We start from the raw sequence: 121,982 nt of genomic DNA on the forward strand, positions 1-121,982 counted from the left end.
AAGACCAGATCTAGCTTATGCGGTTCATAAGCTAAGTAGGTACACGAGTAATCCTGGAGCTATGCATTGGCAAGCGATTGGAAGAGTACTCAAATACCTAAGGTATACTCGTACCTACGGGTTGCACTACACATCATACCCAGCTGTTATAGAAGAGTTCACTGATGCGAACTGGATATTTGACATGAAAGACTCAAAGTCTACTAGCGGATATGTATTTACGCTAGGAGGTGCAGCCGTGTCCTGGAAGTCTTCAAAACAAACAGTTATAACTAGATCCACAATGGAGTCTGAGTTTGTAGCACTAGACAAATATGGGGAGGAAGCAGAATGGCTACGCCAGTTCATAGAGGACATTCCTAGATGGACAAAACCTGTGCCTGCGATTGGTATACATTGTGATAGTCAATCTGCAATTAGCAGGGCACAGAGTAAGATGTATAATGGTAAGTCTAGACACATTCGTCGAAGACATAATACCATTAGACAACTACTCTAAACTGGAGTTATCTCTATAGACTATGTAAAGTCTAAGGATAATATTGCTGATCCTTTAACTAAAGGGTTAAACAGAGAGTTAGTTGAAAAATCATCGAAGGGAATAGGACTAAATCCCATTGGAAATTAAAAATCACTACAGTGGATACCCAACCTAGCTGACTGGAGATCCCAAGATCTAGGTTCAAAAGGGAAAACCAAACTGGAGAGATTAGTTCGGATCACTGTGGGGAGTTCCCCAAGTCCATTCCTATGATAAAAACCAGTGATACCCGTGAAGGATGAGGTTAAGTTAAAACTTTTAATGATTCTTATGCGTTGAGAAATCGAGCAGAGTAATGCGGGTTACTTTTAATTAAGAGATCACCTATGCAAGAGAGAAATGGGGCCGCTTCTAGGGGAGTTAATGAGGGCATAACTCTTATCAAACTACTTGCAGAACCAGGCGTGTGTTCCATGGCCAAAATGGGCACAAAAATGAGAACCGAAGTGTACCAGGGAGACTCCTGTGTAAAGTATGTTATCATTTACACAAATGACGAATAGTTCAAAGCATCACGTCTACTATTTAGTTAGTAAAGTAAGCATACTTTTATAAGGGAAGGTTCAAAGGGTCAAACCTACCTATCCTATGCAGGTTTCAACCGTAGAAATCTATCACCAATTTCTATCGAGTCTTTGGTGGCCAATTTCATTCATGTGGGGAATTGTTGGAAAATGGTTGGAAAAACGATTTAAAACCAAATTTTAATCGATTAATTAAATTAAGTTAAACTTATAATTAATCAAAGATGAACATAGATTTGAGTTCTCCATAATGAGGGCTACAAGATCATATGTTTGTTTGTGTAATTTGGTTTGTGGGTGAATAAGAAATTGTCACTCAAAGATGGCTACTTAGAATGAGGGAATGATATTTGTCCCACATTGGAAAAGAGAAGTGTTGAAAAGACTTTATATAGAATCCATTGTGTATGGATTGTAAAGTGTGTAAGCCCCCTTATACCCTCTCGCGCACGCGCAGGGGGGGTGCAAATCCTAGGTCGCAAGGGAAACTCGTGTATGCCCGTGCGACCTGCGGACACGAATGCAACACCGAATTGAGGGTCGGAACGCAGATTCTTTTTGCATTTCCGAAAATTCGGTTTTGACTTTTCAAATTCTCTTGACTGTTCAAATTCTTCTTTTGTAACAACTGAGTTATTGTGTGTTATGGAGAATTATAACAGAATTGAAATCAATGTTTATAACATATGTAACTCATATATGTTATGATTTTTTGATTTCTATAACAGCCATCTTATTAATTGCTGATTGCAAATCCTCACAGTATAAATAACCACCATCATTTCATTGCAAAATCATCCCATTCGAAACACATTTCTCTCCCACTCTCAAAGTTCTTAGTTCTTCTCTGGTGATAGATAAAAGTACCTTTCGAGTTCGTTGAGGGTTCTAGTTAGTAGTGCAACTTTCTAGAATTGTTTAGTCGTTATATCCTGGGAGACAAGCGCCAAGCATCCTTGCACCGGTAGAGGAGGCGTAAACGTCTTAAGGACAGTGTGGTATCACACACGTCTCGACTTGTTCTTCCATCACAAATCGTTCGGTATTTTTGTTGAATTTATTTTCGTGTTCTTCATTTCTGATTTATATTTATTTATAATTCAGCTTATTAAATTATATATGCAATATATCATTGATTCTTACAACACTATATATATATAATCCGTTATATCATATACATGTCATATTTCATAAATACGTCCGAAGACAAAACGTTTAACAAACACCATGTTAAAACCACGTACAATAATCACACCTCAATATATAATTCTCGTCATCAAAATGACCAATTTATATGAATTCATAACAGTATATAATATAGCGAACTATATATATATATGTACTTATGACCATTTATACAGTATATATGTAATCCACTATATCGTATACATGTCGTAATTCGATATTAAAAACTCTTGCAAAATCTTGAATCTCTGCAAGGGTAGATTCGTAAATATGTGAGATTTTACTCACCTTATCCACTCGAGCGTAATTCCACAATTTCCGTAGATAATTCATTTCCTTGATTTATCGATCACCTTTGAAAAGAAAAGAATTTAGAAACGTTTCGTAAACCTTTAAATGCCGAAACAGTAATAATAAGTTATTGTTCAGTAATTTCTGGTTTTACGAATTTACTGTTCACGGAGTTACTATTCATGTATTTACTCTTCATGTATTTCTGTATAAATACACATCAATTACGTATCCATGTACGTGTACCTACTGTTTACGTATTTCTATATGTACGAATACTATTTAAATGTAAATACTGTCTCAGTAAATAATAGTTACTGAATTACCCTTCTGAAATTACTTTTTACATTTACTGAAAGTAATTTACATTTACAATTACCATACATAAATAAAATTTACTTTTACTGTATGTAAATTACTTTTACATTCACCGTATGAATAAAAAAATTTACAATTTTACTGTGTCGGAGTTACTGTTCACGCGCCACCTCCGGCAGGCCGCGCGTGGCGCTCACGCGCCACTCACTGTGGCAGCGGGTGGGTCACACGCGCCGAGTCTAAAGCCGGCGCGTAGCACGCCACCGCTACCCCAAAACCCTTCTCCTTTCTACCACTCTCCTCCCTACGGCCTCGCGCCGCCTCCTACTCACTCCACGCACTCCCACGGGCCGCCTAGAGTGGCGGTAACCCCTCTCCTTCATTCACCTCCGATCTCCAACATCTCAGCTCCAAATCATATCACAACAATCAAGCTATACAAATCCCTCGCCTCAATCGAAGCTTGAACAGTCGAATTCATCACGGAGGAGCTCAAGGAGTCGCCGGCGTTCGACTTTCGGGGAGTGACTGAATCGCGACACGATCGCCCTCCAAAACAATTGCAGATGGTTCCACATGTGAGGACCGGTGGCGGGGTGCTCTCCTCCGAGCTCTTACGTCGCCGGAGACGGAGGTGTGAGCGGCGACAAGTTGCAGGGGCTGCAAGAGGCGGGTGTGACTTCTCGGAGGTGAGGAACGATGCGCCGAGCTTGGGGTTTGGTGAGGAGGGCCTCGCGAATCCGTAGAGAGCGGCGGTGCAAGCCACGAAGGGCTGAGGACGGAGATCGGGGAGGGAGAGAGATTCGGGAGAGAGAGGGAAGGAGGGAGGCGCGGGGGTGAGGGGAAGAAGTGGGTTTCTGAAAATGGAAACCCTACTTCAGAAATGTTTCCTTTTTATACCATTTTCTAAATCGAAAACTAACTTCCATCGTTAATAACGTTTACGTCCGACGTCCGATTAGAACGCGTCACATACTCACGAACTCGTATCGACGAGCTCTACAACGTTCGTGAAGAAAGTTTTCGCAACCGAGCGACGGAATAAAAGTCGATATATAGGTTGCGGTAACGTCACATTTTTCGAATTAAACGTTCCGAGCACATTCCCGTTTCTCGTTTCGTAACGTCGCAAACAATCATATTCATTCTAATTAAATTTCACAATTTTATAGAATTCAAATCAAACCAAATATTGTTTGAGAATTAGGGTTATTACACATCATATCCTGTAGTTTGTATCCACTTTGCACTATAAAAGGCTCTAATAAAATTGTAGTTGAGTGACTACTTTTCTCCTTCGTTAATATAAGAATCGTATAATACATTCTAATAGAATATCATGAACATGGATCCTCATTTATCAGTCATAAAAAGTCAAAGACCCCCCTCTCCTCTAAGAATATCAATCAATCATGCACTATATTCTATATAGTATACATCAATTCTCAATACCCTCATTGGAAGTTTAGGTCTCTTTTCAATGATACATCATACAGATCATACATCTACCATCTCTTCCCAACCATAACCCACATAAAATAACCAAACAAAAAAGACACACATAGCTCCCTTTCAATCATTTTTTCTTTGGCTTAAGAAAATCAAAAAGTATTTTCAACAAACTAGCTTTCCACCAAAAAAAAAATTAGCCCTTTTTATTTTTAAGAAAAATAAAAATAAAAATAAATAGTCACCTCTCACCTCACCGTCCTCTCTTTATTTTTATCAATCTATGCATCCATCGATCCAGCTGCTCTGCAAATACAACAAACACCAAATAAAAAAGCTATCAAGTTCTCAATCTTTATCTTAGGGTTCTCTCTGTTTCTCTCGTTTTCAAATCCCCCACCTCTAAAAATCGAACCTTTTTCCCCTTAAACCATGAACAACTCCACCCAACCCACTTCACAGATCTTCTCTACGATTCCCATCTTACCGCTCTAGCAGAAAACCCTACCAAAGTTTTCACCTTTCAGGGTTTTTAGTCATTTAGATTTCAACGTTTTTTTTTGTTTTGTTTTGTTTTGGGATTCAACCCTTGTTTATTTTTGGGAATTGTAGCTATTGGGTTTTTGCACTGTTTTGAGATATTGAGTGTAGGAAGATATGGAGAGGTTTGAGAGTGGGAGTAGTATTCAGGAGGCTCCCTGTTCTGTTCCTCAGGATCTCAGCCAGTTTGGTGTTAATTCTTCAGGTTTGGTTCTTTTGGCTTTTGTTCAAAATTTGGTTTTGTAATTTGCTGTGATGTATTTTGGTGCTGTTGCTTGTTATTTGGATCTGGATGTGTGTTTTGTTGCTGATAGAACTGTGGAGTAGAGTGAGAAATTTTAAAGCTTGAATTTTGATGCTTATTGCTTGTAACTAAATGGGACAGTGTGGAGAGATGAGAGGTGCTGCGGTTTTACGTATAGGTATGACTGTATGTTGTTTTGAGTGTAGTTATTATTACAATTAGTTGCAGGGAATACTTATGAATATGCTTTGGTAATACTATTCAATATATACTTCATATAGCTATAGAATTAATAGTCAACTCAGACTGTGAATGAGGTCTCCTTTTTAATGGCCCCCTTCTTTACGTGTAGAAACACCAATTTTGATTAGTTGAATGACTGATAGTTGCAATTCGATTTTCGATGGGTGTTATGTTGCAGTAATAATTGTGCAAGTGGTTTGGCTTCTTTGTTATATAGTTGCATGGTATATTACGTGAAAGGGAATATTTTCTGCTTAGTTTTCTGGAATAACTATGTTTGATTCAGTTTTCTCATGGACTTCTCTCTTTATGCTGCAGGGGAGTTATTCGATGCATCACAATATGCATTTTTTGGTCAAGATTCTGTTGAGGAAGTTGAGTTGGGAGGTTTAGATGATGAAGATGAGACTGCAGTTGGGCTTGAAGAGGAGGAGTTTCTGTATAATAAAGAAGAGGTTAGACCTTTGTGTGTCCTTGTTCTACAACTCATAATTGATTGGGTTTAAGCTTGCTTTAGTGATAATCAGTTTTTCAAAATACTAATAAACCTCTTCTTCAAGAAACTATCATTGTATGCATAAATCCTTAGCTCTGCAGTTTACTAGTTTTATGCATGCCTCATGTTAGCATTACGGCGAGTCTTTTGATTTGAAATTACGTCTTTGGAAATTTTGATAGATTTTTTTGTCATCCAATTTGAAATGTTAAAGTTTCTTAAACGGTGTAGGTTTTCAATGGTACAAATATTGTTGTATATATTAATATAGGTTGAGCACACTAGTGCAAAATATTTGAAGTGGTATAACTTGCTATTTTCTTATTGTCAGATTGGTGTGTCTCTATCTGATGCTGATGATCTGGCTCTAACTTTTGAAAAGGTTAGTCCACTACCTATGTGATGATACATCTGGTAAAGATCAATGATTATATTATAATATAGGATGAAGTGCATTGTAAATTAATTCAAATTGATAATGTCACCAACATTTCTTCAATATTGGAGAGTTATTTCATTGATTTTTGGTCTAAAAGGGTACTATTAAATACTGTAAGATACAATGTGAATAGTTCTTCCGTTATTTTTTCAAAGATCTTACTTAATATCCAAAAAATTAATATTAATCATACATCTATGATGCATGTGAGAAGCATAAAATCCCTTCTGCATTTCTTGGCTTGGTCAGACAGAAGGGCGGGATGTAGGCATAGTAGGACTTAGTTTAGTCTGTTCGGTATAAAAGGGCTCAAGAGGCGTTCTATCTTCTGTATCAGTTTTTAGTAGGATACTCTTACTATTGTTTAAATTACCATATTGTTGCCACATTGCCACTACGCTTTCTGATACTAATAACAAGTTACTTGATTGGTTTCTGCCTGTTTCTCCTTTGGTTAGTGTATCTGGAGTCTTCTTTTTTGTCCTCTAAGTTGCTATTTTGTTGCAGTTGAACAAGGATGTGAGTGGAACTTGGAACACCGGGATAATTGGTGATAGAGGATCTAGAGAAAGTGAGTGCTCATGTTGCAAATTTCTTTTGGTGATGTTAATGTAGTACTGATTACTGCCTGGTCATTGTTCTTTATCTATACTTTGTTTTAAAAACTATCTTGCAACTGTAAGGGGAGAGATGTCAACTGTGTTTTTATTCTGAAAGTATATTCCATTTTGTTTGAAGTGTAGAACAGATTCTCTCCAAAACAACACTTACTCTGTAAATTGACTCCATGATTGAATCACACATGTTATTGTTGGTTCTTACTGGTCCCATGTTTGCTTATTTATTACAACCCATTCTTCTAAACTTAATCATTAGAACTTTGCGCTCATTATGGTCCCCACTATTGTAGTCTATTTATACAATTCTCGGTTCTTATATAATTAGTGAAGTTAGATCTGTCTGTATGTTTGTGCGTGTTTTTGGTGATGGATCCCTTTGTTGATTGTTTATTCTTTGATAAAGTTTTTAAAGTGCATATTGAGTTTGTCTTTGTAAGTAAAGCTAGAGGTATAACGTGTTAGAATGAGTTGAAGTTCAACAGTATTTACTACTATAGTGGTTCATTTTCTTTATTGTATAAAGTTCTTGTTTGATATAAAGTTTGTCTTTTACATATTGACTGGGTTAAATGGAGGATTGGAATGTTTTCACTCATGCTGTTATCTGTATTCAGTCCAACTGTGTAAAAAAGTGGTTAATATGGTAAAAAGAGATTCTAAAACACCAGGAAATAGATATTCTTAAAGACTGGTGAGAGAGGTCACTAGTACTACATGTCTTATGCTATTCTGCAACTATGCTCTAAATATCTGTTAGCCTTCATTATGCAATCAATCTGAAGAGTTTGTCAGAGATAAGATGGTATAAGTAAACACACCTTTGTGGTTATCAGAAGTCATTTGAGTTGTGTTACATCACTTCCACTCAATTTTCTGACCATGACATGTTTCTATCAGGTTCATCTGCTGCTGAATGGGTGCAGGATAGTTACCCTAACTGGATTGACGAAGAAATTTTTGATGCTGAAAGCATGAGAGATGGGAAAAGATGGTCTTCTGGGCCGTTTTCTTCTATGCATCCTACAGAAGCGAAGCCTTTGTACAGAACATCCTCATATCCTGAGCCTCCACAGCTGCTGCAGCAGCAGCAGCAGCAGCATCAATATTATTCGAGTGAACCGATTCTGGTGCCAAAATCTTCCTATACTTCATTTCCACCTCCAGGTGGCAGATCTCAGCATGGTTCACCTAACAACCAGTCAGGCCACATGAATATTCCTTATGCTGCCGGTGGACCCCAGGGCGGAATATCTTCACCAAACCTTTCTCCCTACTCTAACTCTCCACTGCAAATGAGTGGGTTGCCTCATGGATCACATCTTGGTGGAAATTTGCCTCATCTGGCGCCTGGTCTTCCGAAACATAGTCGTCCCCTGCAGCAATGGGCCAATCAAACTGGTTCATATGGAGATCATCCCAGTCATTTAAATAATCTATTGCAGCAACAGTTACCTCATCAGAATGGTTTGCCTCCACAGTTGATGCATCAGCCACAACAGCCGCATCCTAGAATGCACCATCCAGTCCTGCAACCATATAGTCATATATCAGCAATGCAGTCTCAACTATTTAACCCCCACCTTCCTCCATCCCCACCCTTGATGAATAAATTTGAAGCAATGTTCGGTTTGAGTGATATTAGAGATGAAAGGTCGAGATTAGCTCAGAAAGGTAGACAGAATATGCATTTTTCTCAACATGGCTTTGATACAGGCAGCTACAGGAGTGGTGGTCGGTGGTCGCCATTTAGGTCCAAGTATATGACAGCTGATGAAATTGAGGGTATAATGCGAATGCAGCTTGCCGCAACACACAGCAATGACCCATATGTAGATGATTATTACCACCAGTATTGCCTTGCAAGAAAATCTGCGGGGGCGAAGTTGAGACATCATTTCTGTCCAACTAATTTAAGGGATCTTCCTTCTCGGGCACGAGCTAATGCTGAACCACATGCTTTTCTCCAAGTTGATGCTCTTGGGAGGGTTCCATTCTCGTCAATACGCAGGCCTCGGCCTCTTCTGGAAGTGGAGCCACCAAATTCATCTAGTCCGGGCAACACTGAACATAAGGTTTCTGAGAAGCCTCTAGAACAGGAGCCAATGCTTGCAGCTAGGGTGATAATTGAGGATGGACTTTGTCTGCTCCTGGATGTGGACGACATTGATCGTTTCCTACAATTCAATCAGCTCCAAGATGGTGGAACCCAGTTAAGGCGTAGGCGTCAGAGCTTGCTAGAAGGGCTTGCAGCATCTCTTCAATTGGCCGATCCTTTTGGGAAAAATGATCACACAAATGGCCCTGCTCCCGAGGATGATTTTGTTTTTCTGAGGTTGGTTTCTCTGCCCAAGGGCCGAAAGCTCCTTGCCAAGTACCTCCAGCTCCTTTTCCCAGGTGGTGAGCTCATGCGTATAGTATGTATGGCCATTTTCCGCCATCTGAGGTTCTTGTTTGGTGTCCTCCCGTCTGATCCAAGGGCTGCAGAAACTACAAACAATGTTGCTAGGGTTGTTTCATCATGTGTTCGAGGTATGGATCTTGGTGCACTTAGTGCTTGTCTGGCAGCAGTTGTCTGTTCGTCAGAGCAACCTCCGCTTCGTCCCATTGGGAGCCCTGCAGGAGATGGGGCTTCCCTTATTCTTAATGCTGTTCTCGATAGGGCAACTGAACTCTTAACTGATCCTAATGCCTCTAGCAACTGCAATATGACTAATGGGGAACTTTGGCAGGCCTCGTTTGATAATTTCTTTGGCTATCTGACCAAGTATTGTGTGAACAAGTATGATACTATAATGCAGTCACTGCTAATGCAGGCCCCCATGAATATGGCTGTTATTGGCTCAGATGCAGCCAGAGCTATTGGTCGTGAAATGCCAGTTGAGTTGCTACGTGCGAGCCTTCCCCACACTGATGATCACCAGAGACAATTGCTATTAGATTTCACGCGGAGGTCCATGCCTGTTGGAGGATCTAACAATCTTGACGGGGGAAATAGTGCCCACATTAATTCTGAGTCGGTGCTAAGTTGATGTTAAAGCCAAGTGAAGGATACTTTGGAAGATAAAAGGCTTAATTTTGAAAAGAAAAGGATTCTGAGCGGGCACCCAGTTGGGTTGCAAAATTCTTGGGTTCTGTGTACTTGTGCTCTATTCAGGCAAATAAATTGGCGGGTTTATAAGGGCATAGATGTGATTTGGGTAAGTTTGGTATTTTAGGTCTTCATGTTCTTACATTCATGCTTCACTGAAAAAAACTTATAAGAAAGCTTCTCTTTGTAATCCTTTTAAATCCGATGGTACAGGTTTCCTTTTTATATCTTTTAGAGGGATATAAGGGTAGATAATTTTCCTAGACTTTGGAGCTTATTTTGATGCTCTGTTGTGGAATTCTTAAGATAGGGATGTAGAAGAGCGTATTTTGATGCTCTGTTGTGGAATTCATAATATAGAGATGTAGTAGGCATGTACAGTTTTCAGTGCAGTTGATCCCACATCTGTCTAAAGTCTAAACACAAGGGTGAGCAATATTAGCTGGTGCATGGAGCAAACCCAGGATGGTGATGCTGATTTTCAGGTTCTTTTGGGCAAGTCTACATTTAGAATGTCACCTTTTGTGCTATTATTTCTTCAAGGATGTTGTATGAAGTTCTTATTTGATTATGTTACTGTTCAACTACATTGTGGCAAATACCACTTGGGGACATCAGGTTTAAGTTTCTTGCTGTCCGGACGAATAGCATTATGTCAAGTCTGTTGTGGCTAAAGTTTTGTTTATGTTTAGACATCCTCGGTTCCATTTTGTTAGTGTAGTAGCATGTACACTATGTACACTGCGTCAGTTGAATTCTGAAATTTACTTTATTTTGTGGCCTCCAATGTACAACCTTTATTACCGATGATTCATACTTCTGTCCGTCACCTTGTTCGCTGAAGTTGGATTACATTGTTTTCTTACAGTGTTCTGAGTAGATATGCTAAAAAGCGAAGTACTCGTTTTGCAAATCATTCAAAATACACATTACAACGTGTGAAACGTTCTGCTCCACATACAGTAAACTGTCGATGTTTGTGAGTATATATGCCCAGGTGTGAATATTCTACACTTTTAGGTATGCTTTGCATTGCTTTTGTTAGGTGAATGAGGACGAGGGTAATCAGTGGCGGAACGCCTTTAGGGCCGGAAGGGGCTGTAGCCACCCAATGTGGTCAAAATTCTTCATTAAACCATGTATAATTACTATGAAAGTCTCTAATTCCTATACTTTGGCCCCCTCAAAAATCTTATAATCATTTTTGGCCCCTTCATTCCTTTCCATCAGGGAGGGAAAGTGAGAGGTGGAAGGAAACAGTTTCCGCAATTTTCCTTGAAATTGAGATTTATTTTCTTTTCCCGCTCTTTTTACTTGGGATTCTAAACGCAGGAAAGCAAAGTCTTTCCTTTCCCATTACATTCTGTGAAACAAACATAGCCTAAGGGTAATCTGCAGATAGGACGATAAACAAGGCAGGGGAGGGTTTATAGAGCTTTTGATGCCCCTATTCATGTCCAACAAAGGCTGCAGACGAGAGTGGGGATCGAAAGATCTTGTGCATGACAAAATGATCATCAGAACGGGTTTAGAAATCCATGTAGAACTGTAAAAGTGATTCACAAGGAAATTGAAGGAATAAATTGCTCCATCGTCTCCAACTCCTCACCACCGTACAACTTGTAACCTCTCTGTTTTCAATCAGTTTATATCATTTGTCTACGTTCGGGTGCTACTCTTTTCTTTTAGCATTTATCTTAGAGATCCTGAGGTGAATAATTCAACCTTCTGAAAGCATCACTGCCCGCAGCCTTTAGTAGCTTCTATCCCCATGCAGGCAGTACATTGATCCAGGACAACATTGCTTGATTTGCTTCAATCTGCTGTAGTGAGAAGGGGCCGCCTTTATCAAAGCTCAAGTGAACCGTCCCGTATCCAACGTTTTGGAAAAGCCTAATCTTTGGGGTTCTGAAACAACTCCAACTGCCATGTAATCAACTAGTCCAGGCCAACTCCTTGAACTCTGAGGAGTTGCGATAAGGGTCAGCATTTCTCACAAGACAGCAGATGATTCTACGCTAGGCACGTTCATATCCGCAGCTGGAATGCAGTGGCCCTCTGTTCCCAGTTAGAGCCGTAGAGGCACTTCCACCTGCAAACTTTGGTGTTGCAGCATCTAAATACCCGCAATTAGATTCTTCAACAAGATTTTACTTCCACATGCTGGCTGGTTACGAAGCTTGTAGACCAAGGCATACTGTTTAATGCATATAGCATTTCCCTATATTATATCATCTCTACGATCTAAAGGTGCAAGCCTCGGGTTCTGTTAGGCGGTTAGGCCACATCAATCTTGGGTGAATGGGCGACCATGTTGTGTCAAACTCGGGCTCTATAATCCCCTTGCCATATAATTGACATAAAGGAAACACTGTCGTTAAATGTTTCATGTATAATCACATCATGCATACGTACGAACAACTTTACTCACAATTTTGAAAAAGATTTCTGCCAATGTTTGAAAAATTCGTACGAATAAGATTTCCCCAACTAATGACCAATGCAGTAAGCAAATTATATTCTATGTTGGAAGGGTATAAACTTTAATTATCTTTGTTTTCTGTAAGCTAGACTTGCATCTATAGGTTATAGCGTTTTTAATTTTACGTTAGTGGACTTATAAGGACTATCAAACCAATCAGACAAAGCAGCCGGCCAAGCAAAGCAAAGCAACAGAAAGCAGAAGCAGTTCAGCAAATGGAAATTAACAAAAGGGAGTTCTTGATACAATGATACCTATTCATAATCAACATAGGATATGCAGCCAAGAATATTTTGGATCAAATAACTTGGTTATAATTGGATTTATCTTCTGTTTACTTCAATATAAAACGAGAGATGCTTAGCCACCGTCACCAACTCTATTTTGAACCAACCCAAGAATTAGAAGATTCTATCTTCGTTAAATGACACAAAAATAGGTTACTGCTAAGTGCTAACAAGGCACCTTCTTTATTTTGGTGAACTTAGACTCCTATACGCTTTGCTATCTTTTCCAAGCTTAACTAAGGCCCGCCCTAAAGTTAATATTCTGCGTTATGAAAACAGAACAATTTTTAAACTGCTTGTATTATTGACAGCCACTTCTGATAAGAAAGCTTGCGAATGATGCAAAGAATACTTATGCTGCCAAGCACCCTTTTGTTTTTGTTTCTTTCACTTCTCTTGGGTATCGATCAATTCCAAGCATTGATATTGGTTAAGTAATACACTAATACGTACTTTGGAACATCAATAAGCATCCTTTTGAAGTTGCATTTGTTATGTTGACCGGTTTAATTTGCTTATAACATTATTATACGGAGTTTGTTGCTAATATCGGCCTTAGTGGGATTAAATAAAGAGCACAGTAATTTCTTCCGATCAAATCTCTAAAAGCAAGCTATAAAATGTGGTTTGTATGTGATCTTGTATTTTATGAAGCATATGAAAATTTGTAGAAATGCATCAAAGAGAATGTATATGGTGACAAATTTTGTATATATTTAGTATATAATTTCATGAGACAAGATGTAGATATTCAAAACGTGATGTTATTTCATAATTTCCTTGATTTGGTTTTTTAAAAAAAGTTACATACCTAGAGTGCTTAAAACAGTACTTACCGAGACTCTATCACGAGGAATGAAAATGGAATGACAAAGAAATAAAAAATGGCAAGGCATTCCAAGGAAAACGAAAATGACTAGGCATTGCATTTATAAGATCCATGTGAAAAAACATGAAATTGCATATAACAAGGGCCAAGTCACAGTGTCACGCTATATGTGCTAAACATTAGTAGGATTGGATTTATATATAGAATGGCCCATGCCCCTAAGAAGCAATGAAATTAATTGGAAGAATCAAGTCCATGCAAGGTTCAAGAAACTAGGGATCTCACTTTGAATTTTAATACCTCAAAACACCAATCACAAGGTGCAAGCAATTAACTTGAAGCAATGCTCCTTTAAAGCAGGTAAAGCCGCGCCAAGGTGTGTCACCAGTCCAATACAGACGACCGACACTCCAGCGTAAAAAAGATAGGAAGATTGATTAAACAAAACTATGTTTTGATTATGATCAAATTGATCATGATCTGCAACTTTAGCCAAAAGCTAATTCATGTGTAAACTTATGAACTTACAACGAAAACTCAAAATACTCTTTATCAGAAATGAATTTAGACAATCCTATAGTCATACATATACTCCGATGTGTTCGATAATTATTTATCGTTGGCTAGCATTTATAGTTAGAATTTTATTGTTGAGATTAATGTCAACATAATCGAGATTCAAAACTCTGAGGATATAAAAATTTTGTGTTATCTTCATATATATGATCTTTCAAATTCCAAAATCCGAAACTTGAATTTCGTGAGTAGGTCATGAAAAACTAAAGTCGAATGTAAACGCTTTGAATTGAAAAGAAATTAGCCTTGACATGCGTAAAGTCATTGGAGAAATGTTTAACAAAATCATCTCCAATTAATCACAATCTAGGAAATAGCGAAAGATCTCCTGTTCCTACGTCCATATCCAATTTTGTTCATTTTCATTTTTTTATGGATTTGGTCAGTTAAAGAAGAAAAAAAAAAAGAGGTTCTTCTCAACAAAAAAAAAAAAGGTTACCAGAGTACCATGCATATGTTATGGCAAGATTAAAGCCTTGTACTTTAATAACCAACAAACGAGGTTTTTGGCCTTAATGCACCTGTCAGTTATCTTCTTCTTCATCTTCCTGTACTTTAACTTTCAACCTCATTACACAGAGAAAACCCACAGCTATCAATCACTTCATCAGTCACAAATGAGTTCCCAAGACTTCTCTCCCTTCCAAACTTCCCCATACAAACGCTCCCTTCTCCACAGAGTCCCTTCTCTAGTTGCAGATGGCTTCCTCTTCGTTGGTGGAGCAGCCATGGCTTTGTCTCTTGTCTACGCACTCCTTTCCTTCTTAAACCCCACCTCAACCTTCGACACCATCATCACATACTCCACCACCTCTCAAGGCCCTGACTTCGGCTACGACCCACCTGAGCCGACGTTCTATGACGACCCCAGCCTCAGCTACTCGGTTGGCGACGCCATACAGAACTGGGATGAGAAACGCAGAGAGTGGCTTAGGGTTCACCCTTCTTTTGGTGTTGGCGATAAGGTTCTTATTGTCACGGGGTCTCAGCCTTCAGTGTGTAAGAACCCTGTTGGGGATCACTTACAGTTGAGACTGTTCAAGAACAAAGTAGACTACTGCAGGCTTCACGGCTGCGAGGTTTTCTACAACAACGTTCTTCTGGACCCTAAAGGCACCGGTTTCTGGGCCAAGTACCCGATTCTCAGAGCCGCCATGGTGGCGCATCCGGAGGCCGAGTGGATCTACTGGGTCGACTCGGACGCCATCTTCACCGACATGGAGTTCAAGCTGCCGTTGGAGAAGTATAAAAATTATAACTTGGTTGCTCACGGGTGGTGGCACTTGGTGAAGCAGCAGAGCTGGACAAGCCTCAATGCCGGTGTGTTCTTGATTAGGAATTGTCAGTGGTCCTTGGACTTCATAGATGAATGGGCCAGCATGGGACCGCAAGGACCGGCCCAAGAGAGGTGGGGGGAGATTCAGAAATCATTGCTCAAGGACAAGCTGTACCCAGGGTCAGATGATCAGAGTGCTCTAATCTACCTTGTGCTGAAGAAGAAGCAGAAATGGGGGGACAAGGTTTACTTGGAAAGTGAGTACAACTTCCAGAGCTACTGGCTTGGGGTGGTGGATGGGCTTGATAATATTACCAAAGGGTACATGGAGGTTGATAGAGAAATGGGGAAGCTGAGGAGGCGGCATGCTGAGAAGGTGAGTGAGGTTTATGGAGAAATGAGGGAGCAGTATATGAAGGACAAGGGGATGTGGAGGGAGAATGTGAGGAGGCCTTTTGTGACACATTTTACTGGGTGTGAGCCTTGTAGTGGGGATTATAATCCCATTTATACTTGGGAGGATTGTTGGAATGGGATGCAGAAGGCTTTGAACTTTGCAGATAATCAAGTGCTCAGGAAATATGGATTTGTGCATCCAGACCTACTCAACTCTTCATTGGTTACTCCTTTGTCATTTGATTTCCCTGCTTGAATTTATTGTTCATTTCACGTTCGTTTTTAGAGACAAATAGTGTAAATAAACAAGAGACTGCTAATTTCTGAGTTTGATTGCAGTTTAGATTCTCCTGAATCGTAATGAAACAAATTTCCATACAGAATGCTTATGCGTCATATCATTTTTACGTTTTTTTTCTACTATTCTGGAGATTAAATTAAACACCAAACCGATAAACAGTAGAAGTAACAATATCAACTTACACTTTCACCAAACCTTGAGCTTGCATTGAAGTATGATGAAGGCTACCTAGTTGAGGAGACACTCGAAAACGTGATAAATTTTGAAGGATGGAAAGCAACCTATACCTAAGTACAGTATGTGTAGGTCGGCTAGCAAGCTGATTAGAAATCAAGAGTCTTAAAAGGATCCTTGTCTTCATTGCATCATTTGCATGTATCTGCAACTGCAACTCATAAATATCGCCGATGCTTTCTCTAGCAGTTTCTCCTTATTGCTCTGCTCGAGTGTTAATTTGTTGTAACCTTTTCTGCTTCGAAGAAAAAAAGAGTAAAAATGTGAAAGATTGCTTTGTCAATCTGGAAACTGACAAGCTTATGTTGAGAATTTGGGTTCTAAACAAATTTGTGTGGGATATCTATCGGTGAATTTGACCATGTTACACCATCATCAAACAAGTCTGGAAAGGTGTATGCTTGTCTCATTGTTGGTAGATACACATCCTTGTCTCTATATTGGTGTCTTTTTCACATGACACTGTATCTACATGTTAACGATAAAAGAGAAGTTAAATTTGATGCTCCTTTTAGTAACCTCCCTAATTGTTCTTCTCTTATTCTCTTTCGAACTCTGATAGTGTCAGTACGATGGAATTAGCTTCTCTTAATTGGTTGATTGGACCCTAATTGAACGCAATAATCCCGGTAGTCTTGAGCAATCTCATGACGAACCATAACTCACGAGTTGAAAATGACCAGTTTGATTTTTTACTTTCTTGGGTATTGGTAACAAATACTTTCGGTTCCTTTTGGAGTTTTGGTCATATACCCGTGAGGCATGATTTTCCGATCAATCGCCTTAATCAGTGGGGCTTGATCAGCTTGATCATGACGAACCATAACTCATGCAAGATTGATCGGTAAGACTTAAAAGTGAATAAACCCGATATCAGTGATATCACCACGATCATTTTCTTTGTGTTTAATCAAGGACTCGTGCAAGATTGATAGGTCTACGAATTTGCAGCCGAAACTTCCACACCTTTGGGCACGAATTTCCGTCGTGAAAAGCGCCTTAAATTAGTCACAAATGACACTGCTAATTCTCAAACCCGTCAAACTCGTCACGCTCCATTCCACAAATTGTTCAATACCAAGGTCCTACTGCATTCTACTGCACTGTATCAAAGTCACAAAGCAAGCCATCATGACCAGTCTGTCACGAAGAAAAGTAGGACAAAAGGGAGACTGATTGAAATTTGGTGGAAGAGAAAGCGGTGGTTAATGAATAATGAGGGGAGCAATTCGCTTCCTTTCTTTTGACCTTACTGTAAAATGAAATTTATTTCACAAATGAAAATGTTAAGTTACCATTTACTTCGGTGAATTCTTTTGTGACTGAGTAAATATAGACGCTCTTTTACCGAGTATAAATAGCTGTTCCTCTATTCCGGTTAGATGAGAAACATTGCTATTCATAGATTGCTAGAGTTCTTAGTACACATCCAAGGAAATTCTAACACTCTTTAATGATGGATATAACAGAATGTCATCTGTTTTAAAGTTCATCCGAGCCTGCATTCTACAATCGGCCAAATCTAAGCTGGGTAATCATGGAAGTGTCAACAATGAGCAGCAGGGTGGTTTAACCTTCAACCTTCTATTGCTTCTCCAGCTGATTAGGGTTTTTAACTTTTTATGGTAAAAGGGTCTCAACCAAAGTGTATTATTGCAGAGTCCATGGTTATGACATGTTCTAATACTAATACTAATACTAATACTAATACTAATACTATGGAGCAGCTGATGGCTGAGGGCAAACCCGGTGCTCAGTGCTGCTATCTACGCTCATCCTGAGGCTGAGTGGATCTGAGGGACCGACTCGGAATGCAATCTTTCTGGATATGGAATTAGAGATCCATTTGAATTCAAAGTAAAACTTCATAGTTTTTTTTCCAGCAACAGAAGATTAATAAGCCATGATATACGCGGACTATAGTATAGAGCGAGTACAGCTTGAACAGTACTGGTCAGCCATAGTTTACACCACACCGAGACATATGCATAGGTGGACTCCTGGAGATGCTGAGGGGAGACATGCAGAGAAATTTACCCATTTCTATGCTACAAAAAGGGAACAAATATACCCCTTATAAAAAAGAAAAAGAAAAAAAGGAACAATATTTGACGGGGTAGCTGGAGAGAGAGTCACACTTCATCAGGTGTGAACCATGCAAAGGGGGCACTAGGGGAGTAGAACTGAAATCATAAATGCGAAGCTACTTGCAGGGATGTAGAAAGTTTTTGTAACTTTACTAGTGAATAATCAAGCACTTCGGCTATTTTGGTTTTATACATCCAGACGTACTCAACCCCTCAAAAGGTGTCTCCCCTTCCCTGCCTGAGTGAATACTTCTCTGCTGTGCAATTTGTTTCTTTCCCATATTTTCAGACAGTTTCAAACCCGGCTGTTGTATGGTCGTGTTCATGCTATGTGTATAGTTCTTTCACCCATGATATTAGCTACTGGAACGTACCTTCCTCCACATTAGTTCCCGTATAAATTGGCGGCAACAATCTTCTTTCTTCACGTTCCACTAAGTCCACCCCAAAACTGATGTACAAACATCACCATTCACCAACAATATACTGTACTACTGCAAGGGAGAAAAAGTAGAAAGTTGAGGGCATAAAATTTCTATAGAAGCTGAACAAACAACCTAATTACGAAAATAACTATCTCAGGCAAATATATAGATCATAAATTGTATGGATCCTAATATATCAAATGCTTGTAAAGCATCCATGTCAAATTTGTGTAACTAGTTAAAGGTAAACCCAAATCTCACTGTAAGCTGGAACTTCAATATAACCTACTCCCACAAACAAATTTGTGCACACCAAGAATCTAATGCTGCTATAGCTACCAGAAAGATATAAAACTGACTAAAATTTCCAGAGACTAGCTAGGTAAGTTTCCTAAGAATTAAAATTTGGAACCTAGAGATCTAATAGTCAAGAGGTAGAGCAGATATTATATAAAAAATATTCATGCTCCTTCCCCTATATCTTCAAGTAAACAAAACTTAAGTGCATCAATTTGTTCATTTTGTCGCATACAAAATCAGAGTTTGTAACCCCATCCTATGAGGCGACTCTGTAGATGGTAAGAGGTGAACGATCATGGGAAGGCTACCTACTAGTTCAATTGATTAACATTTAAAACCAAACACCACCTGTTTTCCACAGCATAATCTGAGGACTACCATCAATTGATCAACGCTAAACAAACTTGGCTGAAAATTAATTAAAATCCTCCCATTTGTTTTTAATTTTTTTGTACATGTTGATCAGGAAGGCATTGTACTTAGAATTAGATAGCAGAATTACAATGCCGGACGCTGATGAGATGAACCAAGCATGAAAGCTCACCACTTTAAGTGAACTCATTTAGTATGTATTTGATTCTATGTAATCGGAACAAAAAGATGACAGTAATCTGCATTTTCTGATCAATATGCAGGTTCTAATATATTTTCATTTTGAAAAAGTCTGTTACTGGAAGTATAAGATTCAACCTACCAGGAATGATACACACATCAGATTGTTGAGAGCTGTAATCTCATGCTAATTTGATTGCACGAACAATTGTAACACCTGCAAGGAAGGATGGGTATATATGAGAAATTATTCACCTACTGTTGAAAATCTATTGCAGGACAACACAAAAGGTTTTGAACTTAGAAAATCATCAGCCAGTGGAAGTTTCAGCTCTAATATCCATTCTCCACACATAAGTTTCTAGATGGAGGAGTGTAAATTAAAGGAATTGGTGTCCTCTCTGCTCACCTGCTAGGCCGCTAGAGATTCACAGAAGTTATATAAGTACAAATGCTCAGACAAGGTTTGCCCTGCTGAAGCCCAAGAACAAAATGAGACACTACAAACCAACCTTAGTTTTAAGTGCACCCTACTATGGCTGACATACAAGAAATGAAGACATATCTTTTTCCAAAATATGGTTTACTTACAATCTCTCTGACCATTCCCATCCATTCCCATGAAGGCCTCTTAGTACTTCACAACCTAGTAAGCCGTACTTTCAATTTTCTAACTTTCGGAATGCAAAACAGGACACATGTAGACCAGCACCTATATGGTGTCTTATAATTAACCACAAAGTTTATTAAATTTAGAGCCACAAGGAAAGTTCACAACATGACTCACCAATATATCAGAACAAAAATAAATGCAATCCTCTACAATACGAAGGTATTTTTTGGAATAGATTAAAAACAGGAGACCATAAATTGGCAGAGAACTTCAACAAATTTTTAAAAAGTAAAGGAAAGGATGGCCTGGTGCTGTGTTAAATAGAGAGATCAAGTACTGTGAAGGAGGGGACCAGAAAGGGATAGGGGATTTCGAGTCAAAGAGGCAGTCTTACAGATGGAGGGGAAGGCTACCTACTAGTTCATATTGTATAAAATAAGCATGGAACAAACTTACCCTCAAGTAAAAGACTGTACATCTCAAGCGGGCAGATCAATCTATGGGTTCAGGTTCATAAAATGATGAGGCCGTACTGTACTCTACAGGAAATTGTACAATTCCAATTCCGTATGAGAATCAAATCAACTGAAATTGATCACCACCCATCTGGGAGAACCGAACAGACGCTACCCGAACCATTTCAGCCAGCACTTCATCAAGTGTTTCGAGTTCACCAGAATCACACAACTGACGATATAGAGGGGCCATATAAGCCGCTGCAACCTCGGCCAAGTTCCAAAGAGATAAATTTGCAGCAATTTGTAGTATTTTTATAGCCAACTGTCTTGCAGAATCAAGACATGATACGATGACATCTGAGCATGCTTCCTGAACATCTTCCATGATCCAGAACTCAGAAAGCCAGAAAAGCTCTACATAAGGCTGCACCTCATCTATCTTTTCTTCACTGCTCATGTTATTCCATATACATCCCAAAGGAGGCTTTGGCAGGTTACCAGAATAGAAGTAGTCAACTAGTTTAACCATTGCTTCCCAGCTAATTGACACCTTTATCACTTGTGAGGTGCTGCACGTATTACCAAACAAAAAAGGTAAAAAAGGTGAACTACCAAACGGTTAAAACAGAAAGAAAATTACATACCAATGTTCTTATTCAAGTGCCAAAGAACAAGCACAAGCTATTACAAGTCCCATTTAAGTCGATAATTTGTACTTATGTTGTGAAGGGAAAAACAAATTATGCAAACCTACTATGTCTCCACCAACGTACCAACCTTGGAAGGAAGTAACAGGTTACTAAGGTAACACACAATTGGCACAACACGTTCATATAGGTAAATAACTTAAATCAAAAGGATGCAGTTGCAACCAAAGGGTAAATGTCCCCATAAAAGCACAAACGGTAGCCACAGAATCTGGCATATCACATCTCTCATCTTCCAGCCGATTATTTCAAGAAAAGTATCACACCAATAACATTTAACATTTCCTGCTGACAAGCTTTCATACAAGATGCATTTGATAGTTTATAGCCAGATTTTTACATATATGACAGCATATATAAGGCTAACATTATCTCTAGAAGATCAACATGTGTAACATTAGATGTGAGTTACTTTTGAAAAGCATTTAGCATTTATCCAATCTTAAGAACAGCTTCTCAAATTCTCAAAAAAAAAAAAACACCTTCTCAAAAGTAACATCTTCAGTGTGTTAGACTATAAACTTCTACAAGTTTCAATACAAATGTGAACTATGTTAGTGTATGTTTATATATGTAGAAAAATTTGGAAGTACCTCTCCTGCATTCCTGACCTAAACAAGGCCCTCAGATAATCACAACTTGCTGACAGTACAACTTTGTGAACATGCATGTGAGGCATTGACAAAGAGCAAACACCACATGTCCAGTCCAAAAGCTTTGTTTCTTTAGCTTCTAAGATGAGATCCCTGAGGCCAAAAGCTACAAATATTACTATTGCATACTATTACATCTGGAATAACAATTAGTAGCATGGAAGTAAGACTACAAATACATTCGCTGGAAACAAATTTCTCCCAACTTATAAATCCAGTTATTCAAAAAAAAAAAATATAACTAAATGCTGTTAATGGATGTTGTTCGAATATTCTGAAGCAAGTTTGATATTTCTTCTATTCTGGATTCAATGAGAAAGAGAGAAAAAAGAAGAAGGGGAGCAGAGAGATAAAAATTGAAAACTACTTTAAAATGTTTTGTTATAGGAACCATTCTATGTATTATCTCGCACTTCTCACTACCTCCTATCTTTCCTCTCCCCTAATCTCCTTTCTTGCTTCCATTTAATATGAAAACGAATAACAAAGAAAAAAACTACCCAAAATGGGCCTTTAGCTTCTAGATGGCTGATCAACATCCCACAAGGTGTTTGAGGCAATACAATATATGCAGTAAGTAAATTGTTTAGACCTAGACTCCACCAGATCCCTTTTGTCAAATCAAGACAGGTTTTATTTGAACTATGTCAAGAGACACTTAGATTCCTATGTCCTTAGCACACTGCACTTCTGAGTCGATACACAGACATGAGGCACAAACTATATAAGAAAGTTGAAACAACAGTGCTGGTGTGAAGCAACAATATATAGTATAGTATGAAATCATACGAGAAACGTTGTCCAGATGGACCAAGAGCTGCACTGAGGTCAGGGCTGGGAAAAGTAGCGCCCCACTTTGGGGGTTTTCTACAAAGCATCCGTAACAGAGGCCGTAAATTACAACATTTTGCAAGAGTCCTCAACTTTTCCACAAGTTCTTCTCCTGCTTGCAGATATCCCAAGTAGATATACTCCAACAACATTGCAAACGCTTGGCGATCGACATGAGCAGACAATCTTATGTCTTTCTGAAAGTCTTTGGTAACTTCCATAGAGCCTGTTACTGAAGAATTGTCAGATATCTCACTAGGAAGCAGCTTTTCAGGAGGCAGTAACGAGGGACATTGGATTGCAACCACCACCCCATGAACACTGAAGCACTCTCCGCTCGTGAGAATGAATTGTAAATCAGCAGAATCCTTATCATTAATTGCTTTACCAATCCTTTTCATGAGGTTACTCGGAAAACCATAAAACCCAAAATAACTCAGAACGTATGTGGCAAACCATTGCACACCAGGGGTACAATTGTTGTTACATATGTCTTGAAGTTTAATGACAAGTTCAGCTTCAATATGATCCAATGTGTTCTTACCGGCAATTCTGTCTAGGTCATTTCCTACACATCCAGAATGCTTTATCAACTCAGCCAGTCCCAACAAACTGTACAACAGAAGAATATCATTCCCTTCCCATTCTCTGGAACCTGAACAACAAATATTCTCATGGAACATATTATGCAGATGGGGAGCAAAGTTCAATCTTTCAACTTGGAAATGATTACTTAAGCACCATCTCATGAAGGCAAATAATGTTTTTACCCCTTTCTGTTTGATTATCCAGACTTCATACTCTTCCAAACCAGAATAGCATATAAATCCCATTAGATAAATGATAATTTGCAGTTTATCTGGTATGGCGAAATTCCCAGATGACAAATTATCAAGAAAACGCAGTAGGATATTCAGATACTCCAAGCCTTTTGGCTTCAGTATTTCGGACAATATGAATCTGGATTTTGATGCAATGTATTTGCAGGGAGAATAAATCATCATCAGAACTGCCCTCGTTGCTGATTCACTTCTGAAGGTACCGGCGATGTCGTTTTCATATATTTTATGCCATCTCTGAATTGCCTCAACAAACGTCAAGCTGTCAAAGGGCATGGAGAAAGAGAGAGAAATTAGACTAACAGGTAGAAATAAGAATGTGTGGTGAGGAAAATAAGAACTGGAGCTTTACCAAATATAAGAATTTATGAAGTCCAACCACGTCTTACTAAAACAAAGTAAACTTTCTTTTAAAGATGAAGTCGTACCATGCACATGCAATAAGGATGTTTAAGTGGAACTCAGTTTCAGGGTTGAAATCCTCCCCACAATGTATTGCAAGCCATCCAAGAATATCCCAGACATAACTCCTCAAAGAAAGTAAATAATTGGCACTGAGTCCCTCCTTTGCAATAACTATCTGCTCTTCCAGTGATATAGAATCTTCATAGGAATCGTTGTGAAATTTTTCAAGTAGGAGATCCAGAAGGATTTTATCAATCTTTTGTTTCCAGAAGTAAATGTGATGCTCCCCTGCCCAACGACTGATCAGAGCCAAGCGACATGCCTCCACTAGCAAAGACATCTGGTCCTTGGTGACCTTTCTAGAGTGTGAGCTCCAGTCGGACATTCCAGAGATGATGGCTTTAATAATAGGTTGGCATGATAAATTCATCAGTTGTAAGCATTTTTGTTCATTTATCTGCAACACAAAGCATAACCAAAAAAAAAATTATGCTTGATTATCATAAACAAATACCTTGTAAGGAGAAGATAGAATTTATACTGTTAAACACTGTGCTAGCTTGAATGCTTCAATTCTAACAGAATAAGGATGAGAATTGTCCATGCATTGCACCATCTGTTCGGAAAGTGCCTCTCCACCTTCTAATAGTTTCTTGGCTCCATTACCGCATAAAGCTGAAAATAAGTAAGAGCAACTTAATTCAAATATTTTAGCAGTGGAGCTGACTAAGAGAAATTCCTTGTGGAAATAATGTGTGACGTTATTAAAGGTTCTTACCTACAGCAGAATACAATTTCAAAACAGCAACTTTGTGACAAACATCTTGCTTGATAAGATCATTCAGATCTTTCATCAGTTTAGCATCACTCCAAGCAGAATATCTAGATGGAGACCACCACCATAGTATTGTACTCAAAAGTAAAGCCATCTGTTGGAAATATTCAAATGACTTCACACATTCTGAAAAAGACCGTAAGTTACCGATAACTTGAGATACACTTTCTGTTTTCTCAAGGATGTCCCAAACTTCTTTTGCACTCTTCATGCTGATATTTGTAAGAATAAGATTCAGTGCTGCAGCACATGATATAGCAACTTCTGTTTGATTGGTAGATAACAAAGATGACAAAGGATTAATAAGATCCAAAGCATCAACCTGCAGTATTGATTTGGGTAACAGGCCACCTAATTTTACCGTGACATTTGCTGCCATGCTCAATATGGACCCTTTATTAGACTGAAGTATCCAGACTAATGCTGCAATGATATCGGCAACTGAAGCCTGAATATGAATGGAGGAAATGATGAGAACATTCTAAAGTGGAATTGGACACAGTTCAGAATTGACACATATTTACACGACTCGTAGAGACTTGAAACCTAGACAATTATGGAGATACTAAAGTTTTTCATATATACCGATAACATTATAGAACTCCATACATAGACAAACTGTAAGGCTGTCATAATGCAAATATGTTACAGGTGATATATGCTGTGGAAACATGCAAACCAATACACCCAATATATCATAACTCAACTTGCTGATACACGTTACGATCAGTAAAATTGAAGCTCAACTGAAAAAAATAAAAGGCTATAACCTCAGCTTTGTAGAGATTGTAGTTGCAGGCTACTATCATACCTTCAAAAGCGGATGGTGCAGCTTATCGGCAGAAACAGAATCAAGAAATGCAGATAGACAGTGGATCACATGCCTCTGTATCTCTATATCCATACACTGCCATTTCCTCGCCTGGTCGCGGCCGCCGCCGCACACTCTGCAAGACACAATCTCAATTCAATGGCGCATATTCACATCCCTACCTCTAGATAATCCAGTCTTAAATTTCCAACCAACACAAACACCTAACTCTGGTGTTGATCAGACTTCCAATTCAGCTTAATCTACACTCTCTTAGCTAATGTTTAGATCATTTGCTTTCGCTCTAATGCAATGCTGAGCCTAAGTGGTGATGCTAAGCAGATTCAATCAGAAATTTAAAGAAACTAAATCGAACCGAGTGATCGAGCTGAGCTGAAGCAAATTTAAAGTATCGAAATCGGATTAAAACAAGCGAAAGAGAAACGGAAGCGTGAAATTGAAAAGAGAAGAGGTGAGGTGAGGTGAAGTGGAGGACCTGGTGCCGAGGTTGAGAGCGTCGTTGAGACGCTGGTGGCGCGTGTAGGTCTGTCCGCTGATGCTCCGATTGTTCTCCGCGCTGTGTTTGAAGGTCTCATCTTTTTCTGTTCATACGAAAGTTCTGGAGAATTGTCAAGGCGGTGAGCGTGAAACTGTTTTCTCTGAATTTCCAAAGAAGAAGAAGAACCGGTACCGCCACTAATAGCATGACCCTGTGACGCCGTGCTGGAATTACTCTCTTTTGTTTTACAACACAAAGTTACAGTTTTACCTCCTTTTTGTGTGAAAGGAATTGCAGTTTTACTTTTGTTGATAGAGCAAATTCATTGGTGAATCACTGAATCGTCTTGAGCTTGCTTGTTTGCTCACTGCTGGCTACAGCACGGTTGTTAGTGATGTAACCCGTATCATGAAACTAGTTGGCTACAGCACAGATTATTTAGATACGTGATCTGTAAGACTGTCATGTATCCCGATAGTTTTGTTTACTAGTTATTAAGCTGTGTTTACCATAATGAAAAACAAGGGTTATGGGAACGGAGCAAATTAATGGAGATAGCAAGGCCGACCTGATTACCAATAAGCTGTTTTTATATCCAACGATGCTAAATAAGTTTTTTCATATGTCCAGTTGATCAACACAAGGATATGGTACTACTACTACTACTTCTATTAGCACACCAGATAACAGTGTCAAAAAACACCTCGGGCCGGGATGAAGATTGATCAGCTTTTGCTACCGGCAACGTGACACTTAATCACTTATTAACAGCCAACAGAGAGACTCTTACAACTGAAGGCATACAACAAAGAGAACTCTTAACCACAAAGAGGGTAAAAGGAAAGGGGAAAAGCCGAAGTAGAAAGCTCTAATTGATATTTAGAGCAGGTGCACTCTTCTTGGGAAACCTACCACTATTTGTGCTTGATTCATGACCAACTTGTATGTTATGAGCAGCGGGAAGCTCCGACTCGGCTATCTTTCCCCCTTCAAGAGGTGTGCCATGCACATATCCAACCCTAGCTCCTTCATCTTAACCATGTTTTATGCCATCCTTGCGCTCTGCCATTCTCTCTGATCAGTCCCTAGTATGTGATTTTGCAGTGCAAGAATTATAAAGCTGTGTGCTCTATCTTTACGTGGCAGATTCACCTAAGAGGGTGACAAGTATACCTTCCACTAGACACGTTTGGGTATCGGGTCTCCATTTGTGCAACAGATGAAAGTAGTATCGTTTTCTGTCAAGACACTATTGGTAGCAGCCCGAGAGATCTCAGTGATCTCACAATACAGTTGAAAAATCAAACACATTAAACCTACGAAGCTGTTTTAAGTACAAAGACAATAATTAGAACGAGCGATAGTTAAGATTAAAGAACTGAAGTAGAATTCTACACAAGAACTAATCATACAGGTCAACTCAGTCTTCAAAATGCCTCACTCCATCTATGCTAAAGAAAAAGAAAGTACTCCATAGATAGATGAGAAGGCAAACTTCCTAGCATCTCCATCAAAACCTGTATTCTTTTCCCAACCCCTCGCAGATAGAGAAAGAGAGATGAAGACAATAAAAGAAGACACACACATGCCCCTAGTGATGGGACACTACAAAACCTACATAATATCTCTTCCTCAAACTCATAATGTTTGATTGTTCGTTCTCAAGTTAAATAGAGGGAAGCAACTCAAGAAACACTACGACTAGAGCAATGGCAACCCTCACTCGGGAATGATTTGCTCGTTATCAGCATCTCCTTCTGTCTCAACTTGAGGCTTTGTAGGTGCTTTGCTTCCAGCAGGCTGCTTCTTTTTAATCCCACTAACGATGTCATCAATTCTGAGAAGTAGGCAGGCACTTTCTATGGCTGTCTTAAAGGTCTGTGCCTTAACATTGTAGGCATCCCAGATCTGGAATCAAAATGTAAGCAATTAGGAAATATGTTTATATGCTCAATTATGAACATTTACCAACAGTGGGAAAGGCTGATATAACACACTAAAACACGGTCTCAGCATTCCAGTCACATGAACGCTATTGTGAATAGCAAACCCAACAAACTTCAGCAATTCTAGTAAGCTAGCACTACAATTATGAGACAATGAAGAAAAATACCTTTTTCTCTTTTACGTCAGTCATGGCACCAGTGTTACCATCTATGCCAATCCATGCATTTTCACCATTTGCATGCTATGGTTTAGAACCAGTAAAAATACAAAGAAGGCTTTAGTATGAACATTGAGAGGATATAATGATATACTAAAACATACATAACATAGAGCAGAATCAAACCTTTCCTTGCAATGCTGTCATCGTTCTAATGACATTAACCCCACAGTTCTGAGCCAACGTTCGTGGTATGGCCTCAAAGGCAATGGCAGCAGCTTCATATGGCCACTGTTCCACCATAAAAGCACAAATTTACTCCCAAAACTACTTAAAAAAACAATTAGACTGAAGCAACAATTAGTTCTTAAACACAACCTTGAAGTAGTCAAATATTCAATTTCCAGGATTTTATATCTTTACAAATATACAAGACTTTAGGATGAAGAAATATCTTTACCTTTTCTATACCTTCAATGGATGAACTCTTTTGCTTCAATGTAGCAGAAACAGTCAACTCCGAAGCACCACCACCAGGAACAAGTTTTGGGTTCTTCAAGATATTTCTTGCTACTGCCATGGCATCCTATGAACAGAACATGAATACATAATATATTCTCAGCATTCTATAGCAAAACTGCGTGAAAGAAGAAAAGGAAAAAAAAAAAGACATACCTGCAAATTTCTTTCCACTTCATTTAACATATCCTTGCTAGGACCTCGTAGGAGAACAGTACATGCCTTAGGCTCTTTGCAATCAACAATGAATGTAAAGAACTCATCTCCAATTTTTTTAACCTCAAATAACCCAGCCCCAGTACCAATATCAGATTCTTGCAACTCATCTGGTCTGTTGACAATAACTGCCCCACAAGCCTTGGCAATTCTGTTATTATCTGTTTTCCTCAGCCTCCTGATTGCAGTAACACCGGCCTTGCTCAGATAATGACATGCCAGGTCACTAAGCCCCTTTTCTGTAATCACAACATCTGGTTTGAACTTCAATATCTGCACGCAGAGGCCCTCAATATATTCTTCTTCTAACTTTAGTAGGAGTCCCCAATCTTCTTCTTTAAGCAGCTCAGCATTTGTTTGGTTCTCTCCTTTCTTATACTCAAGAGGACAATCAAGAAGCATGATTCGTGGATTGACGATCTTTCTTCTCATTTTTCCAGGAGCAATGACATCCTTGTTGAACATTACTCCTTTCAGAACCACTGAATCTTCCAACTGGCCACCAGGAACCTTCTCAACCTTGATGTACTTTTTAATATCCACTTCTCGCAGACCCTGGCCAAGGTCCACTCCAACTATTCTAGTGGCTTCAAGGGCCAGATCCTGAGTTCAACACAGAGAAGCAAACCAACCATATAAGCTTAACATAAGTTACAGTCTCACAAAATATTAATAGTATGGCGAAATAGTACTTACAGCAATCAAATCCCCAAATTGACTGGTAAACTTCGTACCAATACAACTCTTAATCAGCCCCAACATTGTTGCACCTGCCAGATAATGTGTATAAGTTGCATGCCCAAAGCACAAAATGATTACTTCAAGGTTTGAAGTTTATATGGTCAAGCAAGCCGAACAAGCCAAAGAAAAACATATACCAAGTTATCATTGTGTAACTATCACTACAAGTACAATACAGAGATTAAATCTGTTTATTCATTCTTTTTGGCACGTTCTCCATAACTTGGTCACACTCTGAATTAATGATTCTATAACCATCGTTGAATTTACAACCACGAATGGCCAATGAACACATGTGTCATCAGCGGATCTAGACTTGTGCCTATTTCTATTTCTATTGCGGACAAGCTAAGGCTGCAACATCAACCCCAAACTGATTATGATGGAGCACAAGGAGTAGCAACCTCAATGAATTTTATTATACATTCATGAATAAGTAAAACTAACTGATAGCTTGACAACAAGAGGCTGGACACCAGATACACTGTACACAGACCTCAATGATAATTGATAAGTCAATGATAATTAAGGAAACTTACGATCTGTCACATCAATAGTCATGGCTATTTTGTCAAGCACGGCAATAGCATCATCCAGAGCTTTATTGTAGGCTACAATGAAACAAAAGAGAAATAAATGAATAAAGAAAAGCATACACCTAAGTAAATAAAGCTGTGAGTGAAAGAAGATCGGAAGTGAATATGTATAGTACGGTCATTCAACTTACCTCGGCAAATGACAGTAGGATGAAAATGCTGGTCAATAAATGTTTCAGCTACGTGCAGCATCTCACCAGCTTCAACAAATATCACACAATGTAAGACAGTCCGTAACTTTATGTATGTTAAGAAGTTTAACATGTATTTATCAATACCAGAATCTCTTCTTCATTAAATCTTCAACCAAAAGATGAAGAAGAAGAAGAAGATAATAATAATAATAATAATAATATTAATAATAAAAATAATAATAATAATAAATAAATAATAATAATAATATCTAGTACTATGCGTGCAACATGTTTCTTTGAGGTTTTAATGCTGAAACCATACCGAGAATAATGACAGATGTTGTTCCATCACCTACTTCTTCATCTTGTGAGCGGCTTAATTCAATCATTGACTGTCATCATGAATTTGGAAGACCATATGGATGAGAAATTAAGAGCTAACGTAACAAGTTAGAGGTGGAGAGAACATATCATTACATAAGAAGCCACCAATAGAGAGATAAATAAAGGATGAAGTAACTTTAAAACAAAAAAAAAATCATCTTAGATGAAGAGAATATCATGCCTTTGCTGCTGGATGCGCAAGATCCAATTCTCGCAGAATTGCATTTCCATCATTGGTCACTACGATACCTGTTAGCAATGAGAAAAACAACTTTGTTAGATTTATGAAAATTCATGAACACTGAAAACAAAATCCTTCAGAATAGCGCACATGCAGTAGATACACAAGGCTAGTTACAGATAATACAGTAAAAAAATCTCCACTGAAGGCAAGGCAGATTACCTCCACTAGCATCCAATAGCATCTTTAACATGGACCGAGGTCCCAACGTTGTACGGATGATGTCAGCAACAGCCTGTCATCATCAGAACATGTTTTTAAGTTTTACGTCTTGAGAATTTAAATACTAAAGGTATTAGAAATAAAATAAACTCATCTTTTTTCATTACATGTATGAACATCTGAGACCCTAAAAATAGCAAACACAAGCATGCCCAACAATTATAGTATTTTTCCATTTTTGAATCAATATGGAATACATAACTTCGCTGTCTAACTCCCTAGAAGCACAATCTTCTCAAAGACCCAAAACACATAAAGTTTCATACCCACAAGGCAATGCTCATGTGAACACATCCAGAAATTAGATTACAACCAAAACACACACAACACAAATGTCAATATGAATTTAATTGAACTATCATTGTTAATAAGTCATCGTATTTAGAGATTCTTTCACCCAACAATGAGCTCTACGCATAGAGCACATAACGAACAGAACCACCTTCACAATGCTACAATCATTCCCAAACTCTAAAACATATCTAACAGATTTACGACAAAATTTCTCAAAAACCCCCAGTGGGTGTACAGAACAATACGTAACGAAATGAATGGATCCAATAGACATAAACCCTAATCCATACCTTAGAGGCCTGGATGTTAGCATGGTGCACCTTACTCCCGGACTCCCTCTTCACAGAGTCCTCTGCTCAAAACAAACAAAGATCAATCAAAACAAGCAAATGGGTTTTCACCACAACGCAAATCTCATCCATTAAAGCACCAAACAAGACAGAACACAAGGTTTTTGTAAAACCCAGATAAACGAAGGAGTTAAGAAAGTAAACTTTGAAGTGATTAAGAGAGAGATAGAAAGAGAAAGAGAGAGAGAGAGAGCTTACTGAGAACAAGGACTTGGGATTGCATGGTGGTAGTGAGAGATCTGAGTGAGAGAGAGAGAGAGAGTGTGTGTGTGTGTGTGAGGAAATTAGGTTTCAGCGGCTTTGCGAGGGAAACGCCGTAAGGGAAAAGAAAAAACCTGGCTTCGCTCTCTTCTGGAGTGATCGATGGTTTTTAAACGGGTCGGGGCTGAGACTGCGGGTTGGGCTTGGAAAATGGGTCTCTATCCATTTAGAACAATGATTATGCTAGGTCATGAAGATTGGAAATGGAATATTGCAAGTTTGGAAATAGCATTATCATAGTATGCTTTTGGAATAATGAGAGTGAGTGGCGTTATAAATTCATCAGGATACAATTCCTGATTTTCCCAAATCCTAAGGGTTTAGGGGAGAATTTTTCCCAAGTGGACTGATTTTGATTTGGGCCGCCGAAATCCAAATCCAACCCTTTAAATCCACATATCGAAACATGCCTTGAAAGTATAGTCATTAGTATCTAAAATAATTTTATGAGACTATTAACCATCGACCATACGGAAGTTGCTTGTTGAAAATAGTTATATTGTTACTTTTAGGTACGTAGTTGAAGTGTCGGAATCATACGAGTATCGAGAAATCAAACAATTGGATTTGAAATTTATGCATGAGTAGGAATCATGCGCATAGTATGCTGATATATAGAAGCCAAAAGTCTTATATAAGTAGAGCACGTTGTTTCTCTTAACATGCAAATGATTAATGGTGTGGGAGCAGTTCCACCAGCGTCACTAGTGGAGGACAAGACTTCTACGATGTTAGTTTTGTTGATGGCTTCAACCTAGGAGGGTTCCGTTGATGTGAGCTCGCAATTTGGGGGTGTTGGTGTGCTTGCTTGTGACTCTTTGGCTTGAATCGTTGGGGGTTCATATTGTTGGGTTCAACATGTTTTTGGCCCTGATATAGTTGAAGCAATGGCAGGGAGAGTGGGTTGTGAACTTGCATTAGACTGCCAACTCTCTCTTGTAGTGTTTAAGGCAAACTGCTTGAAGGTGGTTAAAGCTTCTACTGATCTTGAGGGAATACATGGAGCGTTGTATTGCTTTACTTCCATCTTCTTCTTTTTCTCATGTTTACAGGGAAGCCAATATGGCTTCCCTTAAGTTAAGTTTGTTTTACATTCGAGACTTTCTTGTAGTTTGATGGGTGTTTTACCTATCGAACTCAATGATAGATTTCCTACCCAGTGTAAACTTTTGATCTCCTTTAGTATAGTCGAACGTCTTCCATAAAAAAACAGTTTACATTAATTAAGTATATATAAGACTATTTTCTCAAAAAAAAAAAAATATATATATATAATACTAGGTACGTAGGGCTATAGATGTAGAATAACATATGTGCCATTACTACAAGATTAACAAGTTCAAGTTATAAAGTGATCACTCTATAGGCATTGCCTTATTCCCCAATTCCTCATGACCTTTAAGTCTGGACCCTTGGTTCTTCTACACTTCTGGCTACCCACTGAATTGAAATTTTGATCACCACTCTCTGACCGTTTTGTATAAAGGATCCGGATTCTCTACTGAGCTGAGTTTTTAGCTGAGCTTCCTGACCTTTTCTTCATGAGCCACCACGTGTCCGCCTTTTCAGCTGAGTCCTTTAGTTGGCATCTTCTACGGCTTCTTCATCTTCTAGCATGATCTTCTTCAACTTCTTTTTCGTCTTCTAATTCAATCAACTGGATAGTAATACTTTATCATGCAAACTGCTCTCCCCAATGGAGTCGGCTGCACTGAACAAATCTCTTTCTTCTTGTCATTCTAATTACTTTTTCTCTTTCTGGTTCTATAAAACCAGAAAATTATAATCCAAAATTGCAATATTCTTTCAAGTTTTACCCAAGGATTCTCTAGTTTTCTTCTTACCTAATATATGGACCCACACCAAATTAAGATCATATTATCAATTATATCGTAACTGAACTCTAAGAAACAGATGATGAAACTTGATTAATCTTCTGAAGTTTTACTTCCGGACATGGTTATTTGGGTTCATACCTTGTCATTGATTTGATTTAATTCCATAATTGAGGGCGAGCAAAAGGAGGATTGCAAAACAACAAATCTCAAAGTTATTAATACCCAATTGATAGGTTAAGCTGTTAAGGTGGTTGACAATGGTAATAGCATGGGTTGTGAGGGGTTAATTTGTTGATGAATGCTTAATCATACGGGAGAGAGAAGAGAGAGAATTCAGAGAAGAAATGTCTTGTATATTCAGTGCCCTTTCAGTTTTGATGAAACTTAAGTCAAAAATAAATACAGGCCCTTGTATGTTGCTTTATACACATGGCGGCTCGTGAAGAAGGTCAAGAAGCTCAGCTGAAAACTCAGCTCAGGATCCGGATCCTTGTAAAAACTGGAAAAAACTAGCTAGTATGTAAAATTATGGCTAGCAAGCATGATTCATTGATTCAACATATAAATTATAAAATAAAATCTGTCAAACCAACATTCACCACGGATACTACTACCAACCAACCACCGCATATACCACCGGGTTAGCCGCCATTACAGCCACTAGCTCTTCATCGATCATGACCGGAAATTTGTTCGCGCACCAAGTCGCAGCCCCACTTTCAAGGACCTAATTAACCACTAATTAACAGTACTCCCATAGCCTAGCCAAGTCGAGAGCGGGTTGTAAGTTGTAACTGTCGTCGTCATATGACAATGTGCATGTCATCGTCGTCATGCATATATCTAAGGCGCGACGCTGCACCACCCCTGAGGTGGTGCAGCCACCAGAATCATAAAAAAGAGGATAACAACGTACTATTGATCGAGAAGATGATCGAGCAGCGAGACCGCGAGAGTTCTGCATGGTCTCCATGGACAAGTAATCAAATATTGAAGGTATCTATCAGATCGAGACACCCAACCGCGCAGCGAGGAAGAGACGCGCTCTCCTAAACTCTAAGCGCTAGCTAGCAGAATGCTAATTTTGTCTACCAAATAATCAGACTTTAGTGAATGACAGGGTTTATACTTTATACAATTTGCCTACCAAACTCATAATCAAATCTTAGACAATGTTATTCTTAATACTCTGCGTAACTCCATAGTCTGTATTTCTAAACCTGATTCTGGAGCTAGCAGACTAACTACATTGCAATATTTAGAAGAATATATAGATTGAGATTTTTTTTGCAAAAACACTTCACCTTTTCAAAACTAAATTGCAAGAATATTTAACGTCAATCTGTGTCATTGAGATTCAAAGTTTTATCGAGTATGGATTCTACCAGTAGACTCATACCAGCTCAATTACATGCATTACGTACGTGGTTCACAGTATAAATTACAAATTAGGCATTACCCAACCCATGCCAGTGCGGTGATCGAATCAAAAACCTTTATAACTAGTCGTGTTGGGGCGTTTTGGGTTTTGTTTTCAATTTCATTTTCCCCAAATTCAAAACACTATCCAGTTTTTTGCCCTGATCTCAATCCTCTCTATCACGATCGTGGTAGTTCTCTTATGTGTCGTTCGTATCGACGTTGGAATATCAGAGTTCGTCGATCTCTTGCCATGCTGTTATCTTTCTCGATTTCATCACCAAGGCATCGTAATCTGTCGTAGCTTTCGTCCAGTGCTACGCGTTGGACGTCGAGGAGGGGATTGAGCAACCAAGTCGGTTTCTCTATACAGGAATTTGGTAATCTCTTTCTTATTTGGCCTCTCTAGTACTTGGATCATATTGTACAAATTGTGGTCTCGGTTATTTTGCCTAAGCTCATCATTTGTCCGTTTTGATATCTAAATTGAAGTTTAAGTTGAAGTTTGAAGATGAATTTTAATGGTTGTTTTGGACTGATGATCGGGGCTGAATGAGTTGGATTTCAGATTGGTGGTGTGGCTCTTGTGCTAGACGAGTAGATTTTTGGGAGATGATTATTTGGTTTCTAGAAGTGAGAAATAGGGTCTCTGCTTGGTTGAAGGTTTAGTATGTTTTTGATGCCCATGTGTGGCTTTTATTTGCTCCTTCTGCATTGATTAATGAGTTAATATTAGTTGAAGTTGGTAGTAAGATGCTATTGACATTTTTGACTAGAAACTATGAGAATTGTTTGATTATATATCTGCTCCTCATGCATCTTTTATACTGAGCAATATGTACAACAAGAATATGATGATATCCCTCATATATGGAGATTCTCTTGGTTAGATTCATGGATTCTCTCTCAAATTTGGCTATTGTGTATGATATCATCAGTTTTCCAGTTTTCTCTTTTCATCAAAATGTTTGAACTTTGAAATCAAGAATTACGAAGAATTTTATAATTTTATTTTCGGACTGGTGAATTTGCCTAGCAAGTTGAATTATGGTTAGGGTGTATGGGGGTATGTGCTAGTTCTGCCTATTTGGGAGATGTTGTCCACAATTCAGTTGTTATGTTGCTATGGTAGTGAAGAGATGGGAAGATTGTAGTCTAGTCTCTAATGTCAGTTTAGAGGGGATGTCTATATTTGCTTACTTCTTCTATCATATGGTGTTGTTGGGTTGTTGGTTCATGTTCATAAATCAAAAATGTTAATGCTTCAAGTTTGAGGCAGATTGATATATTCTTAGCAGTGTGCAGTCGTGTAATAACCCGATTTTTCGGAACGAGTTATTGGATTTTTTTTAAGTTTATTAGGTTTGTGAAATTCAGTAAACATGTTTGTTTCACTTTTGCGACGTCGGAAATCGAAAACGGAAACTTTATCGGAACTGTTATGATTAGAAAAAATTACGTTTCCGCAACGTTAGATTCGATTTTTACTCCGTCACTCGTTTGAGAAAACTTCTTTCACGGAAGTTGTAGAGCTTGTCGATACAAGTTCGTGGACATGTCACACGTCCTAATCGGACGTCGTACATGAAAGTTATTAACGACGGAAGTTAGTTTCTGATTTTGGAAGAGGGTATAAAAGGAAATTTTTAAGAGTAGGGTTTCCATTTTCGGAAACCCTTTCTCTCCCTCCTCACCCGCCTCCCTCTTCCTTCTCTCTCCCCGATTTCTCTCTCTCTCCCTTCGAAAAATCCACCTCTGGCGATCTCATTCTCCGGTCTTCCGTGTCGCTCACCGCCTTGCCCAAAAGCACCGCACGGACCTTCGCGGCAACCCTCTAGCTCGCCGCACTGTGCCTCGCTGCCGTGAAGCCGCATGACGTCGCCAAGCTTCTGCGTTTTCACTCCGCCGATGTCAAGCTCATCTCCGGTGATCTACGGTGGTTCTCAAGCTCGATTGAGGTAAGGGTTTTGTGTGTTTGGTTGTTTGGTGTGAGATTTGTATGGTTTTGTGGAAGATTGGAGGAGGAGGGGGCAATGGAGATACCGCCGCCTTAGGCGGCACGTGAGGGGAGGTGAGGTAGCCTAGAGGCGGTCTGAGACCATAGGAGGGTAGAGGAGGAAGAGAGGCAGGGTTTCGGGGCGGCGGTGGTGTGATACGCGCTGGTGTCAGAGTAGGCGCGTGGGCCCCACGCGCTGCAACGCATGATTGCCGGAGGTGGCGCGTGTACCTCACGCGCCGTCACGTGAGGCGGCGCGTGAACAGTGAATTCAAACAGTAATTTTGTAAAAAATTATTTTTACGTACGGTAAATGTGACTTTATTTTACGTACGGTAATTATAAATGTAAATTACGTACAGTAAATGTAAAAGTAATTTCGGAATGATAAATTGTAATTATTATTTACTGAGATTGTATTTACGATTGAATAGTATACATACATACATAAATACGTAAACAGTATGTACTCATACATTAATACATAATTAATACGTATTTGTACAGTAATACATGAATAGTAACTACGTGAACAGTGCCTTCGTAAAACCCAGAAATTTCTGAACATTAAATATTATTACAGTTTTCGGCATTTATGGTTTTACGTGAAGGATTCACATTTGGACTCGTGGAAATTTCGCTCAGGATTATAAGGTGAGTAAAATCTCACAATGACGAATCTACCCTTGCAGAGATTCAGGAATATGCTAAAGTTTAAAGAATGAACTATGATATGTATTTGATATAATGGATTATATATGTGTATAAATGGTAAATAGGTATATCTGGATTTTCGTATATATTTTATGCGAGTTGTATTTGTTGTTTTACTCATACGAGCTGCAAAACTTACCGGGTTTGTGTTTACAATCCCGGTACACCTATTCGATGGTTTAGGGGATAATTCCGCATGTGTGGATTAGCGGAAATCGACGGACCACTCTGAGGACTCGAAGTTGTTTTTATTTTATCTTGTGGTGAGGATTTTGTGTGGATTTTTACATTTCCATTTGATATAATGTCGAATTATAAATTTGGTTTGTAATAATCAATTTGACTGAGTTATACAATGAAACTCAGTAATGATCTGTTGTAACATTAAAATGATTTCGATTTATTGAGATTGTTTTAGAGTTTTCATGACTTCGAAATTTGAGTTTCATACTCGAAATTTCTGGATCGTGACAAGTTGATATCTCTTTCAAGGTTCAATTTGTTAGCAAATACATTCAAATATCAAAGTTTTATTCATTTTGCTGCCTAGCTTTTATGGAAATTTCAACTGCCTCCTTGATCAATGCTCTGCTGTACACATTCAAGTCATCTTACTCTAGGAACAGTTCTATATTGCTTGTCATCTTACTCTAGGAACAATGCTATATTGCTTCTTACTAAAATGTTGGGTTTTGAATTGGGATGCTAACTTGCTAGTTGCCTACATCATGTAATTTCTATTATTTTGTACTTGGGTTCAACCATTATGCTTGTAGCCAAACATATGGTTGGAGGGGCTGTTAAGAATGTAAGGTTAGTTATGTCATTTGATAGCAATTACCATCATATATATTATATATATGACCTAATGTACTGTACACAATTCAACAAAGTATTGAAAGTAATACACAATGTAGCCATTAGCCTTTTTTGTGTTTTCCTTTACATTTTCTGTTTTTAGTTTCAATAATCCATGGTTTCCTAACAAAAAGAGCCTACACGGGGCTACACATAGGCACATAGCTAAGGAACAAGCTAAGAACCCATTTTTAATTGTCAGAGTAGGTATATACGGGGCAGAATACAACATTTGCATGCATCGTCATTTGTCTTTAAATAGTTGAGTTTTCTTGATTGAGAAAGTCATGCAGGTAAGAAGCAAAATGAGTTCAGAAATGAAGATTGAAGTGATTGCCAAGGAAACAGTTTCACCATCAGCTCCAACTCCTCACCTATTTCCCACTTACAACCTCTCTGTTTATGATCAAGCTGTGCCTGACGCGTATGTCAGGCTACTTCTCTTCTTTCCCAGAAACAGTACTACTGATCAAAAGGTCAATACCATTGATCACCGGCCAGTACCACTCTTCGATTACTACTGAAAAGTCCAAGCTTCTAAAAAAACTTCATTATCTGAAACCCTCAGCCGTTTTTATCCTTTCGCAGGAACATTTGTTAGCCACAACAACGTTCCTTCAATCTGTTGCAATGACCGTGGTGCTGCATTTGTCCAAACTCGTGTCAACTGTCCTATATCGAAGGTTTTGGGAAACTATCATCCTGAGACACTGAATGATCAGTTACTTCCAAATGCCATGGAATCAACATTTGAGAGTACGGGCCATCTCTTATTAGTTCAAGCCAACTTCTTTGAATGTGGCGGACTTGCAATCGGGATTAGCATCTCACATAAGGTCGCGGACGGCTTCACACTCGGTACAATATTTGTAATAACCCCAATTTTTCAAAACGATATTTGATTTGAAGTAAATTCTATAAAGTTTTGAAATTCAATTAAAATGAAATTGTTGTTTGCAAACTTTACGAAACGGAAACGGAAACGTTTCGAGAACGTTTAATAAGAAAATGTTACGTTTCCGAGCGAATTTATCGACTTTCATTCCGTCACCCGTTTGCGAAAACTTCCTTCATGAAAGTTGTAGAGCTCGTCGATACGAGTTCGTGAGTATGTGACGCGTTTTAATCGGACGATGTATGTAGAAGTTATTAACGTCGGAAGTTAGTTTCCGATTTAGAAACGAGTATATAAAGAACATTTTCTGTGTTAGGGTTTCCATTTGTGGAAACCCCTTCTCTCTCTTTCGGCCGCCTCCCTCTCTTCTCTCTCACTCTCTCGGTTCTCTCTCTCTCCTCGCGACTCTCTCACCCTCTTGGAACGTCGACGATCTCACCGTCGGCACCAACCTCTGCAAGCTCGACTCCTGCCTCTCCTGGGCAGGACGCGACTGCCACCGTCGTGTGAAGCTACACCGAACCCCCTGCAACAACCCGCGCCGTGCAAGCAGCCCTCCGCCGACGCAAGCACGCGATCCTCACCTTCTCCACCTCCTGACGCTGCAAGCTAGCAAGTCCGATGCAACTCAAGCCGTGAGAAGCCCTCCTCGAGGTACCAAGCACCGCCTGCGATCCATTCCCCTCCGACGAACTCCGGCGCCTCAAGTCCAAAAATAGGTGAGGTTTTGATTTTAAACGATGTTGCGATTGATGTTGTGTGATGTGTGGAAGTTTTGGAGGATTTTGAGGGAGTTTCGAGTGAGATCGGGGAGGGGAAGAAATGTTGAACACCGCCGCTTAAGGCGGCGCGTGAGGGGGTATGGGGCAGTCTAGGTGTGATTTGCGACCATAGGAAGAAAGAGGAGGAGGAGAGGATGAGTTTTGGGGCGGCGGTGGCATCACACGCGCCTTGGTTGGCGTCGGCGCGTGGGCCCCACGCGCGGCCGGCCGGAGGTGGCGCGTGTGCCACACGCGCCGCCGTGTGAGGCGGTGTGATTATTTTTGACTGAAAGGGTATTTTGGTAATTTACTGTGTAACGGTAAATGTAAATGTAAATTTTATTTACTACGGTAAATGTAATTAATTTTTACCTTCGGTAAATGTAAATATAAATTACTTTCAGTAAATGTAAAAAGTAATTTGTAAAATGGTAATTTAGTAAATTTTATTTACTGAATTTGTATTTACATTTAAATCGTACGTATACGTACAGAAATACGTATATAATATGTATACGTACAGAAATACGTATATAATATTTATACGTACAGAAAATACGTATTAATATTTATACGTACAGAAATACGTATTAATATTTATACGTACAAAAATACGTATTAATATTTATACGCACAAAGATACGTATTAATATTTATACGTACAGAAATACGTATTAATATTTATACGTACAGAAATACGTATTAATATTTATACGTACAGGAATACGTATTAATATTTATACGTACAGGAATACGTATTAATATTTATACGTACAGTATCCGGGAATAGTATCAGTGAATAGTATCAGTGAACAGTAATTTTGTAAAACCGAAAATTGCTGAACAGTAACCGATTATTACTGTTTCGGCATTTAAAGGTTTACGAAACGATTCTAAATTCTTTTCTTATCTTTTCAAGGTGATCAGTAAATCGAGGAAAGGAATTATCATCGGGAATTGTGGAATTACGCTCGAGTCGATAAGGTGAGTAAAATCTCACTGAATTACGAATCTACCCTTGTGATGATTCAACATTTTTGCAAGTGTGTTTATCAAATGAATTACAACATGTATATAATTTAGTGGACTACATATATACAGTATAATGGTAATAAGTACATATATATATATATAGTTCATTAAATTACGTACTGTTATTAATTCATTAAAAATAGTCATTTCGATGACGGAAGTTTGTGAATTGAGCATGTGTGGTGAAATATGACATGTATGAGATATAGTGGACTGTATATATATTGTATAAATGGTAAATAAGTACGAATATATATAATTTGCTATATAATATACTGTTATGATTTTATTGTGATTCTATTGAGCATGTGATTTGAATTGTACAATATGATGTGAGATTATTGTACGTGATTTTTAACATTGAGAATGTTAAAATGTGAATTGTCTTCGGACCTGATTTTTGGTACAATATGATGTGAGATTATTGTACGTGTTTGGCAAGTCGAAACCTAGCCTTTGGCCGGGCGAAAGTTACGATACAGTTAGAGCTCTAGTCTGTCTGCCTTAGTACTGCATGAGAGGTAACGGGTGGTTATCTGCTCATGGGTACTCAGTTTATTTTGGATGTTGGGTAGCGGGTGGCTATCCAATATCAGCGGTGTATTACGAGAGGGGTAACAGATGTGTACCAGCGTTCTTGGTACCCGTATTATAAATGCATTGGGTAACCAGAAGGGTTACTTAATTTTCTCATGAGCGTTTCATTTCATATTTCTTTGGGTCAACCAGATGGGCTGACCAATGACTCATGAGGGCATTTATATTTGTTGTTTGTGATCTTTCGTATATTTTGATATGCGAATTATATTTTTGATTTTACTCATACGAGCTATAAGCTTACCGGGTTTGTGTTTACAATCCCGGTGCACCAATTCGATGGTGTAGGGGATAATTCTGCAGGTGCTGATTAGTGGGGGTTGAGTGACGACTACAGAGGCTCGAAGTCGTTCGTGTCCTACTTGTGGTGAGGTTTTAGCGTGGATTTGTGTGTGAGAAGTTGTGTAATTTCATTTGTGAGATTTTTTGAGTGATTTGTGAGGATTATTACATTTCCATTTTATGTATGGATTATAAATTTGGGTTGTAATAATTGGTTGACTGAGTTGTATTGAGAACTCAGAATTGATCCGCTGTTACACTTTAATGATTTCGATTTATTTGAGATTATTTGGTGTTTAACGACTTTAGAATTTTGAGTTTTTAAGCTCGAAATTTTGGGGTCGTTACAATATTCATCCGTACCTGGGCAGAAATGAGCCTTGGCTCTGATATACTAGCGCAACCAGCAGTTGAATTTGGTGTTGCACCTTCTGTTCACCCACCACAACCTCTCGTCATCAACTCATCGCAAACTACAAAATCCGTTGAATTTGTTTGCGAAGATTGTGTGACAAGGAGATTTGTGTTTGATGCCTCAAAGATGGCATCTCTTAAGTCTAAGCTGCCAGTACCACCGTTCCATATCCAACTCACATTGAGGTAGTGACTGCTCTCATATGGAAATGTGCAATGGAAGCGTCAAAATCAAATTTGGGTTGTACAAGGTCATCTCTGTTGTCTCAAGGTGTCAACTCGAGGAAACAAATGGGGCAGCCAAATTTGATAGGAAATCTTGTGGGGTTCTTCCAAGTGGCGAACCATGAATTATTTATGCGAGTATATTGACATGTAGTATGTATTTTAAATTTACGTGAATGCGTATATTTGAACTAATTTTTAATATTTTAGTTAAGATAACACTAAAAATTTTACTATATTTTAAAAGTTTGCCCTCCTCTAAGTCCGCCAGTGGGTTCTTCCCAGCAAAGACATATGAAGGTGAACAAAATCTGCAGGAAAGGCCTCGACGAATTCAAAGTTAAATATCGTAAAGGATTTACAGGTCATGATATACGTGAGCTTTAAAAGAGCTTAGGATCCAAAATGGAAGAGATATTTCTGAAATGTATAAATTCACCAGTTGGTGTATCCGTGTAGGGTTGGTTTTTACGAAGCTGATTTCGGAAAAGCCATCGTGGGTGAGTACCCCAGGTCGACCAGTCAAGAATCATATTGTATTGCTTGAAACAAAAGACGGTGAAGGCATTGAAGCAATCTTGAGTTTCAAGGAAGATGACATGGCTGTGTTTGAAACCAATAAGAAGCTGCTTGCATATGCTTCTCTTAATCCAAACATTATCTGATGTTAGCTTCACCGTACCCCTAAGAAACAAAGGAAAATAAAGTCTCCTCTCATGCACGTAAGGAGTTGGTTTAAGATTGCGGTAACTTAAAAAAAAATTACATGTACTGTTTTTTTTAAAACAAATATATATTAATTAAATAAAAAGTACAACTCGAGGGAGATCATAACGGTGAACATAATTTTGTTGTCACACACCGTTACATCCTGATTTTTTAAATAGGTCAAATTATATATTTATTTTGAGAAATAGAAAATAAAGATCACCAAGAATTCATTGTATTTTTCGGTGAATTTTTCTGAGTCTTAAACTATTTTTAACGATTTTTCGAAGTTTGGTCAAATTCTTTGACGCAATTTCATTGGTCCAAAACTTAGCTTCTTAGTATTTCAACCTCATCCGTGTCACATTTGCTGTGTCATTTGACACTTGTCAAATGGAGAGAGATGACCATTGGTTACTTGACATTGGCAAAAAAGCCACTAATGAGAGCTTGCCACGTGACATATCACCCCCTCAGCCGTGCATTCTCTCTTAGTTTTTATTATTATTTTATTAGTTTTGTGACGAAATTTCCACGGATCATAATTTTTTATTCGTAACTTCGATTTTTAATCCGTAAGTGGCTACATATTCGTATTTGCGTTTTCTTTTTATTCTAGAGGTTTGTGCTAGATCCAACGGTGATTTCTAGAAGACTCATTCTAGGAGATTCGATTTACGATTTGGGTGGCGATTTGTATTCTCGAGGTGAGTGGTTTCTCTAATGTGTTTCAAATATTCTTATATAGGGCTGGGCGCGGGTTCAACCCGGGCTAATTTTTTCAGGACCCGGCCCCGGCCCGGTTGTAGTATGACGGGCCGGGCTTTGTTCTTAAAAAATCAGAGCCCGGGTCAATTCATTGCAGGGCCCGGGTAAAACCCGGACCGGTATCATCCGGGTCGAGCCCGCCCAGTTTTCCGGGCCTAACTCTGTTTTTGGCTGATTGGTACTGAAACTTGTGAAAGCAAATATAGCCAAAATGATGCCAAATGCAGAAAAATTAGCCAAAATGACAACAATCCATGTCTCTGTGACAAAAAAGTAGATATTGGAAGTGCAAAATATAGTGTTCAGTTTGTCTATAAGTCCATTACAAATACACAGTCATAAATAACCAAATTAACCAAAGTTCACATTACCAAAGTAAATAAAAGCTCAAACTCTGCAATAGTTCAATTGAAACTTGAAAGTTGAAACTTTGAAAGAAAACCAGAAAATCTAGGCATGCATAAACAATTCATCGATGGGCAGATCCTCCAAATCTTCAATACACACCTTGACTTCAACTTGACAAAATTAACTTGTCATTCTCCAATCAGTCCAATGCACGTCATTACTTACCTCCAACCAGCTTAGAAAATCCACAAATAATTCATTTCAAACCAAAATAATGTGACATCAATTTTCAAATGGCTATTAGGAAGTCAACTTTCACACAAAAAAAGAACAGAGGTTAAATGGAACAAATGGAACCTGGAAATTGAACCGAAAGCAAAGAGGTTCACTGAAAATTCTGGGCTGCAAACTTATCTTTGAAAAATCACGGATCATTCCTTGTTCAGTAAAATAAACTGAGAATTTCCAGATCGAAAGCTAATAGGTAGAAAAGATACATACCAAAAATTCAGATCAAATGAAGGCCTGGAACTAGAGAAACGAAAAGGACAAAATGAGCACAGCAGTAGTTTTCAGAAAAATCAATAAACCAGTTTTTCCTTTCAAGACTAGAATTTCAACCTCAATAAATGGTTATTTTGGTTGACAGATCCCACTATCAATACCTGGAACAAAGGCTTTGATATGCAATATATTCAAAGGATCAGATCATAAAGAGAATGCACAAAGCACACATAAGGGATAGCATAGATCGCACTTGATGGAGGGTTTCTAAGTTATGATCCACAAGAACAAATATTTGAAGGTCAGAACACAAGACAAGTTTTTATGCTTACTAACTAAGATATGATCACAAGGAACAGACTAAGGATTACAAGTATATTACAAAGAAAGATACCACCCCAGTAGGATAATCATTGCCCAAGTAAGTAGCCATACATAACACATCTACCAACTGAACTGAATCAACCTATAACTCACCAAACTATCCTGCACTTCGATCCCAGTACAATAATGGATAGAGCAATCCAACTTTACACATTTAACTAACCACCACCTGAAAATTTGAGGAGAAAGGGGTGAGCATAAACAATGCCCAGTAGGGGTTTTTTAAACCAAAACCTTCTTAATAATGCTTTCAAGAAGAAACAAATATAACTTATAAAGACACCAAAACCTGGAAGTAGAACAGGTTATAATCAATTTTTATATAGCAACTGAACTCGAAGATAGAGAAAAGCGTACAATAGCGCAATGTGTCAAATTAAACTTTTGCATAGAAGTAGAAACTAGAAAGTAGGTTTTCAGACCTTGAACTGATTATATATACCATTCTGATTTTGATGTAGTAGTTTCATGATAAGGGCCAAAACTAAATTTGCAAAACAAAATGAGCAAGGAGAATCTGTTATTTGAACCGAACAGTAATTGTAAGAAAAGAACATGCATAGCTTCAGGTGAAGCTTATAAATGAGAAGCTTAGTTTCAACTTGTGGAAAGTATAGCAAGCACCCGCTAAATATCTCCTATATCGTAGACCATAAATGAGCTGCTAGGCAAACTGAATAATGACATTAATTTAAAGAGGTTTTGAAGAATGAGCTGTGTACACGATTGATCAACAATGTTCATGAGATAAAGAATAAGCTTAAATGCAGCCACACAAAAGTTTCTTTTTGAAATCACTAAGTACTTTACTTTTGTTATGTAGAAATAGATCAAAGTTTAGGAAGGGTAATGGAAGTGTAACGACCCCAAAATTCTGAGCCTAAAAACTCAAAATTCCAAAGTCGTTAAACACTAAACAATTTCACTGAAAACGAAATCATTTAAAATGCCCAGCGGATCATTACTGAGTTCTCAATACAACTCAGAAGAACCAATTATTACAACCCAAATTATAATGCAATATTATAACAAATGGAATTGCGTAATTCTCACAACAAACTCACAAGATAGTCACACAAAATCCTCACACAAGCTGGAGATAAATAACTTCAAGTCCTCTGAGCGGTCCGTCAATTCCCGATAATCCACACCTGCGGAGTTATCCACTACACCATCGAATTGGTGCACCGGGATTGTAAACACAAACCCGGTAAGCTTTACAGCTCGTATGAGTAAAATGAAAATATAACTCGCATATTAATATATATATACGAAAATCCACAAATCAAACAAATATAAATGCACTCATGAGTCAATGGACGGCCCATCTGGTTGTCCCAAAGAAATATGAAAAGAAGCGCTCATGAGAAATTAAGTAACCCTTCTGGTTACCCAAATGCATTTATAATACGGGTACCAAGAACGCTGGTACACATCTGTTACCCCTCTCGTAATACACCGTCGATATTGGATAGCCACCCGCTACCCAACATCCAAAACAATCTGAGTACCCATGAGCAGATAACCACCCGTTACCTCACATGCAGTACTAAGGCAGACACACTAGAGCTCTAACTGTATCGTAACTTTCGCCCGGCCAAAGGCTAGGTTCCGACTTGCCAAACACGTACAATAATCTCACATCATATTGTACCAATCACGTCCGAAGACAAATCAACATTTTAACAATCTCAATGTTAAAAATCACGTACAATAATCTCACATCATATTGTACCAAAAATCATGTCCGAAGACAAATCAACATTTTAACAAACTCAATGTTAAAATCACGTACAATAATCTCACATCATATTGTACAAATCAAAATCACATGCTCGATATTTAAATCTCGTCATCGAAATGACATAAATCACGATAAAATCATAACAGTATATTATATAGCAAACTATATATATATGTACATATTTACCATTTATACAATATATATATATATATTCCATTATATCGTATACATGTCATATTTCATAAACACGTCCGAAGACAAAACATTTTAACAAACTCATGTTAAAACCACGTACAATAATCACACCTCATATTGTACAAAAATCACATCACATGCTCAACATTTAATTCTCGTCATTCGAAATGACCAATTCCAACGAATTCATAACAGTATATAATATAGCAAACTATATATATATGTACTTATTACCATTTATACGATATATACGTAATCCACTATATTGTATACGTGTCGTAATTCATTATTAAAAACTCTTGCAAAAATCTTGGAATCACCGCAAGGGTAGATTCGTAAATAAGTGAGATTTTACTCACCTTCTTTCCTGCGTGCAACTTCCACGACCCTGAAAGTAATTTCCTCACTCGTTTCGTCAGTCACCTAATAGCACGATAAATGCTTAGAAAATGATACTTAAAATATCAGGTGACGAGTTCAGCACAGCTAAATGTTGTTCATAAAACATTGTTCACGGAACACTGTTCATGTTTACTAATCACTGTTTTTACTAAATCACTGTTCACAGTTACTGTTTTACCAAAGCACTGTTCACAGTTACTGTTTTTACCAAAACACTGTTCACATTTACTGTTTTACCAAAACACTGTTCACAGTTACTGTTTTACCAAAACACTGTTCACAGTTACTGTTTACCATGTCACTGTTCAAATTACTGTTGCAGTTTACTATTCACAGTTACTGTTACAGACCACTATTCATGCGATGATACTATTCACCGGTACTATTCACAGTCACTATTCATGCGGCGTTACTGTTCACCGACCGCCACCAATCATCACCAAATTTCATCACCACAACCTAAACAACATTTCCAACAACTTCCTAGTTGACACAAAGTTCTAAATCCGAGCCTAAACAGTCCAAACACCGAAGAACATATATTCAGCACTATTCACAAACCCTAGAAATTGAAAATTTGATTCGGGTACTTACACTTCGATTTGGCTCGATTCCTTTTGTGGGAATGTTGCTGGGACTGAGACAAGCAAAACCCCCCAAGAATCTCGAGCCATGGTGGCCGGAGGAGGCGGCGCCGCCACAGCAGTAACTTCCGGCGGTTGCTACACCGTGTGTGGTTGTCGCCGGAGTGCAAGGCATAGCCCAAAAGATGGAGCTCGTCGAGCCCGTCAGTTTGATAGGTGGCACGACACGAGGCGACGTCGGATGGTGGAGAAATCGGCCGGAGAAGTTTTTTTTTTGGGTCGGGTGAACAGTACCCGAGCTCGGGTGAACAGTAACCCGAGCTGATTTTTAGAAAAATCTGATTTTTAATCTCCTTTCCTTCCTTTTATACTATTTCCAAAATCGGAAACGAACTTCCGACGTTAATAACTTTTGCATCCGACGTCCGATTCGAACGCATGACGTGTCCACGAATTCATATCGATGAGCTCTACGACTTTCGTGAAGGAAGTTTTTGCAACCGAGCGACGGAATAAAAGTCGATCTATACGTTGCGGTAACGTTACGTTTTCTAATTAAACGATCCGAGAACGTTTCCGTTTTTGTTTTGAAATGTCGCAAACCTCCAATTGTCGTCTTGAATTAATTTCACAAGTTTAACACTTAAAAAAAATACTCGACATTTAGTTTCTAAAAATTCGGGTTATTACAGGAAGTGAGATGGACATCAACATACAATTGCTGCATATAAAGCCTAACAAAGAGGGAATTGCAAGGAAAGGTACATAGTCGAAATTGAAGATGGAGTGAAAGGCAAAGCATTCTCTGCTGCAACCAAACTTTTGAAAAGATGAGAAGGACAAAGGTTCTGATTAATAACATAAAGATACAGAAAACTCAGCTAGCTTTTGAGAAAGCCTACAAACAAGTGATATGTTCCAGAACTTGGTAAAGTCATATAATTCAATTTGATATTTGAAGATTTCTTTGCACAAGTGAAGTTGGGATTTAGTAGAGATGACATAGAATAAGAAGGATAAGGAACAAGTCTGATGTACAATCAGGCCTCACATACTCAAATTCAGTGACGAAATATATGCCTAGCAAACAAGAATTCTGAGATTCATACAAATTCCAATGATCAACAAAATCAAGGAAATATCTCTACTTATCAACCTAAAACCAATCACCAACATTCCTCTAAAAACCAGTAAAAATTGAATACATGCATTAAGATTAGAAACATTCAAATGTAATACATGGGCTCAATCAAGTAGTCACACAATTCATGAACCCTAAATCGGTGCCCAGATACGATTCGAATTGAGGAAGCAGAGCAAGCCCATCAATCTCAAGAACTCGAATTTCAATAAGCAATCTCAACGAATCAGAAGAATCACATAATCCTTACCCAGATAAAAAATCAACAGCAACAATTAAGTGGGAAGGTTTTCAGTGTTGGATATCAATTCAATTCAAATTCAGCATAAGAACAAAGAAGGTAGGAATCTGAAATCGAAACCCGAATATATGATTTAAATTGGGAATACTTTTTAGGGTTTTGGGAGAGTAATCGAGAGAGAGAGAGAGAGAGAGAGAGAGAGAGAGAGAGAGAGAGAGAGAGAGAGAGAGAGAGAGAGAGAGAGAGAGAGAGAGAGAGAGGAAATCCGATGGAGAAGAAAAACCTCCCCACAAGCAACTACAAGCAGCTTCAAGACAAACCTCCCCACAAACTCGAAACTTCAAAAGACAGTACCTTCAATCCTCCTCCTGACTCGGCACCAGAGAGACAGAGTCTGAGAGACTATGAGAGGGAGACACAGTGAGAGACGACGAGTGAGAGACGGCGAGCGAGGCGATGAGGAGCGGCTGTGATGGCGCAGCGGTGCGAGGCGACAAAGAGTATGCGATGGAGCGGCGAATCGGCAGTGCGAGGCGACGACGATGGGAATCATGAGATTTGAATTAGTTAAGTTTAGGGTTATTTGGTTATGTTCCGGTGTGATTGTATCTTCTATAAGTTTATGATCACTTACGAAAACCAATTACATAATGACACTTAATGTCCCGGATTTCTGGGTTTTTATTTATTTAATGATTTGAAGGCCCGGGACCGGCCCAGACATAACAAAACCCGGCCCGTTTACCACATGACAACACATGAGCCCGGAAAAAAGCCCGGCCCGCCCGGACGGGCCCGTCAGTCCGGTCCGAGTTTTTTTTCTTCTCGTGCATTTTGCCCAGCCCTATTCTTATATGTTTTTAAAATAGTCAAAAAGCATGTTTTAGATCTATTTCTAAATATCTCTATATTTTTAAGTGAAACGTGTTGATTTGTGAACTGTGTTGAATTATACGTATTATGGTGTTTGAGTTATTATTTGACTAGTCATGAAACATGTGAACTTTTTGATTGGGTTATGCCGAAATAAGAATGTAGCACACGAAGTTATATGACAAGATGTCATTAGGTGCCCGTGGGGTCACTAAATTGAAGAATAACCATTAAGAAGGGATTGTGCGATCGATGTCATTAGCCTTGCCCTTCACATCTTCCTTGTTCATGTTAGACTTGGCTCCAGTCGCATCATTTTTGATCAGGTTGCAATTTCCATATTTTCCCTTAACAGTACTGGCGCGGCGGCCCTAACTATGCATCTCTTTCTGTCCTTGATGAGGCTTTTTAATCGATCATTTTATATCTAACAGAATAAATCAAGCTATAAACATGAAATGATCTGATATAACACGAGGTTTAAATTTAAATTATGAATGATGTTTTATACATACACTGCTCTTTCCCTTTTCGATCACTAGGGTACGTGGAAAATCAAAGGTCGGATATCTCACCACCAAATCAAGTGTGAAGCATATGACCGCAATAGTACGTACCAATATTCATCCAAATGATCCAATCCTAACTCCTGAAGTCCTCATGACCTTCTAAGCTTGGACCGGAGCGAGTTAGCCGCCATATATCACAGCAACTCTTCAGGGACCGGAAATTCGTCCGCATATATACTAAATCGCAGCCCCACTTTCAAGAACGGAAGAACCAACACCTACCGAATGCATGCTACTTATGATCGATGTGATCAACTTGTCAACGTACTCTGGCGATATTTTCTGTACGTTAATTAACCAATCTCTCTTACACGTATACAATTCTGCTCGCTTACATGTTAATTGCATGCCAACATTAATACATGCAGTCGCAAGTTTACTAATTCAATTCATTAATGTACAACGGCAGAAAGAGTTGACTTCCCTTCAATAGTTGACTTAATGATCCTTTATACGTACGCATGGTCTGATGATCACGACGTCTTAATTATGGAACTCAAGTAGCATACGTGGAGGAGAGCAAGATGTGTGGAGATTTCAAGGTTGAAGTCATTCCACAAATAAACTATTCCACTATCTTCTCCAACTCCTCCCCACCTGAAAAGTGTAGAACTCTCCTTTCTGGATCAGATTATTCCTGAAGTTTATATCCCACTGCTTCTTTTCTACAACAATCATACTGATCATGAGGTCGATACCGATCGCCGGTCATTGAATGCAGAAAAAACCAACATTCTGAAGGTGTCACTATCTGAAACCCTCACTCACTTCTATCCCTTGGCAGGGGAATTCCAATACCATGATTCAATTTCCTGCGATGACCGTGGGGCTGCATTCGTTGAAGACAGGGTGAATTGTCGGATATTGGAGATTTTGGAAAATCCAGATATTGAGCTGCTACAACGTCCATTTCCAGCTCCAGTAGGATCTACACAAGCACTTACATGTCATCTTCTACTGGTACATGTCAACTTCTGTAACGACCCCAAAATTTCGAGCATAAAAATTCAAAATTTCAAAGTCGTGAAACACCAAATAATCTCAATGAATCGAAATCATTTTAAATGCCACAGCGGATCATTACTGAGTTCGCAATACAACTCAGACAAACCAATTATTACAAACCAAATTTATACTCCAACATTACATAAAGATGGAAATGTAAGAATCCTCACAATCTCTCACAAAACCCACGAATAAATCATCACAAGTTCTCACACAATCCACAATAAAAACCTCACAACAAACAGGATAATGAACAACTTTGAGTCTTCAGAGTTATCCCTCGATCTCCACTAATCAACACATGCGGAATTATCCCCTACATCATTGAATTGGTGCACCGGGATTGTAAACACAAATCCGGTAAGCTGTACAGCTCGTATGAGTAAAACGAAAATATAACTCGCATATCAATATATACGAAAATCCACAATCAACAAATATAAATGCACTCATGAGTCAATGGACGGCCCATCTGGTCGTCCCAAAAAAATATGAAATGAAAGTGCTCATGGGAAATTGGGCAACCCTTCTGGTTACCAAAATACATTTATAATACGGGTACTAATGAACGCTGGTACACATCTGTTACCCCTCACGTAGTACACCGCCGATATTGGGCAACCTTATGTTACCCAACATCCAAAATATGAGTACTCATGAGCCGATAACCTATCTGATACCTCACATGCAGTACTCATGCAGACAGACTAGAGCTCTAATTGTATCGTAACTTTCGCCCGGTCAAAGGCTAGGTTTCCGACTTGCCAAACACGTTCGAAGACTGGTCCGAAGACATAAACACGTTTTAACAAACTCCATGTTAAAACCACATACAATAATCATCACCTCATATTGTACAAATCAAATCACATGCTCGATATATAAATCTCGTCATCAAAATGACATAATCAAGATAAAATCATAACAGTATATTATATAGCAAACTATATATATATGTACCTATTTACCATTTATACAATATATATATATATAATCCACTATATCATATACATGTCATATTTCATAACCACGTCCGAAGACAAAACGTTTTAACAAACTCCATGTTAAAACCACATACAATAATCATTACCTCATATTGTACAAATCAAATCACATGCTCGATATATAAATCTCGTCATCAAAATGACATAATCACGATAAATCATAACAGTATATTATATTGCGAACTATATATATATATACATATTTACCATTTATACAATATATATAATCCACTATATCATATACATGTCACATTCATTCTTAAAATTCTGCAAAATCTTGAATCTCCGCAAGGGTAGATTCGTAAATATGTGAGATTTTGCTCACCTTATCAACTCGAGCGTAATTCCACAATTCCCGAAGATAATTTCTTTCCTTGATTTATTGATCACCTTGAAAAGATAAGAAAAGAATTTAGAATCGTTTCGTAAACCTTAAATGCCGAAACAGTAATAATAAGTTACTGTTCAGTAATTTCTGGTTTTACGAAATTACTGTTAACGTATTTACTATTCACATATTTCTGTACAAATACACATCAATTATGTATCCCTGTATGTGTACGTACTGTTTACGTATTTCTGTACGTACAAATACTATTCAAATGTAAATACTATCTCAGTAAATAATAATTACTGAATTATCCTTCTGAAATTACTTTTTATATTTACTGAAAGTAATTCACATTTATCGTACGTAAAATAAAATTTACATTTACCGTACGTAAATCACATTTTACATTCACCGTCGTAATTTTTTTTTTACAATTTACTGTTCATGCGCCGCCGTACGTGGCGGCGCGTGGGGTGCACGCGCCCCCTCCGGCAGGCTGCGCGTGGCGCTTATGCTCCACTCACTGTGGCAGCGAGTGGGGCACACGCGCCGAGCCTAGGGCCGGCGCGTAGCACGCCACCACCGCCCCCAAAACCTTCCTCTCCTCCTCCTCTTCCTTCACACGGCCTCACGCCACCCCTAGCCACCACCATGCTACCACACGCGCCGCCTAAGGCGGTGGCATCTCCCCCAAAACCCTCCTCCTCCGATCTCCTCCAATACGAATCAAACAACCACAAAAATCACATCAAGGCATCACAACAATCAACCTAGGCTAACCCTAACCTCAATCAAGCTTTTGGACCGTCGGATCGTCGCCGGAGAGCTTGAGATGCCGTCGGTGGAATCGTAGAACCTTGGCGTCGTTGGTGGAGCTCCGGCGCTGCGTGCGTGGGTGCGTCGACCTCGGGGTCGACTGAGGAGGGCCGCGCAGTGCTTTTTGGGCCGGCGGTGCGCGACACGACGGGCTGGAGGCGGAGATCGCCGGTGAGGAAGTGAGATCGGGGAGGGAGAGGGGAAAAGAGAGAGGGAGAGGCGCGCGGGGTGAAGAGAGAGAGAGAGAGAGAGAGAGTGAGGGGTTTCCAATTTTGGAAACCCTAAACTGATAAAATTCCTTTATATACTCGTTTCCAAAATCGGAAACTAACTTCCGACGTTAATAACTTTCACGTCCGACGTCCGATTTGAACGCGTGACATGTCCACAAACTCATATCGACAATCCCTACAATTTTCGTGAAGGAAGTTTTTGCGACCGAGCGACAGAATAAAAGTCGATATATTCGTTGCGGAAACGTAACGTTTTTCTAATTAAACGTTCTCGGAACGTTTCCGTTTTGGTTTCGTAAAGTCGCAAACAACCGAATTCATTTAAATTGAATTTCACAACTTATAGAATTCAAATAAAAAACCAAATATTGTTCCGAAAAAAATAGGATTATTACAACTTCTTCGAATGTGGTGGAGTGGCGCGCATCTGGAAATGAGCCACAGAAGCATCAAGATAAAACTTGGGTATAATAAGGCCTTCCATGTGGTTTCAATCAGTGAACATGCGAAAAAGGCCAGGGCAGGCATTGACAGAAAACTTTGTAATAACCCTAAATTTCATTACATTATTTGATTCAATTTGAATTCTATTTAATTATGAATTTCAGTTTAAATGAATTTAATTATTTGCAACGTTACGGAAACGGAAACGGAAACGGAAACATTCTCGGAACGTTTGAATTGAAAAACGTTACATTTCCGTAACGTTTATATCGACTTTTATTCCGTCGCTCGGTTGCGAAAACTTTCTTCACGAAAGTTGTAGAGCTCGTCGATACGAGTTCGTGGATATGTGACGCGTTCGAATCGGACGACGTACGTAAAAGTTATTAACGTCGGAAGTTAGTTTCCGATTTGGAAACTAGTATAAATAGGATGTTTTAGAGTTAGGGTTTCCATTTCAGGAAACCCTTCTCTCTCTCTTCACTTCCGCCGCACACCCTCTCTCACCCTCGGATCACTCTCTCTCTCCCCGAAACCCCATCTTCCTCTCCTTCACGACCCGAGCTCTCTCCCATCTCCCATCTTCCTCTCCTTCACGACCCAAACACTCTCACCCACTCTCTCTCTCTTTCATTTGCTCTCTCCCCGAAACACTCCCACCCTCACCCCGAAGATTTACCCCGGCGATCTCCCACACAGGGCCGCCGTGACGTGCACCGCTCGGCCCAACCACGTCGCGAGGACCACATCTGCCACCCTTCAGCTCGCCAGCTCGAGACTCGCCGCCTTGAGGACGCCCGACGTTGCCAAGCTTCTGCAAGTTTCGGCAACGATCTTCATCGCCACCATCGAGCTCCAAACGAGCTTTCCATCATCAAATTGAGGTGAGATACGTGCTAGGATGGATTGTGTGTTTGTTGTGTGATGTTTTTGGGTGATTTGGGAGGTTGTAGGTGGAGATCGGAGGGAGAGATGGAATGGGAGGTTACCGCCGCTTTAGGCGGCGCGTGAGGTTAGTAGGAGGGGGTATGAGGCGGCTTTAAGCCGCCGGAAGGAGGAGGAAGAAGAAAAGGAGAGAAATGGGGCGGCGGTGGCATCACACGCGCCGCCGTGTGAGGCGGTGTAATTAGTTTTGACTGAAAGGGTATTTTGGTAATTTACTGTGTAACGGTAAATGTAAATGTAAATTTTATTTACTACGGTAAATGTAATTAATTTTTACCTTCGGTAGATGTAAATATAAATTACTTTCAGTAAATGTAGAAAGTAATTTGTAAAAGGGTAATTTAGTAAATTTTATTTACTAAGATTGTATTTACATTTAAATCGTACGTATACGTACATAAATACGTATTAATAATTATACGTACAGAAATACGTATTAATAATTATACGTACAGAAATACGTATTAATATTTATATGTACAGAAATACGTATTACTATTTATACGTACAGAAATACGTATTACTATTTATACGTACAGAAATACGTATTAATATTATACGTACAGAAATACGTATTAATATTTATACGTACAGAAATACGTATTAATATTTATACGTACAGAAATACGTATTAATATTTATACGTACAGGAATACGTATATAATATTTATACGTACAGAAATACGTATTAATTGCATAAATGTATAGTATCCGGGAATAGTAACAGTGAACAGTAACACCGAACAGTAATTTCGTAAAAACCGAAAAATTGCTGAACAGTAACCGATTATTAATGTTTCGGCATTTAAAGGTTTACGAAACGATTCTAAATTCTTTTCTTATCTTTTCAAGGTGATCGTTAAATCGAGGAAATGAATTATCATCGGGAATTGTGGAATTACGCTCGAGGCGATAAGGTGAGTAAAATCTCACTGAATTACGAATCTACCCTCGTGGTGATTCAACATTTTTGCAAGTGTGTTTATTTAATGAATTACAACATGTATATAACTTAGTGGACTACGTATATACAGTATAATGGTAATAAATACATATATATATATATAGTTCATTAAATTACATACTGTTATTAATTCATTAAAAATAGTCATTTCGGTGACAGAAAAATTGTGCATGTGTGATTTTAATGGTACGATATGATGTGAGATTATCGTACGTAATTTTTCAGGTGTTTATGAAATATGACATGTATATGATATAGTGGACTATGTATATATTGTATAAATGGTAAATAAATACGAATATATATAGTTTGCTATATAATATACTGTTATGATTTTTATTGTGGATATATCGTGAAAGTTTTAAAACGTACAATATGATGTGTGATTATTGTACATGATTTTATCACGAAGAATGTGAAATATTGTGATTTGTCTTCGGACGTGATGTGTGGTATAATATGATGTGAGATTATTGTACGTGTTTGGCAAGTCAGAACCTAGCCTTTGGCCGGGCGAAAGTTACGATACAGTTAGAGCTCTAGTCTGTCAGCCATAGTACTTCATGTGAGGTAACGGGTGGTTAGCTACTCATGAGTACTCAGATTGTTTTGGATGTTGGGTAACGGGTGGTTACCCAATATCACCATAGTACTTCATGTGAGGTAACGGGTGGTTATCTACTCATGAGTACTCAGATTGTTTTGGATGTTGGGTAGCGGGTGGTTACCCAATATCAGAGTAGTACTGCATGTGAGGTAACGGGTGGTTATCTGCTCATGGGTACTCAGATTGTTTTGGATGTTGGGTAGCGGGTGGCTATCCAATATCAGCGGTGTATTACGAGAGGGGTAACAGATGTGTACCAGCGTTCTTGGTACCCGTATTATAAATGCATTGGGTAACCAGAAGGGTTACTTAATTTCCTCATGAGCGTTTTATTTCATATTTCTTGCGTCAACCAGATGGGCTGACTATTGACTCATGAGGGCATTTATATTTGTTGTTTTGTGATCTTTCGTATATATTGATATGCGAACTGTATTGTGATTTTACTCATACGAGCTATAAGCTTACCGGGTTTGTGTTTACAATCCCGGTGCACCAATTCGATGGTGTAGGGGATAATTCGGCAGGTGCTGATTAGTGGAGGTTGAGTGACGACTACAGAGGCTTGAAGTCGTTCATATTCTACTTGCGGTGAGGTTTTTTTGTGTGGACTTGTGTGTGAGAATTTGTGAGTGATCTGTGAGGATTATTACATTTTCATTTTGTGTATGGATTATAATTTGGGTTGTAATAATTGGTTGTCTGAGTTGTATTGAGAACTCAGAATTGATCCGCTGTTACAATTTAATGATTTCTATTTATTTGAGATTATTTTGTGTTTAACGACTTTAGAATTTTGAGTTTTTAAGCTTGAAATTTTAGGGTCGTTACAAACTTATTGGGGAATTTTTGGTGCAATGATAGAAGAAAGTGGAGGAGATCTTCAAAGCTAGGTTGCTACATTGCGGGAATGCATGGACGACTATAAGGTTAACTATCCTAATGGAGTTGCTGGCTTGCTGCAGAGCACGCCTATCAAACAATCAAAGAGTCTGGAAATTTCTTAGTAAAGGAGGGTATGGACAAACTATACTTGCAGCAGTTGGTGCTTGTTTCCCTTCTATGAGACCAACTTTGGATGGGGAAAACCTTTATGGGCAAGTTTCTGTACTTCCCAAAAGAAAATTTTAGTTCTATTGATGGATGCGAAAGATGGTGCTGATACCGAAGCGTACTTGACTTTCTCGATCAGAGGAGGATATGGCCATAATTGAAAGCAATCAGGAGCTGCTTGCTTATGGATCTTTGAATCCAACAGTCATATAGCTAGTGAAAGTATGCAGAAAATCTCCTATCTTGCATGTGTTTAACAATTGTGATCTGTCATTGTTTTCTTGCTCATTGTTCATTCTTTTAAGTAAATTTATCTTGTTGAGAGAACATCTGCACAACTGTACTTTTGTTTTTCTTCTGTTACTACCCTTCTTAAGCTTTGGGATAAACATGTCGCATAAGGTTGCCCATGCCTACACACGTACTCGGCGCATGCATACATTGTTGGGCTGCTAAGCCTGCTATATGACTTGGTTCTGGTGTAAATTAGCTTCCAGTGATTCGTTGCAGCTTCTGTTTCTCCGCCACAAGATTTCTTCATCAAGTCATCGCAACATTTCACATGGAATATGTTCATGAAGCTAGTAAAACAAGAATCAGTGTTTGAGGCCTCAAAGATTGCATTTCTCAAGTCTAAAGCTTTTAGTGCTACAGTCCCAAATCCCACAAGCGTGGAGGTAGTGTTCGTTCTCATTTAAAAATGGGCTACAGCTCTTCAGGATATAATTCACTCTCGTTCTACAAGGCCAGCCTTGTGGATTTAAAAAAAAAAAGTGAAAAACGTTGCGCAAACCCAATTTCATGTACAAATGTTGGAGTATCTGCATGCAGCAAAGGCAGAAGAAAGAGAGGCAAATCTTCAAATAACACTATAACAGCCATGCTCAGGAAAGGTAGTGTGGAATTTAAACTGAAATACGGTAATGGACATCTAATGCGGAAGTAAGCAATTGCACCAGTTGCACAAATGCAAAATCAGGTTACTATATACAGCATAGTGGCTTCCATTGTTTTATTTGTTTATCAAGAACAGAATTAATAAAGCAGCCAACTGGCATTGCTTTTTTATGTTGTAAACTGGAAGTATGGATGGCTGAAGCAACTGCCCTCAGAGATGCCCTTCTCAAAGCAAAAGAACTCAACTTTGCAAAAGTGGTGGTTGAAGGTGATTCTTCTTTGGTCATCAATTGTATCAAAAATACCTTCACCACCCCTTGGAGATTACTTACAGTTGTCCAAGATATCAAACGACTTGCTGCTGAGTTTGAAGACATTTCCTTCCTCCTGAGGGAAGCCAATTTCGTTTCCAATGCGCTCGCCAATGTTGGTCAAAGTTCAATGTTATCCCGTAATTGGGAGATGAATTTTCCCCAAAGTGTTGTGGCTGCTTTGAATTTTGATCTTTTTGTAGCTCGCTTCTCCAGAAGTTTCTCTTCGAAAATTAGTCCTTTTCGTATAAAAAAAAAACTGGAAGTATGGATCAAGATGCCGTGAGGGATGATATCGTTGAAATTAAGACCATATATGACTCTCAATTCAACTATGAACTATATATCTACTACAAAAGCCGACAGCCAACCAGGGGTAATTGTCCAAGACAACTATAAGTCTACATTCTACAACTGCCCCGTTGGTACGGTGCAGGGTTTTCTTCTAGGAGGCCAATGTTAGACGGAAAGCATCGGATATGGGTGAGTACCCCAGAAGCACAAGTCAAGAATGTCAACTGTAAAGATTGACACTCAAGGGTTTTAAATAAGAAACATGGGCTGAACTTGAAACCAATAACTCAGGAGAACCAAGCATGTGCATCTCTCAATCACACTCAACTACAACTAGTCCAATGACAATATTTTCTGTTATGAGAAATTGAGAATGAAGTTATATAGGAGCCCTCATCCTATGGTCAACTCGAGCCCTTATATAGATGGTATCGAGTTCATGGATATGAAACTCAATTGTGGAGAAGAAAAATGAGTACAGATATCCAGGTTGAAATCATTCACAAAGAAACAATAACACCATCCTCTCCAACTCTGCCCCACCATAAAGTTGTAGAACTCTCTTTTCTGGATCAGTTTATTCCTGAAGTTTATGTCCCGCTGATTCTTTTCTATCCCAATCATACTGATGGTGAGGTTGATACCAATCACCAGTCATTGATAGCAGAAAAATGCGGCATTCTAAAAGCATCACTATCCAAAACTCTCACTCAATTCTATCCCTTAGCAGGGAAATTCCAGTACAATGATTCATTCTGTTGCGATGACCGTGGGGCTGCATTCATTGTAGCCAGGGTGAATTGTCGGATATCAAGGATTTTGGAAAATCCTGATACTGAGATGCTAAAATGTCTGTTTCCAGCTGCTGTAGGATCCACACAAGCACTTACAGGTCATCTTCTACTGGTCCAGATCAACTTCTTCGAATGTGGTGGAATGGCAATTGCAATCAGCATTTCACACAAGGTGGCAGATGCTTTTACCTTCAGCACTTTCATAAAAAGCTGGTCCGCGGCTGCCCTTGTCCCCAGTAGTACGACTGATCATCCAGTGGTTCCTGCGGATTTTGGTGCTGCAGCTTTTCTTTATCCTCCACAAGATTTCTTAAACTCACCAAAACCTCTTGTGGAATTTATTCAAGGAAAGTGCATAACAAGAAGATTGGTCTTTGACGCCTCACGAATTGCTGCTCTCAAGTCCAAAGCTGCTAGTGCTTCCGTGCCAAATCCCACACGTGTTGAAGTAGTGTCAGCACTCATCTGGAAATGTGCCATGGAAGCATCACGATCAAACTTGGGTTCGATAAGGCCTTCCTTGTGGTGTCAAGCAGTGAACATGCGGAAAAGATCAGGGCAGGCCTTCACAGAAAACATATTGGGAAATTTTGTGTGGCGCTTTGCAGCAATGACAGTAGAAAGTGAAGTAGATCTTCAAAGCTTGGTTACTGCATTGCGGAAAAGCATCGAGGACTTTAAAGTAAATTACCCTAATGGACTTACTGTCGAGAATGCCTATCAATTAATCAAAGAGTCTGGGAACTTCTTTGCAAGGGAGGGCGTAGACAACTATAATTGCACCAGTTGGTGCTGGTTACCTTTATATGAAACCAACTTTGGATGGGGAAAGCCATATTGGGTAAGTTTCCCTAGTCTCCAATTGAAAAATATAGTCATATTGATGGATGCAAAAGATGGCAATGGCATCGAAACATCCTTGACTTTCTTAGAAGAGGACATGGCCAAAGTTGAAAGCAATAAGGAGCTGCTTGCTTATGGAGCTTTGAATCCAACTGTGATATAGATGGCATGCAGAAAGTCTCCGTTCTTGTGCCTCTGCTTAAATGTGATCAGTCATTGTTTTCTTCCTCATAGTCCTTCCTGAGATATAAAGTGATGACACCGTTAATTGAGAGACCATCTGTAGATTCTGTACTTTGTTTGTTTTTTACTATCCAGTATTCGGAATTCAACCGAACAATAAATAGCAGGTTTCGTACAAGGACTTGGACTGTTTGTTTAATACCATGATTAACATAATGTTTTCTTGTAGCAAGTATCTGGAGACATACATCTTATACATGCTGAAAGCTACCAATTCAGGTTTAAAGAAAAACAGTAACTAGACATAACTAAATTAGCAATTTAAGACCGAAAGGATTTTGAGTATGTAGAGATAAAGCATTATAACCTCAATATTCTCCAGAAAACCGGAGCTGGCGTCCAAGCAGAACCAGAGCCGCAGCCGCTCTCACAGCATTTTTTTGTGGCCTGCAAAAGGATGCACATGAAAATGATAAATAAATAAACATATAGCATTTTCAATAAAGAACCTATTTCCTACAGTATTGTTGAACCTGTCAATGGATTTTATATTTTTCTAATGCTATCTACACACAAGTCTAAAATGGCCCATGATTTAAGCTTACTATAGTATTTAATTGGTGGCTGAAGTGGTTAGTCCAAGTTAAAAAGTTTATAAATAGGGGAAATTAAGTCTGTGTAATGATTTTTACCATTGACTGGTGAATACAATTCTCAGATTTCTCTGTAAACTATTGTCTTCTTACCAAAAAAACAAAATATGGTTTTGCATGTGTGGGTGTACACACGACGGATTGACTACAAATTTGTTTATAAAAAAAAACATTTCATGGAATTTTCTTAGGTACCCACATTTATAAATATGACTACAAATTTGTTGTTATTGTGGTAAAATCAATAATTATTTAAGTAATTGTAGTTTTATTATAAGTAAGTACTTCACTTACAACATTTTATAAGTTTTTAAACAAATTGTAATGATGGTAATTTTGTTCAATTATATGTAAATGTGTAAAATAAATGTGATAATTTTATTATCAATGTCGTAATTTAATTCAATGAAATTATTATTAATGTAATAATTTTGTTCAATATTTATATGGTATACGTCCATGTTCCACATACGACCCAACATTTCATCCTCTTTTACCCAGCAGGAACATAACACAAATCAAAGGAAGACAAAGACATAGGCAAAGAAGAGTCATAGGTGCAATATAAGAAACTCTGGTTTCTATCTGTATTGTGAACAAGAACATCATGCCAATAAAAAGTTAAAAACCAACAACAGCTCCAATTATTTTTTCAGAAAAGCAATCATGTCTTTAACTTTTTACTTTCTAATCATTTCTTTTGAACCAGTATTACACCCCATTTCATAAATTACAGATTATCAAGGGTATAACTGATTCAGATCTCAGATGATAGAATCAGATACTAAATATCTGAAAATCGCAATCAACAACCCAGAAAAAAGCTAATAAGAATCATAATAATAAGTTTCAAAGGCATTAATTAGCACACACAAAACAAAATCGATACAACAATGCATCATATAATAAGGAGTGTCTTGCATTATTTATCGATAACAAAATAAAACAGTTGACTGATGTACGTCTAGGGATCAACCTTGGTGTATGTCAGTCCTTGTAACTAGAGTATGGATCAAGATGGCTTTAGGGATCAAAGTTGAGATCGGGACCATATACATCTCTCAAATCTGATTTGCGTTGTATGTAGTATACTGTTGTTTATACTTTATATACCAGACCATGGGGAGATAAACCAGTGCCAATGATGAATGATCCAAGCTTTCCTATTAATATGATTCTTGTAGTCCTACAACCACTATGAGATCATGATGAATCAGAATAATATAGTTCTATCGCGTGGTATTACCTATATAGTCAAAAACACGACTACAAGAAACTTAGACATTAATATTATGTGATGCAATGCAATCAAATTAAATATAAAGTTGTGTAGTGTGTAACAAACCAAAAGAGAAAAAAGATATAGCCGGTATGGAAAATAGCTATGTACTTTCTATCTCTCTCATAGTGATACCAATTTGGATTATGCATTTAAGAGATCAGTAATGCATAAGTTTCGTAGGCTGCTATCAGATACTTTAGATATTATAAACCTTAACCGACCTTTTAAGAAAATAAAGATTTGATTTGGCTTACACCAATACGCTTGGGATAAAAATTTGTCTGCAGCTCAAAAGTAAGACCTACAGAGTTGGTCTTGAAGTCATTAATCTATCTTATTGCCATAACATCAGAGAGAGAGAGAGAGAGAGAGAACATGTAACAAATGCTACTATAAAACCAAAATTTTCCAGCAGCAAAAGCCAATCATAATCGCTAAAATACTGTAATATCCTTTGTGCTTCCATTTGTATCAGGAGGTTTCTATTACTAGTGATTGAACGTAGCCATTACCGTAGTATAAACTGAAAGACTTAAAGTTATATACCCGAATGATTCATCCCCCAACAAAAAATTTACTTGAGTGCACAAACCATTTTATAGACTGATTTCTAAACATATCAAAAGACAACACAGTATTGTAATTGCGCCTCTGCAACCAAAGACCAATGGCTGCCCACAGAATAATTGCTAAAGTAAGAAAGGAAAACGAAGATTCAAATCAAACCTCAGTTTTATTTCCCAGTAAATTGGAGTTGGCGCCAAGAACACAGCCCAACCTAGATAACGGACCAAAGAACTCAACTTTGGAGAACAAGAATTCAAGTGATGGAGAGAGAACTGAGAAGAGAAGTCAACACTACGAACACATTGGGTCCTGGGCTTGCCTGGCTGGGCCTTTTCTGGACTAGAATTGGTTGGCCCATATACTCCATTCTCTTGGTCCTAGACTTGAAGCTGAAGGTACGTAATAACTTACCCTAATTTCTAGTGGTGGGCACGGGACGGGATGAGGTTTATCCTACGTCTCATCCCACTTTTTTGAATCGGGACATGATCAGGACAGAACAAGGGTTTTTAAGAATGCATCACACTCGGGATTAATCCCGGTTGGGACGGGACGGGACAAATCCCACATTGCTATGAAGTTAAATAAAAACCTATATTTTTACTTTTTCATTAACAAAGTAACATTCAATAATGAAATTTTAACAAAAAAAAATGCATATTATGTTCAAAATATTATAATTTATCATTACTATTTGAGTTGATATAATTTTCGAGTTATTAAGAACATAAATTAGTTTCATTTTGATACAAATATATAAGAATTTTTAAGTTTTCATTAAAGGTGGGACGAAGCGGGATAAAATTATTCGTCCCACGTCCCGTCCCACTATTATAAAACGGGACGGGACGGGACATACGTCCTATGAATTTCGGGACGGGATCGGGATATGCCCACCTCTACTAATTTATATCCACTATTTTTTATTTATATTTTTTATTTTGTTAATTACAGTTACATCCTTCATATATTAAAAATTTGTTTAAATTAGCCTATAATCTAGAGATATTTATGTAATTTCAGAAATATTTTAGTTGATAAAAATGTTTGTGTTTTGTTATAATAGTAAGATTATTAGTAAGATTATTGTTATACTAACAATAGTAAGAATGTAAGATATATATAAGTACAAATTTCATACATACTATTTCTCGATGGGTGCTGCTAAATGTACCCAGCAAATGTCTAGTATACCCAGCAAAATTTTTTTACCCATTTTACCCATATACTCTTCATACACAACACATATTTCATAAAACCAAACCAAGCAACCCGAGCTCTCTTCCATGACTATATTTTGAGTCATGAACATTACATATTGACATCAATTAAGTTTTGGTCCTATACTGAAAGCCAGCCCCCAAAACACTAAAAACTAGAACTATAGAATGATTTTTTCCCATTATTATAGTTGTAGAATGTTCATATAGAGGAAACCCAGAACTTGGTGTCAATCGGTCATTCAAATAATTAATATTGTAGAATTGTACGGACATGAACATGCAATTTGAAGTCACCAGACCCTTTATGAGATTTCAAACTTTCTACACCTCAGCAGGGTTGATAAATGATAATGTACTCATTGCTGAGTGCAACTACCCATAAGAAACATGTTCCTCCTTAGCTCAACTAATTTCATATTACTCATCATCATGTTATGACATGATGCCATATATACAATGAATTTTGATAACATAATAACAATCAGGTCATCTTGGGACAGAGGAGAGGTTCCACAAAGGCAAGTTTTGCAGTGCACTTATTATTCAAAGAGGGGTAAAATTGGTAAGAAAATAAATGATGGGTATGTATAGAAATATCTTAGGTACATTAACAACACCCTTTCTTGATATATTGTTCATCAACTAAAAGAACAGTGTCGGCTCAAGCCGAGTTGTCGCGCACATTCCTAATTTCTCATTCTCTTCAACACTAAATTTCAGCTCAATCCTTCACCGTTCTTCTCACAGAACTTGCGGCTTGGCTTGGCGCGACTCATGGAATTCTGAATATATCCTTACATACGTTAGCTAGCTGTTGTCTTTGGTCTTCGTGTCCACACCGCCTCTTCTTTCTTTCTCTCCCTCCATTGTGATTTAACAAGAAGCTGCACATTTGAAGAAGAGGAGCATGTATTACCCAGCAGTTCAACACCTCCATAATAGCTTGTTGTCACATCCCGCCAAACTTGACCATTTTAACCTTGAGTATTTTTGAAACAAGCATGACTCAAGGAAGGTTACGGAAGACACTTAAATATTTAGGCGGATCCGGAAAATGGTAGAACTCTTTGGAAGTTCATAGAAGGTTCTAGAAGGCGTTGGAAGTCTCCGTAGGAATGAGAAAGCCTTGGGACATCTCCGGATTTCTTTAGAACCATGGAGAGACTAAGGGAACAAGACCACTCCGGAAGTCTCTAGAATACTCAAGGTAGCTCTTAGCTTTGTGTAGACTCGTATAGATTTCTCTAGAGTCATCTACACTTGTACATAGTCCTAGAATTCTCTAGAACTATTGAGGTAGGATGGGAAGGCCTATAAATAGCAAGACACCCTCACATTTGAGGCATTAAGTAAGTTGCCTTCAAGCATACTTGTAAACACTCTTGTAAGCTTTCTTTGTTCAATATAAGTTCTCTTTAGAGATATTATCTTTGCCTTTCAATTGTTTTAGCCAGGTGTTGCAAGAGTAAGACTGACTTAACATGAGGTGGGTTCGAGCATGAAGGAAACTAAATTGATTTCGTGGTGATTGATTGTATGGGTAGGAGTCTTGAATTACCCAATTAAATGAATTTTGGGATTTGGGTTAATTCTTGGTGATGAAGCATGTGAATTGAAGGGGTGGATCAATTCCAGACATACTGAGAGACTGAGAGAACGAGAGAGGGAAAGAACAAAGAGAGTAATTTGAGAGACTTCTTGGGAGTCTGTCTTAAGGTTCTTTGTTTCATTTATTATCTTTTTACAACTGCATGTTTGGTTTCTTTGAAGTTTTTTTTTAATCACGTATCAACCAGCACCTCCCGGATAGATTATGCTTTCAAAATTGAATGGGAAACTTCATGAATTGCATGAATTTTGAGATTTCATTAGATTCTTAATGATTGGTCAAGTAATCTGATTGTGTGACTTTCTAATTGATTTGGTTTCAGATTGAGAAAACTTTCGAGTGCATCCCAAGGTGTTCTTCATGTACTTTTGCAATATTAATATAATCTAATTGTAGTTCATTCTATTTACAATTTCATTGTGATACTAGGATTTTTTTAAAAAAATATATATATATATATATATATAGCTCTTCTTGGTTGCGGAGGTCCGCACCACTGTTTTGGTGCAGATTTCTATTTGTGCACCACTTTCCGATCGAATTTTCTTATCTCCACCGTTTATAATATTGTATAGATTATCTATGCAAAACTTCAGCCAATTTGGTGATTGTTAAGGCCCTTAAAATTGCGTTTTTCTGTTAAAAACATGAACATTTCATGTTTGATAGAATTCAGTTCGTCCATTTGGTTTTCGATTTTGTGGACCTTAACGATCACCAAATTGGCTGAAATGTTGCATAGATGATCTACACAATATTATCTAGATACTAGACGGTGGAGATGAGGAAATGCGACCGAAAAGTAGTTCAAAAATGGAAATCCGCACCAAAACCATTGGTGCGGATCTCCTTATTTGAGATATATATATATATATATATATATATATATATATATATATATATATATGCTCTCAGTGGAAAACTTCCCTTGCTATGGGCATGCAGTGCATGATATGGTGAGATAATCAAGTCACAAATAACAATGACATTTGCTCAGACTATTTGATTTGAAATTTAAACACTTGGTGAAGGAGTTGACATGGATTTTCAGTGTGCATGTGAAATCAGCTTGATGATGATGCCATTTTTCCTGCATCAGTTTATGAACTTTGCCATTGTAATTCTGAGATAACGAGTTACTGCCGGCATTCTAAGCTCCATCATCTCCATGGAAAGGAGGAAGTCAGTGTCAACAAGAGTTTGCACTGTTGCGGGACAAGTTGGTGCAGTTTTTCATGGGCCCGAGTGAATGGAAATGAAAGGGTTGGAACTGAGAAGGATCATTTAACAGTTGCTCATCATCCAAATAGCATGTTGGATGGTAGAATGAAATTTAATCTGAGATAGATTGTTATTAGATTTTTCATATATTCAGTATTGTTGCTTTGTTAATTGTTATAAAATTCTTAGATAACATATTTGTGTGCAATTGTGTGAGGAAGATGGTTCTAAATAATCGACACGGTCAGTTGACTTCGACCCAAGGACTTTTTATTTCTTGATTGCGGTATAAAACAAGCGGCTGGGCGTGAGCAATGTATGAATGTATCTAGTGCAAACTCAGGTCTATAGAATAATGCTGACTGATGTACACAATGTTTATCAAAAACAGAGTTAATAAAGCAGCCAACTCGCACTGGTTTCTTATTGTAAACTGGAGTATGGATCAAGATGCCGTGAGGGATGTAAAATAAGATCATATATGATTCTGAAGTGAACTATCTACTACAAAAGCCAGCCAACTAGTAGTATACTCTTGAATATATACCAGACTAAGAGTAGACAATCAGACAACCAGGGGTAACTGTCCAAGCTTTCCTTTTATTATGGCCCTGGTAGTACTCCCATCGACATTTTTACTAGTCTCAGATCATGATCAACAGGAGAGGATGATACACAGACAAGTATAAGTCTACAAGTCTACAAGTGCACCGTTCCAGGGTTTTTTTCCTAGAAGGCCAATGTTAGACGGAAAGCATCATCTATGGGTGAGTTCCCCAGATGCACAAGTCAAGAATGTCAACTGTATTCAAGAGTTTTTAGTAAGAAACATTGGCTGTTCATCGAAAAAACTATGGGGGAGATCCATAGATTCACACTCACCTACTTAAATAGTTCAATGACAATATCATAACAGAAAAGAATTAACTTATATAGGAGCCGTCCTCTGCTGGCCAACTCAAGCCTTTATATAGATGGTAACGAGTTCATGGATATGAAACTCAATTGCGGAGAAGAAAAATGAGTACAGATATCCAGGTTGAAATCATTCACAAAGAAACCATAACACCATCCTCTCCAACTCTTCCCCACCTCAAAGTTGTAGAACTCTCTTTTCTGGATCAGTTTATTCCTGACGTTTATGTCCCGCTGATTCTTTTCTATCCCAATCATACTGATGGTGAGGTTGATACCAATCACCAGTCATTGATTGAAGAAAAATCCTGCATTCTAAGAGCCTCACTATCTGAAACCCTTACTCACTTCTATCCCTTAGCAGGGAAATTCCAGTACAATGATTCAATCTGTTGCGATGATCGTGGGGCTGCATTCATTGAAGCCAGGGTGAATTGTGGGATATCAAAGATTTTGAAAAATCCAGATACTGAGATACTAAAATGTCTGTTTCCAGCTGCTGTAGAATCCACACAAGCACTTACAGGTCATCTTCTACTGGTCCAGGTCAACTTCTTTGATTGTGGTGGAATGGCAATTGCAATCAACATTTCACATAAGGTGGCAGATGCTTTTACCTTCAGCACTTTCATAAAAAGCTGGTCCGCAGCTGCCCTTGGACCCAGTAGTACAACTGATCATCCAGTGCTTCCTGTAGAGTTTGGTGTTGCAGCTTCTCACTATCCCCCACAAGATTTCTTAAACTCACCGAAACCTGATATGAAATTTATTCGACGAAAGTGCACAACAAAAAGATTCGTCTTTGATGCCTCACGACTCACGGCTCTCAAGTCCAAAGCTGCTAGTGCTTCTGTGCCAAATCCCACACGTGTTGAAGTAGTGTCAGCACTCATCTGGAAATGTGCCATGGAAGCATCACGATCAAACTTGGGTTCGATAAGGCCTTCCTTGTGGTGTCAAGCAGTGAATATGCGTAGAAGATCAGGGCAGGCATTCACAGAAAACATATTGGGGAATTTTGTGTGGTACTTCGCAGCAATAACAGTAGAGAGTGAAGTAGATCTTCAAAGCTTGGTTACTAAATTCCGGAAAAGCATCGAGGACTATAAAGTAAACTACCCTAATGGACTTCCTGCAGAGGACGCCTATCAATCAATCAAAGAGTCTGGGAACAGCTGGGCAAAGAGGGGCATAGACAACTATATTTGCAGCAGTTGGTGCTGGTTTCCCTTCTATGAAACCAACTTTGGATGGGGAAAGCCATATTGGGTAAGTCTCCCTAGTCTCCAATCTAAAAATACGGTTATATTGATGGATGCAAAAGGTGGCAATGACATTGAAGCGTCCTTGACATTCTTAGAAGAGGACATGGCCATAGTTGAAAACAATCAGGAGCTGCTTGCTTATGGATCTTTCAATCCAAGTGTGATATAGATAATATGCAGAAAGTCTCCCATCTGGTGCTTCTCCTTATATGTGATATGTCATTGTTTTCTTGCTCATAGTCCTTAGATTGTAGAGACCATCTGTACTTTTTTTGCTTTTTACAATCCAGTACGAGGATTTCAACCAAATAATAGCAGGTTTTGAGTTCAAGGACTTGGACTGTTTGTTTAATACCTTGATTAAAATAATTTCATAATTTTTTATTGCAGCAAGTATCTGGAGACATGCATCTTTTTTATGCTGAAAGCTACCAATTCAGGTTTAAAGAAAACAAAGCAACTAGAAATAACTAACTTAGCATGTTATGACCGAAATAATTTTGAGTATGTAAGAGATAAAGCATTAGAACCTCAATATTTCCAGAAAACCGAAGCTGGCGTCCAAGCAGAACCAGAGCCAAAGCCGCTCTTACAGCATTTTTTGTGGCCTGCAAAAGGATACACATGAAAATGATTAATAAATAAACATATAGTATTTTCAATTAGGAACCTATTTCCTGCAGTTGTTGAACCTGTCAATGTAATCATAAGTCTTCAAGCATACAAGCACACTTAAATATCACCTGCAGTCAAAAATGGCCCATGATTTAAGTTTACTATAGTATTTAATTGGTGGCTGAGTGGTTTGTCACTTTGTCCAAGTTAATTAGTTTATCAATAGGGAAAATGAAGTCTGTTTAATGATTTTTACCATTGACTACTGAATACAATTCTCAGATTTCTCTCTCAACTCTTGTCTTCCTACATTAAGACAAAAGAAAAACAACACAATATCTTCAAGGCATTTCATCCTCTATACTCAGCAGGAATATAAAACAAATCAAAAGGAGACAAAGACATAGGCAAAGAAGGGTCATATATATAAGAAACTCTGTTTTCTATCTGTATTGTGAACAAGAACATCATGACAATAAAAACCAACAATGGCTCCAATTAGTTAATCAGAAAAGTAATCGTGTCTTTAATTTTTTACTTTCTAATCAATTCTTTTGAAGCAGTATTACACCCCATGCTTAAATGAAAGATGACATCTGGGATTTAAACCTTTCATAAGTTACAGATTATCAAGGTCAGGAAAGGATAACTGATTCAAACCTCAGATGATGGAATCAGATACTAATTATCTGAAAATCGCAATCCACAACTCGGACAAAAGCTTGGAAGACATTAATTAGCACACACAACAAAATCGATACAATAATGCATCATACAATGAGGAGTGGCTTGCATGATTTATCGATAACAAAATAAAACAGTTGACTGATGTACATCTAGGATCAACCTCTCTGTACATGTCAGTCCTTGTAAACTAGAGTATGAATAAAGATGACTTTAAGGATCAAAGTTGAGATCGGGACCTTATAAATCTCTCAAATCCAATTTGCGTTGTATCTGTAGTATACTGTTGTTTATACCAGACTATATGGGGAGACAACCAGTGCCAATGATGAATGATCCAAGCTTTCCTATTAGTATGATTCTTGTAGTCCTACAACTACTATGAGATCATGATGGATCAGAATATATTATTCTTATCATGATATTATCTATATAGTCAAAAACACGGCTACAAGAAACTTAGACATAACGTTATGTGATGAAATGCAATCAAATAAATAATAAAGTTGTGTAGTGGGTAGGTGGGTAACAGACCAAAAGGGAAAGAAGATAGTTATAGAAAATAGGCTATAGCTAGAAAGTACATCTCTCTCATAGTGATACCAATTTGGATTATACATTTAAGAGATCAGTAATGCATGAGTTTCATACGCTTGGGATTATATTTTGTCTGCAGCTCAAAAGTAAAACTTACAGAGTTGGTCTTCAAGTCGTTATTAATCAATCTTACTGCCATAGATCATAGAGAGAGTGTGTGTCACAGCTCCAAAATCGAATGATAAAAATTCGAATTTAAAACCATGAAAACTCTAAAACAATCTTAAATATATTGAAATCATCTTATAAGAACAGTGTATCGAAACTAAATCCACAGCACGACTTAGTCGACTTGAATAATACATAACCAGTTTATACCTCAATATTATAACCAATTGAAATGTAAAATTTACTCAATACTCACCACAAACAGAATAAAGAAATTCTTCAGAGTAAGTCCTCAGAATCTGGTAATCCCCACCTGCAGAACTATCCCCTACACCATTGAATTGGTGCACCGGGATTGTAAACACAAACCCGGTAAGCTTTTCAGCCCGTATGAGTAAACCAACAATATAACATACATCACATACAAATGAAATATGACAAATAATATTTAAAGACAAACATACTCATGTGACACTGGGCAACCCATTTGTTACCTAATATCATTTAAAAATATGTATCATGAGACACTGGGCAAACCATCTGGTTACCCAAAATCATTTAAAACATGAGTACTCATGAGACCCAGGTATCCATCTGTTACCCTTCATGCAGTACACTGACAGACAGACTATAACTCTAATTGAATCTTAACCGACACCCGGCCAAGGCTTGGTTCCGATTACTGCCAACAATGTCCGAAGACCAGAAAATATTTTAACAAGACTCAATGTTAAAACCACGTACAATAATAATCTACACATGTTATTGTACTACAACCAAACGACTCTTGCACAACAGTATGAATATAGTCACAACATTATAATCTCACATTTGAAATAAAACCAAAACATTATATAATATAGCAACCCATATATATGTATCGTATTTACCATTTTCGTATACATACACAGCCCACTATATTATATAAATGTCACAGTTCACTCTTTTTAATAATTCAAAAATATAAGTCACCGCCAAGAGTAGACTTGTCATATTGAGGTTTACTCACATTCACCATAGTTTATAATCACTAAAACCTTTTTAAAATCATTTATTAAAATAGCGTTTCACTTACCATGAACCGTAGACGATCAAGTTCACGTAATTTAAACCAAAACATATTTTTAGAATAATTTTTATAAGCTAGCGATTCAACGACTATGTTGACAACTCAAACTAAATTCAATAATTATAACACTACTTCGATCATGATGATCATTGTGAGGTTTACTCACCTTATTTCATGCGTGCACTTCCATGACATCGAGAACGATTCCCTCACTCGTTTCGTCGGTCACCTAATAGCATGATAAAGTGTTTAGAAAACGATATGTAAAATCTCAAGTGACGATTCATTACAGTTGAACACTGTTCATAAAACATTGTTCGTGATTTATTATTTACATAACACTGTTCACGATTTACTGTTCATGCGCCACCCGTTTTCCGACGACGACGACCAATGACCACCAAATTTCACCACCACAATCTAAATGACATTCCTAACAACTTTCTAGTTCACCAAAAATTCAATTATGAGCCTAAACACTTCAATTTAACAAAAACCGAAAAGCCCCAATTTAAAACCTATGATTTATTTTCTTCGATTCTCCTAGCACAAAACGATTTGGGTTAAATCTTGTGGAGGGTTTGTAGTATGGATGGAGACCTTCAAAATGGGACAAGAATCTCACCGATTGATGGCCGAAGAAGGGAGATCCGACGAGGTGAAGTTCGGCAAACTGTGCATTTTCGGGGGAACTTCCGAGCTTCACCGCTCTCAAACGGCAGCGAGATGGTGGGTGGCGTTGTTACTAATCGACAGAGGACACATCAACTTTTCAAACGGGACCGGTGTGCTACTCTATGGTGGCCGGACAACGGAGATCCGGCGGTCCAAAGTCGGCGGCTCGGGAGGAAAAGATCTAGATTTTTTGGGGTGAACAGTACCGATCCGAATTTCTGATTTTTCTCCCCCCTTTTCTCTTTAATTCCCCTATTTATACTATTTTTCAAAAATGTCCAAATACTTTTTAATTCGTAACTTCTTCATACGAACTCCGATTTAGGCGTGCCGCGTGTCCACAAATTCGTATTGACGAACTCTACGACTTTCATGAATGAAGTTTTCTGAGATTCCTAACAGATAAAAGGTCAACTCTTAACCCGTCACGGTAACGTTTCTGTGTATAAATCGATTGAACACTTTAGTTTTCTCCCTCGTACTATATAATCGAATCACTACCAATTTAAATATCTCCGAATAATAATTATAAATTTCCGAGATATTACAGAGAGAGATAGAAAACATATAACTTCTACCAAAAAACCAAAATTTTATTGCAGCAAAAGCCAATCATAAACACTAATACTGTAATATCCCTTGTGCTTCCATTAACAGTAGTAGAGTTCTATTACTATTTACTAGTAATTGAACATTGCCATTACAGTAGTATAGACTAAAAGACTAAAAGTTTATATACTTGAATGATATTCATCCCCCAACAAACCATTACTTCAGTGCACATACCTAAACATATCAAAAGACAACACAATTTTGTAATTGCGCCTCTGCAACCAAAGACCTATACATGGCTGCCCACAGAATCCAAAGTATCGAATCAATGGCTAAAGTAAGAACCTTTAGGAACTATCTATGAATCAATTGCCTAGTAAGTAGTAGTATGACCGAATGTAAGAAAGGAAAACGAAGAGTCAAATCAAACCTCAAAATTTTTTTTCCCAGAAAATTGGAGTTGGCGCCAAGAACACAGCCCAACCTAGATAACGGACAAAAGAATTCAACCTATGATGCACGGAAGCTTCACTGGAGGTCTGATTCCCGCTTCGGAATCGGAAGCGTCCGGAAGCGCTGTTCCAAAAGAAGATTTTGGAAGCGCCGCGGAAGCGCAAGCTTCTGGATCGGAAGTTCTGTGGAAGCGCAAGAATTGTTGGGTTTTTATAGTTTTCTTCTCTCTTTTTCGGCTCTAATATAAATCCCTCTTTAAAAAATCTATATTTTAAGGACTCGATAATTCATGAAGATAAATCAAAATTTAGAATTGAATGAAAACCCAGAAAATATACAGTTGAAGCGTCGTTCAAGCAAGTTGAATGAGATTTGAGGATTTGTTTGAGCTTTTAGTTTTGTGTGAGACAACAAAGGCATATAAGATTATACATGAGTTTGATTTGTAGCAAGATACTGATTGAAACTAGATGAGTGAAAAATCAATGTTGTGGATTTTGGGGCTAGACTAAGATGAAACTCAGAGAGAGAGAGAGAGAGCGCAAAGTCATTAAGCTTTAGGGTGCGCCGCTCATTGCAAAATGTAGATACATACATTTTTGATTTCACAGACTTGGTCAGTGTGTTTAGAGAGCTCGTCAATTGTATGATGGATTAACTGAAAGGTGATGCGCATCATTTGTGGTTATCATGTTAGTTATTCAAGTGTTTGTGTTGTTTATTCTAGGTCATTACAAAATATTTATTGGGCTCATTTTCTATCATATTATTTTTCTATAATGTTTTAGTAATTAATTTGTTGTTTAATATAATATATTTTTAGATATAAATATATATTATTTTATTATGACGTTTCTAAAACGTACTCGCTTTTAAAAAAAATAAAAAAAATCGCTTCCGTACTTTCAAATGCTTCGCTTTCACGTACCCGCACTCAATTCCATGCCGCTTAACCTAAAAGAACAAGAAGAATTCAAGTGGAGGAGAAAATACCAAACAGTACGTGAATTCTGGCAAACACCGGGAGCACTTTGGGTCGTGGGCTTGCCTGGCTGGGTCTTTGCTGGACTAGAATTTTGTTGGCCTGTATACTCCCCTTAGGATATTGTAAATTCTTTCCGAAAAATACTTAAAAAGAACGAAATATAAGGTGGTCAAGTTGTTAAAAACTTAAGTAGGAAACCCCATTCTCGGCTTTTCATTAGTTAAATCCCAATTTTTTGGTGGTCAGTGAGGAGGATGTATTCTGACACGATCTCACACATAATTTAGTGATTTTAATCTCTTAAGTCTAAAAAGTATTTGAGGAACCGTATTAAAATGAAAATGCAGATATGTGACCGGAAACTTAACGTAAAGGGAGGCAAAAGTCGTATTAAAAAGCTCAACAATGAACTCTAAAGCACTAACAAAAGTAGGTCTCTGTTGATAAATCCACCGACTCAAAGAATAACTCTTACAACAACGTAAATGGATCGACCAAAGATATATAAAGGTCCTTGAGGAAGTTTCCATTTTTTTTTTGGTGGTTGATGAAGTTTCCTGATCAAGGTAGCCAGAGTTGAAACAGGTCAGCCTGTACCTGCAATTGTGTCCCCTACGAAATTTTGCTTACAAGGATATGTACTTGAAGACAAGTATAACTATAAATAGCTACGTACGTGGGATGACGGGATCATAATCAATGGGAGAGGATGAAAGGGATAACTATAACTACACCAGTCGGTGCAGGTTTCCCTTCTACAGGAAGCCAATTTTGGATAGGGGAAGTCGAGTGAGAACAACAGCTGCACAAGTCAAGTATGTAACTGAATTGCTTGTCAAAGCTATGCAATCCGCAATCAACTCCCAAAAATAATACAATGTACAAAATTATTGTTATCCACACCTGCATTGGCACTGATCTATGCCTTTTTTTTTGTCGATGATGGGACACTATGATCCAAGGTCTTAAAAATCGAAAATATCATCGATATTTCGACGATATTTTCGTTTTTTTCATATGAGGATATATCTTTAGCCTACCAAGTTAGTTTCGCACGAAATTGTCAACATTTTCCGAAATATCGCGATATTTTTAAATTTCTTCGAAATATCGCGATATCAGTTCTGGCACACGTGTTGCTTATCCATGTGGCGGCCCCTCCTTTCACCAAAATATAGCTCAAAATCATTTTGCAAGTGAGGAGATTCGAACCATGCTCTTTCCCTTATTTCCTTAAGGGCTCAGCCAACAAAACTAACCTCAACCTTGTATTCTTATTGGATCTTTATAATATAGAGTTTTTTTCACCAACAGTCCCTCAACTCTGGTGTACCTACTAATGTGATACCTCAACTCTTAATCGTACCAATGTGATACCCAGACTCTAGTATTGCTATCATTGAAGTACTTCCGTTAGTTTTTTTCAACTTTTCCGTTATCTTGGTGACGTGGCAAGTACGTGAGGCCCACAAAGAGGGTTAAAAGACAAAATTAACTTCATCTGAGAGGAGCAATGTTTTTCCCGCCCTTTACCTTGAGAAAGACACCCAACAATTCCAATTTTGGCGCCAATTTTCCCTCCATACTCCTTAATTTGTATCTCTTATCTAAACTAAAGAACTACCGCCAACCAGTTGACCACAATCTGATAAAACCTAGATCAATCTCATTTTCTATTTTTACCCTAGCACTTGTTAAACTAACAGAATAAATATAGAAATTTATATGGAACATCTCATTTCCACAATCTCATAAGAATATAGAAACACATAACTTAACGAAATTCAACTACATGTACCATTAGTTCTTACAAGAAAAAATCATGGCAAATCAACATAAAAGGTGGCAACTAATGGTACTTAAACATGTATTTGAATTTCGTTAAGTTATGTGTTTTTATATTCTTATGAGATTGTGGAAATGAGATGTTCCATATAAATTTCTATATTTATTATGTTAGTTTAACAGGTGCTAGGGTAAAAATATAAAATGAGATTGATCTAGGTTTTATCAGATTGTGGTCGACTAGTTGGCGGTAGTTCTTTAGTTTAGATAAGAGACACAAATTAAGGAGTAGGGAGGGAAAATTGGCGCCAAAATTGGAATTGTTGGGTGTCTTTCTCAAGGTAAAGGGCGGGAAAAACATTGCTCTTCTCAGATGAGGTTAATTTTGTCTTTTAACCCTCTTTGTGGGCCTCACGTACTTGCCACGTCACCAAGATAACGGAAAAGTTGAAAAAAACTAACGGAAGTACTTCAATGATAGCAATACTAGAGTCTGGGTATCACATTGGTACGATTAAGAGTTGAGATATCACATTGGTAGGTACACCAGAGTTGAGGGACTGTTGGTGAAAAAAACTCTATAATATATATCCACTCAAAATGAATGTGGAGTTAAAATATAAAATATCTAATTCCAATTAACTTTTCTACTTTATTTTTTTTCAACCTCTAATTATTCAACTATAAAATATTTTTTAACTACTTTCAAAAATAAAATCACTATTAATAGCATCCATTTTGAATACATTTACTTTTTTTTTCATTAGTTCATTCTTATACGAAAAGAATTATACAACACTTCATCTTCCTGCATTATATAGACTCTAGCGACCGTCACTTACCTCCTATTGTAGTGGATTATTGATGCACTTATATAAAATATATTAGTAGTAATTTAGTTATTATAGTTAAAATAATAATTTTAATTAATTATAATTAAGAATTCTCAACGACTATTTCACCTTCTATTACTATAACCAACTATGCACTAATGTTTGTACAAGGTTTCCATATGAAATATAATAGATAATTAGTCAAATAATCATCTCTAAAAGTTTCATATATAATTTCCATGTTTTTATTCAAATTTCCATCAATTTTGTCAATAATTTTACTCATATCGATATTTTCCGAAATTTCCATTTTTTTGAACCATCGAAATTTCCATAATCATCGAAATTTTAGTCCTTGCTATGATCTATATATACTTCATATGAAACAAATTGATGGGATGGGGGAAGATTGCCTAGAGAACAATGAATAAGAATACCAATGACGATTCAAAAACAGAAGAACTTCGACTTTCCTTTTATAGGAGCCGTCATTCTCTATATGCATGGTAATGAGGTGTGCTTGGATAAGAAACTCAAGCGTGAAGGATGAAGATGAGTACCATGTCGAAGTCATTCACAAAGAAACTATTACACTATCATCCCCAGCTCCTCCCCACCTGAAAGTTGTAGACCTCTCTTTTCTGGATCAGTTTATTCCTGAAGTTTATGTCCCACTGCTTCTTTTCTATCCCAATCATTCTGATCATGAGACCGATATCGATCATCAGTCATTGATAGCAGAAAAAATGCGGCATTTTAAAAGCATCACTATCCAAAACTCTCACTCAATTCTATCCCTTGGCAGGGAAATTCCAATACAATGATTCAATCTGTCACGACCCCGAAATTTCAAGTAGTAAATTCAAAATCGAAGTCATGAAAAACTCTAAAACAATCTTAAATAAATCAAAATTATCTTATAGTCACAGTGTATCGTAACTGAGTTCTCAGTCAATTTGATTATTACAAAACCAGTTTATAATTCAAGCATTATAACAAATAGAAATATAAAATCCTCTCAATCCTCACCATAAATAGAAATAATGAAACTTCGAAATCTTCAGAGTAGCCCTCCAATTCTGCTAATCCCACACCTGCAGAACTATCTCATACACCATCGAATAGGTGCACTGAGATTGTAAATACAAACCCGGTAATCTTTGCAGCTTGTATGAGTAAAACAACAGTATAACACACATAGTAAACAAAAGAAGATACATATGACATTTAAATATAAATGCACTCATAAGACACAAGACGAATCATCTGGATGTCCAATAATATCTGAAAATATGTGTACTCATGAGACATTGGCCAACCCATCTGTTTACCCAAATTATATTTATAATACGGGTACTCATGAGACCCAGGTACACATCTATTACCCCTCAGTATGCCGTCAGACATTGAGCAACCCATATGTTACCCAATATCCCAAAAATATAAGTACTCATAAGCAGGTAACCCATCTGTTACCTCTCATCCAGTACACCGGCAGACATACTAGAGCTCTAACTGAATCGTAACCGTCACCCGGCCAAATCTAGGTTCCGATATGCCAACACGTCTGAAGACATGTCCGAAGACAGAAAAACGTTTTAACATGACTCAAGTTAAAACCACGTACAATACAATCCTCACATGTTATTGTACAAAAACCAAGCGACTCATGCTCAAATAAAATAAATATTAGTGCTATAAATAAACTCATTTGGAAATATGAATATGACAGTATATAATATAGCAACCCATATATATGTATCGTTTTTTTCCATTTATACACATACACAACCCACTATATCATATACATATCATAGTTCGGTCTTTTAAAATAAAGCGTAATTATGAATCACCGCCGAGGGTAGACTTGTCATAGTGAGATTTACTCACCTTATTTTCATTAGCGTAATTTCCACAATACCGAAAGCAAATCATTCACTTGTTTTGTCGATCATCTATTTGTACAAAAAGTAGTTAGAAACGTTACGTAAAACCTCAAATGCCGAATCAGTACTATTGTTCACGTATTACTGTTCATATGCGTACTGTTTACGTATTACTGTACAACAATGTATTGTTACTATTCCAGTAAATACTAATCACCAATTTACTATTTCAGAAAATTATTTTTACATTTACTGTACATAAATTACTTTTTACAATTACCGTACACAAACTACTTTTGTTTTTTCCAAAATTTACTTTTCAGAATTACTGTTCACGCGCCACCTCTTGCAGCCGCGCGTGAGGCTCACGCGCCGCCCAAACCGGCGTTCGTGGCTTGCCCACCGCCGCCCAAAACTCTTTCTTTTCTTCCCCTCCTCCCTTCCACGGCTTAATGCCGCCTCCCTGCACCTCCACCACACCCACGCACAACACAGACAGCGACACGTGCCACTCCAACAACTCCGTCCAAAACTCCACAAAATCACAAACATTTAACATGAAAGATGAAGAACAAGCAGAGGTGATCACAACCATACCTTCGTTGTAACACAGATCGCCATGGTTTGGCCAGAAAGTCGTCGGGAAGTTTCGGAAATTCCAAGTTCTTCTCCGACTTTAAAACCTCCGATTTGAGCTTCAATTTCGTGCTATACACAACCCAAACGTCGATTCGCCAGGAACTATGGCTCCATTCACCGGCGGTGAAGCTTGGATCGGCGGCAAGGTTTTTGCAGAAATCGCCGCTTGTCGGCGAGGCTTCAAGGCGGCAAGGGAGGACGCGTCTCGCCCGGGGGAGGGAGAGGTCGAGCTTGTGAAAACCTAAGGACCGGCGGTGAGAGCCACGTCGGCCGGAGGAGCGAGATTTGGTGGAGTATTTTTTTTGAGAAGGAGGTCGGGTCGAGCGGGGGGAGAGCGACTGCGGGGAGAGAGAGAGAGAGAGAGAATTTTTTTTCTTATTTTTGGAAACTAGGGTTTCCAAATATCTCCTTTTATACAATTTCCAAAATCAGAAACCAACTTCTGTCGTCAATAACTTTCACATACGACGTCTGATTAACGTGCATGACGTCTCTACGAAATCGTATCGACGAGCTCTACAACTTTCGTGAAAAAATTTTTCAGAGATGAGCGACGGAGTAAAAGTCGAGTCTCGTGTTGCCGAAACGTAACGTTTTTTACTTTTAAACTTCGGTTTCATTTCATTTGACATCATCGATTAAAGCGACAAAATGCGATTTATTCAATTTCCAAATTTACTAATTTCCAAGATTTCATACGATTTGAACTCGAAAATTCGAGATATTACACAATCTGTTGCGATGACCGTGGGGCTGCATTCATTGTAGCCAGGTTCAAGTGTCAACTATAAAATATTTTGGAAAATCCAGAGATGCTAAAATGTCTGTTTCCAACTGCTGTCGAATCCACACAAGCAGTTACAGGTCATCTTTTACTGGTCCAGGTCAACTTCTTCGAATGTGGTGGAATGGCAATTGCAATCAACATTTCACATAAGGTGACAGCTGCTTTTACCATCATCACATTCATAAAAAGCTGGTCCGCGGTTGCCCTTGGCCCTAGTAGTACAACTGATCATCCAGTGCTTCATGCAGATTTTGGTGCTGCAGATTTGTTACGACCCCAAAATTTCGAGTATGAAACTCAAATTTAAAAGTCATGAAACTCAAAAATAATCTCAATAAATCGAAATCATTTTAATGTTACAGCGGATCATTACTGAGTTTCATTGTACAACTCAGTCAAATTGATTATTACAAACCAAATTTATAATTCGACATTATCTCAAATAGAAATGTAAAAATTAGGGGTGGGCATAAAAAACGGAAATTTCGATCCCGTCCCGATCTCGTCCCGAAATTCATAGGGACGGGATGTGACGGAGGTCTAAAAACGTTTATCCCGTCCCGATCCCATCCCGTTTCATAATAGTGGGATGGGACGTGGGACGGGACGTGGAACGGGACGTGGGACGAATAATTTATATCCCGCTTCGTCCCGTCCCGTCCCATCTTTAATGAAAACTTAAAAATTCTTACATATTTGTATCAAAATGAAACTAATTTATATTCTTAATAACTCCAAAATTATATCAACTCAAATAATAATGATAAATTATAATATTTTGAACATAATATGCATTTTTTTAATTAAAATTTTATTATTGGATGTTACTTTGTTAATGAAAAAGTAAAAATATAGGTTTTTATTTAACTTCATAGGAAGGTGGGATTTGTCCCGTCCTGTCCCGATCCCGTCCCATCCCAACCGGGATTAATCCCGAGTGAGATGCATTCTTAAAAACCCTCGTCCCGTCCCGATCTCGTCCTGATTCAAAAGAGTGGGACGGGACGTGGGATGAGCCTCGTCCCGTCCCATCCCGTCCCGTGCCCACTCCTAGTAAAAATCCTCACAAAATCCTCACATAAATCCACACAAAATCCTCACCACAAGATAGGATAAAAACAATTTCGAGTCCTAAGAGTAGTCCGTCGAATTCCGCTAATCCACACATGCGGAATTATCTCCTACACCATTGAATAGATGCACCGGGATTTGTAAACATAAATCTGGTAAGATTTGTAGCCCGTATGAGTAAAACAACAAATACAACTCGCATAAAAATATATACGAAAATCCACAAAAATCAATTATAAATGCACTCATAACTCATTAGACGGCCCATCTGGTTGTCTAATATTGTGAAAATATATATGCTCATGAGAAGTTGGGCAACCCCTCTGTTTACCCAAATGCATTTATAATACGGGTACTCACGAGCGCTGGTACACCTCTGTTACCCCTCATGTAGTACGCCGCCGACATTGGACAACCACCTTTTGCCCAATATCAAAAATATGGGTACTCATAAGCTGATAACCCACATGTTACCTCTTATACAGTACCCTGGCAGACAGACTAGAGCTCTAACTGTATCGTAACTTTCGTCCGGCCAATGCTAGGTTCCGACATACCAACACGTCCGAAGACTGTTCCGAAGACATAAACACGTCTAAAGACAAAAACAAGTCCGAAGACATAAACACGTCTGAAGACAAAAACACGTCCGAAGACAACAACACGTTCGAAGACAAAAATGTTTTTAAAAAACTTGATGTTAAAACCACGTACCAACAATCATCTCATGATATTGTACATAAATCTCATGCTCAATACATAAATCTCATTACTAAAATGAACTTATTCGCAACGAAATCACGACAGTATATAATATAGCAAACTATATATATGTCCCTATTTACCATTTATACACATACACATTCCACTATATCATATACATGTCATATTTCATTCTTTAAACTATAGCATATTCCTGAATCTCCGGAAGGGCAGATTCGTCATTGTCAGATTTTACTCACCTTATAATCCTGAGCGAAATTTCCATGATTCCAAATGTGAATCCTTTACTTGAAGTATCGATCACCTTGAAAAGATAAGAAGTGAATTTAGAATCGTTACGTAAAACCTTAAATGCCAAAACAGTAATAATATTCTACTGTACAGTAATTTCTGGTTGTTACAAAATTACTGTTCACATAGTTATTATTCATGTATTACTGTACAAATACATATTAATTATGTATTCATGTACGAGTACATACTATTTACGTATTTATGTACGTATGCATATTATTCAATTGTAAATACTGTATTAGTAAATAATAATTACGATTTACTCTTCAGAAATTACTTTTATATTTATTGTAAGTAAATTTATATTTACAATTACCGTACGTAAAATAAATTCACATTTATCGTACGTAAATCACTTTTACATTTACCGTACGTAAAAATAAATTTTTAGAAAATTAATGTTTTGCATTCACTGTTCACACGCCAACTCCGGCAACCGCGTGTGGCGCTCACGCGCCGCCCACAGTGGCAATGTGTGGGGCCCACGCCCCCTCCTAAAATCGGCGCGTGGCTCGCCACCGCCGCCCATTTCTCATCCATTTTCTTTCTCCTCTTCTCCTCTACGGCCTCCTGCCGCCTCCCACCCTCCTCACGCACCCACACGCGCCGCCTAAGGCGGCGGTACCTCCTCATCCTCCTCCTCCTCCGATCCACCTCCGATTTACTCTCAAAATCAACCAAATCACACACAATACATTGAATAGCACAACCCTTACCTCGACAAAGCTCGACAATCACTGGATGATGGCCGGAGATGGAGCTCGAACGGCGGAGGAGAAAACGCGGCTCAGGTTGCAACGTGGGGTAGGGCTCGTCAACGGGCCGGGTTCGGCCCGGCCCGGCCCGGCCCATGAGTAACGGGTTCGGGCCGGACCGGGCCGGGTATTTTCAAAAATACGAAGATCCAAGCCCACCCACCTAAGGCGGGCCTTGCGGGCTTTTACGGGCCGGGCCTTACGGGCTTGTATTAGAAAAACAATATAATATTCTAATTTAAGGGTTTGAAACAATAAAAGAATTATTAGAAAATATTCTAAAACAAAAGTCACAAATAAATTCTAGTTTCGAAATATTGTCGATCGACACCAATAGATGTGATCGATATATATATATTTAGCGACCGTGTAAAAATTTCATCCAATTCGGACCTCGTTTAACCGTCGAAATTTTCGGTTAACAAAAAAAATAGGCGTTTTGACATATTTAAACCTCATTGACCAGGGCTTTACCAAATAGATTTATTTAGTTCGACCGCGCACGATAGGTAATAAAAATTAGGTGATTTCAAATATGTAAACAAATTTCCTCATTCGCATCTTGGTAATTGGTCCCCCCTTAGGGCATATTAGTGTTGTTTTTGGTTTACCGGAAATTCCGACGGTTAAACGAGTCTGAATTGGATGAAATTTTAAAATGATCATTAAATATAGATATTGATCACATCGGATGGTGTCGATCGATTCCGAGAAGTTTCCTTCATATAGTCGCTTCATAATGTGATAGTTTTATAATAAACCTAATATAAAGGTTATAATACATTAGTGGACACTTCGGCGATCGACAACTCAAATTTAAAATATGGTCGATCGACACCAGTAGATGTGATCGGTATATATATTTAGGGAACCCGTAAAAATTTCGTCCGTTTTGGACATGGTTTGACCGTTCGTACCAACGGTCAACTAAAAAAGAGGCGTTTTAACATATTTAAACCTCATTGACCGGGGCTTTGCCAAATAGATTTCTTCAGTTCGACCGCGCACGATAGGTAACAAAAATTAGGTGATTTCAAATATGTAAACAAATTTCCACATTCGCATCTTGGTAATTGGTTCCCCCTTAGGGCATATTAGTATTGTTTTTAGTTTACCGGAAATTCCGACGGTTAAACGAGGTCTGAATTGGATGAAATTTTAAAATGAAAATTAAATATATATATATATATATATATATATATATATTGATCACATCGGATGGTGTCGATCGATTCCGAGAAATTTCCTTCATATAGTCGCTTCATAATCTGATAGTTTTATTATAAACCTAATATAAGGTTATAATACATTAGTGAACACTTCGGCGATCGATAACTCAAAATCAAAATATGGTCAATCGACACCAGTAGATGTGATCGGTATATATATTTAGGGAACCCGTAAAAAGTTCTTCCGTTTTGGACATGGTTTGACCGTTCGTACCAACGGTTAACTAAAAAAGAGGCGTTTTAACATAGTGGTGTGGACATGTCCTCCCTTAGGGTATAATAGTGGTGTTTTCGATTTACCAAAAATTCTGACGGTCAAACGTAGTCCGAATTGGATGAAATTTTTACAGGGTCACTAAATATATATACCAATCACATCGGCTGGTCTCGATCGATCCCGACATGTTTTTTCATATAGTCGCTTCATAATGCGTTAGTTTTAATATAAACCTAATATAAAAGGTTATAATACATTAGTAGACGCTTCGGCAATCAATAACTCTAGTTCGAAATATGATCAATCGACACCAGTAGATGTGATCGGTATATATATTTAGGGAACTCGTAAAAATTTCGTCCGTTTTGGATATTGTTTGACCGTCCGTACCTACGGTCAACAAAGAAAAATCCGTTTTGACATATTAAAATCCTCATTGACCGGGGCTTTACCAAATTGGTTTCCTTGGTGCGACTACACACAATCGGTGACAAAAATTATGTGATTTCAGATATGCAAACGACTTTTGGTGTTCGTATTTTGTTAATGGGTCTTCCCTTATGACATATTAGTGTTGTTTTCGGTTTACCGAAAATTCCGACGGTAAAACGAGTTCCGAATTAGATGAAATTTTTATAGGGTCACTAAATATATATACCGATCATATCTACTGGTGTCGATCGATCCCAAGAAGTTTCCTTAATATAGTTGCTTCATAATGCAATAGTCTTATTCTAAACCTAATAAAATATGTATGTATAATATTTTATTATTTTGGCGGGCTTTTACGGGCCGGGCCTCACGGGCTTTTGACGGGCCAGGCCTTGCGGGCTTTTAACGGGCCGGGCCGAGTTTCACACCTCTAATTTAAGCCCGGCCCTCTACCCACGGAAACGGGCTTCGGCGGGCTTTCTCGCGGGCCGGGCCGGGTAAAAGCCAGTCGGGCTTACGGGCCTCCGCGAGCTTTTCGGGTCCGCGGGCTAAATGATGAGGCCTAACGTAGGGACTCACGGCGGCGAGGGAGGACGTCTCGACCTCGGGATTTGTAGCAGAGGGCCGCGCGATGCTTATAAACTTTAAAAACAATCCAATAAATTGTTAAAAAAAAAACTCGGGTTATTACAAGCTTCTCTTTATCCACCACAAGATTTCTTAAACTCAGCAAAACCTCTTGTAGAATTTATTCAAGGAAAGTGCAAAACAAGAAGATTGGTCTTTGACGCCTCACAAATTGCTGCTCTCAAGTCCAAAGCTGCTAGTGCTTCTGTGCCAAGTCCTACGCGCGTCGAAGTAGTGTCAGCACTCATCTGAAAATGCGCCATGGAAGCATCAGGATCGAACTTGGGTTAGATAAGGCCTTCCTTGTGATGTCAAGCCCTGAACATGCGTAGAAGATCAGGGCAGGCCTTCACGGAAAACATATTGGGAATTTTTCGGTAGTACTTTGTAGCAATGACAGTAGAAAGTGAAGTAGATCTTCAAAGCCTGGTTGCTTCATTTCGGAAATGCATGGAGGACTATAAAGTAGTTACTGCTGAGCAGGCCTATCTAACAGTCAAAGAGTCTGGGAACTTCTTGGAAAAGGAGGGCGTAGACAACTACAGTTGCAGCAGTTGGTGCTGGTTTCCCTTCTATGAATCCAACTTTGGGTGGGGAAAGCCATCATGGGTAAGTCTCCCTAGTCTCCAATATAAAAAAATATGGTTAAATTGATGGATGCAAAAGATGGCAATGGCATCGAAGCGTCCTTGACATTCTTAGAAGAGGACATGGCCATGGTCGAAAGCAATCAGGAGCTGCTTGCTTATGCAACTCTGAATCCAAGTGTCATTAGCTAGTAACCGGAAAAAGTCCATGTTGTGCTCCTAGTTAAATGTGATCTCCATTGTTTTCGTGCTCGGTCTTTTGAGAAGTAAATCTACCCATCTGTGTTTCTTTTTACGACCAGAATGAGAAGTTCAATTCAACATAAAGAGGTTTTGATTGCTGGGAATTGAAATGTTTGTTTAATTTCATGAATGAAATAAAGTCGTCTGCTAGAAAGTATTTGGAGACATAGATCAATTAAGTATGTAAAAAGCTACCAAGTCAGGTTAAAAAAAAGCAACTAGAATTAATTTACTGAGCATTTTAACGGTGAAAGTATATTGAGTATGATTGGGACAAAGAAATATAACCTGAAATTTTCCCGAAATCCGCAGCTGGAGTCCATGAGCACAACCAGACCCTTAGCTCCTTTTAGAAAATTGCTTTGATGCTTGTGGACTTATGGTTTCTGACTCTGACCTGCAAAGTGAGCACATGAGATTTGATTATTTCCTGCAGTTGTTGATTCTGTCAATGGACTTCATATTCCACAAACTGCTATTATATACAGAACACATCAGTCTTCGAGCAGACAAGCACTCTGATTAATCAACAGAAATGGCCCTTTAAGCTTTATATAGTTGTTAGTTGGTAGCTGAATGATTAGGCTGAGTTAACCGAATTGCTAAAAGGGGGATTTAAGTCTGTGTAATGAGTTTTACCATTTATTAGTTATTACTGGATACAATTCTCTGATTCTCTCTCCATCCACTATTATCTTCCAACATTAGGAAAGGCATGAAGCCAAGTAAAACCACATTAAAGTGGAAGGCGTTTCATCATATATTCCTGACTAGGAAAATAATGGAAATTAAAGGAAGACAAACCTAGGCAAAGATAAGTCATGAGTGAAATTCAAATAACTCTTTTTTTCTCTGCTTATTGTGAACAGGAACTACTTAAAAATAAAAACCAGATAAAGAGCTGATCCTGTTATAATTCCACAAAAACTCGAACATTCCCTGAACATTTATGCTGTCTAATCAATCTTTCTGGGAACAACTCCCCACTGTTAAGTAAATGATGACATATGGGATTTCAACCATTCTGACCATAGAAGATAAAATTAAATATGGATCAAGTTGAGATCAAGATCATATCAAAATAATTACCAAATTATCTGGAAATCACTATCCAAAACTGAAGAAAACTAAAAATAATAATAATAATAACTTTAATTAGTGTGGAGGACATTAATAAGCACACATGCAAAACAAGATTGATATAATAACGCCGGATGAGACAATAAGGAGTGCGTTGCACACTTGCATTATTTATCAAGAACAAAATAAAAAAAAATTGTTTAGCATTGCTTTCATTGTGTGACGAATCAAGCTCTCTGGATATATCAGTCTTGTAAACTAGAGTATGGATCAAGATGGCTTTAGAGGATCCAAGTTGAGGTCAAGAACATGTCCTAATAAATACTGAATTATCTGGAAATCACAATAATAATGAGTGTGGAAGATATTAATAAGCACAAATGCTAAACAAGGTCGATATAATAATGCTGGATGATACAATAGGGAGCAGCTTCCAGTATTGTATAAAAGCAAAGTAAAACTGTGGACTTGCATTGGTTTCACCATGTGATAAATCAACTTCTCGATCTGTATATGTCAGTTTTTGTAAACTACAGAAGTATGGATCAAGACATTCAAGTGGCTTTAAAGATCAAAGTTGTGATCAGGACCCATATTCATCTCTAAACTCCAAATTTGATAGATCTTTTACCACAGAGCCAGCCAACTAGTATTAGTATATATTAATATACTATTTAACCAGGCCAAACTTTCCTATTATGACGGTTCTTGTAATCCTACAACTACAATTTGTTTATTACTATTACAGATTAAGATCACCATCAATCAGTGTATAATATTATAGTTCTTAGATTATTTCTATAGTCTAAAAACAAAGACTACAAGAAACTTAGATATAAGGATTATCTGATGCGATGCAATTTGAAAAATAAAATAAAAAATTGTGTAGTGGTATAGTGGGTATCAACTATCACACCAACTGAGAAAAGAGGTATAGTAGGTATGGAAGCAAGAGAGTACATCTCTTTCACAGTGATGCCAATTTGGTCATTTGGATTATATATTGTAGTTAAGAGGTCAGTAATGCCAAATGTTCATAGGTTGTTACCAGATATTATGAATACCAGCTACATTTTCGGAAATTATAAACCTTGGATTATAAATATTTTAAGAATACCATATTTTGACTTCAGTTCAACAGTAAAAGCTACAGAGTTTCAGTCTAAGAAGTTGGAAAATGACCAAATAATACATACAACCTCGGGTCTCCAGGAAACATATATAAATAATATAATAAAGCTAGGTGATAAATGTTGACCGAGGCAGCGAGGCCAAACAAAGAAAAAGAAAAAAGATGACTAAAATTGACTTACATTGCAGAGAAGCCGCCCATCTGTGTCTTTATATGGAGGGTCTTTGTTATGGTAACTCAATGTGAAGCAAGATGAGTTCAGAGATTAAGGTTGAAGTCCTTCAAAAAGAAACAATCACACCATCCTCTCCAACTCCTCCCCACCTTGAAAATTTGAGCCTCTCTGTTTTTGATCAGCTCCAGCCTGAATTTTATGTCCCACTACTTCTCTTCTATCCCAACAATAGGGATGGCAGCAATGTTGATCACCAGTCTTTGGCAGCAGAAAGATCAAACCTTTTAAAAACATCATTGTCTACAACCCTCACTCACTTCTATCCGTTTGCAGGAAAATTTGAATATAATGTTTCGATAAGTTGCAATGATCATGGGGCTGCATTTCTTCAAGCCCAAGTGAACTGTCCCATATCCAAAGTTCTGGAAAAACCTGATCACGAGGTTTTAAAACAATTGCTTCCAGCTGATATAGCATCCACACAAGAAATCGCAGGCCACCTTCTACTCGTCCAGGCCAACTTCTTTGAATGTGGTGGGATGGCAATTGGAGTCAACATCTCTCATAAGGTTGGTGATGCTTTTACATTCAGCAAATTCATTAATAGCTGGGCTGCAATTTCTTTGGGCTCCAGTGCTTCTGATCATATAGTGGTTCCAGCGGTAGAATTTGGAGTTGTGGCTTCTATCTGTCCACCACTAGATTTCTTCAACTCGGGACTACCTATTGCTGAATTTGCGAAAGGAAAATCGGTCACAGAAAGACTCGTGTTTGAAGCCTCAAAGATTGATGCTCTGAAGGCCAAAGCTGCCAGCTCCACCGTGCCAAATCCTACACGTGTTGAAGTTGTATCTGCACTCATTTGGAAATGCGCAACAGAAGCATCAAGATCAAACTCGGGTTATGTGAGGCCATCTATATGGTGTCAAGTGGTGGACATGCGGAAAAGATCAGGGCAGCCCTTGACAGAAAATGCACTGGGCAACTTTGTTTGGTTTTTTGCATCAATGACAATGGAAAGTGAAGTAGATCTCCAAAGTCTGGTTTCTAAGTTAAGGAAAGGCATTGAAGAATTTGAAGATAAATATCCAAATGGAGTTAGTCCGCAGGACGTATGTCAAACCATACAAGAATCTGGGAATCTCATGACAAAGGATGGTATTGACAATTACAGTTGCAGCAGCTGGTGCAGATTTCCCTTCTATGAAGCCAATTTCGGATGGGGTAAACCATCATGGGTAAGTATCTGTACAATGCCAGCCAAGAACACAATTCAATTGACAGATACGAGTGATGGAAAGGGAATAGAAGTATCATTGGCTTTGAAAGAAGACGATATGGCCATTATCAGTAGCAATGAGGAGCTGCTTGCATATGCATCTCTAGATCCAGCTGCTGTTTAGCCAGTAGAAGAAAGAAGAAGAAATAAAGCAATATTTTCAGAATCTTCTCATCGTTTTCATATTTTTCATTGCTTTGATGCTTGTTCTGCTCGTTAAGAAAAAAAAGTCCGTTTGCTTTCACACTTCTACTAAAGTGTAAATGTTTTGATGGTGTCACTCCTTCTCTTGATGAAATTCTTGTGCAAGCTGTTGAGGACAGAAAAGTAACCGATGCATGATCCCCATAACAAGCTAGGGACATCAACATGAAGCGCCATTCAAACATTATGTAACGACCCTAAAATTTCGAGCTTCAAAACTCAAAATCTTAAAATCGTTAAACACAAAAATAATCTCAATGAAATCGAAATCATTTTAATGTCGCAACGGATCACATCTGAGTTTAAAATATAACTCAGTCAAACCGATTATTACAAACCCAAATGATAATTCATCATATAACAAATGGAATTGTATAATCCTCACAACAACCTCACAAATAAAATCACACCAAATCTCACACACAATCCACGCTGGAACCTCACCACGACTGGATGCGATCGACTTCGAGTCTTCGGAGTCGTCACTCAATCACCACTACTCAGCACCTGCGGAAGTATCCCCTACACCATTGAAATTGGTGCACCGGGATTGCAACACAAACCCGGTAAGCTTTACAGCTCGTATGAGTAAAATATTAAAATAACTCTCGTCTCATAAAAGACACAACTCCACATCAACACAGTATAATGAAAATCATGAGAAAACGAGCAACCCATCTGGTTACTCTAATACTTTCACAAAATGGTAACTAATGAGCGCTGGTACACATCTGTTACCCCTCACTTAGTATACCGCTGATGTTGGGTAACCACCCGCCACCCAACATCCAAAACAAGCTGAGTACCCATGAGCAGATAACCACCCGTTACCTCCCATGCAGTACTATGGCAGACAGACTAGAGCTCTAACTGTATCGTAACTTTCGCCCGGCCAAAGGCTAGGTTCCGACTTGCCTCACATGTACAATAATCTCACATCATATTGTACCACACATCACGTCCGAAGACAAATCACAATATTTCACATTTTCCGTGATAAAATCACATGTACAATAATCTCACATCATATTGTACGTTTTAAAACTTTCACAATATATCCATAATAAAAATCGTAACAGTATATTATATAGCAAACTATATATATTCGTATTTATTTACCATTTATACAATATATACATTGTCCACTATATCATATACATGTCATATTTCATAAACACCTGAAAAATTACGTACGATAATCTCACATCATATCGTACCATTAAAATCACACATGCACAATTTTTCTGTCACCGAAATGACTATTTTTAATGAATTAATAACAGTATGTAATTTAATGAACTATATATATATATATATATGTATTTATTACCATTATACTATATATACGTAGTCCACTAAGTTATATACATGTTGTAATTCATTAAATAAACACACTTGCAAAAATGTTGAATCACCACGAGGGTAGATTCGTAATTCAGTGAGATTTTACTCACCTTATCGACTCGAGCGTAAATCCTCAATTCCCGATGATAATTCCTTTCCTCGATTAATGATCACCTTAAAAGAATAAGAAAAGAATTTAGAATCGTTTCGTAAACCTTTAAATGCCGTAACAGTATTAATTGGTTACTGTTTAGCAATTTTCGGTTTTACGAAATTACTGTTCACGGTTCACTATTCACGGTTACTGTGCAATACTCAATTAATACGTATTTCTGTGAGTATAAGTACTATATACGTATTTCTGTACGTATAAATACTATATACGTATTTCTGTACGTATAAATATTATACACGTATTTCTGTACGTATAAATATTAAATACGTATTTCTGTACGTATAAATAATAATACGTATTTCTGTACGTATAAATATTAATACGTATTTTCTGTACGTATAAATATTAATACGTATTTCTGTACGTATAAATATTAATACGTATTTCTGTACGTATAAATACGATTTAAATGTAAATACAAACTCAGTAATAAAATTTACTAAATTACCCTTTTACAAATTACTTTTTACATTTACTGAAAAGTAATTTATAATTGAGTTTTTTTCACCAACAGTCCCTCAACTCTGGTGTACCTACCAATGTGATATCTCAACTCTTAATCGTACCAATGTGATACCCAGACTCTAGTATTGCTATCATTGAAGTACTTCCGTTAGTTTTTTTCAACTTTTCCGTTATCTTGGTGACGTGGCAAGTACGTGAGGCCCACAAAGAGGGTTAAAAGACAAAATTAACCTCATCTGAGAAGAGCAATGTTTTTCCCGCCCTTTACCTTGAGAAAGACACCCAACAATTCCAATTTTGGCGCCAATTTTCCCTCCCTACTCCTTAATTTGTGTCTCTTATCTAAACTAAAGAACTACCGCCAACTAGTCGACCACAATCTGATAAAACCTAGATCAATCTCATTTTCTATTTTTACTCTAGCACCTGTTAAACTAACATAATAAATATAGAAATTTATATGGAACATCTCATTTCCACAATCTCATAAGAATATAAAAACACATAACTTAACGAAATTCAAATACATGTTTAAGTACCATTAGTTGCCACCTTTTATGTTGATTTGCCATGATTTTTTCTTGTAAGAACTAATGGTACATGTAGTTGAATTTCGTTAAGTTATGTGTTTCTATATTCTTATGAGATTGTGGAAATGAGATGTTCCATATAAATTTCTATATTTATTCTGTTAGTTTAACAAGTGCTAGGGTAAAAATAGAAAATGAGATTGATCTAGGTTTTATCAGATTGTGGTCAACTGGTTGGCGGTAGTTCTTTAGTTTAGATAAGAGATACAAATTAAGGAGTATGGAGGGAAAATTGGCGCCAAAATTGGAATTGTTGGGTGTCTTTCTCAAGGTAAAGGGCGGGAAAAACATTGCTCCTCTCAGATGAAGTTAATTTTGTCTTTTAACCCTCTTTGTGGGCCTCACGTACTTGCCACGTCACCAAGATAACGGAAAAGTTGAAAAAAACTAACGGAAGTACTTCAATGATAGCAATACTAGAGTCTGGGTATCACATTGGTACGATTAAGAGTGGAGGTATCACATTAGTAGGTACACCAGAGTTGAGGGACTGTTGGTGAAAAAAACTCTTTATAATTACATTTACCGAAGGTAAAAATTAATTACATTTACCGTAGTAAATAAAATTTACATTTACATTTCAGTAAATTACCAAAATACCCCTATCGGAAAACACTGTCGCACCACCGCACGTGGCGGCGCGTGGGGTACACACGCCACCCGCCGGCAGGCCGCGCGTGGGGCACACGCGCCGAGCCCTGGGACGGCGCGTAACACGCCACCGCCGCCCCATTTCTCTCCCTTTTTCTCCTCTCTTCTCCGCCACGGCCTCACGCCGCCCCTAGACTATCCACACCCTCACACGCGCCGCTTAAGGCGACGGTGTCCCCCTCCTCCTTCCTCCGTCCCCGATCTGCAACCAAACCTTCCCAATCCAACAAAACCACACCAAACAATCGACTAAATCAACTCACCCTTACCTAAACCACGCCTTGGAGTCACCGGTGATCGTCGGAGGGATGTATGCCAGCGGCGATGAAATCTGCAGGCCTCGGGTTGATGCGGAGGGACTCACCCCGGCGCGGGGAGGTGTGGCGAGCTCGAGGGTGGCTGAGGGAGTCCTTGCGGCGATGCTAGGCTGGGCGGTGTACTTCACGGTGCCTCGGAAGGAGGCAGATCGGTGAGAGGATTTTCGGAGAGAGGGAGGGCTCGGGGTGAGTGAGAGAGAGCGAGAGAGGGAGAGAGAGAGAGAAGGGAGGCGGGCCGAATGAGGGGTTTCCAATTATGGAAACCCTAATCTCATAAATGTTCTATTTATACTAGTTTCCAAATCGGAAACTAACTTCCGACGTTAATAAATTTTACGTACGATGTCCGTTTCGAACGTGTCACATACTCACGAACTCGTATCGACGAGCTCTACAACTTCCGTGAAGAAAGTTTTCGAAACCGAGCAACGGATTAAAAGTCGATATAAACGTTCGGAAACGTAACGTTTTTTTTTCGAATTAAACGTTCCGATAACGTATCCGTTACTCGTTTCATAACGTCGTAACCAATCACATCCATTCTAATTAAATTTCACAACTTAATAAAATTAAATTCAATTTCAAATATTGTTTGAAAACGAGGGTTATTACACATTATCAGCATAGGTTTCTTTTCTTCATCAAAAAATTGTTATTTGTGGGAATGTTATATTAATTGGATCTTCAATTTATGTGAATAAGTTCTGTAACAGTTAAGGCAAGCAAATAATAAGCATGATGATCATAACGATAGCGTTTGTGAACTGTGATTGTTCCATGACAAATTGAGGTTTCATCTGCCTTAAATTTGTCATCTTAGAACAGGACAGAGGACATAAAAATGAACCCTACTGTAAAACTATAAATTTCCCAACAGCAAAAACAGTCATAAATAGTAATATCGAATTTAAAGTTTGTTGATTCACCACTATTCCCAGAAGGTTACTAATGAACTACAAAAGTTTAATACTTGAATGACTTTTAACGAAAGAAACATAAAAGAAAAACAGAAATATATTGCGTGTCTGTAACCAAAGATACAATCCAAAGTATGAAATCAATGGGGATAAAAATTAAAGATCCTTTAGGAACTATTTATAAAACAATTGCACGGTAATATGATTGATTGCAAACAAGGGAAACAAAGCTTCGAACCTCAATTTTCTTTTTCCCTGAAAAAATGGGATTTGGCGCCCAATAACCATTTTCCAGCTTCTGAAATTGAACCAACTGTGAAGAAGAAGAAGAGTACTAGAGTAGGAAGAATGGGTTTTGAAAGCATTTGGGTAGTGGGCTTGCAAGGGTGGGCCTCTGGTTTGGGCATTAATTTTACAATCAATCAAAAATAATAAGATCTCCTCATAAAAAATGATCTTCACTTGCTCAAATGCATGTTAACAGCATGTGAAAGCTTCCTCATAACTTTTCAATTCTCATATGTTTATAACTTTTTCATGTTTTATGTTCTGCTTATATTTTGGATCAGTTCTACTCTGAAGTTGTAATTATAATTATGTATCTTTTCTGATCTTTTTATTGCAACTTGTTAGTTATATTCATTTTCTCTTATCACTGTCATCCTCTTGATACATGTCTTCTAGCTTCCAGACTTTGATTCCAATCAATGATCAGACAATAATTTAAAAAAAAATATTGATCCCATCCTAATGATCCAATTGTCTTGAACAGCCCAACTCATTTTTGTTTTATTACGTCTCATTGTCCCTTTACAACTATCCAAGTCTCATTATAACAATGCTGTAACATTATTAAATAGATTCAAGAGTTGTCACTCCTCTACTGGCTGCGTGGTGAGTCTGCGGCTTTATGCCTTTATATGGAGTATTCTTCGTTGTGGAACTCATCTGGTACTGATAGAGTTAGCAAGATGGGTTCAGAGGTGAAGGTTGAAGTTGTTCGCAAAGAAACAATTAGACCATCCTCTCCAACTCCTCACCACCTTCGATTTTTCAGCCTCTCAATTTTTGATCAGCTTTCTCCTCCACTTTATATCCCACTACTTCTGTTTTATCCCAACAATGGTGATTGCCAACATTCTTTGGTTGTTGAAAGGACCAAGCTTCTGAAAAGTTCACTATCCGAAACTCTAACTCGCTTCTACCACTTTGCAGGAAGAGTTTTGGATAATGCTTCAGTCTGTTGCAATGACCACTACCAAAATTCATGACTTAGACGACAACGACATTTCGTCACCTAAGATCTTATTTTCGTCGTCTTAAGTCATTAGGCAATGAAATTTTTGTCATCTAAGTTCCATCAACTAACTGCTGTCACCCAAGTACTTAGACGACGAAATTTAGTGTTTCGTCACCTAAGTACAGTGTAAGACGACAAAGTGACTCTTGTTGCCTAATAAATAAAGTGACAAATGTAAATACTTAAACGACGAATTAGATTCGTCACAAACCTCATTAATATATATATTTTTTATCAGCTAATAATATATTTTTCTGAAATTAATTAAAGAAATATTTTTTTGTATTAATATTTATTAAATTTTAAGATGATGGATAATCAGATTTTTTAGTACATCAATTAAGTTTATTAGCCTTAATTGTCCTTAATCACCACCACCACATACGCACATTTCAACAACGTTGAAATCACCACCACCAGGATGTCGTAGCTCACCACGTTGAAGTCGATAGCGTTGAAATCACCACTATACCCTTACCTCCACCCTTCCCGAGTCTCCTCCCTTCCAGTCCTTCACCATCATCGTCCTCGAAGTCTCCACCACCCCTTTCCTCACTGATCTCATTCCTTTAACCATGCCACCTCTACTACCACGTCAAGACCTCAATCTCGACCTGTCCGTTCATAACCCAGAGATGAAGACAGTTGCTGGTCTTAATTTCCAAGAGATCTCAACAGCCCCGACGAGATTCATGTCCACATTGACGAGCGTCTTCTCCACCAAGCTCTCTTTGGAAGCCAATCCATCGAAGAAGAAGGATTTGGCTTGGTTTTAAACAAATATGAAAAGATGGGAGTAGATTTGGAGAGAGATGTGAAGGAAAGAAAAGATCTGATGGAAAGAAAAGATCTGATGGAAAGAAAGAAGTGAGAATGGAAAAAATTAAGAGATGGTTTTCTAGACGATCCCTTGGGGAATGAAAAGGAAGAGGTATCACTTTAGAGAATCGGATGGACATGAATGGTAGTTGGTTGTGTAATCAACGGTGGAAATATATTTAATAGGGTTCATGCGGATCACTGACATGGAAATGAGTATTAGGTCTATCATATATATGCTAAGAGTATTAATTGATGGGTAAGAGTATTAATTGACATGGCAACGTTGTATCCGAAGATTTTTCTTAGTTGTCGCCTAAGTTACTTTTTCTGGTAGTGGACCAAGGAGTTATGTTTCTTGAAGCTCATGTCACATGTACCATATCAAAGGTTTTGGACAAACCTGATCCTGAGTTGCTGAAAAAGATGATTCCTTCAGGAGTTAAAAAAACGAGACACAGGCTATGAGCTTCTGCTTGTCCAGATCAACTTCTTCGGATGTGGTGGACTCGCAATAGGATTCAATGCCTCACATAAGATCATTGATGCCTGCACACTCAGCAAATTCGTTAACAGTTGGGCGGCTAATACCCTTGGATTGAATACCGGTGATGATGGAGTGGTGTACGTTCATCAACTTCACTATGTTGCTGCAGCTTCTGTTTTCCCACCACTGGATTTCTTCAGCACACCTCCACCCATTTTGGAGTTTCCTCTTGCAAAGGGTACAACAAGGAGATTTTTGTTTGAATCCTCAAAAATTGCACGTCTCAAGTCTCAAGCTGTCAGTGCAGCAGTGCAAAATCCCACCCGAGTCGAAGTCGTGTCAGCATTGATATGGAAATGTGCAATGCAAGCATCAAAAGCAAGCTCCGATGGTAGAAGACTTCCATCAGCATGGTATCAAAAAGTGAACATGTGGAAAGTATTGGCGCACCCTTCTGCAGAAAACTTAATAGGCAATCTTTTAGGGTGTTTTGTAGCAAAATCAACCGGAGCTGAAAGTGATGATATTCAAGGCCTGGTTGCAAATATGATGAAGAAGTTAGAGGATCTTAACTTTTCAGGAAAGGTATAGTACTAATGATGTTAGCGTGAATGATATATATGAGCTCTTAACAAAGTTTGGGGAGCTGATGCAGAAGGATCATGTAGAGATTTATAATCCCACATGTAATAACCCGATTTTTCGGAAACTAATTGTTTGAATTTTTGGAAAGTATTAAGTTTGTAAAACTTATTAAAACGCGTTTGTTTCGCTGTGCGATGTTGTAAGATCAAAAACGGAACCGTTAGTGGAAATTTAAATTAGAAAAACGTTACGTTTCCGCGATGCGAGAATCGACTTTTACTCCGTCGCTCGTTTGTGAAAACTTCCTTCACGAAAGTTGTAGAGCTCGTCGATACGAGTTCGTGAACACGTCACGCATTCTAATCAGACGTCGTACGTGAAAGTTATTAACGACGGAAATCAGTTTCTGATTTTGGAAATGGGTATAAAAGGGAATTAATTGGAGCTAGGGTTTCCATTTTCGGAAACCCTCACCCCCGTCTCCCTCCTTCTCTCTCTTCTCTCTCTTTCTCCCCGACCTCTCCCTCCCTCAGAAAACCTCACCTCCGATCTTCCCACTCCGAGCGACATGGCCGTCACCGCCGGCCTCTAGAGTATCGCACGGCCCTCCGCATCAAACCCCGAGGTCGACGCCCTTCCCCTCACCACCGAGAAGCTTCGCCCTCAAGAGGCGATCTCTGCAACGACTCCACCGTTCCACCCATCTTCGCCGGCGAGGCTAGGGCACGGGGACCAGCTTGCCGTCGCCGCTTCTCATCCTTGGCGCCACCTGCGAGCAATTGAAGCTCAGATCGCGCCGCCGCCAAACCCTCAGCTTGAACTCCACCACCGCCTGGTTCTAGCTCCTCCGGCGATGTCCCGGTGGTTTCGAGGCACGATTAAGGTAAGGGGTTGGATTATTGTGATTGTGTGATTGAATTTGTTGGATTTGGGTTGATTTTATGGAGGATCGGAGGAGGAGGAGGTGGAGGGAGAACCGCCACGTCAGGCGGCGCGTTAGGGGAGGAGAGGTGGACAAGAGGCGGTAGAAGGCCGTGGAAGGAAGGAGGAGAGAAAATGGAAGGGTTTTGGGGCGGCAGTGGAAAGCTATGCGCCGATTTTAGGAGAGGCGTGCAGGCTCCACTCGCTGCTATAGTGAGTGGCACATGAGCGCCACGTGCGGTCGCCGGAGGTGGCTCGTAAACATTGATTTCAAACGGTAAATTTTGTAAAATTTATTTTTACGTACGGTGAATGTAAAAAGTATTTTACTTACAGTAAATGTGAATTTGTTTTACGTACGGTAAATATAAATGTAAATTACGTACAATAATTATAAAAGTAATTTCTGAAGGGTAAATCGGTATTATTTACTGAGACAGTATTGACGATTGAATAGTACATGGATGTACCGGAACACGTAAATAATATGTATACGTACAGAAATACGTAAACAGAATATACTCGTACATGAATACCTAATTAATATGTATTTGTACAGTAATACGTGAATAATAGTTACATGAACAGTAATTTCGTAAAAACCAAAAGTTGGTGAACAGTAAAACATTATTAATGTTTCGGCATTTAAGGTTTTACGTAACGCTTCTAAATTCACTTCTTATGTATTCTAGGTGATCGACACAACAAGTAAAGGATTCACTTTCAAAATCATGGAAATTACGCTTAGGATTATAAGGTGAGTAAAATCTCACAGTGACGAATCTACCCTTGCGGAGATTCAGGAATACGCTAAATTTAAAAGAATGAACCATGATATGTATATGATATTGCGGATTGTGTATGTGTATAATTGGTAAAATAGATACATATATATGGTTTGTTATATTATATACTGTCGTAATTTCCATTGTGAATAAGTTCATTATAGTGATGATGTTTATTTATTGAGCATGTCGATTTATTTGTACAATATCATGTGATGATTGTTTGTACGTGGTTTTAACGTGAGTGATGTTAAAACGCTTTGTGGTCTGTGGACCTGTCTTCGGACGTGTTGGCATGTCGGAACCTAGCCTTGGCCAGGCGACAGTTACGATTCAGTTAGAGCTCTAGTCTGTCTGTCGGGGTACTAATATGAGGGGTAATAGAGGTGTGCCATCGCTCATGAGTACCCATATTTTTGGATATTGGGTGGCGAGAGGTTGCCCAATGTCGGGCGGCGTACTAACATGAGGGGTAACAGAAGTGTACCAGCGCTCATGAGTACCCGTATTATAAATGCATTTGGGTAAACAGAAGGGTTGCCCGATTTCTCATGAGCATATATATTTTCTGTCAATATTTGACAACCAGATGGGTTGTCCAATGACTCATGAGTGCATTTATGATTAATGCTTGTGGATTTTCGTATATATTTTTATGCGAGTTATATTATTGTTTTACTCATACGAGCTGCAAAGCTTACCGAGTTTGTGTTTACAATCCCGGTACACCTATTCGATGGTGTATGGGATAATTCCGCATGTGTGGATTAGCGGAAATCGACGGGGATAATTCCGCATGTGTGGATTAGCGGAAATCGACGGGGATAATTCCGCATGTGTGGATTAGCGGAAATCGACGGACAACTCTGAAGACTTGAAGTTGTTTTATCCTATCTTGTGGTGAGGATTTGAGAGGATTTTTACATTTTCATTTGATATAATGTTGAGTTATAAATTTGGTTTGTAATAATCAATTTGACTAAGTTGTATTATGAACTCAGTAATGATCCGCTGTGACATTAAAATGATTTCGATTTATTGAGATTGTTTTAGAGTTTTTCATGACATCGAAATTTGCGTTTATACTCTAAATTTTAGAGTCGTGAAGTGGTGTCAGGGGTTACCATTCTATGAAGCTAATTTTGGATGGGGAAAGCCACTGATGAGTATTCCTGCTACTAAAGAATTCAAGAATTTAATTTTGTTAGAAGATACGAGTGATGGAGATGGCATAGAAGCACGGTTGACTTCGAAAGTAGAAGACATGGCCATATTTGAAAACAATGAGGAGCTACTGGCATATGCCCCTGTAAATTCCTCTATAATTTAGTTAGTACCTTAAACAAAACCTCTTGTATTTGTTTCGTGACGTTTTAATACTAACCGTATCTGTTTCACTACGAGCCAATAAGTGCATAGGACATCAGCTCTGAATCATATGGTCATCTTCAGACATTCTAGTCTTTGCAGCTTTGCTTTGTATCTTAGAAAATGTTTCACTGTTAAGGATCTAACTCTGAGCAAGAAAACATGAACCTAATATGACAGCAAAGCAGAGCTGCTCTGCAAATACAAGTGTCACTATCACCTATCAATAACAAAAAAAACATTGCCTGATTTATGATAATTAGCTAGCTTATTTGTTTTCTTCATGTATTTGATCATTGTCTCAGTACATTGCCGAATATATGTAGAGTTTCCATTTGAATTAAGGTTATTGATTTGAAACATAAGCACAATATAATTGCTAGTCATAGTCAGAGGATGTTCTTTCAAAAAGAGGGTGTACGACTATTGACTAGGTAAGCTTTCATCCAATTAGAAATGAATTGTTGAGGCTTCTTCAAAATGCAACACCATTAGGCATTTGTCATATGACTTGTAGAAAAAGTTGTTGGGGAATGCGGAAGAATAAACTGTAAGCGGAAAATAAAAATGATAGAGAACACCGGGATTTAACGTGGTTTGGCAAAGTGTCTACGTCCACGGGTAGCAACAATAAAGAATATCCACTATACGAAGAAAGGTTACACCGAGAGAAACACTACTTCAAGACTCACACTTGAAGGGATATACTCTCACACATTTTATTTTGCTACACATACAAAACTCTCTACTTGGAGTTTTCTCTTTATCTCTCACTCTTGATCACGCATAAGATGATCTCTCTGGTATTGTTCTACTATTCCTTATTGCGCCATTTCTCATGCATTTATATAGGCAAACATCTTTGTGCAATTCAAGCATTTGCATGTAACATGCATGGAAGCAAAATCAATCTTCTTTCTTGATTCATGCTCAATGTTGGCATGCTCATCAATGCATTCTTTTTTCTTTGTCAAACAAATCAGCCATCTACCACCCTAAGGTTGTAGCTTTGTTTCTTACCTTCAACAAAGGCTGCTTCAAGTTTCAACAAAATCAGTTCCATCAATTAATGGGTCACCAAATTAATAGTTGTTCTTGATTTACTCATGTGAATATCACATAGTTTTCTCACCTCCATTAAGGAGGGACTGACCCTGTCAATCTCCCCCTCCCGACTTAGATGGAGGGATGCGCCATTCCAGACACGCTTCTGTAGAACTCGAGCGTCTCTTTCGGTAGAGACTTCGTCATCATATCCAAATTGTTCTTGCTGTATGTATTTTCTTCAACAGTAATTCCTTAGATTTCTAGCTGAATCATTTGCCAACTAAGCGAGCCTTGAACTTTGTCAGTTTCTCATTCTCATCTCGCTTCAACTTGAACACCCACTTGTTCTTGAGTGCTTTCGGATTTTAGGAAGCTTCACCAACTCATAGGTGTCATTGTTCAGTGAAGATTCCATCTCAGACTCCATGGCTAGCATCCATTTGTCGTGGTCTTGATGAATCTTTACTTCCCTGTAACTTTCAGCACTTGTCAAATGATGTAATTTGCATAAGGATCATCTCCATCATTAGTTACTAAAATATATTGAGACGATGGATACTTGGTAGATGGATCTTCATGTTGATGCTTCTATGAACATCTGCTTGATTATTCACATGCTGCTCCCCCTGATCAAGCTCCCCCTCATCTTTGACTTCAGCATCTCCCGTGTCAGGTATATTTTTATAAATGCGACTATCACTTGTTGCATTTGGTAGTATCTCTTTGTTGAAATCTGCAATAGATTGGTCTTCATAGAACACCACATCTTTGCTTCTTATGAATTTCTTCATCTTTAGATTCCACAACCGGTAGCCAAACTATTCTTCACCATAGCCGACAAATATGCATGGTGTCCCCTTGTCATCCATCTTTTTCCTCTGCTCCTTGGATACAAGTGTGAATGTTTTACATCCAAATACTCTCAAATGTGAGTATGATGCATCTTTCCCGGTCCGGACTTCATTTGGAGTCTTAAATTCTAAAGGTACACACGGTGCTCTGTTGATCAGGTAGCACGTAGTCTTCACAGCTTCTCCCCAAAATTCTTTTGACAATTTGGTCATCTTTAACATGCATCTGACTTTCTCCATAATGGTACGGTTCATCCGCTCTGCTACGACATTATGTTGAGGGCTGTCAGGAACTGTCTTCTCATGTTTGATGCCATGCTTTGCACAATAATCTCTAAATTCGTGCGCTATGTACTCTCTGCTATTATCACTACGAAGACACTTCAATTTTCTTCCAATCTCCCTTTCCACCATAGTGTGGAAAATTGTAAATGTCTGGAACACCTAGTCTTTGGATTTCAACAAATAAACCTAATCCTTTCATGAAGCATTATCGATATAAGTAACAAAATACTTTTGCATACCTAATAATTCTTCTTCCATCAGGCCACACACATCTGAATGTACAAGATCTAGAATATTTTCTTTCATAGTGAAAGTCTTTGAAAAACTAATTTTCTTATGCTTACCAAATAAACAATAATCACAAGAGTCTAGTGAGTTGTGATTCTAGTGAGTTACCTTTGGCAACAGGAATTAGCAACTTCTTTGCCAACAACTCCAGTCATTTCTCACTCATGTGGTTGTAGACACATGAAATTTAATGAAGTAAATGATCTTCATTAAATGATTAAATCGACCAAGAACCCGACAAAATTACACACATGGCCCAAAAGTCAACAAAGTTAGTGCGGATCCAAATAAAACTCGTGTCACCACATAAATGGATGATCGTAATTGAAGCTACGTGATTCTGACTTAAATCGGAAATTGAATGTCATTGACAATTCGAAATGGTAATCAGACATTTGATTAAATTAATAAATTCCTTAACGGTTATAATTAAATCAATTATTTGAATCTGTTTAATTTAGTTATGAGAATAACTAATTTTAAATTAATCAGAAAATACATATTGATTTAATTATACAATTAAAGAAATATTATTATTTTTAGTGTCATTAAAATATTCTATAAAATAGAAGCATTTGCATTATAAATACCCCTTCTAACATGAACAGAAGGGGACTTGAGAAAAAGAGAGAAAATCACTTGAGTAAGAGAAAATATACTAGAGCTCAAGAGAATGACCCCTACTTCGACTTCAACACAAGAGAGAGAAAGATCACTCTCGAGAAATCCCGAAGTCTCCTAAGTCCACGAAGAATCATCAAGCTACCAAATCACTCGTTCTTCATCAAATCCAAATCCAAACTCAAATTCTCAAGGTCAAGTGTACGTCACCCTTGAGTCAAGTTACATACCGAGATAGAATCAGAGAGGAGTTCACAAAGATTGTAACCTCATGCTTGATTATCAACAAATTACATTTTATTTGTACATGTGTCTGCATTCTTATTTGTTTTCAGATTCTCATTCTACAATTTGGCTCACCTAGTGGGACATTTTTGGCCTATCATCTCGTTCTCTGAAGAAATCTTCAATTTCGTTTGTGCGATGGCTTCCAAGAACAACTAAGCCGTTCCATCGACGAAATCCAAGTCCACAACTACGAGGTCAAGTGGAGAGGCCGAGCCGGTCAAGAAATCCAAACAAGCATTCTCCAAATCAAAGAGTGAACCGATTGCCCTTGTCACCCAGAGCGTGGCTAGAGCTCAACCGATGACATTTATGGCACTTGCTAGTAAGCCTCGTCAACCAGTCATCACCTTGGAGAGCTTGGGAGCAATAGAGCATGCCTCTCAGAGTGGGAAGAAGCAAGTGTCAAATGAGAAGGAGCCAAAGGAGCAATCTCCTCTATCCGTTCATGGTGATGGCCATATCCTGAAAGACGTTTTCTCTGATGACGAATCGAGCACGGCATCATACTATGGAAGTCCCAAAGAAGATGGCAATAACTTTCATTCTATGGCACACGAGTCCTCTTCTGACAATGCGCAGGTCTTGGTGACGGGGACATCCACAATTGAAGAGAAACTTTCCAATCTGTTAGAGATGGTTGAAAAGCTCATCCGAACGGTTAAAGAAAAGGACGTGCAAATCGTTGAGCTTTATAGCAAGTTGGAAGATCACAATCGTTGAGAACTCCACCAAACGGTCGCCTGGCATGAGCAAAGTAAATAAAAAGGGAGAAACGTCCAAGAACAATGACGACTCGCTTGGTTCCTTGTCACTCCAGCAATTGCAGGACATCATCACCAACTCAATTCAGACTCAATATGGAGGTCCTTCTCGTGACTCCCTCACTTACTCTAAAACTTACACTAAGAGGATCGATAGCTTAAGGATGTCGCTGGAGTATCAGCCACCAAAGTTCCAATAATTTGAAGGTAAAGGGAACCCGAAACAACACGTCGCCCACTTTGTGATGACTTGCAGTAACGCCGGGACAGAAGCGATCACCTTGTCAAGCAGTTTGTTCGCTCGTTGAAGGGAAACACCTTTGAGTGATATACAAACCTAGAGCCGTAGTATGTTGACAATTGGGACCAGATGGAGCACGAGTTCCTCAATCGATTCTATAGTAAAAGGCAAATGGTGAGCATGATGGAGCTAACTAGCACGAAGCAACGGAAGGATGAACCCGTGGTCGACTAGATCAATAGATGGCGCTTACTTAGTCTTGATTGCAATGACCGACTATCAGAGGTGTCAGCTGTTGAAATATGCATCCAAGGCATGCACTTTGATTTGCTATACATCTTGCAAGGAATCAAGCCTCGTTCTTTCGAAGAGTTGGCTACTCGAGCCCATGACATGGAGCTAAACTTGGCAAGTCATAAGGGAAAGAATGAGTCCCTGGTTGACTAACGAAAATACAAAGTCTTCGGAAGCAGATTTGACAACGTTGTGAAGAAGCCTTCTAAAGAATCAATGGTCATCAATACTGTATCGGTTAAGATCTCTACGCGGGATAAGAAGGAGTTCAATAAGGTGAAACCTCCTCGAAGCTACGACATGAGTAAACGCACGTTGAAGGATATGGAGCGAAAGACGTACCCGTTCCCAGACTCTAATGTGCGGGCATGTTAGAGGATCTGCTCGAAAAAAAGGTAATAGATCTTCCAGAGTGCAAGCGTCCAGAAGAAATGCAAGTTGTCAACAATCCGAAGTATTGCAAATATCATCGCCCCATTAGTCACTCTATAGAGAAGTTCTTTGTTCTCAAGGATTTGATAATGAATCTCGCCAAGCAAGGGAAGATTGAGCTGGACGTTGACGACATTGCTGAAGTCAATTGCACTACTGTAACATTCGGGTCGTTCGAGCCAGTTCCATTCCCTTTTCACCCAATGAAATCATCATTCCATTTCACAAAGGAGGCGCGCGAACATAAGAAAACCAAAGAAGTTAAAGAATGTCCTGCTTCCACGCCTATCCTCCAAGTTGCCTCTAATGCCGATGATGAATGATAGATATTGGTCACCCGGAGAAGAACTCGCAAAGGTATGATTTCAAATTCACTGATTTCCCAACAAAGTAATAAGAAATCACCTTCACGACGGGAGGAGAATGGACGAGGACGTTTTGAGACGAAAGTCATTCCATATTTGTGGAAGCCTCTTCACTGGAACTTGTTAATAGAGCCCTTGCCTACAAAACAACAGAAAGTTACTTCAATGGCCATAAGTTGTGAAGTTAGCTCCAAAGAAGACGAAAAGTCTGAAGCAAGAGAAATATATGCAAGTCAAGTGTTAAAGAAAAATGAGGTGTTGAAACAATTGGAGAGTCTACCTTTCCAACTTAGCATCTCTGACTTGATGCAATTGTCAAAATCAACGAGATGCGCACTTGTGGAGTTGCTCATTGACGTAGGAAAGCACTCCACAAGCATGAAGGAATGTGGCGCGTGCGTGTGATGCATATTGTGATGTCATTCACTTCACACATGATGACCTTCAATTGGGCTCTAAGTCACATAATCAGCCTCTTTTTGTAACAGGGTACGTGAGAGAGCGGAAGTTGAATCGCATGCTCATAGACGGAGGGTCAGCAGTAAATATCATGCCCAAGTCAACCATGTCTCAACTCGGCATCAACGTTGATGAGTTATTAAGGACTCGTCTCATGATCCGAGGTTTCAACCAAGGAAAAAAAGGAGCGATATGGATGATTAGACTAGACATGGACATCGGAGAGCTAAAATCAAACACCTTGTTCCATATCATCAATGCGAAGACCTCGTACAACTTGTTGTTGGGACGACCATGGGTACATGAAAATGGCATTGTGCCATCCAATTTACACCAATGCTTCAAATTCTATCGGGCGGTGTGAAAACCGTGGTAAGAGATACCAAACCATTCACAGAAACTGAATCATACTTTGCGGATTCTAAATTCTACACAGATGAGGAGTCAATGAAAGAAGTCATTCCGGTCAGAGTTCCCTCTACGGGGAAAGCCACTAAAGTTATGGAGAATGATGCCAAATCAAAAGACATTGAGCTTCATGGTGAAGTGTCACAAAAAGTCTCATATGAAGCGGCAACATCGTCTGCGGAAAGAAAAGCCAGCGAAGTCTAGACGAAGGGAGGGGAAGTCTCCATTTGTGGGGAAAAAGTCACAAGAGTGTCCACGAAAATTAGAAGAGGATGATGTGAAATTGTTGATGGAGGAGTCAACATTGCCATTAATAAAGGTGAGCAACCGAAATCCTACAAGGCATCCACTAGATGGGTTTGTCAAACCAATTCAAGGTAAGACGGAACATGGATTGCTACCCAAGAAAAGAACAAGTGAAGGGTTTGATCCTAACGCGTACAAGTTGTTAGAAAAGGCTGGATACGACTTTGGTTCATCAAGCAAAAAGGACAACCAAGTTGTAGCAAAGATAACGCAAGAAAATGGGCAATAGTTGATTCTTCTAAAGCTAGTCTCGGTTTCACTTTGAGCAAGCCAATCAGAATTTCAGGAAGAAGAAGGGCGGAGTGAGCCAATGTGCAACATATCAGTGTCGAGGTAGTTGAAGAGAAGAGTCAAGAGGTTCGGTCAACCCCTCACATTTTGTCGTTCAATCGCATTCTTCCAGGTTCATGAAGAGCAACATCTGAACGTATTAAAGGATCAATCACAAGGGTGTCGATTTTTGACCGTGTGAACATGACAACGAGTAGAGGTTCAGTCTTCAATCGCATCGGTAGTACAACCACTCGGCCTTCCGTATTCAAAAGGATGTCAAGTTTAGACAAAGATAAGAAAGAGTCAAACCTCATTCCACGAAAGCCTGCATTGGAAAGGATCCAAGCACCTAAGGAATGACAAATAAGCAAGAGGAAAACAACTTGTAGTCAAGCGGAGAGCAAAGAAATCTGAAGTCTTATCCCGTAACGCATGAAGAGGCATTGTGTGTTAGAAGTGGATTCTACGGATCAACTCAAAGTGAAGTAACATATCATCATATTCACTGGCCAAAAAGGAGATAGCAACCTCGGTTATGGCGATGAGGATAATATTGTCCAAACCTCTTATCATATCACGGTGGCAGAAGAAGATGCCGTAGAGGAAGACGATCATGAAGATTTTGAAATTGAAGTAGATGAACCTTTTCCAGAACTTGAAGACGGGGGGGGGGGGGGGGGGGGGGGCAAGCCAATATGGACGAACTTAATGAGATTAACTTGGGAACATAAGAAGACCCAAGACCTATTTTTGTGAGTGCGTCTTTAAGTTCCGAAGAAAAAAAAAATATCTTGATTTGTTACTCAAGTACAAAGATGTCTTTGTTTGGACGTACAAAGAAATGGCCGACCTAGATCCAAAGGTAGTTGTTTATCGACTTGCTGTCAAACCGGAGGCTCAGCCAACCAAGCAAACACAAAGACGCTTTCGAACAAAATTTATTTCTCAAATTGAAGCATAAGTTGATAAGTTGATTGCCGCAGACTTCATTAGAGAGGTTCAATATCCCAAGTGGATTGCAAACATTGTTCATGTCAAGAAGAAGAACGGACAAATCCGTGTTTGTGTAGATTTTCGTGACTTAAATGAGGCGTGTCCAAAATATGATTTCCCTCTGCCAATCATAGAGCTCATGGTGGATGCGACAACCGGGCATGAGGCTTTGTCATTCATGGATGGATCATCAGGTTACAATCAGATAAGGATGGCCTTAGAGGATGAGGAACTCACTGCATTTCGAACTCCCAAATGAATTTATTGCTATAAGGTCATGTCATTCAGGTTAAAAAATACCGGTGCAATGTACCAACGTGCTATGCGGAAAATCTTCGGTGACATGCTGCACAAGTATGTAGAATGCTATGTTAATGATTTGGTTGTCAAACAAAGAAAAGAAGTGATCACTTCCAAGATCTACGAAGAGTGTTTGACATGTTATGCGAGTACCAGTTAAAATGAATCTTTTGAAGTGTGCCTTCGGCGTTAGTTCTGGAAAATTTCTTGGATTCATCGTGAAGCAGCGAGGCATCGAGGTAGACAATCAGACGGTTCGTATCGAACCTGGTGGGCCGTTGCCAACCATTCAGTCAACTCATGAAGAAAGATGTTCCATTTGCATGGGATGAAGCTTGTCGAAATTCCTTTGAGAGCATAGAGAAATACTTAGCGAATCATACGGTGTTGGGTGCACCTATCGCTGGGAAACCTCTTATCCTTTACATCGCAGCTCAAGAGAGATCACTTGGGGCCCTTCTTGCCCAAGAAAATGAAGCCAAAAAGGAGAAAGACTTGTACTACTTAAGTCGAACCCTCATCGGACCTGAGTTAAATTATCCGCCAATAGAGAAGATGTGTATTGCACTCGTCTTCGACATTCAAAAGTTGAGGCATTACATGCAAGCTTACACAATGCACTTGGTGGCACGAGCTGATCTAGTTAAGTTCATATTATCTAAACCAGTTCTAACTGGACGCATGGCTAAGTGGGCTTTACTATTGAACCATTACGACATCATATATATGCCCGTTAAAGCAGTGAAATGACAGGCGTTGGCTGACTTCCTGGCAGACCACCCTATTCCAGTGGATTGGGAAATCTCATATGACTTCCCGGACGAGGAAGTCTTCCTTGTAGAGGTCCTCCATACTTGGAAAATGTTTTTCGATGGCTCATCTAGGGCAGAGGGAGCAGGAGCTGGTGTTATCTTTGTCTCTCCACAAAAACAGATATTGCCTTATTATTTCACTCTTAGAGAACTATGTTCTAACAATGTCGCAGAGTACCAAACGTTGATCATGGGATTGCAAACAACGTTAGAAATTGAAATCCAAAGTCTCGAAGTGTATGGAGACTCGAAGTTGGTGATTGATAAACTGCTCACTAATTACGAGGTCAAGAAGAAGGATTTGGTACTTTGTTTCCAACTCTCCACACAACTCTTGAAGGTATTTGATAATGTTACACTCATACATGTGTCACGGAAAGAAAATCAAATGGCAGACGCATTGGTAAACTTGGCGGCAACTTTGGCATTGTCTGAAGACGAAATTTTAGCCATCCCAATTCGTCAAAGGTGCGTCGTGACAACAAAGCCTTCCCTCTAGTGTGCCAGTTCTCATGTAGTGTCAGTTTACACCTTGATGTTGAAGATTGGAGACATCCTTTTATCGACTATCTTGAGCACCACAAAATTCCCGAAGATTCGAAGCAAAGATGTAGTATGAAGCACTAAGCACCACGCTTCCTCTACTACAAAAAAACTTTATATCGGCGGTCATTTGACAAATTACTCATTCGATACTTGGGAAAAGATGAAGCGGTCAAAGTCATGGAAGAGGTTCATTATGGAGTGTGTGGAGCACATCAGTCACGACCGAAGTTACATTTTCAAGTAAGACGACTAGGGTATTATTGGCCCAACATGGTCAATGATTGTATGGAGTATGCACATAAATGCCAAGCTTATCAGTTTCACGCCAACTTCATTCATCAGCCACCTGAGCCGTTGCATCCGAAAATTTCTTTGCACCCATTCGATGTCTGGGGAATGGATGCAATCGGACCCATCACTCCGAAATCATCGGCTGGTCATATGTACACTCTAGCAGCCACAGATTCCTTCTCAAAGTGGGCAGAGGCGATACCGCTCAAAGAAATAAAGAAAGAAAATGTTGTGGACTTCATTACGGGAAGCATTATACAACACTATGGTATACCACGGTTCATAATCACAGACAACGCCAAGTATTTCTCAAATACCGCAACAAAAAAGTTGAGCAAGAAATTTCACTTCAAGCTTCACTTCTCTTCGATGTACAATGCTCTGGCAAATGGTTTGCTAGAAGCATTCAATAAAACGCTTTGTAATATTCTGAAGAAAACTGTCAGCAAGAAGCAGAGGGATTGGTACGAGAAATTGGGCGAAGCTCTCTGGACTTATAGAACGACGTATCGGACAACCACAAATGCTACACCTTATTCTCTCATCTATGGTGTCAAAGCCATGTTACCATTAGAGAAAGAAATTTCGTCAGTGAGAATAGCTTTGCAAGAAGGTCTCCAAATGAGGAAAATGTCAAGTTGCGCCTTCAAGAGTTAGAAGCTTTGGACGAGAAGAGGCTTGATGCACAATAACACCTAGAATGCTACTAAGCTCGGATGTCACACGCCTTCAAAAAAGGTGTTCGACCACGGTCATTTCAAGTTGATGATTTAGTTCTTGCTGTTCAAAGACCCATCATTATGACGCACAAGACTGGCCCCAAATTCAAGTCAAAGTGGGATGGTCCTTACGTCGTCAGAGAAATATACACCAATGGAGCTTACAAAATTGTGGCGGAAGACGGTTTGAGGATCGGTCTCATTAACGGAAAATTCTTGAAGAAGTACCATGCTTGAAAACGTCAAAGTATGCTCCACGCCTGCATGAGCTTAAAGAAACCCTTGAACTACGTGATGACTTGATTCATTCTTTAAAATGATACATAGACAGCTTGAGAATAACAATCTTTAGTTCAGTCATATCAAAATAAAAATAAGGGTTTGTCCATCAAATGATAAAGCAAATTCTTATTTCACTAATAGTAAGTTGAATTTCAAAATCGACTTATTACAAGATGATTGAAAAAAAAGAGCAAGTCTTGATCATTCAAGTCAGCTTTCACATCCAAGTCAAACCCTTGAAGTTACTATGATGTTCTTCAAAACTGGCTCGCAACTTCTTTGCCTCTTCAATCACTGTCGCAGTCAGTTCTGGAATCACTCGGATTTGGCACTTCTTCTGTGAAGAAAAATGTCTACATCTAGCGAGTCCAACGTCTGCTCTAGCTTCAGTTGTTCTTTCTTCAAGTTCTCAAGGGACTCAAGCGTAGACTGACGCTGATCAAAAGTATTTTATTGAATTTCTTGAGCTGTTGTGATTTCAGACTCTGTCTCTGCCAATTTTTGGGTACTTGTGCCTATGGCGCATTTGTGAGTGCAGGTAAGTCTTGCCGAGTCATATAGGGTAGCGTTTGTCATCAAATGCTCCAATTTGTTTTTTATTGTTGATGGGTCGACTTCATATTTGCTAAGTTCATTTGTCAACATATCAAGCTCATTCTTCCCAGCAATAATCATCTTAGAGAATACGTCGCTATCAAGCCTTCTATCATTGCATAAACTTCTGCAGCTACTCGCATGCGAATATCGCAGAGCTATTGACTTGTATCCACTATCTCAATATCACACACAGAAGCTTTAGGAAATATTGTTCTTTTTGAAGGCTTTGTACTTCCCGTCTCCATGAATAAACCTGCATATATGAGGGTGAAAATGAGCATAAATTATTGAAGAAATATGGGAAAATAATATATAAATATATTCATGTGTACTTCTCTGGTCAACTGCTATGGTTCACCCTCCTTTCGCCGTACTTCTTTTTTCTGGGAGTGTTAGCTGCGCACTCCTCAAAAGGAAATTGAATGTCGTCACCTGAGCAGACTTCATCGAAATAACCGATATCTTCAAGCTAGGAGGAACAAAATTGGATCGAGTACGCAATAAATGAACTGTTGGATGTGATACATTCAACATAACAAAATGGGACAAGTAATCAAGCAAAATAAATAAATACAAAAAAAAATTAGGTAAATAACTCAACGTGCGCAGGCACGAGTTTTGAAGGACTAGGAACATCCCCAAGAAAATTGCCGTCAAATTCTGATAAAGATCTAAGATCTTCACCTATGTCATTCTCTGAATATGTATTTCTTAATTCTAATACCTTAATTAGATTCTCTTTTTCAACTGGTGTAAGTGTTAATTGATTTATTGTAGTTTTTACTGGACATTCATTTGCAAAGTGACCGGTTTTATGACATTTAAAACATTTCATTTTACTTTTATCAAAAAATCTTTTCTTAGAGTAAGATTTTGGTTTTTTGTTCCCGTTTTTCTTTGGCTTATTTTTTGAATAAAATTTATTTGGTTCAAAATTTTCTCTTTTATGAAAATAAGGTTTGTGACGATTAGATCTTGAATGATTAATGAATTTGTTGGATGACTTTCTTCGTCCAGAGGGGGGTAATGATGGTAAACCATATTATTCACAGAAATTTCCTAACTCATACTTGGTTAATTTCTTTTCTGATTTTAGTTGAAAATTTAGTTTCATATCAATACACATTTTCATGCCTTCTTTTTGTATAACTGTAATTATGTTTCCATAGGTTAGGGAATTATAATTAATAAATCATGTTTCATTACTGAGGACTTATCTTATTTTATGTGCAAAAAGTTTGGGAAGACCATTTATGAATTTTTCTTTCCAAAATAGTTGGTTACTGTCCTCTCGAAGCATTACTCTAGGTATGAAAACATCTTTATATCATTTAAAATCACTTAAGATTGGACATTTTAAATTATTGAGTTGATCATGATTTTCGAAAAGTGATATGACTCGGAGTACCTATAAAATGTTGAATGATTGTATAGAATAAGGTGTTTATAGCATCTGAAATGCCCATATTACAACGCTCATCAAATATTAGGGTTCCATCCGGTTCGCATTGTATTTCATGTTTAATATCAGATCGTGCATCAGGAGTGAGATGTTTTTCCCACCAAGAATGCAACATTCCGGTAAATCCAGAGAATAGAATATCAATGATTTCTGGTTGTGTGAAGTTGTGATTTGTGATGTAATTATTTGCTGTCATAGACATATGATGTAGTTTATTTAATATTTCTTGTTCTGATAAATTATCAATGTTCCATACTTCCATTCATATGTTTTGTCAGAGGAAACTACAAATTGTATATTTGAATGAGTGTTGGGTTGAATATCTATTGGGAGTGGCCTTTCAGTCTAATTTCTGGAGTGTTGTTTCTTTGGCCGCATTATTCTATCAATATTCAAAGTTTGGAATGCCTTGTCTAATTGATAAATTATGGTTGAATCGCTATTAGAAGTAGAATCAGGAGTTTGTTTCATATTGATCACAAAAATTGTATTAGATGATCTTGGTTCATTTTTTAGATTTTTTAACAATTTTTCTATTTTTTGAATTCAGTTTGTATGCATGATAGTAGGTTTACTGTTGAAGTGAATTATATGAAATTCTGGTTTATGATTAGGTAAAATGTGAACTTTAGATGTAACATAATCAAGTGTTGTTTCTATTTTGTCTAATTGTTCTCCAATGGTAACTAAGTAATTATTTTGTTCAATGATTTTCTTAGCATCTGGGTAAAGTTCTTTAACTTTTGGATCTTTAGAAGGCTTTTTAAAAGGCGATGCTAAGACTGTGCCTGATTTGTGATTAAAAACTATAGTTTCTGAAAGAGGATGACTAGAAGAAATAGTGTTAGTTTGAGTTGAATTAGGAATGACAATTTTCCATTTTGTTTTTGTTAAAGTTTGAATATTTTTATGTTCATTTAATTGGTCTAGGAAATCAAGAAATAATATTTCAGTTCTTGTTTTTAGCATTAAGTCTTGCCAATCTTTAAGTAATTGTTTTCTCTGATTTTCAAAAGGGAATTTCATCCTAAAGAGATTTCTCCTAAGGATATTTTATTCAGCATCCAAATGACTATCTAATTTAGAGTAATTTATTTCAAATTGTCGACTAAGCATATTTATATGAGGATTTTATGGAGGAATTACAATAAAATATAAAGCTGTTGGAGATGTTGGAGAGTTTTGTATGTCTTCAACAGTTGTATGATTTTAAGTCTCAATATAATTTGGGTAACTGACTTGTTCACTTGTTGTTATACTGTTAATTCTCAAATTCTGAACTTGTTCTTCTAATTCTTTTATTTGAATTTCTTTGATGACATTATCAAGTTCTATATCACGATCGCGAGGAGAAATTGAATCTACAGTAGTTGAGCCAACAAATGAATGCCTAGCAGTTGCAAAAGAATGCCTAGACGAATTTCCGATCTCTTGGATTCTTGGTGTTTTACTAATTCTTGAATTTTGGAAATTAATTCTTATAGTTCCATCGTTGAACTGACGTATAGAATCTAAATCAGAAAGATTACGTTGAGTATTTGTTGGTTGATATTCATTGGTAAGAGACCATTCGGCCGAAAGATGAGCATCTGACCACCTGATTGTTTGGGGAACAATGATGTTTTCATTGTTTTGACTACTTTGAATTAACAGAGTTTGACTTTTAGGACTTCGACTAATGGCTTGGAATTTCATATTTGTGCCCGTAACTTTGTAATGAATTCGATAAATTAAAGCAAGAGGTTGGGTTCCTTCAAGGATATTGTATCCTGAGGTCTTAATGTTTAAAGTTAATGTCTTTAAGATATGAGGATCACTTAGGCTGATTGAAAAATCTGGGAAACAATTGAAGTGAACTGGTCCATTAAAAGACTTGATTCAATTAAACCAAGGGTACTGTTAGTGAAGTCGGTAAACCTTGAGTCTTTTAAGCATAAGATAATGGAGGCATTAAGGCCAAGCCTTGTTAAAGGCTTAATACCAATTTAAACTAAACCTATATAAAGGAAATGGTGACCATCTTTTTGATGTTTTTTAATTGAATCTGGACTGAGAAGTTGACATGTTTCATGTTGTTTACTTAAGGCGTATACTTGTTCTACTGATTTAATGTGGTGTTCTCCTTTGAAAGATACAAGATTCCATTTTTTTTTATAAATTTCACTAGTAGGTACTTTAGGTATGTTCCAATCATTAGGGTCAATATTATCATTAGACTGGTATTCGATCTGTTCTTCATTAACAACGTATGAGATCATATTCAAGGAGAAACTAGACCCTCGAGAGGAGACTGAGTTGGATCTGAAAAGTCTGCTCATTGTGCCAGATGAAAAGGATCTGGTACTAGACTTAAAATGATAGAGAATTGACTTCAGAATACCAAGATCTAAGGGTGACAATCTTCCCTGCTCCGCTCATGCCGCATCCGCTCATGCCTCACTTGGGACTTATTGTTTGGACCTGAAAAACTTACTATTTGGTCGGAGAAGAAGGAAACTCAGAAACCCAGTAAATAGAAGTAAATTTCAAAATTTTAAGAATAGCAACAAAAATACAAATAATACAATAAATAGAGGATTTAAGGATTCAACTCAAGGACCACTCAAGAAGGCTAGGCTTACCAATCGGGGATTGCGGAGTGTTAATAAATAGATTAACTTAGGATCCGCACTTAGGAGGCATAGACTCCACTTATGGACTAAGGGGTTTAAAAAGCAGAGATTAAATACTTACAACTCTTACGACTCTGATACCAGAAATCACGGAAGCATATATATATGAAGATTTTATATATGAGGATTTTATATATGAGGATTTTTATGTATGGACGACATGTCTCAACAGCGGGGCGGACCACAATATCTGCACTCCACACCTGTCCCAACTAAAGCTAGCATTATTTATATTGAGATCTAACTCCCTACAATTACTCCAAGAGTAAGTATGACCTAACATGTTTCAAGGTGAAGAAACAAATCAGAGAAGATTAGTAACATTAAATGGTTGAGATACCACAGTCTTCAACCACTCCCAACAGCTCTAACATCCTCAGTAACTTCAACAGAAAGAAACCCAGATGTTTGATGATGAAGAAGAAGGTGATCGAGGGAGGATTCGAGGCTAGAATAAAACATCGATCAGAACTTCAACTATACGTACATTGTCCAGTGTGCATGGTAGGCATACACAAATACACAAATGTACGAGTATGAAATTTCGTTATTAACGTTTATGACACTGCATGGGAAGGAAAAACCAACATGATTTGACTGGGTGTTTATCTATCACCTCAGGTGAGTCGGTTCTCTCTCTCACACACAGAGATAACGTAATTAGTAATTAGTTAACTATCAGTGTCTGGCAACGTTGATCTGGACCGAAGTTCAGTAATTATTTGATTATTGACTTGGACTTGGAGTTCCAAGCGTAACGTGCTTCTGGGGCTGACTAGTTCTGTCACCCACATCGATCAGATGCTCTTGCCAACTCAAGTCTTTCTTTGAATGGTTTGATTTGGTGGGATTTACCTCTTGATTTTATTATATCTTTAGTTCTTTACAATCTCACCCGCATAGATATTAGCAACCACCGCTCACTATGTGTGAGCAAATGAAGTGTGAAGTTATATAAGAAAATTATCCTGAATTTTTAAAATTTATTTTCTGATAATTTACATTTTTATTTTTAAATTATATAATTTTATTTTCAAATAACATATGGTGAAAGAGTCTTAATGTAATTTCACATGCGTTTTGATTGACAAAATTTATTTAGATTATTAATAATATATATTATATATATGAGATTACCTAATTTTCAGTTCTATTAATTTTACTTTATAGCTTGATTATGTCTTTTAATTTGTTTTCTACCAGAGAAATTATAATTTTGGGTTTAAGGAGTTAGGTTTCATGTCCCATTTTCGCTTTGTATTTCTTTTTGTCTTTTAAATAACATTTGATAGAGGTTTCGCTAATGATCAACCTACTGATGATTTATTATTATTAATATTTTCAAAAATAATTTTCATTGATTAATTCAATTTTTGAACGTTGAAAATTTTTGATTTTCATTGCAAAGAATTAAGAGAGTTTTGACATTGGACGTAACATCTAAGCATTTGGAGAGGTGTGCATGGAAAGTGTTTTGATGCCGTCTTGGGCTCATGGTGTCTGGTAGTTTAGACCAGTTGGGCCCAACGTAATCTTTTAAGCTCGTTCTCTCTTTCTTCCATCATAAGAAATTAAGAACCCATGTCGCCGCAGACCTCCGCCGCACGATCCATGCATGCATATAATTTCTGCTTGGGGAATCTGATCGATCGACTACCCATGCAATTTGTAACCTTCCCTTCTGGAAATACGACGAAATTTTCCCGACCCAAGTCGGTCAGGTCATTCAGGTGAGAGATTATTCATCAGTGGGTAGCTTCGTAATCATAATATCTTACTGCTTTGATGCCTTCTTAATTTTCAATTTGATAGGTTTCCTTACTGTACCCAGTACCCTTCATGGTAGTTGGCCTTTAATATTTGAGTTTCTGCAATAATTGAAAGGCTTCTTGGCTATGCACTTCTGGAATTTCAGTAATAATGGAGATAGTGATCGACCATCAACTACAATGTAATTTCCTTTAGTCCTTTGCTCGTGCATAGCATGTCTCTTAGTTTTTGAGTTTCTTTTGTGACCAAGTGTTCCAAACAGATTACAGATGTGCTGGTCGTTGAAGCAGTCTATCAAACAATTATTTAAATTAATACTTGAAAGGGAAATGAAAGGCCTATTGGTATTAGTCAACTGATCACCAGTATGTGAATTAGAGGCTAACGTAGCTCATCCGAATTAGTTATTTTGATTGATTAGCTATATTTCCTATGTAAAGAAATCATTCTGAAATGATTGGCAATCAGCTTAGGCCGTATGGGATGAGCAATATGGTTAGTATTCAAGATAATGAAATATATAGTTTTCCATGCATGGTTAGTTACATTCAGTATGCACTCAGTTCACTATTATGTTATATCAGTCTAAAAAATAATCACTTACAGAATTTGTATAACATCAAGTAGTTTTTGAGCTAAATAATCTTATTTGATTCATGGTAAAGTGGATGGAAGGTGATCAGTTACATGATGTTCGATACATTGGCTAATGTGATTATAGAGATAGGCACATGATAAGGAAGATTTTCTGGACAGCGTATCTCACTTACAAGATCTAAAGTTGGATGCTCA

General features: G+C 38.2%; 10 protein-coding genes and 3 pseudogenes across 12 annotated transcripts; 9 read left to right on the forward strand and 4 right to left on the reverse strand.

Annotated features, from left to right (window-relative positions):
- Nucleotides 1-4,562: 4,562 nt before the first annotated feature.
- Nucleotides 4,563-10,370, forward strand: LOC126787721 (protein PAT1 homolog). Of its 2 annotated transcripts, XR_007671259.1 has the most exons (6): nucleotides 4,563-5,053; nucleotides 5,654-5,790; nucleotides 6,163-6,213; nucleotides 6,778-6,841; nucleotides 7,788-10,087; nucleotides 10,192-10,370. XR_007671259.1 is itself a non-coding variant. In XM_050513620.1 (5 exons), the coding sequence occupies exons 1-5, from the start codon at nucleotides 4,966-4,968 to the stop codon at nucleotides 9,917-9,919; spliced, it is 2,472 nt and encodes an 823-aa protein (XP_050369577.1). In that variant the 5' UTR covers nucleotides 4,563-4,965; the 3' UTR covers nucleotides 9,920-10,370. The 2 variants fall into 2 exon arrangements, 1 of the variants encoding a protein (XP_050369577.1); XM_050513620.1 differs by having other exon boundaries at nucleotides 7,788-10,370.
- A 4,395-nt stretch (nucleotides 10,371-14,765) lies between these two features.
- LOC126788064 (galactomannan galactosyltransferase 1-like) lies at nucleotides 14,766-16,207 on the forward strand. Its single transcript, XM_050514022.1, has one exon. The coding sequence runs from the start codon at nucleotides 14,770-14,772 to the stop codon at nucleotides 16,078-16,080; it is 1,311 nt and encodes a 436-aa protein (XP_050369979.1). The 5' UTR covers nucleotides 14,766-14,769; the 3' UTR covers nucleotides 16,081-16,207.
- A 1,659-nt stretch (nucleotides 16,208-17,866) lies between these two features.
- LOC126786515 (BTB/POZ domain-containing protein At1g04390) lies at nucleotides 17,867-26,525 on the reverse strand. 2 transcript variants are annotated; one of them, XM_050512360.1, is made up of 10 exons: nucleotides 26,372-26,525; nucleotides 25,876-26,011; nucleotides 25,008-25,512; nucleotides 24,771-24,904; nucleotides 24,253-24,686; nucleotides 22,944-24,086; nucleotides 22,095-22,247; nucleotides 20,793-21,363; nucleotides 19,866-19,940; nucleotides 17,870-18,940 (listed from the first exon to the last, which is right to left on the reverse strand). In XM_050512360.1, the coding sequence occupies exons 2-8, from the start codon at nucleotides 25,966-25,968 to the stop codon at nucleotides 20,913-20,915; spliced, it is 2,913 nt and encodes a 970-aa protein (XP_050368317.1). In that variant the 5' UTR covers nucleotides 25,969-26,011; nucleotides 26,372-26,525; the 3' UTR covers nucleotides 17,870-18,940; nucleotides 19,866-19,940; nucleotides 20,793-20,912. The 2 variants fall into 2 exon arrangements, with proteins under 2 accessions (XP_050368318.1, XP_050368317.1); XM_050512361.1 differs by lacking the exons at nucleotides 25,876-26,011; nucleotides 26,372-26,525 and having other exon boundaries at nucleotides 17,867-18,940; nucleotides 25,008-25,276; nucleotides 25,387-25,512.
- A 1,197-nt stretch (nucleotides 26,526-27,722) lies between these two features.
- LOC126785935 (T-complex protein 1 subunit gamma) lies at nucleotides 27,723-32,501 on the reverse strand. Its single transcript, XM_050511616.1, has 13 exons — nucleotides 32,374-32,501; nucleotides 32,116-32,177; nucleotides 31,472-31,544; nucleotides 31,250-31,317; nucleotides 31,007-31,076; nucleotides 30,682-30,750; nucleotides 30,494-30,565; nucleotides 29,910-29,983; nucleotides 29,154-29,816; nucleotides 28,939-29,064; nucleotides 28,665-28,769; nucleotides 28,488-28,562; nucleotides 27,723-28,282 (listed from the first exon to the last, which is right to left on the reverse strand). The coding sequence occupies exons 1-13, from the start codon at nucleotides 32,396-32,398 to the stop codon at nucleotides 28,094-28,096; spliced, it is 1,671 nt and encodes a 556-aa protein (XP_050367573.1). The 5' UTR covers nucleotides 32,399-32,501; the 3' UTR covers nucleotides 27,723-28,093.
- A 7,059-nt stretch (nucleotides 32,502-39,560) lies between these two features.
- On the forward strand, nucleotides 39,561-44,132 carry LOC126788435 (BAHD acyltransferase At5g47980-like; annotated as a pseudogene).
- A 2,985-nt stretch (nucleotides 44,133-47,117) lies between these two features.
- Nucleotides 47,118-49,418, reverse strand: LOC126788436 (uncharacterized). The gene is made up of 3 exons (XM_050514429.1): nucleotides 49,115-49,418; nucleotides 48,478-48,541; nucleotides 47,118-47,345 (listed from the first exon to the last, which is right to left on the reverse strand). Exons 1-3 carry the CDS (start codon nucleotides 49,277-49,279, stop codon nucleotides 47,251-47,253), a joined length of 324 nt encoding a protein of 107 aa, XP_050370386.1. The 5' UTR covers nucleotides 49,280-49,418; the 3' UTR covers nucleotides 47,118-47,250.
- An 11,876-nt stretch (nucleotides 49,419-61,294) lies between these two features.
- LOC126788819 (BAHD acyltransferase At5g47980-like) lies at nucleotides 61,295-62,632 on the forward strand. The gene has a single exon (XM_050514832.1). The coding sequence runs from the start codon at nucleotides 61,304-61,306 to the stop codon at nucleotides 62,630-62,632; it is 1,329 nt and encodes a 442-aa protein (XP_050370789.1). The 5' UTR covers nucleotides 61,295-61,303.
- Nucleotides 62,633-70,165: 7,533 nt separating this feature from the next.
- LOC126788577 (BAHD acyltransferase At5g47980-like) lies at nucleotides 70,166-71,713 on the forward strand. The gene has a single exon (XM_050514578.1). The coding sequence runs from the start codon at nucleotides 70,228-70,230 to the stop codon at nucleotides 71,554-71,556; it is 1,329 nt and encodes a 442-aa protein (XP_050370535.1). The 5' UTR covers nucleotides 70,166-70,227; the 3' UTR covers nucleotides 71,557-71,713.
- An 8,533-nt stretch (nucleotides 71,714-80,246) lies between these two features.
- On the forward strand, nucleotides 80,247-89,254 carry LOC126786977 (BAHD acyltransferase At5g47980-like; annotated as a pseudogene).
- A 2,420-nt stretch (nucleotides 89,255-91,674) lies between these two features.
- On the forward strand, nucleotides 91,675-93,285 carry LOC126788033 (BAHD acyltransferase At5g47980-like). The gene has a single exon (XM_050513986.1). The coding sequence runs from the start codon at nucleotides 91,698-91,700 to the stop codon at nucleotides 93,021-93,023; it is 1,326 nt and encodes a 441-aa protein (XP_050369943.1). The 5' UTR covers nucleotides 91,675-91,697; the 3' UTR covers nucleotides 93,024-93,285.
- Nucleotides 93,286-98,533: 5,248 nt separating this feature from the next.
- Nucleotides 98,534-100,759, forward strand: LOC126786978 (acyltransferase Pun1-like). The gene is given in 3 exon segments (XM_050512929.1): nucleotides 98,534-98,818; nucleotides 100,027-100,127; nucleotides 100,129-100,759. Coding segments are annotated over 3 exon segments (1,017 nt in total).
- A 12,908-nt stretch (nucleotides 100,760-113,667) lies between these two features.
- LOC126786979 (uncharacterized) lies at nucleotides 113,668-115,221 on the forward strand. The gene is made up of 2 exons (XM_050512930.1): nucleotides 113,668-114,301; nucleotides 115,172-115,221. The coding sequence occupies exons 1-2, from the start codon at nucleotides 113,668-113,670 to the stop codon at nucleotides 115,219-115,221; spliced, it is 684 nt and encodes a 227-aa protein (XP_050368887.1).
- Nucleotides 115,222-121,744: 6,523 nt separating this feature from the next.
- Nucleotides 121,745-121,982, reverse strand: part of LOC126788217 (BAHD acyltransferase At5g47980-like) — a 1,708-nt pseudogene continuing 1,470 nt past the window's right edge.

The sequence above is a fragment of the Argentina anserina genome, chromosome 3, assembly GCF_933775445.1.
Source record: "Argentina anserina chromosome 3, drPotAnse1.1, whole genome shotgun sequence".
NCBI lineage: Eukaryota > Viridiplantae > Streptophyta > Magnoliopsida > Rosales > Rosaceae > Argentina > Argentina anserina.

Excerpts from the sequence above, each read along its gene's own strand:
- LOC126787721 (XM_050513620.1), top strand. The coding sequence starts at position 4,966 with ATGGAGAGGTTTGAGAGTGGGAGTAGTATTCAGGAGGCTCCCTGTTCT. Across the intron at positions 6,214-6,777 it reads TGGCTCTAACTTTTGAAAAG|TTGAACAAGGATGTGAGTGG; the intron begins GTTAGTCCACTA and ends ATTTTGTTGCAG. Across the intron at positions 6,842-7,787 it reads TGATAGAGGATCTAGAGAAA|GTTCATCTGCTGCTGAATGG; the intron begins GTGAGTGCTCAT and ends TGTTTCTATCAG.
- LOC126788064 (XM_050514022.1), top strand. The coding sequence starts at position 14,770 with ATGAGTTCCCAAGACTTCTCTCCCTTCCAAACTTCCCCATACAAACGC.
- LOC126786515 (XM_050512360.1), bottom strand. The coding sequence starts at position 25,968 with ATGGATATAGAGATACAGAGGCATGTGATCCACTGTCTATCTGCATTT. Across the intron at positions 24,087-24,252 it reads ATCCTTATTGCATGTGCATG|CTTGACGTTTGTTGAGGCAA; the intron begins GTACGACTTCAT and ends GCCCTTTGACAG. Across the intron at positions 21,364-22,094 it reads AGGTCAGGAATGCAGGAGAG|CACCTCACAAGTGATAAAGG; the intron begins GTACTTCCAAAT and ends TAATACGTGCAG.
- LOC126785935 (XM_050511616.1), bottom strand. The coding sequence starts at position 32,398 with ATGCAATCCCAAGTCCTTGTTCTCA. Across the intron at positions 31,545-32,115 it reads CTAACATCCAGGCCTCTAAG|GCTGTTGCTGACATCATCCG; the intron begins GTATGGATTAGG and ends TGATGATGACAG. Across the intron at positions 29,984-30,493 it reads GACTATTGATGTGACAGATC|GTGCAACAATGTTGGGGCTG; the intron begins GTAAGTTTCCTT and ends ATTATCTGGCAG.
- LOC126788436 (XM_050514429.1), bottom strand. The coding sequence starts at position 49,279 with ATGCCTTGCACTCCGGCGACAACCACACACGGTGTAGCAACCGCCGGA. Across the intron at positions 48,542-49,114 it reads GAATCGAGCCAAATCGAAGT|GTGACTGACGAAACGAGTGA; the intron begins GTAAGTACCCGA and ends TCGTGCTATTAG. Across the intron at positions 47,346-48,477 it reads AGTTGCACGCAGGAAAGAAG|TGGATAACTCCGCAGGTGTG; the intron begins GTGAGTAAAATC and ends TCGATGGTGTAG.
- LOC126788819 (XM_050514832.1), top strand. The coding sequence starts at position 61,304 with ATGAGTACAGATATCCAGGTTGAAATCATTCACAAAGAAACAATAACA.
- LOC126788577 (XM_050514578.1), top strand. The coding sequence starts at position 70,228 with ATGAGTACAGATATCCAGGTTGAAATCATTCACAAAGAAACCATAACA.
- LOC126788033 (XM_050513986.1), top strand. The coding sequence starts at position 91,698 with ATGAGTTCAGAGATTAAGGTTGAAGTCCTTCAAAAAGAAACAATCACA.
- LOC126786979 (XM_050512930.1), top strand. The coding sequence starts at position 113,668 with ATGGTCAATGATTGTATGGAGTATGCACATAAATGCCAAGCTTATCAG. Across the intron at positions 114,302-115,171 it reads GAGAATAGCTTTGCAAGAAG|ACTCTGTCTCTGCCAATTTT; the intron begins GTCTCCAAATGA and ends TTGTGATTTCAG.